Here is a 144,179-nt window from a genome sequence, read left to right on the forward strand (position 1 = left end):
AGAAAAGTATCTTTTAAGGGTTTTTTTTTTTTTTTTAGCATGATAGGCAATAAAGCACTAAAAAGCAGGGCAATCACATTACATAGGAATAAAACTAACTTTTACTAAGAACTTGCCTTTACGTGTTTTTGAGCTCCTTATATACCAAAACGCTAAAACGAATGCAAAACACCCTTTATGGAGAAACAGAATAACATTACCAAAAACATGTATTTTGAGTGTTTTTGATCATGTTACCTATAAAAACGCTTAAATACATGCAAAGAACTTTATGTTTGGGAAATTAAAGGACATTTCGAGAAACATGTATTACGAGTGTATTTAAGTTCTTTAAGTACCATTTAGCTAAAACCCATAAATAACACTGTTTATAGAAAAAAAAACAAATAAATAAAAAGATAGGAATTTATTTTTTTTGTTATTCATCTTCATAGGTACCAAGATGCCAAAATTCTGGCAAAATTCAGGAAAATTATGTGAAAAAAGAAAATTATGAAAAAAATTTCATTTTAGTTTTTTTTTTTTTTTTTTTTGACTGTTATGTACCAAACCGTAAAGTGCATGCAAGGCCATCTATATGGGGAAATTAAACGACTTTACCAGAAACCTGTCTTTTGAGTGTTTTTCAGCATGTTAGGCACCAAAACGATATATACTCGTATAATATGGAAGTCATTCAATATGGGATTCCATCAAAAAAATTACTGAAAAAGTGTCTTTTCAGTGTTTTACGTAGAAAAACGCTAAAACGGATGCAAACCAACGAATATGAAGAAGTAGAATAACATTACCAAAAAAGGTTTATTTTCAGTGTTTTTGAGCTTGTTATCTACAAAAAACGCGAAAATGGATAGAAAGCACTCTCTATTGAGATACAAAAGGACATTACGAGAAACTTGTATAATGAGTGCTTTATAGTTTCACAAGAACCACAAGGCAAAAAACGCAAAAACTCGTGTATATGGATAAGTTTCTTAGATACCAAAATTATGAAAATCAGGAATAACACTCTTAATTGAGAATACAGAACAACCTTATGATATGCGTGTATTTTGACTGTTTTTCACATTCTTAGTTACCAAAACCCCAAATTGCATGCAAAACTAGCTTTATGTGGTAAAAAAAAAAAATGACATTACCAGAAAAGTGTCTTTTGAATGTTTTTGTGCGTGTTAGGCAATAAAGCACTAAAAAAGGAGGGCAATCACATTACATGGGAATAAAACCATTTTTTACCGAGAAGTGTTTTTGAGCTCCTTATTTACCAAAACGCTAAAACGCATGCAAAACACCCTTTATGGAGAAACAGATTAACATTACCAAAAACATGTATTTTGAGTGTTTTTGATCATGTTACCTCTAAAAACGCTTAAATACATGCAAAAAACCCTATCTCAGGGAAACGAAAGGACATTACGAGAAACGTGTATTATGAGTGTTTTTAAGTTCCATAAGTACCAAAAAGCTAAAACCTCTTTATAGGGAAAAAAAAGGAAATAAAAAAATAGGATTTTTTTTTTATTCTTCTTAATAGGTAGAGAGAGCACAAATATGAGGAAATTAAATGACCTTACCAGAAATCTGTCTTTTGAGTGTTTTTCAGCATGTTAGGCACCAAAACGATAAATAGTAAGGAAATCACTCTATATGGGAATCCAAAACAAAATTACTGAAATTTATCTTCTCAGTGTTTTACGTAGAAAAACGCGAAAACTCGTGTATATAAAGAAGTTTCTTAGATACCAAAATGCTGAAACTTATGAATAACAATCTTAATTGAGAAACAGAACAACCTTAGCAAATGCCTGTATTTTTAGTGTTTTTCATATTCCTAGTTAGCAATACCCAAAATAGCATAAGAAACTAGCTTTATGAGGGAAAAAAATGACATTATCAGAAGTGTCTTTTAATTGTTTTTGAGCGTGTTAGGCAATGAAGTACTAAAAAGCAGGGCAATCACATTACATGGGAATAAAACCAACTTTTATAAAGAACCTGCCAATATGTGTTTTTGAGCTCCATACATACCAAACCGCTAAAACGCATGAAAAACAAACTTTATGGAGTAACATAATAACATTACCAAAAACATGTATTTTGAGTGTTTTTGATAATGTTATCTATAAAAACGCTTAAATACATGCAAAGAACCTTATGTTTGGGAAACGTAAGGACATTACGAGAAACGTGTATTATGAGCGTTTTTAAGTTCCTTAACTACCATAAAGCTAAAACCCACAAATAACACTCGTTATTTAGAAAAAAGTTAAAAAAAATTAAAAATAAATAAATATAAGGATTTTTTTTTTTTTGTTATTCACCTTCATAGGTACCGAGATGCCAAAATTCTGGGAAAAATTAGGGCAATTATATGATAAGAAATTTATATCAAAAAGTTGATATCAGCTTTTTTTTCGGACTGTTATGTACCAAACACTAAAGTGCATGCAAAGCCTCCCATATGAGGAAATTAAACGACCTTACCAGAAATCTGTGTTTTGAGTGTTTTTCAGCATGTTAGGCACCAAAACGATAAATAATGAAGAACTCACTCTATATGGCAAACCAAAACAAAATTACTGAAAACGTGTCTTCTCAGTGTTTTTCGTAGAAAAATGCTAAAACGGATGCAAACCAACCAATATCAAGAAGTAGAAAAACATTACCAAAAAGGTATATTTTGAGTGTTTTTGAGCTTGTTACCTACGAAAAAACGCGAAAATTGATACAAAGTACTCTATACTTGGAAAGAAAGGGACATTGCGAGAAAAGTGTATAATGAATATTTTATAGTTCAAGAGAACCACAAGCCAAAAAACGCAAAAACTCGTGTATATGGAGAAGTTTCCTAGATACCAAAATGCTGAAACTCATAATTAACACTCTTAATTGAGAAACAGAACAACTTTACTAAATGCGTGTATTTTGAGTGCTTTTCACATTCTTTGTTACCAAAATCCCAAATTGCATGTGAAACCAGCTTTATGTGGGAAAAAAATGACATTACCAGAAAAGTGTCTTTTGAGTGTTTTTGACCGTGATAGGCAATAATGCACTAAAAAGCAGGGGAATCACTTTACATGGAAATAAAATCAATTTTTTCCAAGAACTTGCCTTTAAGTGCCAAAAGGCTAAAACGCATGCAAAACACACTTTATGGAGAAAGAGAATAATATTACCAAAAACATATATTGAGTGTTTTTGATCATGTTACCAATAAAAACGCTTAAATACATGCAAAGAACCCTATTGTTGGGAAACGAAAGGACATTACGAGAAACGTGTATTATCAGTGTTATTAAGATATTTACCAAAAAGCTAAAAGCCACAAATAACACTCTTTATTGAGAAAAATAAATGAATATATAAAAAAATACATTATTTTTTTTCTTTGTTTTTCATCTTCACTGCTACCGAGATGACAAAATTTGGGTAAAATTCAGGAAATTATCAGTCAATTATCAAAAAAGTTAATTTTAGCTTTTTTTTTTCGTACTGTTATGTACCAAACCCTAAAGTGCATGCAAAGCCACCTATATGGGGAAATTAAACGTCTTTGCCAGAAAACTGTCTTATGAGTCTTTTTCAGCTTGTTAGGCACCCTAACGGTAAATAACATGCAAGTCACTCTATATGGGAATCTAAAACAAAATTACTGAAAAAGTGTCTTTTCGGTGTTTTACGTAGAAAAACGCTAAAACGGATGCAAACCAACCAATAAGAAGAAATAAAATAACATTACCAAAAAGGAACATTTTGAGTGTTTTTGAGCTTGTTACCTACAAAAAAAGCGAAAATGGATGCAAAGCACTCCCTATTGGACATTACGAGAAACGTGTATAATGAGTGTCTTATTATTTTTGAGCAAAAGAACTTATGGTTCACAAGAACCACAAGGCAAAAAACGCAAAAACTCGTGTATATAAAGAAGTTTCTTAGATACCAAAATGATGAAACTCATGAATAACAATATTAATTGAGAAACAGATCAACCTTACCAAATGCGTATATTTTGAGTGTTTTTAACATTCTTAGCAAAACCCCAAATAGCACACGAAACTATGTTGGAAAAAAAATGACATTACTAGAAGTGTCTTTTGAGTGTTTTTGAGCGTGTTAGGCAATAAATCACAAAAAAAAAAAAAACAGGGCAGTCACATTACAAGGGAATAAAATCAACTTTTACCAAGAACTTGCCTTGAAGCGTTTTTGACCTCCGTACAAACCAAAACGCTAAAACGCATGCAAAAAACTCATATATGGAGAAGCAGAATAACATTACTAAAAACATGTGTTTTAAGTGTTTTATGTGTTTTTAAGTGTTCCTTAAGTACCAAAACGTTAAAACCCCAAAATAACACTCTTTATAGAGAGAAAAAAAATAGCTTTTTTTTTTATATTGATTTTCATAGGTACCAAGATGCCAAAATTCTGCCAAAATTCAGGGAATTTATGTGGAAAAAAGAACATTATCAAAAAAGTTAATTATAGCTCTTTTTTTCGGATTTTTATGTACCAAACTCTAAAGTGGATGCCACCTATATAAGGAAGTTAAACGACTTTACCAGAAACCTGTCTTTTCAGTGTTTGTTCAGCATGTTAGGCACCAAAATGATAAATAATATGGAAGTCAGTCAATATGTGAATCCAAAACAAAATTACTGAAAACGTGTCTTTTCAGTGTTTTACGTAGAAAAACGCTAAAACGGATGCAAACCAACAAATATGAAGAAATAGAATAACATTACCAAAAAGTGTTTTTGAGCTTTTTACCTACAAAAAACGCGCAAATGGATGGAAAGCAATATTGGGAAGCAAAAGGACATTACGAGAAACGTGTATAATGAGTGTTTTATAGTTTCACAAGAACCACAAGGCAAAAAACGCAAAAACTCGTGTATATAGAGAAGATTCTTACCAAAACGGTAAAACTCATGAATAACACTTTTAATTGAAAAACAGAACTACCTTGCCAAATGTGTGTATTTTGAGTGTTTTTCACATTCTTAGTTACGAAAATCCCAAATTACATGCAAAACTAGCTTTATGTTGGAAAAAAAATGACATTACCAGAAAAGTGTCTTTTGAGTGTTTTTGAGCGTTATATGCAACAAAACACTAAAAAGCAGAACAATCACATTACACTGGAATAAAACCAAATTTTACGAAGAACTTGCCTTTAAGTGTTTTTAACTCCTTACATACCAAAACGCTAAATGCATGCAAAACAACCTTTATGGAGAAACAGAATAACATTACCAAAAACATGTATTTTGAATGTTTTTGATCATGTTACCTATAAAATCGCTTAAATACATGGAAAGAACCCTATGTTTGTGAAACGAAAGGACATTACGAAAATGGTGTATTATGAGTATTTTTAAGTTCCTTAAGTACCAAAAATCTAAAACCCACAAATAACACTCTTTATAGAGAAAAAAAAATAAAAAAATAGATTTTTTTTTTGTTAATCATCATAGGTACCGAGATGCCAAAATTCTGAGAAAATTCAGGGAAATTATGTGAAAAAAACAAAAAAAATAATTTTAGCTTTTTCCGGAGTTATGTACGAAATCCGGAAGTGCATGCAAAGCCACCTATATTGGGATATTACACGACTTTACAAGAAACGTGTCTTTGGGTGTTTTCAGCAATTTCAACAATATTAATGAAAACGTGTCTTTTCAGTTTTAGCGTAGGACGCTAAAACGGATGTAAACCAACCAATATGAAGAAATAGAATAAAATTACAAAAAAGTTGAGTGTTTTTGAGCTTGTTACCTACAAAAAAACGCAAAAATGAATGCAAAGCCGTCTATATTGGAAAACAAAAGCATATTACAAGAAAATTGTATAATGAATGTTTTAATAGTTTTCAAGAACCATAAGGCAAAAAACACAAAAGAACTCGTGTATATGGAGATTTTTCTTAGATACCAAAATGCTGAAATTCATGAATAACACTCTTAATTGAGAAACAGAACAACCTTACCAAATCCGTGTATTTTGAGTGTTTTTTCACATTCTTAGTTACCAAAACCCGAAATTACATGCGAAACTAGCTTTATGTTAAAAATAAATGACATTACCAGAAAAAAAGTGTCTTTTAAGTGTTTTTGAGCGTGTTAGGCAATAAAGCACAAAAAAGCAGGGCAATGACATTACATGGGAATAAAACCAACATTTACCAAGAACTTGTCTTTAAGTGTTTTTCAGCTCCTTACATACTAAAACGCTAAAATGCATGCAAAACACCCTTTATTGAGAAACAAAATAACATTACGAAAAACATGAATTTTCAGTGTTTTTGATTTCACGTATAAAAACGCTTAAATACATGCAAAGAACCCTATATTTGGGAAACGAAAGGACATTACGAGAAACGTGTATTATGAGTGTTTTTAAGTTCCATGAGTACGAAAAGAGTTTAAACCAACAAATAACACTCTTTATAGAGAAAATAAATTAATTAATTAAAACGGTTTTTTTTTTGTTATTTATCTTCATAGGTACCCAGATGCCAAAATTCTGGCAAATTTCAGGGAAATTATGTGAAAAAATAATATTAAGAAGAAAGTTAATTTTAGCTTTTTTTTTCGGACTGCTATGTACCAAACCCTAAAGTGCATTCAAAGCCACCTATATGGGGAAATTAAACGACTTTACCAGATACCTGTCTTTTGAGTGTTTTTCAGCAAGTTAGGCACCAAAACGATAAATAATATGGAAGTCACTCTTTATGAAAATCCAAAACTAAATTACTGAAAACGTGTTCTTTTAGTGTTTTACTTAGAAAAACATTAAAACGGATGCAAACCAACCAATATGAAGAAATAAAATAATATTACTAAAAAGTTATATATTGAGTGTTTTTGAGCTTGTTACCTACAGAAAACGCGAAAATAGTTAAAAAAGCACTCTATATTGGGAAAGAAAAGGACATTACGACAAACGTGTATAATGAGTGTTTTATAGTTTCACAAGAACCACAAGGCAAAACACGCAAAAACTCGTGTATATGGAGATGTTTCTTAGATACCAAAATGCTGAAATTCATGAAGAACACTCTTAATTGAGAAACAGAACAACCTTACCAAATGGGTGTATTTTGAATCTTTTTAACATTCTTACTTACCAAAACTCCAAATTGCATGCGAAACTAGCTTTGTGTGAAAAAAAAATATTAACAGAAAAGTGTCTTGAGTTTTTTTTTTTTGCGTGTTAGGCAATAAAACACTAAAAAGCAAGGCAATCATATTACATGGGAATAAAACCAACTTTTACCAATAACTTGCCTTTAAGTGTTTTTAAGCTCCTTACATACGAAAACGCTAAAACGCATACAAAACAAGTGTTTTGAGTCTTTAGTAAGATTGTTACGTAAAAAAACGCCTAAATGAATCGGAAATATCCTATATTGGAAAAATTAAAAGACATTACGAGAAACGTGTATTATGAGGGTTTTTTATTTTCTTGGTATCAAAAGGGTAAAACGCATGAAAAACACTCTATATGGAGAAACAGAACAATACTGCAAAAAAAAAAAAAAAACGTGCTTTTTGAGTGTTATGACATTGTTAGGTAACAAAAAGCCAAAATTCTTGCAAAGACCCATATATAGATATATGAAACGACTTTAAAAACGTATGAAAATAACATATATAGAGAAACAGAATACACTAACCAAAAACGTGTATTTTGTGTTTTTTATTTTTTTTGAGCTTATTATGTACAAAATCACCTGTCATCAAACAAATCACCCTGCATATGGAAATGAAAAGGACATTACGAGAAACGTTTGTTGTGTTTTTTTTTTTTTTAATTACTTTCTTAAGTACCAAATCAGTATTTCAATAGTGCTCTGAAGAAAAAAGAACAAACTTACCAAAAACGGGTATTTTTTTACATTGATAATTACCAAAACGCCAACATGCATGTAAGGCAACCTATATGAAGAAACTTAACGATATCACTAGAAACTTGTCTTTTGTTATTTTTTGAGCGTGTTAGGCACCAAATCAGTAAGAAGCAACGAAATCACCCTATAGGGGAATACAAAACAACTTTACTAAAACGTGTCTTTAGATTGTTTTTTTAGGTTCTTACGAACTAAAATGTCAAAATACATGCAAACACCCGTGCAAACGCGTGCAACAAACACGAATAATCTTACCAAACAGAAAAAAACCTTACCAAAAATGTGTATTTTGAGACTTTTTGAGTCTGTTACGTACATCATCTTAAAAATGCATTTAAAGCACCCTGTATGAGGAAACGATAGGACATTACGAGAAACGTGTATTATCAGAGTTTTGAGTCTCTTTGGTACCAAACACTAAACCGCCTGAATGAAAATTAAATATATTCAATATCTCTTAATAGAGAAACAGAACATCACCAAAAACGTGTTTTTGTGTTTTTTTTCTTTTTATGTACCAAAACGTCAAAATACATACAAGGCAATCTTTATGGGGAAATGGAAAAACGTTTGGAGAAACAAGTTTTATTTGTGTTTCTGAGCTTCCTAAGTAAGCTTCCTAAGTACCAAAACGCTAAAAAGGATGAATAGCACCCTATATAGAGAAAAAGAACAACATTACCTAAAATCTTTATTTTGAGCGTTTTTCACATTATGTAGCAAAACATCATAATGCATGCAGATCCCTATATGAAGAAGCAAAACGATATTACAGGAAACGTGTCTTTTGAGAGTTTACTTGAGTGTTAGGAATCAAAATGATAAAAAGCATTGAAAGCACCCTATTTGGCAATATAAAATAACATTACCAAGAAAGTATCTTTAGAGTGTTTTTCACCTTCTTACATCCGAAATCGCTGAAAAGCATGCAAAACAACCTTTACAGAGAAACAAATTAGCATTACCAAAAACTTGTATTTTGATTGTTTTTGTGCTTGTTATGTATAAAAGTGCCAAATTACACGCAAAGCATCCTTCATGGAGAAAAGAAAGGACATTACGAGAAAAGTGTATTATGAGAGATTTTGAGATTTTTAGGTACCCAGACTCAGAACTTTATATGGAAAAATAACTCAACCGAAAACTTTTACTTAAACTTTTTTTTTCATATTGTTAAGTACCAAAATACAAAATGCATTGGAAGCCCCCTTTATCGGGAAACGAAACGACATTATCATCAACGTGTCTTTTGAGTGTTTTTCAACGTGTTAGACACCAAAACGCTGAAAAGCATGGAAAGCGCTCCATAAGGGAATACAAAATAACATTACTAAAAACGTGTTTTAAAGGTTCTTATGTACAGAAACGCTAAAACTCAAGCAAAACACCCTTTATAGAAAAGCGAAATAAATATTTCTTTGATAAATTACATTCAGGACAGTTAGGGAATATCCCTTACAGAAGAATAGGATCGCAGAAAAACGATAATAAATGGATGACAGAGGTTAAAACATTACATAGGGCGAAAGAGAAGTATATATGAGACTAAAGACAGGGGAATAGGTTTTAAGGTCATAATATAATCAATTAGAAAAGTCAGGAGTTTAACAAGGAAAACTAAAAATAGTTATGAATTAAAGGTAGCCAGCCAAGCGAAGATGGACCCCAAGGGATTTTATCAGGCATATAAGACGAAGAATAGAGAAACAATAGTTCCTTAAAGACAGCAGAACGGGACCTGCTTAGTTGTTGGGAGGAGATTAGTAAAATTGTGAACGAGTATTTTTTAACTGTCTTTGCCCAGGAAAATATGCAGGATTTGCCGAATAGTGACAAGATATTTAGAGTAGAAGAAAATGAGAAACTGACAGATATTAGCATAACTAAAGACATAGTGGAACAGGAGATAGATAAGCTGAAAACTTCAAGTTACCAGGATCAGATGAAATATATTCCACAGTATTTAAGAATTGGAAAAAGGTTATAAGTAATCTGAATAACGTCATGGCCAAGCGTCAGGCGACAGAGTGTTGTAATAAACGGCTCTAAATCTGAGTGGGGTCAAGTAATTAGTGGGGTGACAAAGGGATTATTAGTATTAGGGCCGATGTTGTTTATAATATATGTCAATGACTTGGATAGTGGAATTAGTAGTGTTCTTAGTAAATTTAGGGTGCATGCAAAGCACCCTATATGAGGAAAAAAAGGGACATTACGAGAAACGTGCATTATAAGTGTTTTTGTGATTCTTAGATACCAAAACCCTGAAACTCATGAATAACACTCTTAATTGAGAAACAGAACAACCTTACCAAATTCGTGTATTTTGAGTGTTTTCACATTCTTGGTTACCAAAACCCCAAATTGCATACGAAACTAGCTTTATGTGGAAAGAAAAAAAAAAGACATTTCCAGAAAAATGTCTTTTGAGTGTTTTTGAGCGTGTTAGGCAATAAAGCACTAAAAAGCAAGGCAATCACATTACATGAGAATAAAACTAACTTTTACCAAGAACTTGCCTTTAATTGTTTTTGAGCTCCTAACATACCAACACACTAAAACGCATGCAAAACACCCTTTATGAAGAAACAGAATAACATTACCAAAAACATGTATTTTGAGTGTTTTTGATCATGTTACCTATAAAAACGCTTAAATACATGGTAAGAACCCTATGTTTGGGAAACGAAAAGACATTACGAGAAACGTGTATTATGAATATTATTAAATTCCTTAAGCACCAAAAAGCTAAAATCCACAGATAACACTCTTTATAGAGAAAAAAAAAAGAATTTTCCTTTTTTTTTGTTATTCTTCTTCATAGGTACCGAGATGCCAAAATTCTGGCAAAATTCAGGGAAATTATATGGAAAAAAGATCATTATCAAAAAAAGTTAATTTTAGCTTTTTTTTCGGACAGTTATGTACCAAAATCTAAATTGTATGCAAAGCCACCTCTATAGGAAATTAAACGACTTTACCAGAAACCTGTCTTTTGAGTGTTTTTCAGCATGTTAGGCATGGAAGTCACTCTATATGGGAATCCAAAACAAAATCACTTAACACTTGTCTTTTCAGTGTTTTACGTAGAAACACGCTAAAACGGATGCAAACAAACCAATATGAGGAAATAGAATAACATTGCCAAAAAGGTATATTTTGAGTGTTTTTGAGCCTGTTACCTACAAAAAATGCGAAAATGGATGCAAAGCACTCTATATTGGGAAACAAAAGGACATTACGAGAAACCTGTATAATGAGTGTTTTATAGTTTCACAACAACCACAAGGCAAAAGTTTCTTAGATACCAAAATGCTGAAACTCATGAATAACACTCTTGATTGAGAAACAGAATAACCTTACCAAATGCGTGTATTTTGAGTGTTTTTCACATTCTTAGTTACCAAAACACGAAATTGCATGCGAAACTAGGTTTATGTGGGGAAAAAATTATATTGCCAGAAAATTTTTTTTCAGTGTTTATGAGCGTGTTAGGCAATAAAGTACTTAAAAGAAGGGCAATCACATTACATGTAAATAAAAAAAAATTTTACCAAGAACTTGCCATTAAATATTTTTGAGCTCCTTACATACCAAAACGCTAAAATGAATGCAAAAAATCCTTTATGGAGAAACACAACAACATTACAAAAAACATGTATTTTGAGTGTTTTTGATCATGTTACTTATAAAAACGCTTAAATACATGCAAAGAATCCTATGTTTGGGAAACGAAAGGACATTACGAGAAACGTGTATTATAAGTGTTTTTAAGTTACTTAAATACCAAAAAGCTAAAACCCACAAATAACACTCTTTATGAAGAAACAAAAAAAAAAAAATAAAAAATAAATAAATAAAAATAAATAAATAAAAGAAAAGAAAATAATAGTTTTTTTTTTTTTGTTATTCATCTTCATAGTTAGCGAGATGCCAAAATTCTGTTAAAATTCAGGGAAATTATGTGGATAAAAGAACATTATCGAAAAAGTTAATTTTAGCTGACTGTTATGTACCAAACCCTAAAGTGCATGCAAAGCCATCTATATGGCGAAATTAAACGACTTTAAAAACTGTCTTTTGAGTGTTTTTCAACATATTAGGCACCAAAACGATAAATAATATGGCAGTCTATATGGGAATCCAAAACAAAATTACTGAAAACGTATCTTTTCAGTGTTTTACGTAAAAAACGCTAAAACGGGTGCAAACAGACCAATATGAAGAATTAGAATAACATTACCAAAAAGGTATATTTTAAGTATTTTTGAGCTTGTGACCAACAAAAAAAAAAATGAAAATGGATGCAAAGCACTCTATATTGGGAAATAAAAAGACATTACGAGAAACGTATATAATGAGTATTTTATAGTTTCACAAGAACCACGAAGCAAAAAACTCAAAAACTAGTGTGTATGGAGAAGTTTCTTAGATACCAAAATGCTGAAACTCCTGAATAACACTCTTAATTAAAAAAAACAGAATAACATTACTAAATGCATGTATTTTGAGTGTTTTTCACATTCTTATTTACTAGAACCCCAAATTGCATGCGAAACTAGCTTTATGTGGGAAAAAAAATGACATTATCAGAAAAGTATCTTTTGAGGGTTTTTGAGAGAGTTAGGCAATAAAGCACTAAATAGGAGGGCAATCACATTACATAGGAATAAAACCAACTTTTAAGTGTTTTTTAACTCCTTATATACCAAAACGCTAAAACACATGCAAAACACCCTTTATGGAGAAACAGATTAACATTACCAAAAACATTTATTTTGAGTGTTTTTGATCATGTTACCTATAAAAACGCTTAAATACATGGAAAGAACCCTATGTCTGAGAAACGAAAGGACATTATGAGAAACGTGTATTATGTGTGTTTTTAAGTTCCATAAGTACCAAAAAGCTAAAACCTCTTTATAGAGAAAAAAATAAAGAAATAATTAAAAAATAGGATTCTTTTTTTTTTTGTTATTCTTCTTCATAGATACTGAGATGCCAAAATTCTGGCAAAATTCAGGGAAATTATGTGCAAAAAGAACATTATCGAAAAATTTAATTTTAGCTTTTTTTTTCGGACTGTTATGTACCAAACCATGAAAGTGCATGCAAAGCTATATGGGGAAATTAAACGACTTTACGAGAAACCTGTCTTTTGTGGTTTTTTCTCTTTCTCTATTGGTTAACAAAAGGACATTACTAGAAACGCTTATAATGAGTGTTTTATAGATTCTCAAGAATCGTAAGGCAAAAAACGCAAAAAGTCATATATATGGAGAAGTTTCTTAGATACCAAAATGCTGAAACTCCTGAATAATACTCTAAATTGAGAAACAGAACAACCTTACCAAATGCGTGTATTTTGAGTGTTTTTCACATTCTTAGTTACCAATACCCAAATTTTATGTGAAAGTAGCTTTATGTGGGAAAAAAATGACATTACCAGAAAAGTGTCTTTTAAGTGTTTTTTTTTTTTTTTTTAGCATGATAGGCAATAAAGCACTAAAAAGCAGGGCAATCACATTACATGGGAATAAAACTAACTTTTACAAACAACTTGCTTTTAAGTGTTTTTGAGCTCCTTATATTCCAAAACGCTAAAACGAATGCAAAACACCCTTTAAGGAGAAAGAGAATAACATTACCAAAAACATGTATTTTTAGTGTTTTTGATCATGTTACCTATAAAAACTCTTAAATATATGCAAAGAACCTTATGTTTGGGAAATTAAAGGGCATTTAGAGAAACATGTATTACGAGTATTTTTAAGTTCTTTAAGTACCATTTAGCTAAAACCCATAAATAACACTGTAACCCATAACACTGTAACACTGTAAACCCATAAATAACAAATAAATAAATTAATAAAAGATAGGAATTTATTTTTTTTTGTTATTCATCTTCATAGGTACCAAGATGCCAAAATTCTGGCAAAATTCAGGAAAATTATGTGAAAAAAGAAAATTATGAAAAAAATTTAATTTTAGCTTTTTTTTCGGACTGTTATGTACCAAACCCTAAAGTGAATGCAAAGCCACTTATATTAGGAAATTAAACAACTTTACGAGAAACCTGTCTTTTGAGTGTTTTTCAGCAGGTTAGGCATAAAACGATATATAATATGGAAGTCACTCAATATGGGAATCCATCACAAAATTACTGAAAAAGTGTCTTCTCAGTGTTTTACGTAGAAAAACGCTAAAACGGATGCAAACTAACGAATATGAAAAATAGAATAACATTACCAAAAAAGGTATATTTTCAGTGTTTTTGAGCTTTTTATCTACAAAAAACGCGAAAATGGATAGAAAGCACTCTATATTGAGATACAAAAGGACATTACGAGAAACTTGCATAATGAGAGTTTTATAGTTTCACAAGAACCACAAGGCAAAAAACGAATAAACTTGTGTATATGGATAAGTTTCTTAGATACCAAAATGCTGAAACTGAGGAATAACACTCTTAATTAAGAATACAGAACAACCTTACGATATGGGTGTAATTTGACTTTTTCACATTCTTAGTTACCAAAACCCCAAATTGCAATGAAAACTAGCTTTATGTGGTAAAAAAAAAATGACATTACCAGAAAAGTGTCTTTTGAGTGTTTTTGAGAATGATAGGCACTAAAGCACTAAAAATGAGGGCAATCACGTTATATGGGAATAAAACCATCTTTTACCAAGAACCTTTACGTGTTTTTGAGCTTCTTACATACCAAAACGCTAAAACGCATGCAAAACAGATTAACATTACCATAAACATGTATTTTGAGAGTTTTTGATCATGTTACCTCTAATAACGCTTTAATAAATGCAAAAAAACATATGCCTGGGAAAAGAAAGGACATTAGGAGAAACGTGTATTATGAGTCTTTTTAAGTTCCATAAGTACCAAAAAGCTAAAACCTCTTTATAGAGAAGAAAAAAAGTAAGTAAATAAATAGAATTTTTTTTTTTTGTTATTCTTCTTCATAGGTACCGAGATCACAAAATTCTGGCAAAATTCAGGGAAATTATATGAAAAAAGAGCATTATCAAAAAAGTTAATTTTAGCTTTTTTTTCGGACTGTTATGCACGAAACCCTAAAGTGCATGCAAAGCCAACTATATGGCGAAATTAAACGACTTTACGAGAAACCTGTGTTTCTAGTGTTTTTCAGCATGTTAGTTACCAAAACAATTAACAATATGGAATTCATTCTATTTGGGAATCCAAAACAAATTACTGAAAACGTGTCCTTTCCGTGTTTTAAGTAGAAAAATGCTAAAACGGATGGAAACCAGCCAACATGAAAAAATAGAATAAGTTTACGAAAAAGGTATATTTTGAGTATTTTTGAGCTTTTTACAAAAAAAAAAAAAAACGCGAAAATGGATGGAAAGCTCTCTATATTGGTTAAGAAAAGGACATTACGAGAAACGTGTATAATGAGTGTTTTATAGATTCTGAAAAAGGACAAGGCAAAAAATGCAAAAATTCGTATATATGGAGAAGTTTCTTAGATACTAAAATGGTGAAACTCCTGAATAACACTATTAATTGAGAAACAACAACCTTACCAAATGCGTGTATTTTGAGTGTTTTTCACATTCTTAGTTACCAAAACCCCAATTTTTATGTGAAAGTAGCTTTATGTGGGAAAAAAATGACATTACCAGAAAAGTGTCTTTTAAGTGTTTTTTTTTTTTTTTTTAGCATGATAGGCAATAAAGCACTAAAAAGCAGGGCAATCACATTACATGGGAATAAAATCAACTTTTATCAAGTGTTTTTACTAAGTATTTTTGAGCTCCTTATATACCAAAACGCTAAAACGCATGCAAAACACCCTTTATTTATAAACACAATAACATTACCAAAAACATGGATTTTGAGTGTTTTTGACCATGTTACCTATAAAAACGCTTAAATACATGCAAAGAATCTTATGTTTGGGAAACGAAAGGACATTTCGAGAAACGTGTATTATGAGTGTTTTTAAGTTCTTTAAGTACCAAAAAGCTAAAACCCACAAATAACACTCTTTATAGAGAAATAAATAAATAAATAAATAAATAAATAAATAGTATTTTTTTTATTCATCTTCATAGGTACCGAGATGCCAAAATTCTGCCAAAATTCAGGGAAATTCTGTGAAAAAAGAACATTATGAAAAAGAGTTAATTTTAGCTTTTTTTTCGGACTGTTATGTACCAAATCCTAAAGTGCATCCAAAGCCACCTATATGGGGAAATTAAACGACCTTACCAGAAACCTGTCTTTTGTGTTTTTTTTTCAGCATGTTAGGCACCAAAACGATAAATAATATGGAAGTCACTAAATGTGGGAATCCATCACAAAATTACTGAAAAAGTGTCTTTTCAGTGTTTTACGTAGAAAAACGCTAAATCAGATGCAAACCAACGAATATGGAGAAATAGAATAACATTACCAAAATGGTATATTTTGAGTGTTTTTGAGCTTCTTACCTTCAAAAAACGCGAAAATGGATGGAAAGCACTCTATATTGGGATACACAAGGACATTACGAGAAACATGTATAATGAGTGTTTTATAGTTTCACAACAGCCACAAGGCAAAAATCGCAAAACTCGGTGTATATGGAGAAGTTTCTTAGATACCAAAATGCTGAAACTCAGAAATAACACTCTTAATTAAGAATACAGAACAACCTTACCAAATGCATGTATTTTGAGTGTTTTTCACATTCTTAGTTACCAAAACCAAAAATTGCATGCGAAACTAGCTTTATGTGGGAAAAAAATTACATTACCAAAAAAGTGTCTTTTGAGTGTTTTTGAGCGTGATAGGCACTAAAGCACTAAAAAGGAGGGCAATCACATTATATGGGAATAAAACCAACTTTTACCAAGAACCTGCCTTTACGTGTTTTTGAGCTTCTTACATACCAAAACACTAAAACGCTTGCAAAACACCCTTTATGGAGAAACAAAATAACATTACCAGAAACATGTATTTTGAGTGTTTTTGATCATGTTACCTATAAAAATGCCTAAATACATGCAAAGAACCCTATGTTTGGAAAATGAAAGGACATTACGAAAATCGTGTATTATGAGTGTTTTTAAGTTCCTTAAGTACCAAAAAGCTAAAGCCCAAAAATAACTTTTTATAGAGAGAAAAAAAAATTTGCTATTCATCTTCATAGGTACCGAGATGCCAAAATTCTGGCAAAATTCATGGAAATTTTGTTAAAAAAAATCATTTAAAAAAATATTTTTAGCTTTTTTCCGGAGTTATGTACAAACTCTGAAGTGCATGCAAATCCACCTATATAGGGAAATTACACGACTTTACCAGAAACCTGTCTTTTGAGTGTTTTTCAGCAATCTCAACAATATTACTTAAAACGTGTCTTTTCAGTGATTTACGTAGAAAAGCGCTAAAACGGATGCTAACCAACCAATATGAAGAAATAGAATAACATTACCAAAAAGATATATTTTGATGTGTTTTTGAGCTTGTTACCTACAAAAAATGCAAAAATGGATGGAAAGCACTTTATATTGGCAAAGAAGAGGTCATTATCAGAAACGTGTATGAGTGTTTTATAGTTTAACAAGAACCGGAAGGTAAAATACTCTTAAACTCGTGTACATAAAGAAGTTTCTTACATACCAAAAAGCTGAAACTCATCAATAACACTTTTAATATTGAAACAGAAATACCTTACCAAATGTGTGTACGAGTATTAGAAAAGTTTCTTACATACCAAAATGCTGAAACTCATGAATAACACTTTTAATTAAGAAATAGAACAGCCTTACTAAATGCGTGTGTTTTGAGTTTTTTCACATTCTTAGTTACCAAAACCCCAAATTCCATGCAAAACTAGCTTTATGTGGGAAAAAAATGATATTACCAGAAAAGTGTCTTCTAAGTGTTTTTGAGCGTGTTAGTCAATAAAGCACTAAAAAGCAGGTGAATCACATTACATGGGAATAATAACAACTTTTACCAAAAATTTGCCTTTAAGTGTTTTTGAGCTAATTACATACGAAAACGCTAAAACGCATGCAAAACACCTTTCATGGAGAAAGAAAATAAAATTACCAAAAACAAATACTTAGTGTTTTTGATCATGTTATCTATAAAAACGCTTAAATACATGCAAAAAACCTTATGTTTAAGAAACAAAAGGACATTACGGGAAATGTGTATTATAACTGTTTTTAAGCTCCTTAAGTACCAAAAAGCTAAAACCCACAAATAACACTCTTTATTTAGAAAAAAAAGTAAGAAAATAAAAAAATACGATTTTTTTTTTTTTTTTTTTTTTTTGTTATTCATCTTCATAGGTACCGAGATGCCAAAATTCTGGTAAAATTCAGGACAATTATATGTTAAAAGAAAAATCATCAAAAAAGTAAATTTTAGCTTTTTTTTCGGACTGTTATGTACCAAACCCTAAAGTGCATCCAAAGACTCCTATATGAGGAAATTAAACGACCTTACCAGAAATCTGTTTTTTGAGTGTTTTTCAGCATGTTAGGCACCAAAACGATAAATAATAAGGAACTCACTCTATATGAGAATCCAAAAAAAAAATTGCTGAAAACGTGTTTTTTCTTTCTTTTACGTAGAAAAACGCTAAAACGGATGCAAACCTACCAATATCAAGAAATAGAAAATCATTACCAAAAAGGTATATTTTGAGTGTTTTTGAGCTTGTTACCTACAAAAAACGCGAAATTTGATGCAAAGCACTCTATATTAGAAAACAGAAGGACTTTGCAAGAAAAGTGCATAATGAGTTTTTATAGTTCATAAGAACCAAAAGGCAAAAAACACAAAAACTCGTGTATATGGAGAAGGTTCCTAGATACCAAAATGATGAAACTTATGAATAACATTCTTAACTGAGAAACAGAACAACCTTACTAAATGCGTGTATTTTGAGTGCTTTTCAGATTCTTAGTTACCAAAACCCCAAATTGCATGCGAAACAACCTTTATGTGAGAAAAAAATGACATTACCAGAAAAGTGTCTTTTAAGTGTTTTTGAGCGTGATAGGCAATAAAGAACTAAAAAGCAGGGCAATCATATTACATTGGAATAACACCAATTTATACCTAAAACTTACCTTTAAGTGTTTTTGAGGCCCTTATATACCAAACCGCTAAAACGCATACTAAAACAAACTTTATGGAGAAACAGAACAACATTACCAAAAACATGTATTTTGAGTGTTTTTGATATTGTTATCTATAAAAACGCTTAATTACATGCAAAGAACATTCTGTTTGGGAAACAAAAGGATATTACGAGAAACGTGTATTATGAGTGTTTTTTTAAGTTCCTTAAGTACCAAAAAACTAAAACCCACCAATAACACTCTTTATTTAGACAATAAAAAATAAAAATAAAAAAAAAAATAGGATTTTTTTTTTTTTTTTTTTTTGCTATTCATATTCATAGGTACCGAGATGCCAAAAATCTGCGAAAATTCAGGGCAATCATATAATAAAAGAGTATTATCAAAAAAGTAGATTTCCAGTTTTTTTTTTCGGACTGTTATGTACTAAACCTTAAAGTGCATGCAAAGACTCCTATATGAGGAAATTAGACGACCTTGCCAGAAATATGTGTTTTGAGTGTTTTTTAGCATGTTAGGCACCAAAACGATAAATAATAAGGAACTCACTCTATATGGGAATCCAAAAAAAAGCTACTGAAAACGTGTCTTCTCAGTGTTTTACGTAGAAAAACGCTAAAACCAATATCAAGAAATAGAAAAACGTTACTAAAAACGTATATTTTGAGTGTCTTTGAGCATGTTACCTACAAAAAACGCGAAAATTGATGCAAAGCACTCTATATTGGGAAAGAAAAGGACATTACAAGAAAAGTGTATAATGAGTGTTTTATAGTTCAAAAAATCCACAAGGCAAAAAACGCAAAAATTCGTGAAAATGCTGAAACTCATGAATAACACTCTTAATAGAGAAACAGAGCAACCTTACTAAATGCGTGTCAAAAACACTAAAAGGCAAGTTCTTCGTAAAAGTTGGTTTTATTCCCATGTAATGTGATTGGCCTGCTTTTAAGTGCTTTATTGCCTAACACGCTCAAAAACACTCAAAGACACTTTTCTGGTAATGTCATTTTTTTCCCACATAAAGCTAGTTTCCCATGGAATTTGGGGTTTTGGTAACTAAGAATGTAAAAAAAAACACTCAAAATACACGCATTTAGTAAGGTTGTTCTTTTTCTTGATTAAGAGTGTTATTCATGAGTTTCAGTATTTTGGTATCTTAGAAACTTCTCCATACTGTCGAGTTTTTGCGTTTTTTGCCTTGTGATTCTGGTGAACTATAAAACACTCATTATACACGTTTCTCATTATGTCCTTTTTTTTTCCTTACATAGAGTGCTTTGCATCCATTTTCGAGTTTTTTTTTTATGTAACAAGCACAAAAACACACAATATATACTTTTTTGGTAGTGTTATTCTATTCCTTCATATTGGTTGGTTTCCCTCCGTTTTAGCGTTTTTCTACGTAAACTTTTTAAAAGACACGTTTCCAGAAATTTTGCTTTGGATTTCCATATACAGTGACTTTCATATTATTTAAAGTTTTGGTGCCTAACATGCTTTTTGGTGCCTTTTGCTTCCCAATATAGAGTGCTTTCCATCCATTTTCGCGTTTTTTGTACGTAATAATTTCAAAAACACTCAAAATATACCTTTTTTTCTTCATTTTGGATAGTTTGCATCCGTTATAGCGTTTTGTACGTAAAACACCGAAAAGACACGTTTTCAGTAATTTTGTTTTGGATTCCCATATAGATTGACATCCTTGGGTTTTATCATGTTGGTTCCTAACATCCTGAAAAATACTCATAAGACAGTTTTCTGGCAAAGACGTTTAATTTCCCCATATAGGTGGCTTTGCATGCACTTTAGGGGTTTGGTACATAACAATCCGAAAAAAAGCTTAATTTAACTTTTTTATAATGTTCTTATTTCATATAATTCCCTGAACTTTGCCCGAATTTTGGCACCTCGTTACCTGTGAAGATGAATAAGAATGAAAAAAAAATCGTAATTTTTTTTTCTCAATAAAGAGTGTAATTTGTGGCTTTTAGCTTTTTCGTACTTAACGAACTTAAAAACACTCATAATACACGTTTCTCATAATGTCCTTTCATTTCCCAAAAATACGGTTCTTTGCATATATTTCAGCGTTTTTTTTGGTAACATGATCAAAACACTCAAAATACATGTTTTTGGTAATGTTATTCTGTTTCACCATCAAGTGAATTTTGCATGCATTTTAGTGTTTTGGTATATAAGGAGCTCAAATACACTTAAAGGCAAGTTCTTGTTAAAAATTGGTTTTATTCCAATGTAATGTGATTGCCCTGCTTTTTAGTGCTTTATTGCCTAACACACTCAAAAACACTCAAAAGACATTTTTCTGGTAATGTCATTTTTTTCCCACAAAAAGCTGGTTTCGCATGCAATTTGGGGTTTTGGTAACTAAGGATGTAAAAAGCACTCAAAATACACGCATTTAGTAAGATTGTTCTGTTTCTCAATTAAGAGTGTTGTTCCAGAGTTTCAGCATTTTGGAATGTAAGAAACTTCTCAATATACATGAGTTTTTGCGTTTTTTGCCTTGTAGTTCTTGTGAAACTATAAAACACTCATTATACACGTTTCTCGTAATGTTATTTTGCTTCCCAATATAGAGTGCTTTCCATCCATTTTCGCGTTTTTTGTAGGTAACAATTTCAAAAGCACTTAAAATATACATTTTTGGTTATGTTATTTTATCTCTTCATATTGGTTGGTGTACATCCGTTTTAGCGTTTTTCTGCGTAAAACACCGAAAAGACACGTTTTTAGTAGTTTTGTTTTGGATTCCCATATAGATTGACTTCCATGTTATTTATCGTGTTGGTTCCTAACATGCTGAAAAATACTCATATGACCGTTTTCTAGCAAAGACGTTTAATTTCCCGATATTGGTGGCTTTGCATGCACTTTAGAGGTTTGGTACATAGGAGTTCGAAAAAAAAAGCTATATATAACTTTTTTGATAATGTTCTTATTTCACATAATTTCCTAAAATTTGCCCGAATATTGGCATTTCGGTACCTGTGAAGATGAATAAGAAAGAAAAAAAAATACTGTATTTTTTTATTTATTTATTTATTGTATCTCAAGAAAGAGTGTTATTTGTGGCTTTTAGCTTTTTGGTAGTTAATGAACTTAAAAACACTCATAATACTCGTTTCTCGTAATCTCCTTTCGTTTCCAAAAAATAGTGTTCTTTGCATTTATTTAAGCGTTTTTATTGGTAACATGATCAAAAACACTCAAAATACATGTTTTTGGTAATGTTATTCTGTTTCACTATAAAGAGTGTTTTGCATGCGTTTTAGTGTTTTGGTATAGAAGGAGCTCAAAAACACATAAATGCAAGTTCTTGGTAAAAATTCGTTTTCCTCCAATGTAATGTGATTGCCCTCCTTTTTAGTGCTTTATTTTCTATCACGCTCAAAAACACTCAAAAGACACTTTTCTGGTAAAGTCTTTTTTTTTCCACAAATCTATTTTTGCATGCAATTTGGGGTTTTGCTAACTAGGAATGTGAAAAGCACTCAAAATACACGCATTTATTAAGGCTGTTCTGTTTCTCAATTAGGAGTGTTATACATGAGTTTTAGCATTTTTGTATCTAGGAAACCTCTCCATATACACGAGATTATGCGTTTTTTTGCCTTGAGGTTCTTTTGAACTAGAAAACACTCATTATACACTTTTCTTGCAATGTCTTTTTGTTTCCCAATATAGAGTGCTTTGCATCAATTTTCGCGTTTTTTGTAGGTAACATGCTCAAAAACACTCAAAATATACCTTTTTTAGTAACGTTTTTCTATTTCATAATATTGTTTGCTTTACATCCATTTTTGCGTTTTTCTACGTAAAACACTGAGAAGACACGTTTTCAGTAGCTTTTTTTTGGATTCCTATATAGAGTGAGTTCCTTATTATTTATCCTTTTGGTGCCTAACATGCTAAAAAACACTCAAAACACATATTTCTGGTAAGGTCGTTTAATTTCTTCATATAAGAGTCTTTGCATGCACTTTAAGGTTTGGTACATAAAAGTCCGAAAAAAAAACCGGAAAATAACTTTTTTGATAGAATTTTGGCATCTCGGTACCTATGAATATGAATAACAAAAAAAAAAAAATTCCTACTTTTTTTTATATATTTTTTTTATTTTCTAAATAAAGAGTGTTATTTGTGGGTTTTAGCTTTTTGGTACTTAAGGAACTTAAACGTTTCTTAAACATAAGGTTTTTTGCCTGTATTTAAGCGTTTTTATAGATAACATGATCAAAAACACTCAAAATATATGTTTTTGGTAATTTTATTCTCTTTCTCCATAAAAGGTGTTTTGCAAGCGTTTTAGCGTTTTGGTATGTAATTAGCTCAAAAACTCTTAAAGGCAAGTTCTTGGTAAAAGTTGTTATTATTCCCATGTAATGTGATTCCCATGCTTTTAAGTGCTTTATTGCCTAACACGCTCAAAAACACTCAAAAAACACTTTTCTGGTAATATCATTTTTTTTTCCACATAAAGCTAGTTTTGCATGGATTTTGGGGTTTGGTAACTAAGAATGTGAAAAAAAACTCAAAACATTTAGTAAGGTTGTTCTATTTCTTAATTAAAAGTGTTATTCATAAGTTTCAGCATTTTGGTATGTAAGAAACTTTTCTAATACACACATTTGGTAAGATAGATCTGTTTCAAAATTAAAAGTGTTATTGATGAGTTTCAGCTTTTTGGTATGTAAGAACTTTATGTACACGAGTTTTTGAGTATTTTACCTTGTGGTTCTTGTCAAACTATAAAACACTCATACACGTTTCTCGTAATGTCCTCTTCTTTGCCAATATAAAGTGCTTTCCATCCATTTTTGCATTTTTTGTAGGTAACAAGATAAAAAACACATCAAAATATATCTTTTTGGTAATGTTATTCTATTTCTTCATATTGGTTGATTTGCATCCGTTTTAGCGTTTTTCTACGCAAATCACTGAAAAGACACGTTTTAAGTAATATTGTTGAGATGGCTGAAAAACACTCAAAAGACAGGTTTCTGGTAAAGTCGTGTAATATCCCCATATAGGTGGATTTGCATGCACTTCAGATTTTGTACATAACTCCGGAAAAAAGCTAAAATTATTTTTTTTATAATGATTTTTTTTTTTTACAAAATTTCCATGAACTTTGCCAGAATTTTGGCATTTCGGTACTTATGAACATGAATAACAATTTTTTTTCTCTCTCTATAAAGAGTTATTTGTGGGTTTTAGCTTTTTGGAACTTAAGGAACTTAAAAACACTCAAAATACACGATTTTCGTAATGTCCTTTCATTTTCCAAACATAGGTTTCTTTGCATGTATTTTGGCATTTTTATAGGTAACGATCAAAAACACTCAAAATACATGTTTCTGGTAATGTTATTCTGTTTCTCCATAAAGGGTGCTTTGCATGCGTTTTAGCGTTTTGGTATGTAAGAAGATCAAAAACTCGTAAAGGCAGGTTCTTGATAAAAGTTGGTTTTATTCCCATATAATGTGATTGCCCTCCTTTTTAGTGCTTTAGTGCCTATCACGCTCAAAAACACTCAAAAGACACTTTTTTGGTAATGTCATTTTTTTCCAACATAAAGCTAGTTTCGCATGCAATTTTTGGTTTTGGTAACTAAGAATGTGAAAAGCACTCAAAATACATGTATTTGGTAAGGATGTTCTGTATTCTTAATTAAGAGTGTTATTTCTGAGTTTCAGCATTTTGGTATCTAAGAAACTTCTCCAAAAACACCGAGTTTTGCCTGGTGGCTGTTGTGAAACTATAAAACACTCATTATACACGTTTCTCGTAATGTCCTTTTGTATCCTAATATAGAGTGCTTTCCATCCATTTTCGCGTTTTTTGAAGGTAAGAAGCTGAAAAACACTCAAAATATACCGTTTTGGTAATGTTATTCTATTTCTCCATATTCGTTGGTTTGCATCCGATTTAGCGTTTTTCTACGTAAAACACTGAAAAGACACTTTTTCAGTAATTTTGTGATGGATTCCCACATTTAGTGACTTCCATATTATTTATCGTTTTGGTGCCTAACATGCTGAAAAAAAAAAAAAACACAAAAGACAGGTTTCTGGTAAGGTCGTTTAATTTCCCCATATAGGTGGCTTTGCATGCACTTTAGGGTTTGGTACATAACAGTCCGAAAAAAAAGCTAAAATTAACTCTTTTTCATAATGTTCTTTTTTCACATAAATTACCTGAATTTTGGCAGAATTTTAGCATCTTGGTACCTATGAAGATGAATAAAAAAAATCCTATTTTTTTATTTATTCATTTTTTTTCTCTATAAAAAGTGTTATTTGTGGGTTTTAGCTTTTTGGTACTTAAAGAACTTAAAAACACTCATAATACACATTTCTCGAAATGTCCTTTCGTTTCCCAAACATAAGATTCTTTGCATGTATTTAAGCGTTTTTATAGGTAACATGATCAAAAACACTCAAAATACATGTTTTTGTAAATGTTATTGTGTTTTTAAATAAAGGGTGTTTTGCATGCGTTTTAACGTTTTGGTATATAAGGAGCTCAAAAACTCCCATGTAATGTGATTGCCCTGCTTTTTAGTGCTTTATTGCCTATCATGCTAAAAAAAAAAAAAACATTTAAAAGACACTTTTCTGGTAATGTCATTTTTTTCCCACATAGAGCTACTTTCACATAAAATTTGGGGTTTTGGTAACTAAGAATGTGAAAAACACTCAAAATACACGCATTTGGTAAGGTTGTTCTGTTTCTCAATTAAGAGTGTTATTTAGGAGTTTCACAATTTTGGTATCTAAGAAACTTCTCCATATATAAGAGTTTTTGCGTTTTTTGCCTTGTGCTTCTTGAGAATCTCTAAAACACTCATTATACACGTTTCTCGTAATGTAGTTTTGTTAACCAATATAGAGAGCTTTCCATCCATTTATGCGTTTTTTTTTTTTTTTTTTAAAGCTCAAAAATACTCAAAATATAGCTTTTTGGTAATCTTATTTTATTTTTTCATGTTGGCTGGTTTGCATCCGTTTTAGCATTTTTCTACTTAAAACACGGAAAAGACACGTTTTCAGTAATTTGTTTTGGATTCTCAAATAGAAAGAATTCCATATTGTTAATTGTTTTGGTGACTAACATGCTGAAAAACACTGGAAACACAGGTTTCTCGTAAAGTCGTTTAATTTCCCCATATAGTTGGCTTTGCATGCACTTTAGGGTTTTGTACATAACAGTCCGAAAAAAAAGCTAAAATTAACTATTTTCATAATGTTCTTTTTTCATATAATTTCCCTGAATTTTGCCAGAATTTTATGATCTCCGTACCTATGAAGAAGAATAACAAAAATAAAAAATCCTATTTATTTATTTATGTTTTTTTCTCTATAAAGAGGATTTAGCTTTTTGGTACTTATGAAACTTAAAAAGACTCATAATACACGTTTCTCCTAATGTCCTTTCGTTTCCCAGACATAGGGTTTTTTGCATGTATTAAAGCGTTATTAGACGTAACATGATCAAAAACTCTCAAAATACATGTTTTTGGTAATGTTAATCTGTTTCTCCATAAAGGGTGTTTTGCATGCGTTTTAGCGTTTTGGTATATAAGGAGCTCAAAAACTCTTAAAGGCAAGTTCTTGGTAAAAGATGGTTTTATTCCCATGTAATGTGATTGCCCTCCTTTTTAGTACTTTATTGCCTAACACGATCAAAAACACTCAAAAGACACTTTTCTGGTAATGTCATTTTTTTCCCACATAAAGCTAGTTTCGCATGCAATTTTTGGTTTTGGTAACTAAGAATGTGAAAAGCACTTAAAATACATGCATTTGATATGGTTGTTCTGTATTCTTAATTAAGAGTGTTATATCTGAATTTCAGCATTTTGGTATCTAAGAAACTTCTCCATATACACCGAGTTTTTTGCGATTTTTGCCTTGTGGCTGTTGTGAAACTATAAAACACTCGTAATGTCCTTTTGTATCCCAATATAGAGTGCTTTCCATCCATTTTCGCGTTTTTTGAAGGTAAGCTCAAAAACACTGAAAATATACCTTTTTGGTAATGTTATTCTATTTCTCCATATTCGTTGGTTTGCATTCGATTTAGTGTTTTTCTACGTAAAACACTGAAAAGACACTTTTTCAGTAATTTTGTGATGGATTCCCACATTGAGTGACTTCCATATTATTTATCGTTTTGGTGCCTGAAAAAAAAAAAAAACACAAAAGACAGGTTTCTGGTAAGGACGTTTAATTTCCCCATATAGTTGGCTTTGCATGCACTTTAGGGTTTGGTACATAACAGTCCGAAAAAAAAAGCTAAAATTAACTTTTTTCATAATGTTCTTTTTCACATAATTTCCCTGAATTTTGCCAGAAATTTGGCATCTTGGTACCTATGAAGATGAATAACAAAAAAATATATAAATTCGTATCTTTTTAATGATTTTTTTTTCTATAAACAGTGTTATTTATGGGATTTAGCTAAATGGTACTTAAACAACTTAAAAACACTCGTAATACATGTTTCTCGAAATGTCCTTTAATTTCCCAAACATAAGGTTTTTTGCATGTATTTAAGCGTTTTTATAGGTAACATGATCAAAACACTCAAAATACCTGTTTTTGGTAATGTTATTCTGTTTCTCCATAAACGGTGTTTTTGTATTCGTTTTAGCGTTTTGGTATATAAGGAGCTCAAAAACACTTAAAGGCAAGTTCTTAATAAAAGTTAGTTTTATTCCCATGTAATGTGATTGCCCTGCTTTTTAGTGCTTTATTGCCTATCATGCTAAAAAAAAAAAAAAAAAACACTTAGACAGTTTTCTGGTAATGTCATTTTTTTCCCACATAAAGCTACTTTCACATAAAATTTGGGGTTTTGGTAACTAATAATGTGAAAAACACTCAAAATACACGCATTTGGTAAGGTTGTTCTGTTTCTCAATTTAGAGTGTTATTCAGGAGTTTCAGCATTTTGGTATCTAAGAAACTTCACCATATATATGAGTTTTTGCGTTTTTTGCCTTGTGATTCTTGAGAATCTATAAAACACTCATTATACACGTTTCTCGTAATGTCCTTTTGTTAACCAACAGAGAGAGCTTTGCCTCCATTTTTGCGTTTTTTCGTAAGTAAAAAGCTAAAAAAAAAAACACTCAAATTATACCTTTCTGGTAATCTTATTCTATTTCTTCGTATTGGTTGGTTTGCATCCGTTTTAGCGTTTTTCTACGTAAAACACGAAAAAGACACGTTTAAAGTAATTTTGTTTTGGATTCCCACATAGAATGACTTCAATATTATTTATTGTTTTGGTGACTAACATGCTCAAAAACACTAGAAACACAGGTCTCTCGTAAAGTCGTTTAATTTCCCCATATAGTTGGCTTTGCATGCACTTCATGGTTTGGTACATAACAGTCCGAAAAAAAAGCTGAAATTAACTTTTTTGATAATGTTTTTTTTTATACATAATTTCCCTGAATTTTGCCGGAATTTTGGCATCTCAGTACCTATGAAGAAGAATAACAAAAAAAAAAATCCTATTTTTTAATTATTTCTTTATTTTTTCTCTATAAAGAGGTTTTAGCTTTTTGGTACTTATGGAACTTAAAAACACACATAATACACGTTTCTCGTAATGTCCTTTCGTTTCCCAGACATAGGGTTCTTTGCATGTATTTAAGCGTTTTTAGAGGTAACATAATCAAAAACACTCAAAATACATGCTTTTGGTAATGTTAATCTGTTTCTCCATAAAGGGTGTTTTGCATGTGTTTTAGCGTTTTGTTATATAAGGAGGTAAAAAAACACTTAAAGGCAAGTTATTGGTAAAAGTTTGTTTTATTCCCATGTAATGTGATTGCCCTCCTTTTTAATGCTTTATTGCCTAACTCTCTTAAAAAACCCTCAAAAGACACTTTTCTGGTAATGTCATTTTTTTCCCACATAAAGCTAGTTTCGCATGCAATTTGGGGTTCTAGTAACTAAGAATGTGAAAAATACTCAAAATACACGCATTTAGTAATGTTATTCTGTTTCTTAATTAAGAGTGTTATTCAGGAGTTTCAGCATTTTGGTATCTAATAAACTTCTCCATATACACTAGTTTTTGAGTTTTTTGCTTCGTGGTTCTTGTGAAACTATAAAATACTCATTATACACGTTTCTCGTAATGTCTTTTTATTTCCCAATATAGAGTGCTTTGCATCCATTTTCGCGTTTTTTTTTTATTTTGTTGGTTACAAGCTCAAAAATCCTTAAAAAATTCCTTTTTGGTAATGTTATTCTATTTCTTGATATTGGTCTGTTTGCATCCGTTTTAGCGTTTTTTACGTAAAACACTGAAAAGACACGTTTTCAGTAATTTTGTTTTGGATTTCCATATAGAGTGACTTCCAATTTATTTATTGTTTTGGTGCCTAACATGCTGAAAAACACTCAAAAGACAGTTTTCTTTTAAAGTCGTTTAATTTCCCCATATAGATGGCTTTGCATGCATTGTAGGGTTTGCTACATAACAGTCCGAAAAAAAAGCTAAAATTAACTTTTTCGATATTGTTCTTTTATCCACATAATTTCCCTGAATTTTAACAGAATTTTATTTCATTTACTTATTTTTATTTTTATTTTTTTTGTTTCTTCATAAAGAGTGTCATTTCTAGGTTTTAGCTTTTTGGTATTAAAGTAACTTAAAAACACTTTTAGTACACGTTTCTCGTAATGTCCTTTCGTTTCCCAAACATAGGATTCTTTGCATGTATTTAAGCGTTTTTATAGGTAACATGATCAAAAACACTCAAAATACATGTTTTTTGTAATGTTATTGTGTTTCTCCATAAAGGATTTTTTGCATTCGTTTTAGCGTTTTGGTATGTAAGGAGCTCAAAAATATTTAACGGCAAGTTCTTGGTAAAAGTTTGTTTTATTCACATGTAATGTGATTGCCCTTCTTTTAAGTAGTTTTTTGCCTAACACGCTCAAAAACACTCAAAAGACATTTTCTGGCAATATAATTTTTTCCCCACATAAACCTAGTTTCGCATGCAATTTCGTGTTTTGGTAACTAAGAATGTGAAAAACACTCAAAATACACGCATTTGGTAAGGTTGTTCTGTATCTCAATCAAGAGTGTTATTCATGAGTTTCAGCATTTTGGTATCTAAGAAACTTTTGCCTTGTGGTTGTTGTGAAACTATAAAACACTCATTATACAGGTTTCCCAATATAGTGTGCTTTGCATCCATTTTCGCGTTTTTTGTAGGTAACAAGCTCCAAAACACTCAAAATTTAACTTTTTGACAGTGTTATTCTATTTCTTCATATTGGTTTGTTTCCGTCCGTTTTAGCGTGGTTCTACGTAAAACACTGAAAAGACAAGTGTTAAGTGATTTTGTTTTGGATTCCCATATAGAGTGACTTCCATATTAATTATTGTTTTGGTGCCTAACATGATGAAAAACACTCAAAAGACAGGTTTCTGGTAAAGTCGTTTAATTTCCCTATAGAGGTGGCTTTGCATGCAATTTAGGTTTTGGTACATAATTGTCCGAAAAAAAGCTAAAATTAACTTTTTCTGATTTTTTCTGATTTTCTGATTCTTTTTTCCACATAATTTCCCTGAATTTTGCCAGAATTTTGGCATCTCATTACCTATGAAGAAGAATAACAAAAAAAAAAAAGGAAAATTCCTTTTTTTTTCTCTCTATAAAGAGTGTTATTTGTGGATTTTAGCTTTTTGGTGCTTAAGGAGTTCAATAACATTCATTATACTCGTACACGTTTCTCGTAATGTCCTTTCGTTTCCCAAACATAGGGTTCTTTGCATGGATTTAAGCGTTTTTATAGGTAACATGATCAAAAACACTCAAAATACATGTTTTTGGTAATGTTATTCTGTTTCTTCATAAAGGGTGTTTTGCATGCGTTTTAGCGTTTTGGTATGTTAGGAGCTCAAAAACACTTAAAGGCAATTTCTTTGTTAAAGTTTGTTTTCTTCCCATGTAATGTGATTGCCTTGCTTTTTAGTGCTTTATTGCCTAACACGCTCAAAAACTCTCAAAAGACACTTTTCTGGAAATGTCTTTTTTTTTTTTTTTTCTCCACATGAAGCTAGTTTCGTATGCAATTTGGGTTTTTGGTAACCAAGAATGTGAAAAACACTTAAAATACACGCAGGTTGTTCTGTTTCTCAATTAAGAGTGTTATTCATGAGTTTCAGGGTTTTGGTATCTAAGAATCTCAAAAACACTTATAATGCACGTTTCTCGTAATGTCCCTTTTTTTTTTCCTCATTTAGGGTGCTTTGCATGTATTTTGGCATTTTATTTTTCACGAAATAGCTGAAAACACTGAAAATACACGCTTTTGGTAATAAGAACATAAGAACATAAGAAATAAGTAAATATGCAAGAAGACATCAGGTCTACACATGGCAGTACTTGTATGAAATATGCCTACGTATTTCCACCTATCATCCCCATCTATAAATGTGTAATTTTCTCTTACAGTTGCCAAATGCCTCAGCACTAACAGCTTGATTACTAAGTCCGTTCCAATCATCTACTACTGTATTTGAAAACCAATTCCTTCCTGTTTCCTTTTTGAACATCAAGTTTCCAGGCTTAAGCCTGAAAACTTGATGTTCTATTTTTCTTGTTCTATCATGGTTACAGATTCTAAGAATTTTCCTTATGAACCCATATACCTCTTAAAGACTTCTATCAGGCCCACTCTTAACCTACGTCTCTCTAAAGAATGTAAATTTAACAGCTTGAATCTCGCTTCGTAAGGAATACTCGTACTTCTCATCCCCTGTATCCTTTTAGTCATTCTCCTTTGAAGTGATTCTAATAGACCTTTATCCTTCCCTGTGATGTGGTGACCAGAATAGGACAGCGTAGTCTAGATGAAGTCTGACCAGCGCTAAATGTAACTTTAATATTACTTCGGGAGTTTTACTTTTAGCACTCCTGAAAATGAATCATAATACACTATTTGCTTTGTTTCTGGCCTCTTTGCATTGCTTTCTTAGACGGAGTTCAGAGCTAACTTTAAATCTCAAATTTTGTTCTAACCCTGAATCTATCAGAACTTGGTTGTTCATTGTGTAACTACAGTGTGGGTTTCTTCTACTTACGCTAAGTGCTTTGCATTTGTTGATATTAAACTGCATTTGCCATCTGTCTGTCCATTCGTTCATCCTATCCAAATCTGCCTGCAAGGCGATGGTATGCGATTCTGACCTAATTAATCTACATACTCTCGTGTCATCCGCAAATGTACTAAAAACACTACTAATTCCACTATCCAAGTCATTGACATATTACAAACAACATCGGCCCTAATACTAATAATCCCTTTGTCACCCCACTAATTACTTGACCCCACTCGGATTTAGAGCCGTTTATTACAACACTCTGTCGCCTGCCGCTTGGCCATGACCTTATCCAGATTACTTATAACCTTTTTCCAATTCTTAAATACTGTGGAATATATTTCATCTGGTCCTGGTGACTTGAAATTTTCAGCTTATCTATCTCCTGTTCCACTATCTCTTTAGTTATGGTAATATCTGTCAGCTTCTCATTTTCTTCTACTCTAAATATCTTGTCACTATTCGGCAAATCCTGCATGTTTTCCTGGGCAAAGACAGTTAAGAAATACTCGTTCACAATTTTACTAATCTCCTCCCAACAACTAAGCAGGTCCCATTCTGCTGTCTTTAAGGAACTATTGTTTCTCTATTCTTCGTCTTATATACCTGATAAAATTCCTTGGGGTCCATCTTCGCTTGGCTGAAAACCTTTAATTCATAACTATTTTTAGCTTTCCTTGTTAAACTCCTGACTTTTCTAATTCATTATATTATGGCCTTAAAACCACTTCCCTTGTCTTTAATCTCATATATACTTCTCTTTCGCCCTATGTAATGTTTTAACCTCAGTCATCTATTTAGGATCATTCTTCTGCGATCTTATTCTTCTGTAAGGGTTATTCCCTTACGGTCCTGAATGTAATTTATCAACGAAATATTTATTTCGCTTCTCTATAAAGGGTGTTTTGCTTGAGTTTTAGCGTTTCTGTACATAAGAACCTTTAAAACACGTTTTTAGTAATGTTATTTTGTATTCCTTTATGGAGCGCTTTCCATGCTTTTCTGCGTTTTGGTGTCTAACACGTTGAAAAACACTCAAAAGACACGTAAAATGCGTGTATTTTGAGTTTTTTTTACATTCTTAGTTATCAAAACCCCAAATTCCATGCGAAACTAGATTTATGTGGGAAAAAAATGACATTACCAGAAAAGTATCTTTGAGTGTTTTTGAGCGTCTTAGGCAATAAAGCACTAAAAAGCAGGGCAATCATATTACATGGGAATAAAACCAACTTTAACGAAGAATTTGACTTTTAGCGTTTTTGACACGCATTTAGTAAGGTTGTTCTGTTTCTCAATTAAGAGTGTTATTCATGAGTTTCAGCATTTTGATATCTTGGAAACTTCTCCATATACACGAGTTTTTGCGTTTTTTGCCTTGTGGTTTTTTTGACCTATAAAACATTCATTATACACTTTTCTTGCAATGTCCCTTTGTTTCCCAATATAGAGTGCTTTGTATCAATTTTTGCGTTTTTTTTTTGTAGGTAACAAGCTCAAAAACACTCAAAATATACATTTTTGGTAATGTTTTTCTGCTTTTTGATATTGGTTAGTTTGCATCAGTTTTAGCGTTTTTCTACGTAAAACACTGAGAAGACACGTTTTCAGTAATTTTCTTTTGGATTCCCACATAGCGTGAGTTTTTTTTATTATTTATCGTTTTGGTGCTTAACATGCTGAAAAACACTCAAAAGACAGATTTCTGGTAAGGTCTTTAATTTCCTCATATGGGAGGCTTTACATGTCTTTTCAGTGTTTTTGAGCGTGTTACGCAATAAAGCACTAAAACAGAGGGCAATCACATTACATGGCAATAAAACTAAATTTTACCAAGAACTTGCCTTTAAGTGTTTTTGAGCTCCTTACATACCAAAACGCTAACACGCATGGAAAATACATTTTATGGAGAAACAGAATAATATTTCCAAATACATGTATTTTGAGTGTTTTGATCATGTTATCTATAAAAACGCTTAAATACATGCAAAGAACCTTATGTTTGGGAAACGAAAGGACATTACGAGAAACGTGTATTATGAGTGTTTTTTAAGTTCCTTCAGTACCTAAAAGCTAAAACCCACAAATAACACTCTTTATTTAGAAAAAAAAAACAAATTTTTTTCATTTATCCTTATAGGTACCGAGATGCCAAAATTCTGCCAAAATTCAGGGAATTTATGTGGAAAAAAGAACATTACCAAAAAAAGTTATTTATAGGTTTTTTTCGGATTGCTATGTACCAAACCCTAAAGTGCATGCAAAGCCACCTATATAGGGAAGTTAAACGAGTTTCCCATAAACCTGTCTTTTCAGTGTTTTTCAGCATGTTAGGTACCAAAACGAAAAATAATATGGAAGTCAGTCAATATATGAATCCAAAAGAAAATTCCTGGAAAAGTGTCTTTTCAGTGTTTTACGTAGAAAAACGCTAAAGCGGATGCAAACCAACCTATATGAAGAAATAGAATAACATTACCAAAAAGAAACATTTTGAGTGTTTTTGAGCTTGTTACTTACAAAAAAATGCAAAAATGGATGTAAAGCACTTTATATTAGGAAACAAAAGGACATTACGAGAAAAGTGTATAATGAGTGTTTTATAGTTTTAAAAGAACCACAAAACTCGTGTATATAGACTCGTGTATATAGAGAAATTTCTTACATACCAAAATGATGAAATGCATGAATAACACTTTTAATCGATAAACAGAACTACCTTACCAAATTATGTATTTTGTGTGTTTTTCACATTCTTAGTTACAAAAATGCCAAATTACATGCGAAACTACCTTCATGTGGGGAAAAAAATGACATTACCAAAAAAGTGTCTTTTTAGTGTTTTTGAGCGTGATATGCAACAAAGCACTAAAAAGCAGAACAATTACATTACATGGGAATAAAACCAACTTTTACGAAGAACTTGCCTTTAAGTGTTTTCTAACTCCTTACATACCAAATCGCTAAAACGCATGCAAAACACCCTTTATGGAGAAACAGAATAACATTACCCAAAACATGTATTTTGAGAGTTTTTGATCATGTAACCTATAAAAACGCTTAAATACATGTAAAGAACCCTATGTTTGTATAACAAAAGGACATTACGAAAATCATGTATTATGAGTGTTTTTAAGTTCCTTAAGTACCAAAAAGTTAAAACCCACAAATAACACTCTTTATAGAGATATATATATATATTTTTTTTATTCATCTTCGAGACGCCAAAATTCTGGCAAAATTCATGGAAATTTTATAAAAAAAAAATCACTATAAAAAAAATTTAGCTTTTTCCGGAGTTATGTACAAACCTTAAAGTGCATGAAAATCCACCTATATGGGGAAATTACACGACTTTACCAAAAACCTGTCTTTTGAGTGTTTTTCAGCAATTTCAACAATATTACTTAAAACGTGTCTTTTCAGTGATTTACGTAGAAAAACGTTAAAACGGATGTAAATCAACCAATATGAAGAAATAGAATAACATTACCAAAAAGATATATTTTCATGTGTTTTTGAGCTTGTTACCTACACAAAATGCAAAAATGGGTGGAAAGCACTTTATATTGGCAAAGAAAAAGGACATTACGAGAAACGTGTATGAGTGTTTTATAGTTTGAGAAGAACCACAAGGTATTTACGTAGAAAAACGTTAAAACGGATGTAAATCAACCAATATGAAGAAATAGAATAACATTACCAAAAAGATATATTTTCATGTGTTTTTGAGCTTGTTACCTACACAAAATGCAAAAATGGGTGGAAAGCACTTTATATTGGCAAAGAAAAAGGACATTACGAGAAACGTGTATGAGTGTTTTATAGTTTGAGAAGAACCACAAGGTATTTACGTAGAAAAACGTTAAAACGGATGTAAATCAACCAATATGAAGAAATAGAATAACATTACCAAAAAGATATATTTTCATGTGTTTTTGAGCTTGTTACCTACACAAAATGCAAAAATGGGTGGAAAGCACTTTATATTGGCAAAGAAAAAGGACATTACGAGAAACGTGTATGAGTGTTTTATAGTTTGAGAAGAACCACAAGGTAAAAAAACTCAAAAACTCGTGTACATAAAGAAGTTTCTTACATACCAAAAAGCTGAAACTCATGAATAACACTTTTAATTTTGAAACAGAAATACCTTACCAAATGTGTGTATTAGAAAAGTTTCTTATATACCAAAATGCTGAAACTCATGAATAACACTTTTAATTAAGAAATAGAACAACCTTACTAAATGCCTGTTTTGAGTTTTTTTCACATTCTTAGTTACCAAAACCCCAAATTCCATGCAAAAACTAGCTTTATGTGGGAAAAAAAATGATATTACCAGAAAAGTGTCTTTTGAGTGTTTTTGAGCGTGTTAGGCAATAAAGCACTAAAAAGCAGGGCAATCATGTTACATGGAAATAAAAAAAATCTTTTACCAAGAACTTGCCTTTAAGTATTTTTGAGTTCATTATATACCAAAACGCTAAAACGCATGCAAAACACCTTTTATGGAGAAACAGAATAAAATTACCAAAAACATATATTTTGAGTGTTTTTAATCATGTTATCTATAAAAACGAATAAATACATAAAAAGAACCTTATGTTTGCGAAACGAGAGGACACTACGAGAAATGTGTATTATAGGTGTTTTTAAGTTCCTTAAGTACCAAAAAGCTAAAATCCACAAATAAAAACTCTTTACTTAGAAAAAAAGTAAGAAAATAAAAAAATAGGATTTTTTTTTTCTTATTCATCTTCATAGGTACCGAGATGCCAAAATTCTGGGAAAATTCAGGGCTATTATATAATAAAAGAAAATTATACAAAAAGTTAATTTTAGCTTTTTTTCGGACTGTTATGTACCAAACCCTAAAGTGAATCCAAAGACTCCAATATGAGGAAATTAAACGACCTTAACAGAAATCTGTTTTTTGAGTGTTTTTCAGCATGTTAGGCACCAAAACGATATATAATAAGAAACTCACTCTATATGAGAATCCAAAACAAAATTCCTGAAAACGTGTTTTTTTTCTGTTTTACGTAGAAAAACGCTAAAACAGATGCAAACCAACCAATATCAAGAAATAGAAAAAAACATTACCAAAAAGATATATTTTGAGTGTTTTTGAGCTTGTTACCTACAAAAAACGCGAAAATGGATGCAAAGCACTCTATATAAGAAAACAAAACGACTTTGTAAGAAAAGTGTATAATGAGTTTTTTTTTTTTATAGTTCAAAAGAACCAAAAGGCAAAAAACACAAAAACTCGTGTATATGGAGAAAGTTCCTAGATACCAAAATGCTGAAGCTCATGAATAACACTTTTAATTGAGAAACAGAACAACCTTACTAAATGTGTGTATTTTGAGTGCTTTTCACATTCTAAGTTACCAAAACCCCAAATTGCATGCAAAACAACCTTTATGTGAGAAAAAAATGATATTACCAGAAAAGTGTCTTTTAAGTTTCTGAGCGTGATAGGCAATAAAGCACTAAAAAGCAGGGCAATCATATTACATTGGAATAACACCAATTTATACCAAAAACTTGTGTTTAATAAGTGTTTTTGAGCTCCTTATATACCAAACCGCTAAAACGCATTCAAAACAAATTTTATGGAGAAACAGAATAACATTACCAAAAAACATGTATTTTGAGTGTTTTTGATCATGTTATCTATAAAAACGTTTAAATACATGCAAAGAACATTATGTTTGGGAAACAAAAGGACATTACGAGAAACTTGTATTATGAGTGTTTTTTCAATTTCCTTAAGTACCAAAAAGCTAAAACCTACAAATAACACTCTTTATTTAGAAAAAAAAATAGGATTTTTTTTTTTTTTTTGTTATTCATATTCATAGGTACCGGGAGGACATTACGAGAAACTTGTATTATGAGTGTTTTTTCAATTTCCTTAAGTACCAAAAAGCTAAAACCTACAAATAACACTCTTTATTTAGAAAAAAAAATAGGAATTTATTTTTTTTTTTTTTTGTTATTCATATTCATAGGTACCGGGATGCCAAAATTCTGGGAAAATTCAGGGCAATCATATGATAAAAGTTTATTATCAAAAAAGTTATTTTCAGCTTTTTTTTCGGACTGTTATGTACCAAACCCTAAAGTGCATGCAAAATCTTCTATATGAGGAAATTAAACGACCTTACCAGAAATCTGTGTTTTGAGTGTTTTTTTTTAGCATATTAGGCACCAAAACGATAAATAATAAGGAACTCACTCTATATGGGAATCCAAAACAAAGTTACTGAAAACGTGTCTTTTCAGTGTTTTACGTAGAAAAACGCTAAAACGGATGCAAAGAAACCAATATCAAGAAATTGAAAAATGTTACTAAAAAGGTATATTTTGAGTGTTTTTGAGCTTGTTACCAACAAAAAAACGCGAAATTTCATGCAAAGTACTCTATATATATGGAAACAAAAGAATATTGCAAGAAAAGTGCATAATGAGTGTTTTATAGTTCAAAAGAACCACAAGGCAAAAAACGCAAAATCTCGTGTATATGGAGAGGTTTCCTAGATACAAAAATGCTAAAACTCATGTATAACACTCCTAATTGAGAAACAGAACAACCTTAATAAATGCGTGTATTTTGAGTGCTTTTCACATTCTTAGTTACCAAAATCCAAATTGCATGCGAAAATAGATTTGTGGGAAAAAAAAAAAGACTTTACCAGAAAAGTGTCTTTTTAGTGTTTTTGAGCGTGATAGGCAATAAAGCACTAAAAGGAGGGCAATCACATTACATTGGAGGAAAACGAATTTTTACTAAGAACTTGCCTTTAAGTGTTTTTTTGCCTCCTTATATACCAAAACACTTAAACGCATGCAAAACACACTTTATGGTGAAACAGAATAACATTACCAAAAACATGTATTTTGAGTGTTTTTGATCATGTTACCAATAAAAACGCTTAAATACATGCAAAAGAACACTATTTTTGGGAAATGAAAGGAGATTACGAGAAACGTGTATTATGAGTGTTTTTAAGTTCCTTAATTACCAAAAATCTAAAAGCCACAAATAACACTCTTTATTGAGAAACAATAAATAAATAAAAAAAATACAATATTTTTTTTCTTTCTTATTCATCTTCACAGGTACCGAGATGCCTAAATTTGGGCAAAATTCAGGAAATTATGTAAAATAAGAACATTATCAAAAAAGTTGAGTTTAGCTTTTTTTTTTTTCGGACTGTTATGTACCAAACCCTTAAAGTGCATGCAAAGCCACCTATATGGGGAAATTAAAAGTCTTTGCCAGAAAACAGTCTTATGAGTATTTTTCAGCATGTTAGGAACCAACACGATAAATAACATGGAAGTCAATCTATATGGGAATCCAATACAAAATTACTATAAACATTTCTTTTCGGTGTTTTACGTAGAAAAACGCTAAAACGGATGCAAACCAACCACTATGACGAAATAAAATAATATTACCAAAAAGGAATATTTTGAGTGTTTTTGAAATTCTTACCTACAAAAAACGCGAAAATGGATGGAAAGCACTCTATATTGGGAAGCAAATGGACATTACGAGAAAAGTGTATAATGAGTGTTTTATAGTTTCACAAGAACTACAAGGCAAAAAACACAAAAACTCGTGTATATAAAGAAGTTTCTTAGATTCCAAAATGCTGAAAGTCTGGAACAACACTCTTAATTGAGAGACAGAACAATCTTACTAAATGCTTGTATTTTGAGTGCTTTTCACATTCTTGGTTACCAAAACCCTAAATTGCATGCGAAACTATCTTTATGTGGGAAAAAAAATAACATTACCAGAAAAATGTCTTCTGAGTGTTTTTGAGCGTGTTATGCAATAAACCACTAAAAAGCAGGGCAATCACATTACATTGGAATAAAACCAATTTTTAACAAGAACTTGCCTTTAAGTGTATTTGAGCTCCTTATATACCAAAACACTAAAATGCATTCAAAATACACTTTATGGTGAAACAGAATAACATTACCAAAAACATGTATTTTCAGTGTTTTTGATCATGTTACCAATAAAAACGCTTAAATACATGAAAAGAACCCTATTTTTGGGAAATGAAAGGACATTACGAGAAACGTGTATTATGAGTGTTTTTAAGTTCATTAAGTACGAAAAGCTAATAGCCACAAATTACACTCTTTATTGAGAAAAAATAAATAAATAAATAAAAAAATACGATATTTTTTTCATTCTTATTCATCTTCACAGGTAACGAGATGCCAAAATTCGGGCAAAGTTCAGGAAATTATATGAAATAAGAACATTATCAAAAAAGTTAAATTTAGCATTTTTTTTCGGACTGTTATGTACCAAATCCGTAAAGTGCATTCAAAGCCACCTATATGGGGAAATTAAACGTCTTTGCCAGAAAACTGTCTTATGAGTGTTTTTCAGCATGTTAGGAACCAACACGATAAAACCCAAGAAAGTCAATCTATATGGGAATCCAAAACAAAATTACTGAAAACGTGTCTTTTCGGTGTTTTACGTAGAAAACGCTAAAACGGATGCAAACCAACCAAAATGAAGAAATAGAATAACATTACCAAAAAGGTATATTTTCAGTTTTTGAAATTGTTACCTACAAAAAATGCGAAAATGGATGGAAAGCACTCTATATTGGGAAGCAAATGGACATTACGAGAAACGAGTATAATGAGTGTTTTATAGTTTCACAAGAACCACAAGGCAAAAACCGCAAAAACTCGTGTATATAAAGATGTTTCTTACATTCCAAAATGTTGAAACTCATGAATAAGAATTTTAATTCTGAAAACGAAATATTTTACCAAATGTGAGTATTTTGAGTGTTTTTCACATTCTTAGTTACCAAAACCCCTAATTACATGCGAAACCAGCTTTATGTGGGAAAAAAATGTCATTACAATAAAAATGTCTTTTGAGTGTTTTTGAGCGTGTTAGGCAATAAAGCACTAAAAAGCAGGGCAATCACATTACATTGGAATATAACCAATTTTTAACAAGAACTTGCCTTTAAGTGTATTTGAGCTCCTTATATACCAAAACACTAAAATGCATGCAAAATACACTCTATGGTGAAATAGAATAACATTACCAAAAACATGTATTTTAAGTGTTTTTGATTATGTTACCAATAAAAACGCTTAAATACATGCAAAGAACCTTATTTTTGGGAAAAGAAAGGACATTACGAGAAACGTGTATTATGAGTGTTTTTAAGTTCATTAGTACGAAAAAGCTAATAGCCACAAATTACACTTTTTATTGAGAAAAAATAAATAAATAAATAAAAAAAAAACGATATTTTTTTTTCATTCTTATTTATCTTCACAGGTAACGAGGTGCCAAAATTCGGGCAAAGTTCAGGAAATTATATGAAATAAAAACATTATCAAAAAAGTTAAATTTAGCTTTTTTTTCGGACTGTTATGTACCAAACCCCTTAAGTGCATGCAAAGCCACCTATATGGGGAAATTAAACGTCTTTGAAAGAAAACTGTTTTATGAGTGTTTTTCAGCATGTTAGGAACCAACACGATAAAACCCAAGAAAGTCAATCTATATGGGAATCCAAAAGAAAATTACTGAAAACGTGTCTTTTCGGTGTTTTACGTAGAAAATGCTAAAACGGATGGAAACCAACCAAAATGAAGAAATAGAATAACATTACCAAAAAGCTATATTTTGAGTGTTTTTTAAATTGTGTATTTTGAGTGTTTTTCACATTCTTAGTTACGAAATTGGCAAATTACATGCGAAACTACCTTTACATAGGAAAAAAATGACATTACCGGAAAAATGTCTTTTCAGTGTTTTTGAGCGTGATATGCAACAAAGCACTAAAAAGCAGAACAATCACATCACTTGGGAATAAAACCAACTTTTACGAAGAACTTGCCTTTAAGTTTTTTTTTTTAACTCGTTACATACCAAAACGCTAAAACGCATGTAAAACACCCTTTATGGAAAAACAGAATAACATTACCAAAAATATGTATTTTGATTGTTTTTGATCATGTTACCTATAAAAACGCTTAAATACATGTAAAGAACCCTATGTTTGTATAAGAAAAGGACATTACGAAAATCGTGTATTATGAGTGTTTTTAAGTTCCTTAAGTACCAAAAAGCTAAAACTCACAAATGACACTTTATAGAGAAATTTTATTCATCTTCATAGGTACCGAGATACCAAAATTCTAGAAAAAATTCAGGGAAATTTTGTAAAAAAAAATCATTATAAAAAAAATAATTTTAGCATTTTTCCGGAGTTATGTACCAAACCCTGAAGTGCATGCAAAGAAATTACTCGACTTTACCAGAAACCTGTCTTATGAGTGTTTTTTTTTCTTTTTTCAGCAATTTCAACCCTATTACTGAAAACGTGTCTCTTCAGTGATTTACAAAGAAAAACGCTAAAACAGATGCAAACCAACCAATATGAAGAAATAGAATAACATTACCAAAAAGATATATTTTGAGAGTTTTTCAGCTTGTTACCTACAAAAAATGCGAAAATGGATGGAAAGCACTCTATATTTGGAAACAAAAGAATTACGAGAAACGTGTATAATGAGTGTTTTATAGTTTCACACGAACCACAAGGCAAAAAACGCAAAAAACTCGTGTATATAGAGAAGTTTCTTACATACCAAAATGCTGAACTGCATGAATAACACTTTTAATTGAGAAACAGAACTACCTTACCAAATGTGTGTTTTTTGAGTGTTTTTCACATTCTTAGTTACGAAAATCCCAAATTACATGCGAAACTAGCTTTATGTGGGAAAAAAAAATGATATTACCAGAAAAGTGTCTTTTGAGTGTTTTTGAGCGTGATATGCAACAAAGCACTAAAAAGCAGAACAATCACATTACATGGAAATAAAACCAACTTTTACGAAGAACTTGCCTTTAAGTGTTTTTTTTTAACTCCTTACATACCAAAGCGCTAAAACGCATGCAAAACACCCTTTATGGAGAAACAGAGTAACATTACCAAAAACATGTATTTTGAGTGTTTTTTGATCATGTTATTTATAAAAACGCTTAAATACATGCAAAGAACCTTATGTTTGGGAAACGAAAGGACATTAAGAGAAACGTGTATTATGAGTGTTTTTATGTTCATTAAGTACCAAAAAAGCTAAAACCTACAAATAACACTATAGAGAAAAAAAAATAATAATATAATTTTTTTTTTTTTTTTTGTTATTCATCTTCATAGGTACTAAGATGCCAAAATTCTGGCAATATTCTTTGGGAATCGAAAACAAAATTAATGAAAACGTGTCTTTTCGGTGTTTTACGTAGAAAAACGCTAAAACAGATGCAAACCAACCAATATGAAGAAATAGAATAACATTACCAAAAAGATATATTTTAAGTGTTTTTGAGCTTGTTACCTACAAAAAACGCGAAAATGGATGCAAAGCACTCCTTATTGGGAGAGAAAAGGACATAACGAGAAACGTGTATAATGAGTGTCTTATTATTTTTGGGCAAAAGAACTTATGGTTAACAAGAACCACAAGGCAAAAAACGCAGAAATTCGTGTATATAAAGAAGTTTCTTAGATACCAAAATGCTGAAACTCATGAATAACAATCTTAATTGGGAAACAGAACAACATTACCAAATGCGTGTATTTTGAGTGTTTTTTTCACATTCTTAGTTAGCAAAACCCCAAATACTCGTAGCATGCGAAAGTTGCTTTATGTGGGAAAAAAATGACATTACCAGAAATGTTTTTTGAGTGTTTTTTGAGCGTGTTAGGCAATAAAGCACTAAAAAGCAAGGCAATCATATTACATTGGAATAAAAGCAACTTCTACCAAGAAGTTCTACCAAGTTTTTTTCAGCTCCTTACATACTAAATCGCTAAAACGCATGCAAAACACTCGTTTATGCAGAAGCAGAATAACATTACCAAAAACAAGTGTTTTTGAGTGTTTTTTATCATGTTACATATAAAAACGCTTAAATACATGCAAAGATCCATATATTTGGGAAAGGAAAGGACATTACGAGAAATGTGTATTATGAATGTTTTTAAGTTCTTTAAGTACCAAAACGTTAAAACCTACAAATAACTCTTTATAGAGAAAAATAAATAAATAAAATAATAGCATTTTTATTTTTTTGTTATTGATGTTCATAGGTACCAAGATGCCAAAATTCTTCCAAAATTCAGCGAAATTATGTGGAAAAAAGAACATTATCGAAAAAGTTAATTTTACCTTTTTTTTCGGAGTTATGTACCAAATCATAAAGTGTATGCAAAGCCACCTATTTGGGAAAAATTTAACGACTTTACAAGAAACCTATCTTTATGAGTGTTTTTCCGCATGTTAGGCACCAAAACGATAGATAATATGAAAGTCACTCTATATGGAAATCCAAAACAAAATTACTGAAAACGTGTCTTTTAAAAGATTTACGTACAAAAATGCTAAAACGGATGCAAACCAACCAATATGAAAAAATAGAATAACATTACCAGAAAAGTATATTTTGTGTGTTTTTGTGCTTGTTACATAAAAGAAAAGAACTTGCCTTCTAGTGTTTTTGACACGCATTTAGTAAGGTTGTTCTGTTTCTCAATTCTCAATTCATGAGTTTCAGCATTTTGGTATCTAGGAAAATTCTCCATACACACGAGTTTTTGCGTGTTTTGCCTTGTGGTTTTTTGAACTATAAAACATTCATTATACACTTTTCTTGAAATGTCCCTTTGTTTCCCAATATAGAGTGCTTTGCATCAATTTTTGCGTTATTTTTGTAGGTAACAAGCTCAAAAACACTCAAAATATACATTTCTGTTAATGTTTTTCTGCTTCTTGATATTGGTTGGTTTGCATCAGTTTAAGCGTTTTTCTACGTAAAACACTGAGAAGACACGTTTTCAGTAATTTTCTTTTGGATTCCCACATAGAGTGAGTTCCTTATTATTTATCGTTTTGATGCCTAACATGCTGAAAAACACTCAAAAGACAGATTTCTGGTAAGGTCTTTAATTTCCTCATATGCGAGGCCTTGCATGTCTTTTGAGTGTTTTTGAATGTGTTGCGCAATAAAGCACTAAAAGGAAGGGAAATCACATTAAATGGGAAAAAAAAACAAATTTTACCAAGAATTTGCCATTAAGTGTTTTTTGAGCTCCTTACATACCAAAACGCTAAAACGCATGCAAAATACATTTCATGGAGAAAAAGAATAATATTACCAAATCCATGTATTTTGAGTGTTTCTGATCATGTTATCTATAAAAACGCTTAAATGCATGCAAAGAACCTTAAACGAAAGGACATTACGAGAAACGTGTATTATAAGTGTTTTTTAAGTTCCTTCAGTAACTAAAAGCTAAAACCCACAAATAACATTCTTTATTTAGAAAAAAAATAATAACAAAAAAATAAAAAAAATAGGATATTTTTTTTCTTATTTATCTTTATAGGTACCGAGATGACAAAAATTCTGCCAAAATTCAGGGAATTTATTTGGAAAAAAGAACATTAACAAAAAAGTTAATTATAGCTTTTTTTTCGGATTGTTATGTACCAAACCCTAAAGTGCTTGCAAAGCCACCTATATAGGGAAGTTAAATGACTTTACCAGAAACACCCTTTATGGAGAAACAGAATAACATTACGAAAAACATCTATTTAGAGTGTTTTTGATCATGTAACCTATAAAACGCTTAAATACATGTAAAAAAACCCTATGTTTGTATAACAAAAGGACATTACAAAAATCGTGTATTATGAGTGTATTATGTGTATTATAAATGAGAAATGTGTATTATAAGTGTTTTTAAGTTCCTTAAGTACCAAAAAGCTAAAACCCACAAATAAGACTCTTTATTTAGAAAAAAAGTAAGAAAATGAAAAAATAGGATTTTTTTTATTTTTTTTTATTTATCTTCATATGTACCGAGATGCCAAAATTCTGGGAAAATTATATGATAAAAGAAAATTATCAAAAAAGTTAATTTTAGCTTTTTTTCGGACTGTTATGTACCAAACCCTAAAGTGCATCCAAAGACTCCTATAATGAGGAAATTTAACGACCTTAACAGAAATCTGTTTTTTAAATGTTTTCAGCATGTTAGGCACCAAAACGATAAATAATAAGGAACTCACTCTATATGAGAATCCAAAACAAAATTGCTGAAAACGTGTTTTTTATGTGCTTTACGTAGAAAAACGGTAAAACGGATGCAAACCAACCAATATCAAGAAATAGAAAAACATTACCAAAAAGGTATATTTTGAGTGTTTTTGAGCAATCATATTACATTGGAATAACACCAATATATACCAAAAACTTGCGTTTAAGTGTTTTTGAGTTCCTTATACACCAAACCGCTAAAACGCATGCAAAACAAACTTTATGGAGAAACAGAATAACATTACCAAAAACATGTATTTTGAATGTTTTTGATCATGTTATCTATAAAAACGCTTAAATACATGCAAAGAACATTATGTTTGGGAAAGAAAAAGACATTACGAGAAACTTGTATTATGAGTGTTTTTTAATTTCCTTAAGTACCAAAAAGCTAAAACCCACAAATAAAATTCTTTATTTAGAAAATAAAAAATAAAAAAATAAAAAAATATGAATATTTTTTTTTGTTATTTATATTCATAGGTACCGAGACGCCGAAATTCTGGCAATCAAAGAATATTATCAAAAAAGTTAATTTCAGCTTTTTTTTTTCTGACTGTTATTTACCAAACCCTAAAGTGCATCCAAAGCCTCCTATATGAGGAAATTAAACGACCTTACCAAAAATCTGTGTTTTGAGTGTTTTTTTTTTTTATCATGTTAGGCACTAAAACGATAAATAATAAGGAACTCACTCTATATGGAAATCCAAAACAAAGTTACTGAAAACGTGTCTTCTCAGTGTTTTACGTAGAAAAACGCTAAAACGGATGCAAAGCAACCAATATCAAGAAATTAAAAACGTTACTAAAAAGGTATATTTTGAGTGTTTTTCAGCTTGTTACCTACAAAATACGCGAAAATTGATGCAAAACACTCTGTATTGGGAAACAAAAGGATATTACAAGAAAAGTGTATAATGAGTGTTTTACAGTTCAAAAGAACCACAAGGCAAAAAACGGAAAATCTCGTGTATATGGAGAGCTTTCCTAGATACAAAAATGCTAAAACTCATGTATAACACTCCTAATTGAGAAACAGAACAACCTTAATAAATGCGTGTATTTTGAGTGCTTTTCACATTCTTAATTACCAAAATCGAAATTGCATGCGAAAATAGATTTGTGGGAAAAAAAAAAGACTTTACCAGAAAAATGTCTTATGAGTGTTTTTGAGCGTGATAGGCAATAAAGCACTAAAAAGGAGGACAATCACATTTTTTGAGCTCCTTATATACCAAAACACTAAAACGCATGCAAAACACTCTTTATGGTTAAACAGAATAACATTACCAAAAACATGTATTTTGAGTGTTTATGATCATGTTACCAATAAAAACGCTTAAATACATGCAGAGAACACTATTTTTGGGAAATGAAAGGAGATTACGAGAAACGTGTATTATGAGTGTTTTTAAGTTCATTAATTACCAAAAAAGGTAAAAGCCACAAATAACACTCTTTATTGAGAAACAATAAATAAATAAAAAAAAATACAATATTTTTTTTTCTTTCGAATTCATATTCACAGGTACCGGAATGCCAAAATTTGGGCAAAATTCAGGAAATTATGTGAAATAAGATCATTATCAAAAAAGTTAAATTTATTTTTTTTTTCGGACGTACCAAACCCCTAAAGTGCATGCCAAGCCACCTATATGGAGAAATTAAACGTCTTTGCCAGAAAACGGTCTTATGAGTGTTTTTCAGCGTGTTAGGAACCAACACGATAAATAACATGGAAGTCAATCTATATGGGAATCCAAAACAAAATTACTAAAAACGTGTCTTTTCGGTCTTTTACGTAGAAAAACGCTAAAACGGATGCAAACCAACTAATATGACGAAATAAAATAACATTACCAAAAAGGTATATTTTGAGTGTTTTTGAAATTGTTACCTACAAAAAACGCGAAAATGGATGGAAAGCACTCTATATTGGGAAGCAAAAGGACATTACGAGAAACGTGTATAATGAGTGTTCTATTGGTTTACAAGAACTACAAGGCAAAAAACGCAAAAACTCTTGTATATAGAGAAGTTTCTTACATTCCAAAATGCTGAAAATCTGGAACAACATTCTTAATTGAGAAACGGAACAATCTTACTAAATGCGTGTAATTTGCGTGCTTTTCACATTTTTGGTTACCAAAACCCAAAATTGCATGCGAAACCAGCTTTATGTGGGAAAAAAATGACATTACCAGAAAAATGTCTTTTGAGTGTTTTTGAGCGTGTTAGGCAATAAAGCACTAAAAAGCAGAGTAATCACATTACATTGGAATAAAACCAATTTTTAACAAGAACTTGCCTTTAAGTGAATTTGAGCTCCTTATATACCAAAACACTAAAATGCATGGAAAATACACTTTATGGTGAAACAAAATAACATTACCAAAAACATGTATTTTGAGTGTTTTTGATCATGTTACCAATAAAACGCTTAAATACATACAAGAAACCCTATTTTTGGGAAATGAAAGGACATTACGAGAAATGTGTATTATGAGTGTTTTTAAGTTCATTAAGTACGAAAAAGCTAATAGCCACAAATTACACTCTTTATTGAGAAAAAAAAAATACGATATATTTTTTTCATTCTTATTCATCTTCACAGGTAACGAGGTGCCAAAATTCGGGCAAAGTTCAGGAAATTATATGAAATAAGAACATTATCAAAAAAGTTATATTTAGTTTTTTTTTCGGACTTTTATGTACCAAACCCTTAAAGTGCATGCAAAGCCACCAATATGGGGAAATTAAACGTCTTTGCTAAAAAACTGTTTTTCAGCATGTTAGGAACCAACACGATAAAACACAAGAAAGTCAATCTACTCGTATATGGGAATCCAAAACAAAATTACTGAAAACGTGTCTTTTCGGTGTTTTACGTAGAAAACGCTAAAACGGATGCAAACCAACCAAAATAAAGAAATAGAATAACATTACCAAAAAGGTATGTTTTGTGTTTTTGAAATTCTTACCTACAAAAACCGCGAAACTGGATGAAAAGCACTCTATATTGGGAAGCAAATGGACATTACGAGAAACGAGTATAATGAGTGTTTTATAGTTTCACAAGAACCACAAGGGAAAAACCGCAAAAACTCGTGTATATAAAGAAGTTTCTTACATTCCAAAATGCAGAAACTCATGAATTAGACTTTAAATTGAGAAACAGAAGTATCTTACCAAATGTATTTTTAGTGTTTTTCATATTCTTAGTTACGAAAATCCGAAATTACAAGCGAAACTAGTTTTATGTGGGAAAAAATGACATTACCAGAAAAGTGTCTTTTGAGTGTTTTAGAGAGATATATGCAACAAAGCACTAAAAAGCAGAACAATCACATTACATGGGAATAAAACCAACTTTTACCAAAAACATGCCTTTAAGTGTTTTAACTCCTTACATAAGAAAACGATAAAACGCATGCAAAACACCCTTTATAGAGAAACAAAATAACATTACTAAAAACATGAATTTAAGTGTTTTTGATGATGTTACCTATAAAAACGCTTAGATACATGTAAAAGAACCCTATGTTTGTGAAATGAAAGGATATTACGAAAATTATGTATTATTAGAGTTTTTAGGTTCCTTAAGTACCAAAAAGCTAATACACTCAAATAACACTCTTTATAGAGAAAAAAAATAAATAAAAAAAATGAATATATATATTTTTTTTTTGTTATTCATCTTCATAGGTACCGAGATGCTAGAATTCTGGCAAATTTCAGGAAAAATTAGATAAAGAAAAAAATTAACAAAAAATAATAATTTTAGCTTTTTTCCGCAGATATGTAACAAACCCTGAAGTGCATGCAAAGCCACCTCTATGGGAAAATTAAACGACTTTACCATAAACCTGTACCAGAAGCAATTTCAACAGTATTACTGAAAACGAGTCTTTTCAGAGATTTACAAAGAAAAACGCTAAAACGGATGCAAACCAACCAATATGAAGAAGTACAATAACATTACCAAAAATATATATTTTGAGTGTTTTTAAGCGTGTTACCTACAAAAAATGGAAAAATGGATGTAAAGCACTCTATATTAGGAAACAAAAAAATATTACGAGAAATGAGAAAAATGAGTGTTTAATACTTTCACAAGAAACACAAGGGAATAAACGCAAAAACTCGTGTATATAGAGAAGTTTCTTACATACCAAAATGATGAAATGCATGAATAACACTTTTAATCGAGAAACAAAACTACCCTACCAAATTGTGAATTTTGAGTGTTTTTCACATTTTTAGTTACGAAATTGCCAAATTACATGCGAAACTACCTTTATATGGGAAAAAACAGAATGACATTACCAGAAAAATGTCTTTTGAGTGTTTTTGAGCGTGATATACAACAAAGCACTAAAAAGCAGAACAATCACATCACTTGGGAATAAAACCAACTTTTACGAAGAACTTGCCTTTAAGTGTTTTTTAACTCCTTACATACCAAAACGCTAAAACGCATGTAAAACGCCCTTTATGGAGAAACAGAATAACATTACCAAAAATATGTATTTTGAGTGTTTTTGATCATGTTACCTATAAAAACGCTTAAATACATGTAAAGAACCCTATGTTTGTATAAGAAAAGGACATTACGAAAATCGTGTATAATGAATGTTTTTAAGTTCCTTAAGTACCAAAAAGCTAAAAGTCACAAATAACACTTTATAGAGAGAGAAAAAAAATTTGTTATTCATCTTCATAGGTACCGAGATACCAAAATTCTGGAAAAATTCAGGGAAATTTTGTAAAAAAAAATCATTATAAAAAATAATTTTAGCTTTATGCTTTAGCTTTATGTACCAAACCCTGAAGTGCATGTAAAGCCACCTATATGGAGAAATTACTCGAATTTACCAGATACCTGTCTTATGAGTGTTTTTTTTTCAGCAATTTCAACAATATTACTGAAAACGTGTCTTTTCAGTGATTTACATAGAAAACGCTAAAACGGATGAAAACCAACCAATATGAAGATATACAATAACATTACCAAAAAGATATATTTTGATGTGTTTTTGAGCTTGTTACCTACAAAAAAAATGCGAAAATGGATGAAACGCAGTCTATATTAGGAAAGAAAAGGACATTACGAGAAACGTGTATAATGAGTATTTTATAGTTTCACAAGAACCACAAGGCAAAGAACTCAAAAACTCGTGTACATAATGAAGTTTCTTATATACCAAAATGCTGAAACTCATGAATAACACTTTTAATTGAGAAACAGAACTACCTTACCAAATGTGTGTATTAGAGAAGTTTCTGACATACCAAAATGCTGAAACTCATGAATAACACTTTTAATTATGAAACAGAACAACCTTACTAAATGCCTGTATTTTGAGTGTTTTTCACATTCTTAGTTACCAAAACCCCAAATTCCATGCGAAACTAGCTTGATGTGGGAAAAAAATAATATTACCCGAAAATGTCTTTCGAGTGTTTTTGAGCGTGTTTGGCAATAAACCACTAAAAAGCAGGGCAATCACATTACATAGGAATAAAACCAACTTTTACCAAGAACTTGCCTTTAGGTGATTTTGAGCTCATTACATACCAAAACGCTAAAACGCATGCAAAACAACTTTTATGGACAAACAGAAAAACATAACCAAAAACATGTATTTTGAGTTTTTTTGATCATGTTATCTATAAAAACGCTTAAATACATTCAAAGAACCTTATGTTTGGGAAAAGAAAGGACATTACGAGAAATATGTATTATTATTATGTTTTTTAGTTCCTTAAGTAACAAAAAGCTAAAACACACAAATAACACTCTTTATTTAGAAAAATAAATAAAAAAAAATATAAAAAATTGCATTTTTTTTTTATTTACCTTCATAGGTACCAAGATGCCAAAATTTTGGCAAAATTCCGGGCTATAATATGATAAATGAAAATTATCAAAAAAGTTAATTTTCGCTTTTTTTTCGGACTCTTATATACCAAACCCTAAACTCCATGCAAAGCCTCCTATATGAGGAAATTAAACGACCTTAAAAGAAATCTGTGTTTTGAGTGTTTTTTCAGTGTTAGGCACCAAAACCATAAATAAATAAGGAACTCACTCTATATGGGAATTCAAAACAAAATTACTGAAAACGTGTCTTCTCAGTGTTTTACGTAGAAAAACGGTAAAACGGATGCAAACCAACCAATATAAAAAAAATAGAAAAACATTACCAAAAAGGTATATTTTGAGTGTTTTTGAGCTTGTTACCAACAAATAACATAAAAATTGATGCAAAGCACTCTATATTAGGAAATAAAAGGACATTGCAAGAAAAGTGTATAATGAGTGTTTTATAGTTCAAAACAACCAAAAGGCAAAAAACGCAAAAACATGTGGATATACAGAAGTTTCCTAGATACCAAAATGCTGAAACTCATGAATAACATTTCTAATTGAAAAAAAAGAACAAGCTTACTAAATGCGTGTATTTTGAGAGCTTTTCACATTCTTAGTTACCAAAACCCCAAATTGCATGCGATACCAGCTTTATGTGAGAAAAAAATGACATTACCAGAATAACGTCTTTTGAGTGTTTTTGAGCCTGATAGGCAATAAAGCACTAAAAAGCAGGGCAATCACATTACATTTGAATAAAACCAATTTTTATGAAGAACATGCCTTTAAGTGTTTTTGAGCTCCTTATATACTAAACCACTAAAACATTATGAAAAACTTGTATTATGAGGGTTTTTCCACATATTAGATACTAAAACTCGAAAATGCATTCAAAGAACCATATATAAAGAAGCAAAACAACATTACCTATGTTGTAATGTACTATGTAATGTACGTGTACTATGAGTGTTTTTCCTCATGTTAGGTATGAAAACGCCAAAATACATACATGAAGAAACTCTACATGAAGAAAAAAATGAACAACATTAACCATAAACGTGTATTAAAATTTTTTTGAGCTTGTTAGGTAAAAAAGCGCCAAAGTGCATGCAAAACATCCTTTATGGGAAAAGAAAAGAACATTACTAAAACTTGTCTATTGAGTGTTTTACGACTCCTTGCGTACCAAATCGCTATAACGCATGCAAAGCGCTTTTTTTTTTATGGAGAAATAGAACATTACCAAAAATGTGTATTTTTAGTGTTATCCAGCTTTTTAGGTACTAAAACGCCAAAATGTACGTAAAGCACTCTATTTGGGGTAACGAAATGACATTACAGGAAACCAGACTATTTTCTAGCTTATTTTTACCAAAACGCTAAAGTGGATGCAAATCACCCTATTTGGGGAAAACAAACAACATTGTAAAAAACGTGTCGTTTGAGTGTTTTTCTTCTTACGTATCAAAACGCTAAAATGCATGCAAAACATCCTTTATGGAGAAACAGAACAAGATTACGAAACCTGTGTTATAAGTGTTTTACAGCTAGTTAGCAAAACTCCAAAATGCATGCAAAGCAACTTAGTTGGGTTAAGGAAACGACACCACCAGAAACATGTTACATGCGTGTTTTTGAGCATATTAGCCAACAAACGATAAAGAGCATGGAAAACAATCTATATTTGAAAACAAAACATTATGAAAAACGTGTCTTTTGAGTGTTTTTTTTTCTTTTAGTTTCTTACGTACCAAAACGCTAAATCGCGTCCAAAACACCTTTTATTGGAAAAAAAAAACAGCAAAAATGTGTTTTTTTTTTATTTTTTTTGTTAGCTTGTTAGTTAACAAAACGCCAAAAATGCAAGCAAAGGAACCGATATGGGGAAACGAAACGATATTAACAGAAACGTGTATTAGAAATTTTTTTTTCGGATGTTTAGGGAGAAAAGGCTAAGACAAGTTTATGGCATTCTATATGGATAAGCAAAACAACATAAAAGAAAAAAAAAACGTGTATATTGAATGTACTTAAAGGCCAAATTCCATGCAGGACACATTTAATGGTAAAAGAAAACAACGTTACCAAAAACGTGTCTTTTCAGTTTTTTTTTTCTTTTTTTTTAAGCTTGTTTTGGTACCAAATCACCGGTGTATGCAAAACTTCCCTTTATAGGAGAAGAAAACACAATACTAAAAAAAAAAGTATCTTTTCTTTGTTTTTTTTTCAGCATATTACATATTAAAACGTTAAACGCATGCAAAACGCCCTTCATGGAGAAATAGAAAAGCATTGCCAAAAACGTGTGTTTTGAATTTTATTTTAAGATTCTTAGGAACTAAAACGCAAAAAATGCATGCAAAGCACTCTATTTAACGGTAATGAAACGATATAACAAGGAACGTGTCATCTGGGTGTTTTGAACATATTATGCACCAAAAAACTAAAAAAAACACGGAAAGCACGCGAAAACAAAACATCAATAAAAAAAAAATATATATATATATATATATATATATATATATATATATATATATATATATATATATATATATATATATATATATATATATATATATATATATATATATATATATATATATATATATATATATATATATATATATATGTATGTATGTATGTATATATGAGTGTTTTCAGCTTCATATGTACCAAAACGTTAATGCACGTTTCGTTTCCTTTCCACATATAGTATGGTTTGGATGCACTGAAAATACATGTTTTTGGAAATGGTGTTCGGGTTTTCCACATAGCAGGTATTCACACGTTTTAGCGTTTTGGTACCAAAGAAACTCAAAACATACATAATATACGTTTCTCATAAATTCCTTTCTTTACTCCATATGGGGTGATTTTGAAACATTTTAGCGTTTTGGTACATAATGTGAAAAAAAAAACACTCAAAAAGCACATTTTTCTTTCATCCTTTTTAGCGTTTTGGTATCTAAAAATCTCTAAAACTCTCATAATACTCGTACATGGTTCTTGTAATGTTTTATATTTTTTTTCATTTCCTAATAGTGCTTTCCATGCATTTTAATATTTTTCTACGTAACAGGCTCAAAAACATTCAAAATAAATTTTTTTTTATTCTGTTTCTCTGTCAAGCGTGTTTTGCATGTGTCTTAGGGTCTTAGTAGGTAAGTAGCTCAAAAACACTCAAAAGTTACACGGTTTCATTTCCTAAATAGTGAGCTTTCGATGCTTTTTCGCGTTTTCGTGCCAAGCATGGCTATAAACATTCAAAAGACATGTTACTGGAAATGTCGTTTCGTTGCCCAGTACATGGTGCTTCACATACATTTTAGCGTTTTAGTACATAACATTGTGAAAAAAAAAAAACAAACTCAAAATACACTTTTTTGGTAATTTTGATCTTTTTATTCATATAGAGTGCTATTTGTATTTAGGTACCTAAGAAGCTCTAAAACACTCAAATTACTCGTTTCTCGTAATATCTTTTCGGTTCATTATATAGGATACTTTGCATCCATTTTGACGTTTTTCTATGTAACAAGCTCAAAAACTCTAAACACACGTTTTTTGATAAAGTTGTTCTGTTCCCCATAAAGGGTATTTTACATGTGTTTAAGCGTTTTGGTACATAACTAGCTCAAAAACACTCAAAATACACGTTTTTGGTTAAGTCGTTTTGTTTTTCCATATTTGGTGCTTTGCATTCTTTTAGTCTTCTGGTGCTCAACACGTTCATAAACGCTGAAAAGATACGTTCCTTTAACAATGTTAAAAACGCTTAAAAACATGTTCTTGATAATGTTGTTCTGTTTCTCCATGAAGAGTGCTATTCACAAGCATTAGCGTTTTGGTACCTAAGAAACAAAAAAAAAAAAAAAACAATGCACATTTCTCAAAATATACTTTCTTTTTTCCATATATGGTGCTTTGCAATCATTTTGGCGTTTTTTTTTAGATAACAAGCTAAAAAGACAAAAAATTACGTTATTGTGTTTCTCCACAAATTTTGTATGCTTTTTAACGTTTTGGTACGTAAGAAGCTCAAAAACACTCAAAAGACACTTTCATGGTGAAGTTTTTATTCCCATATAGGGTTATTCCCCTGCTATCTGGCGGTTTGGTGCCTACCACTCTCAAAAACATTCAAAACACATCTTTTCTATTAATGTCCTTTCGTTTCCGCACATACGAGCCTTTGGTCCTATAATAATACACGTGTCTCGTAATGTCCTTTTGTTTCTCCATATAGAGTGCTTTCCATGCATTCTAGCGTTTTTGTAAGGAAAAGAAAAAAAAAATTTTTTTTTTTTGTAATGTTATTCTTTTCTCTGTAAAGGGTGTTTTACATGCGTTTTAAGGATTTTGAAAATATTCAAAAGACACGTTTTTGGTGATGTTGTTTTGTATTCCCATATCCGGTGTTTTGAATGCTATTTAGCGTTTTGTTGCTTAACACGCTGAAAATCACGCAAAAGACGTTTCTGGAATTATAGTTTCATTTCCCTATATAGGGAATTTTGCATCCATTTTGGCGTTTTGGTACCTAACACTGTAAAGAATATTTTAATTACACGTTTTTGGTAATGTCATTTTTCTCCATAGAACGCTATTTATGCGTATTAGCGTTTTGGTACCTAAGAAGCTCTAAAACACTTATAATACACGTTTTTCGTAATGTCCTTTGGTTTCGCCATATAGGGTGCTATGCATGCATTTTTAGTGTTTCGTTACATAACATGGTGAAAAACACTCAAAAACCACGTTTTTGGTAATGTTATTATGTTTCTCCATTAAGAGTGCCATTCAGTTGATTTAATGTTTTGTACTTTAAGAAACTCAGACACTCATAATACACGTTTCTCGTAATTTCCTTTCGTAATTTCGTAATTTCGTAATTTCCTTTCCTTTTCGTTTCCCCTTTCCATGTTTTTTTGGTGTTTTTGTATGTAACAAGCTCAAAACACTCAAAATACACGTTTTTGGTGATGTTATTCTGTTCCTCCATAAAAGGAGTTTTGGATGTGTTTTAGCATTTTGGAACGTAAGAAGCAAACGCTTGAAAGACATGTTTTTGGTGATGTTATGTTGTATTCTCATATAGGATACTTTCCATGCTAATTAGGATGTGTTGAAAAAATAAAAAAGACATTTTTCTTGTCATGTCGTTTCATTTACCCCTGTAGAAGAATTTGCAAGCACTTTGGCATTTTATAACCTAACAATGTGAAAAACACTCAAATTACACGTTTTTTTTCGTAATTATGTACTGTTTCTCCTAACAGTGTGCTACTCATGCGTTTTAGCTTTTCGAGCCTAAGAAGCGCAAAATCACTCATAATACACGTTTCTTGTAATATCTTTTCGTTTCCCCATATAGGATGTTTTTGCATGCATTTTGTCGTTTCGGTACCTGAGATGGTTAAAAATACATACATACATACACACACACAAAAAAAAAATCTTTTTCTCCATTAAGAGTGCTGTTCACGCTTTTTAGCGTTTTGGTACCTAAGAAACTCAAAAACACTCATAATACGTGTTTTTGTAATGTCGTTTTGCTTCATCATATAGGGTGCTTTGGATGCATTTTGGTCTTTTTGTACGTAAGAAGTTGTAAAACACTAGAAATAGCCGTTTTTTTTTATTTTTATTTTAGCGTTTTGGTACATACAGAACATTACTAAAAACATTTATTTTCAATGTTTTTCACAATTCTATGTACCAAAACGTCAAAATGCCTCCAGAGCACCATCTATGGGAAAATGAAACGACATTTCCAGAAACATGTCTTTTGAGTGTTGATGAACGTGGTAAGTACCAAAGTTATAAAAAAGCATGGAAAGCTACCTATATGAAAGAACAAGACAACCAAAAATTTATCTTTTGGGTATTTTCAGCTACTTATGTATGCAAAAATCCCTTTATTACCATAAACAATTTTTTTTTTCTTTTTACATATAAAAAGAAACATAAATGCATGCAAAATACTTTGCAAGGGGAAACGAAAAGACATTACAAGAAACTTTTATTATGAGTGTTTTTTTTTTTTTATTTCTATTTGACACATTGAAGGGCACTCTATATGGAGAAAAGAACAAGATTACAAAAATGTGCTTTTTGAGTGTTTTTCACATTGTTAGGTAAGAAAACACTATAAAGAGTGTTATTTATGGGTTTTAGCTTTTTCATACATAACGAACTTAAAAAAAAAAACTCATAATACACGTTTCTCGTAACATCCTTTCATTTTCCAAACATAGGGTTCTTTCCATGTATTTAGGCGTTTTTATAGGTAACATGATCAAAAACACTCAAAATACATGTTTTTGGTAATGTTATTCTGTTTCTCCATAAAGGGTGTTTTGCATGCGTTTTAGCGTTTTGGTATGTAAGAAGCTCAAAAACACGTAAAGGCAGGTTCTTGGTAAAAGTTGGTTTTATTCCCATATAATGTGATTGCCCTCCTTTTTAGTGCTTTATTTCCTATCACGCTCAAAAACACTCAAAAGACACTTTTCTGGTAATGTCATTTTTTTCCCACATAAAGCTAGTTTCCCATGCAATTTTTGGTTTTGGTAACTAACAATGTGAAAAGCACTCAAAATACATGCATTTGGTAAGGTTGTTCTGTATTCTCAATTAAGAGTGTTATTTCTGAGTTTCAGCATTTTGGTATATAAGAAACTTCTCCATATACACCGAGTTTTTGCGATTTTTGCCTTGTGGCTGTTGTGAAACTATAAAACACTCATTATACACGTTTCTCGTAATGTCTTTTTGTATCCTAATATAGAGTGCTTTCCATCCATTTTCGTGTTTTTTGAAGGTAAGAAGCCCAAAAACACTCAAAATATACCTTTTTGGTAATATTATTCTATTTCTCCATATTCGTTGGTTTGCATCCGTTTTAGCGTTTTTCTACGTAAAACACTGAAAAGACACATTTTCAGTAATTTTGTGATGGATTCCCACATTGAGTGACTTACATATTATTTATCGTTTTGGTGCCTAACATGCTGAAAAAAACCACAAAAGACAGGTTTCTGGTACGGTCGTATAATTTCTTCATATAGGTGGCTTTGCATGCACTTTAGGTTTTGGTACATAACAATCCGAAAAAAAAGCTATAATTAACTTTTTTTCATAATGTTCTTTTTTCACATAAATTCCCTGAATTTTGGCAGAATTTTGGCATCTCAGTACCTATGAAGATGAATAAAAAAAATCCTATTTTTTTTTTTTTTATTTAATTTTTTTCTCTATAAAGAGTGTTATTTGTGGGTTTTAGCTTTTTGGTATTAAAGAACTTAAAAACACTCATAATACACGTTTCTCGAAATGTCCTTTCGTTTCCCAAACATAAGATTCTTTGCATGTTTTTAAGCGCTTTTATAGGTAACATGATCAAAAACACTCAAAATACATGTTTTTCGTAATGTTATTCTGTTTCTAAATAAATGGTGTTTTGCATGCGTTTTAGCATTTTGGTATATAAGGAGCTCAAAAACACTTAGAAAAAACATTTGGTAAAAGTTGGTTTTATTCCCATGTACTGTGATTGCCCTGCTTTTTAGTGCTTTATTGCCTATCATGCTAAAAAAAAAAAAACACTTAAAAGACACTTTTCTGGTAATGTCATTTTTTTTCCCACATAAAGCTACTTTCACATGCAATTTGGGGTTTTGGTAACTAAGAATGTAAAGAACACTCAAAATACACGCATCTGGTAAGGTTGTTCTGTTTCTCAGTTAAGAGAGTTATTCAGGAGTTTCACCATTTTGGTATCTAAGAAACTTCTCCATATATAAGAGTTTTTGCGTTTTTTGCCTTGTGCTTCTTGAGAATCTATAAAACACTCATTATACACGTTTCTCGTAATGTCCTTTTGTTAACCAATATAGAGAGCTTTTCATCCATTTTTGCGTTTTTTGTTAAAAAGCTCAAAAATACTCAAAATACTCGTATACCTTTTTGGTAATCTTATTCTATTTTTTCATGTTGGTTGGTTTTGCATCCGTTTTAGCATTTCTCTACTTAAAACACGGAAAAGACACGTTTTTAGTAATTTGTTTTGGATTCCCATATAGAATGACTTCCATATTATTTATTGTTTTGGAGACTAACATGCTGCCTGAAAAAAATACTAGAAATACAGGTTTCTCGTAAAGTCGTTTAATTTCCCCATATTGTTGGCTTTGCATGCACTTTAGGGTTTTGTGCATTAACAGTCCCCAAAAAAAAGCTAAAATTAACTTTTTTGATATTGTTTTTTTTCATATAATTTCCCTGAATTTTGCCAGAATTTTGGGATCTCGGTACCTATCAAGAAGAATAACAAAAAAAAAAATCCTATTTACTTATTACTTTATTTTCTCTCTATAAAAGAGGTTTTAGCTTTTTTGTACTTATGGAACTTAAAAACATTCATAATACACGTTTCTCGTAATGTCCTTTCGTTTCCCAGACATAGGGTTCTTTGCATGTATTTAAGCGTTTTTATAAGTAACATGATCAAAAACACTCAAAATACTTGTTTTTGGTAATGTTAATCTGTTTTTCCATAAAGGGTGTTTTGCAGGCGTTTTAGCGTTTTGGTATATAAGGAGCTCAAAAACACTTGAAGGCATGTTCTTGATAAAAGATGGTTTTATTCCCATGTAATGTGATTGCCCTCCTTTTTAGTGCTTTATTGCCTAACACGCTCAAAAACACTCAAAAGACACTTTTCAGGTAATGTCATTTTTTTACCACATAAAGCTAGTTTTGCATGCAATTTGGGGTTTTGGTAACTAAGAATGTGAAAAACAGTCAAAATACATGCATATCGTAAGGTTGTTCTGTATTCTCAATTAAGAGTGTATTCTTGAGTTTCAGCATTTTAGTATCTAAGAAACTTATCCATATACACGAGTTTTTGCTTTTTTTGCCTTGTGGTTATTGTGAAACTATAAAACACTCATTATACAAGTTTCTCGTAATGTCCTTTTGTATCTCAATATAGAGTGCTTTCTATCCATTTTCGCGTTTTTTGTAGGTAAGAAGCTCAAAAACACTGAAAATATACCTTTTTTGGTAATGTTATTCTATTTCTTCATATTCGTTGGTTTGCATCTGTTTTAGCGTTTTTCTTCGTAAAACACTGAAAAGACACTTTTTCAGTAATTTTGTGATGGATTCCCATATTGAGTGACTTCCATATTATATATCGTTTTGGTGCCTAACATGCTGAAAAACACTCAAAAGACAGGTATCTGGTAAAGTCGTTTAATATCCCCATATAGGTGGCTTTGCATGCACTTTAGGGTTTGGTACATAACAGTCCGAAAAAAAGCTAAAATAAAATTTTTTTCATAATTTTCTTTTCTCATATAATTTTCCTGAATTTTGTCAGAATTTTGGCATCTTGTTACCTATGGAGATGAATAACAAAAAAATAAATAAATTCCTATCTTTTTATTTGTTTTTTTTTCTATAAACAGTGTTATTTATGGGTTTTAGCTAAATGGTACTTAAAGAACTTAAAAACACTCGTAATACATGTTTCTCGAAATGTCCTTTAATTTCCCAAACATAAGGTTCTTTGCATGTATTTAAGCGTTTTTATAGGTAACATGATCAAAAACACTCAAAATACATGTTTTTGGTAATGTTATTCTATTTCTCCATAAAGGGTGTTTTGCATTCGTTTTAGCGTTTTGGTATATAAGGAGCTCAAAACACTTAAAGGCAAGTTCTTAGTAAAAGTTAGTTTTATTTCCATGTAATGTGATTGCCCTGCTTTTTAGTGCTTTATTGCCTATCATGCTAAAAAAAAAAAAAAACACACTTAAAAGACACTTTTCTGATAATGTCATTTTTTTCCTACATAAAGCTACTTTCACATAAAATTTCGGGTTTTGGTAAATAAGAATGTGAAAAACACTCAAAATACACGCATTTGGTAAGGTTGTTCTGTTTCTCAATTAAGAGTGTTATTCAGGAGTTTCAGCATTTTGGTATCTAAGAAACTTCTCCATATACATGAGTTTTTGCGTTTCTTGCCTTGTCATTCTTGAGAATCTATAAAACACTCATTATACACGTTTCTCGTAATGTCCTTTTGTTAACCAATAGAGAGAGCTTTGCATCCATTTTCGCGTTTTTTGTAAGTAAAAAGCTCAAAAAACACTCAAATTATACCTTTTTGGTAATCTTATTCTATTTCTTCATGTTGGTTGGTTTGCATCCGTTTTAGCGTTTTTCTACGTAAAACACGAAAAAGACACGTTTAAAGTAATTTTGTTTTGGATTCCCACATAGAATGACTTCAATATTATTTATTGTTTTGGTGACTAACATGCTGAAAAACACTAGAAACACACGTTTCTCGTAAAGTCGTTTAATTTTTCCATATAGTTGGCTTTGCATGCACTTCATGGTTTGGTACATAACAGTCCGAAAAAAAAAACTAAAATTAAGTTTTTTGATAATGTTCTTTTTACACATAATTTCCCTAAATTTTGCCAGAATTTTGGCATCTTAGTACCTATGAAGAAGAATAAAAAAAAAAATCCTATTTTTTTATTATTTCTTTATTTTTTTTTTTTTTTTTTCTCTATAAAGCGGTTTTAGCTTTTTGGTACTTATGGAACTTAAAAACACGCACAATACACGTTTCTCGTAATGTCCTTTCCTTTCCCAGACATAGGGTTCTTTGCATGTATTTAAGCGTTTTTAGAGGTAACATGATCAAAAACACTGAAAATACTTGTTTTTGGTAATGTTAATCTGTTTCTCCATAAAGGGTGTTTTGCATGTGTTTTAGCGTTTTGGTATATAAGGAGTTAAAAAACACTTAAAGGCAAGTTCTTGGTAAATGTTGGTTTTATTCCCATGTAATGTGATTGCCCTCCTTTTTAGTGCTTTATTGCCAAACTCTCTCAAACACCCTCAAAAGACACTTTTCTGGTAATGTCATTTTCTTTCCCACATAAAGCTAGTTTCGCATGCAATTTGGGGTTCTAGTAACTAAGAATGTGAAAAACACTCAAAAATACACGCATGTATGCGTGTATTTTTGAGTGTTTTTCACTCAAAAAATAATAAAGTTTCACTCAAAAAATAATTAAAAATATAAAGAAATAATTAAAAAATAGGATTTTTTTTTTATTCTTCTTCATAGGTAATAAGATGCCAAAATAAAATTTTATTTTAGCTTTTTTTCGGACTGTTATGTACCAAACCCTAAAGTGCATGCAAAGCCACCTATATGGGGATATTAAACGACTTTACCAGATACCTGTCTTTTGAGTGTTTTTCAGCATGTTAGGCACCAAAACGATATATAATATGGAAGTCACTCAATATGGGAATCCATCACAAAATTACTGAAAAAGTGTCTTTTCAGTGTTTTACGAAGAAAAACGCTAAAACAGATGCAAACCAACGAATATGAAGAAATAGAATAACATTACCAAAAAAGGTATATTTTCAGTGTTTTTGAGCTTCTTACCTACAAAAAACGCGAAAATGGATAGAAAGCACTCTATATTGAGATACAAAAGGACATTACGAGAAACTTGTATAATGAGTGTTTTATAGTTTCACAAGAACCACAAGGCAAAAAAAGCAAAAACTCGTGTATATGGATAAGTTTCTTAGATACTAAAATGCTGAAACTCAAGAATACACTCTTAATTGAGAATACAGAACAACCTTACGATATGCATGTATTTTGACTGTTTTTCACATTCTTAGTTACCAAAACCCCAAATTGCATGCAAAACTAGCTTTATGTGGTAAAAAAATGACATTACCTGAAAAGTGTCTTTTGAGTGTTTTTGAGCGTGTTAGGCAATAAAGCACTAAAAAGGAGGGCAATCACATTACATGGGAATAAAACCATCTTTTATCAAGAACATGCCTTTAAGTGTTTTTGAGCTCCTTATATACCAAAACGCTAAAACGCCTGCAAAACACCCTTTATGGAAAAACAGATTAACATTACCAAAAACAAGTATTTTGAGTGTTTTTGATCATGTTACTTATAAAAACGCTTAAATACATGCAAAGAACCCTATGTCTGGGAAACGAAAGGACATTACGAGAAACGTGTATTATGAATGTTTTTAAGTTCCATAAGTACAAAAAAGCTAAAACCTCTTTTATAGAGAGAAAATAAAGTAATAAGTAAATAGGATTTTTTTTTTTGTTATTCTTCTTGATAGGTACCGAGATCCCAAAATTCTGGCAAAATTCAGGGAAATTATATGAAAAAAAACAATATCAAAAAAGTTAATTTTAGCTTTTTTTTGGGGACTGTTAATGCACAAAACCCTAAAGTGCATGCAAAGCCAACAATATGGGGAAATTAAACGACTTTACGAGAAACCTGTGTTTCTAGTATTTTTTTCAGGCAGCATGTTAGTCTCCAAAACAATAAATAATATGGAAGTCATTCTATATGGGAATCCAAAACAAATTACTAAAAACGTGTCTTTTCCGTGTTTTAAGTAGAGAAATGCTAAAACGGATGCAAAACCAACCAACATGAAAAAATAGAATAAGATTACCAAAAAGGTATATTTTGAGTATTTTTGAGCTTTTTAACAAAAAACGCAAAAATGGATGGAAAGCTCTCTATATTGGTTAACAAAAGGACATTACGAGAAACGTGTATAATGAGTGTTTTATAGATTCTCAAGAAGCACAAGGCAAAAAACGCAAAAACTCTTATATATGGAGAAGTTTCTTAGATACCAAAATGGTGAAACTCCTGAATAACTCTCTTAACTGAGAAACAGAACAACCTTACCAGATGCGTGTATTTTGAGTGTTCTTTACATTCTTAGTTACCAAAACCCCAAATTGCATGTGAAAGTAGCTTTATGTGGGAAAAAAAATGACATTACCAGAAAAGTGTCTTTTAAGTGTTTTTTTTTTTTTTAGCATGATAGGCAATAAAGCACTAAAAAGCAGGGCAATCACAGTACATGGGAATAAAACCAACTTTTACCAAATGTTTTTTCTAAGTGTTTTTGAGCTCCTTATATACCAAAATGCTAAAACGCATGCAAAACACCATTTATTTAGAAACAGAATAACATTACGAAAAACATGTATTTTGAGTGTTTTTGATCATGTTACCTATAAAAGCGCTTAAAAACATGCAAAGAATCTTATGTTTGGGAAACGAAAGGACATTTCGAGAAACGTGTATTATGAGTGTTTTTAAGTTCTTTAATACCAAAAAGCTAAAACCCACAAATAACACTCTTTATAGAGAAAAAAATTAAATAAAAAAAAAAAAAATAGGATTTTTTTTATTCATCTTCATAGGTACTGAGATGCCAAAATTCTGCCAAAATTCAGGGAATTTATGTGAAAAAAGAACATTATGAAAAAAAGTTAATTATAGCTTTTTTTTCGGATTGTTATGTACCAAAACCTAAAGTGCATGCAAAGCCACCTATATGAAGAAATTATACGACCGTACCAGAAACCTGTCTTTTGTGGTTTTTTTCAGCATGTTAGGCACCAAAACGATAAATAATATGTAAGTCACTCAATGTGGGAATCCATCACAAAATTACTGAAAATGTGTCTTTTCAGTGTTTTACGTAGAAAAACGCTAAAACGGATGCAAACCAACGAATATGGAGAAATAGAATAACATTACCAAAAAGGTATATTTTGAGTGTTTTTGGGCTTCTTACCTTCAAAAAACACGAAAATGGATGGAAAGCACTCTATATTAGGATACAAAAAGACATTACGAGAAACGTGTATAATGAGTGTTTTATAGTTTCACAACAGCCACAAGGCAAAAATCGCAAAAACTCGGTGTATATGGAGAAGTTTCTTATATACCAAAATGCTGAAACTCAGAAATAACACTCTTAATTGAGAATACAGAACAACCTTACCAAATGCATGTATTTTGAGTGCTTTTCACATTGTTAGTTACCAAAACCAAAAATTGCATGGGAAACTAGCTTTATGTGGGAAAAAAATGACATTACCAGAAAAGTGTCTTTTGAGTGTTTTTGAGCGTGATAGGAAATAAAGCACTAAAAAGGAGGGCAATCACATTATATGGGAATAAAACCAACTTTTACCAAGAACCTGCCTTTACGTGTTTTTGAGCTTCTTACATACCAAAACGCTAAAACGCATGCAAAACACCCTTTATGGAGAAACAGAATAACATTACCAAAAACATGTATTTTGAGTGTTTTTGATCATGTTACCTATAAAAACGCCTAAATACATGGAAAGAACCCTATGTTTGGAAAATGAAAGGATGTTACGAGAAACGTGTATTATGAGTTTTTTTTTTAAGTTCGTTATGTATGAAAAAGCTAAAACCCATAAATAACACTCTTTATAGTGTTTTCTTACCTAACAATGTGAAAAACACTCAAAAAGCACATTTTTGTAATCTTGTTCTTTTCTCCATATAGAGTGCCCTTCAATGTGTCAAATAGAAATAAAAAAAAAAAACACTCATAATAAAAGTTTCTTGTAATGTCTTTTCGTTTCCCCTTGCAAAGTATTTTGCATGCATTTATGTTTCTTTTTATATGTAAAAAGAAAAAAAAATTGTTTATGGTAATAAAGGGATTTTTGCATACATAAGTAGCTGAAAATACCCAAAAGATAAATTTTTGGTTGTCTTGTTCTTTCATATAGGTAGCTTTCCATGCTTTTTTATAACTTTGGTACTTACCACGTTCATCAACACTCAAAAGACATGTTTCTGGAAATGTCGTTTCATTTTCCCATAGATGGTGCTCTGGAGGCATTTTGACGTTTTGGTACATAGAATTGTGAAAAACATTGAAAATAAATGTTTTTAGTAATGTTCTGTATGTACCAAAACGCTAAAATAAAAATAAAAAAAAACGGCTATTTCTAGTGTTTTACAACTTCTTACGTACAAAAAGACCAAAATGCATCCAAAGCACCCTATATGATGAAGCAAAACGACATTACAAAAACACGTATTATGAGTGTTTTTGAGTTTCTTAGGTACCAAAACGCTAAAAAGCGTGAACAGCACTCTTAATGGAGAAAAAGATTTTTTTTTTGTGTGTGTGTGTATGTATGTATGTATTTTTAACCATCTCAGGTACCGAAACGACAAAATGCATGCAAAAACATCCTATATGGGGAAACGAAAAGATATTACAAGAACGTGTATTATGAGTGATTTTGCGCTTCTTAGGCTCGAAAAGCTAAAACGCATGAGTAGCACACTGTTAGGAGAAACAGTACATAATTACGAAAAAAAACGTGTAATTTGAGTGTTTTTCACATTGTTAGGTTATAAAATGCCAAAGTGCTTGCAAATTCTTCTACAGGGGTAAATGAAACGACATGACAAGAAAAATGTCTTTTTTATTTTTTCAACACATCCTAATTAGCATGGAAAGTATCCTATATGAGAATACAACATAACATCACCAAAAACATGTCTTTCAAGCGTTTGCTTCTTACGTTCCAAAATGCTAAAACACATCCAAAACTCCTTTTATGGAGGAACAGAATAACATCACCAAAAACGTGTATTTTGAGTGTTTTGAGCTTGTTACATACAAAAACACCAAAAAAACATGGAAAGGGGAAACGAAAAGGAAAGGAAATTACGAAATTACGAAATTACGAAAGGAAATTACGAGAAACGTGTATTATGAGTGTCTGAGTTTCTTAAAGTACAAAACATTAAATCAACTGAATGGCACTCTTAATGGAGAAACATAATAACATTACCAAAAACGTGGTTTTTGAGTGTTTTTCACCATGTTATGTAACGAAACACTAAAAATGCATGCATAGCACCCTATATGGCGAAACCAAAGGACATTACGAAAAACGTGTATTATAAGTGTTTTAGAGCTTCTTAGGTACCAAAACGCTAATACGCATAAATAGCGTTCTATGGAGAAAAATGACATTACCAAAAACGTGTAATTAAAATATTCTTTACAGTGTTAGGTACCAAAACGCCAAAATGGATGCAAAATTCCCTATATAGGGAAATGAAACTATAATTCCAGAAACGTCTTTTGCGTGATTTTCAGCGTGTTAAGCAACAAAACGCTAAATAGCATTCAAAACACCGGATATGGGAATACAAAACAACATCACCAAAAACGTGTCTTTTGAATATTTTCAAAATCCTTAAAACGCATGTAAAACACCCTTTATAGAGAAAAGAATAACATTACAAAAAAAAAAAATTTTTTTTTTTCTTTTCCTTACAAAAACGCTAGAATGCATGGAAAGCACTCTATATGGAGAAACAAAAGGACATTACGAGACACGTGTATTATTATAGGACCAAAGGCTCGTATGTGCGGAAACGAAAGGACATTAATAGAAAAGATGTGTTTTGAATGTTTTTGAGAGTGGTAGGCACCAAACCGCCAGATAGCAGGGGAATAACCCTATATGGGAATAAAAACTTCACCATGAAAGTGTCTTTTGAGTGTTTTTGAGCTTCTTACGTACCAAAACGTTAAAAAGCATACAAAATTTGTGGAGAAACACAATAACGTAATTTTTTGTCTTTTTAGCTTGTTATCTAAAAAAAAAACGCCAAAATGATTGCAAAGCACCATATATGGAAAAAAGAAAGTATATTTTGAGAAATGTGCATTGTTTTTTTTTTTTTTTTTGTTTCTTAGGTACCAAAACGCTAATGCTTGTGAATAGCACTCTTCATGGAGAAACAGAACAACATTATCAAGAACATGTTTTTAAGCGTTTTTAACATTGTTAAAGGAACGTATCTTTTCAGTGTTTATGAACGTGTTGAGCACCAGAAGACTAAAAGAATGCAAAGCACCAAATATGGAAAAACAAAACGACTTAACCAAAAACGTGTATTTTGAGTGTTTTTGAGCTAGTTATGTACCAAAACGCTTAAACACATGTAAAATACCCTTTATGGGGAACAGAACAACTTTATCAAAAAACGTGTGTTTAGAGTTTTTGAGCTTGTTACATAGAAAAACGTCAAAATGGATGCAAAGTATCCTATATAATGAACCGAAAAGATATTACGAGAAACGAGTAATTTGAGTGTTTTAGAGCTTCTTAGGTACCTAAATACAAATAGCACTCTATATGAATAAAAAGATCAAAATTACCAAAAAAGTGTATTTTGAGGTTGTTTTTTTTTTTTTTCACAATGTTATGTACTAAAACGCTAAAATGTATGTGAAGCACCATGTACTGGGCAACGAAACGACATTTCCAGTAACATGTCTTTTGAATGTTTATAGCCATGCTTGGCACGAAAACGCGAAAAAAACATCGAAAGCTCACTATATAGGAAATGAAACCATGTAACTTTTGAGTGTTTTTGAGCTACTTACCTACTAAGACCCTAAGACACATGCAAAACACGCTTGACAGAGAAACAGAAAAAAAAAAATTTTATTTTGAATGTTTTTGAGCCTGTTGCGTAGAAAAATATTAAAATGCATGGAAAGCACTATTAGGAAATGAAAAAAAATATAAAACATTACAAGAACCATGTATTATGAGAGTTTTAGAGATTTTTAGATACCAAAACGCTAAAAAGGATGAAAGACAATAAAATTACCAAAAATGTGCTTTTTGAGTGTTTTTTTTTTTCACATTATGTACCAAAACGCTAAAATGTTTCAAAATCACCCCATATGGAGTAAAGAAAGGAATTTATGAGAAACGTATATTATGTATGTTTTGAGTTTCTTTGGTACCAAAACGCTAAAACGTGTGAATACCTGCTATGTGGAAAACCCGAACACCATTTCCAAAAACATGTATTTTCAGTGCATCCAAACCATACTATATGTGGAAAGGAAACGAAACGTGCATTAACATTTTGGTACATATGAAGCTGAAAACACTCATATATACATACATACATACATATATATATATATATATATATATATATATATATATATATATATATATATATATATATATATATATATATATATATATATATATATATATATATATATATATATATATATATATATATATATATATATATATATATATATATATATTTTTTTTTATTGATGTTTTGTTTTCGCGTGCTTTCCGTGTTTTTTTAGTTTTTTGGTGCATAATATGTTCAAAACACCCAGATGACACGTTCCTTGTTATATCGTTTCATTACCGTTAAATAGAGTGCTTTGCATGCATTTTTTGCGTTTTAGTACCTAAGAATCTTAAAATAAAATTCAAAACACACGTTTTTGGCAATGCTTTTCTATTTCTCCATGAAGGGCGTTTTGCATGCGTTTAACGTTTTAATATGTAATATGCTGAAAAAAACAAAGAAAAGATACTTTTTTTTTTAGTATTGTGTTTTCTTCTCCTAGAAAGGGAATTTTTGCATACACCGGTGATTTGGTACCAAAACAAGCTTAAAAAAAAAGAAAAAAAAAACTGAAAAGACACGTTTTTGGTAACGTTGTTTTCTTTTACCATTAAATGTGTCCTGCATGGAATTTGGCCTTTAAGTACATTCAATATACACGTTTTTTTTTTTTTCTTTTATGTTGTTTTGCTTATCCATATAGAATGCCATAAACTTGTCTTAGCCTTTTCTCCCTAAACATCCGAAAAAAAATTTTTAATACACGTTTCTGTTAATATCGTTTCGTTTCCCCATATCGGTTCCTTTGCTTGCATTTTTGGCGTTTTGTTAACTAACAAGCTAACAAAAAAAAATTAAAAAAAAACACATTTTTGCTGTTTTTTTCCCAATAAAAGGTGTTTTGGACGCGATTTAGCGTTTTGGTACGTAAGAAACTAAAAGAAAAAAAAAACACTCAAAAGACACGTTTTTCATAATGTTTTGTTTTCAAATATAGATTGTTTTCCATGCTCTTTATCGTTTGTTGGCTAATATGCTCAAAAACACGCATGTAACATGTTTCTGGTGGTGTCGTTTCCTTAACCCAACTAAGTTGCTTTGCATGCATTTTGGAGTTTTGCTAACTAGCTGTAAAACACTTATAACACAGGTTTCGTAATCTTGTTCTGTTTCTCCATAAAGGATGTTTTGCATGCATTTTAGCGTTTTGATACGTAAGAAGAAAAACACTCAAACGACACGTTTTTTACAATGTTGTTTGTTTTCCCCAAATAGGGTGATTTGCATCCACTTTAGCGTTTTGGTAAAAATAAGCTAGAAAATAGTCTGGTTTCCTGTAATGTCATTTCGTTACCCCAAATAGAGTGCTTTACGTACATTTTGGCGTTTTAGTACCTAAAAAGCTGGATAACACTCAAAATACACATTTTTGGTAATGTTCTATTTCTCCATAAAAAAAAGCGCTTTGCATGCGTTATAGCGATTTGGTACGCAAGGAGTCGTAAAACACTCAATAGACAAGTTTTAGTAATGTTCTTTTCTTTTCCCATAAAGGATGTTTTGCATGCACTTTGGCGCTTTTTTACCTAACAAGCTCAAAAAATTTTAATACACGTTTATGGTTAATGTTGTTCATTTTTTTCTTCATGTAGAGTTTCTTCATGTATGTATTTTGGCGTTTTCATACCTAACATGAGGAAAAACACTCATAGTACACGTACATTACATAGTACATTACAACATAGGTAATGTTGTTTTGCTTCTTTATATATGGTTCTTTGAATGCATTTTCGAGTTTTAGTATCTAATATGTGGAAAAACCCTCATAATACAAGTTTTTCATAATGTTACTCCGTTGCTCCATATAGAGTGTTATTCATGTATTTTAGCATTTTATTGCATAAGAAGTTGAAAAGACATAACATTTCTCTTAAAATCGTTTCTTTTCCCAATATCTGGTAATTTGCATGCATTTTGGTGTTTTGGTACCTAACAAGCTCAAAAACACTCAAAAGAAATATTTTTTGCTGATGTTTTTGTTTCTCCATAAACGGTGTTTTGGATGCGTTTTAGCAGTTTGGTGCGTAAGAAGCACTCAAATGACACTTTTTTAATGAAGCATTTCTATTTTTCCATATAGAGTGTTTTCCACGATTTTTTATTTTTTTTTTTTAGCATTTGATGCCTTATATAATAATAATAATAATAATAATAATAATAATAATAATAATAATAAAAAGCACGTTTCTGGTAATGTTATTTCCTTACCCCAAATAAGGTGATTTGCATGCATTTTCGGGTTTTGCTTCTTAACTTTGTGGAAAAAATAAAAAAAAAACTCATGATTTTGTTAATGTTGTTCTGTTTTTCCATAAGTGGTGTTTTCCACGCGTTGTAACGTTTTGGTACATAAGAAGCAGAAAACACACAAAAGAAGTTTTTTATAATGTTGTTTGATTGTCCCAAATACGGTTCTTTGCATGCACTTTAGTGTTTTGTTAAGTAACAAGCACAAAAATAATAATATCTTTTCATTTCCCAATATCATTTAATTTGCATGCATTTTGGCGTTTTAGTACCTAACAAGTTCAAAAACACTCAAAATACCAGTTTTTGGTAATGATGTTCTATTTTCCCATTGAGTTTTTGAGCGTTTTAACGATTTGGTACGTAATAAGCTCAAAACACTCAAAAGACACGTTTTTGATAATGTTGGTTTCTTTTCTTTTCCGGTAATATAAGTTTTATATTCTTTTTACCCTTTTCGTGTCTAATATGCAAAAAAAAAAAAAAAAAAAGAAAAACTCAAATGGGGCGTTCCAGGTAATGTCGTTTCATTACACAAAGTAGGGTGTTTTGCACGTATTTTGTCGTTTTGGTACCTAATAAGGTGAAAAACACTCAAAACACACGTTATTTGTCAATAAAGACGTTTTGCATGCGTTTTAGAGTTTTCGTACGTAAGAAAATGACTAAAAAAAAAACATTCATAAGAGTTTTCGGTAAAGTTCTTTTCTTTTTCAATACAGATTCTTTTGCATGCAGTTTGGCGTTTTGGTACCTGACAACCTTAAAAAGAATACATGTTTTTTGGTAATATTTTTTTTGTTTTTTGGTAATATTCTTCTGTTTCTTCATATAAGGTACTTTGTATGTATTTTGGAGTTTTAATATTTAACATCGGGAAAAAAAAAAATCTCATAATAAACGTTTTTGGTAATGTTGTGTTTCTCGATATTGACTGCTGTTCATGTATTTTAGGATTTTGGTAAAAAAAGAAGCTTATAGAAAAACAACAATATTAATACACTTTTCTGTTAATATCTTTTCGTTTCCCGAAGTTTGGTAGTGTTTTCTTTTTCCATATAGAGTGTTTTCCATACTATCTTGCGCTTAGATTAAAAATATACTGAAAAACACCCAAATGACACGTTTGTGGTGACGTTCCGTTATCCCAAATAGGGTGGTTTGCATGCATTTTTTTGTTTTGCTATATAACAAGATGAAAAACACTTAAAACACACGTTTTTAATAATGTCGTCCTGTTTCTTCATATATGCTTTATATGAGTTTTGCCGATTTGGTATGTAATATAGGGATAAACACTCATAATACACATTTTTGGCAATGTTGTTCTGTTTCTCAATGCAGACTGGTATTCACAAGTTTTAGCCTTTTGGCACATAAGAAGCTGAAAAAAGCTCATAATACTTGTTTTCGTTAATATCGTTTAATTTCTAAATATCATGTGATTTGCATGCATTTTTCCATGCATACTCAAAACACCCGTTATTTGTTATGCTATTCTGTTTCTCCATAAAGGGTATTTTGCAAACGTTTTAGGGTTTTGGTGCATTAGAAGCTCAAAAAAAAAAAAAACAAGACACATTTTGATAATGTTTTGTTTTCCCATGTATAGTGTTTTCTATGCTTTTTTTTTTTAGCGTTTTTGTGCCTAATATGGTCAAAAACACCCATATGACACGTTTTTGGTAATATCGTCTCGTTGTCCAAATTAACGTGCTTTGCAAGCATTTTAGCGTTTTGATCCTAACAAGCTGGGAAACACTCGAAACATACGTTTTTGGTAAGGCTGTTCTGTTTCTCCATGATGGATGTTTTACATACGTTTTTGTACCTAAGAAGCTGAAAGCATTAAAAACACACGTTTTAGGTAATGTTTTATTTTTTTTCCCATATAGAATGCTTTGCATGCACTTTGACGTTTTGGTACCTAAGAAATTCGAAAACACTTATAATATACGTTTTTGGTAAGGTTGTTGTAATTCTTTTTATAGTGTGCATTGTTTGCATTTTGGCGTTTTGGAATAACTGGAAAAACTTTCATAATACACATTTTATGTAATGCTGCTTCTCCATATAGAGTGTTTTGGGGTTATGGTACCATAATACACATTTCTGTTAGAATCGTTTCGTTTCCCCATATCGGGCCCTTTGCATGGATTTTGGCGTTTTGTTATCTAAGAATCTTAAAACAATTTAAACACACTTTTTTTTGCTAATGTTGCATTAATGCATTTTAGCGTTTGATGGTTAATACGCTCAAAAACACCTCAATTACACGTTGTTACCCCAAATAGAGTGGTTTGCATGCATATTAACGTTTTGTTATTTAATAAGCTGAAAAATATAAAAGTACACGCTTTTGTAAAAAAAAAAAAAAATTGCCTCATAAAGGATGTTTTGAATGCGTTTTAGCGCTTTAGTACGTAAGATAAAAACAGAACAAAAAAAAAAACACTCAAAAACATGTTTTTATTTATTTTATTTTTTTTACATATAAAGTGCTTTGCATATAAAAACACTGAAAAGACACCTTTTTAGTAATGGTGTTCTCTTTTCCCATATAAAATGCCATGCATGAACAGTTCCGTTTTCGTACCTAAGAAAATAACACGTTTTTCGTAGTGTTTTTCTGTTTCTCCCAATAGATTACTATTCATATGTTTTATCGGTTTGTTACCTAAGAAGGTGGAAAATACTCATAAAACAAAATTCTGTTAATATCGTTTCGTTTCCCCATATCGGGACATTTGCATGCATTTTTGCGTTTTGGTACCTATTAAGCTGGAAAACACTTATGTTATGGGTAAAGTTTCCCCATAAAGGATATTTTGCCCGCGTTTTATTGTTTTGGTACGTACTCGTAAGAAGCTGAAAAATACTCAAAAGTCACGTTTATTTTAATGTTTTCTTTTTCCAAAATAGTGTTTTATATACTATTCTGCGTTTTGTTGCCTAATACGCTCAAAAACACCCAAATGACACGTTTCTGGTAAAGTCCTTTCGTAACCCCAAATAGGGTGTTTTGCAAGCATTTTGGAGTTTTGGTAAATACCAAGCAAGAAAAAACTCGAAACACATGTTTTTGGTCATGTTGTTCTGATTCTCCATAAAGGGTGTTTTCCATGCGTTTTAGCGTTTTGGTACGTAAGAAGCTAAAAAGGAAAAAAAAAAACTGATAAGACATGTTTTTGGCAATGTTCTCTTCTTTTCCCATATCGGGTGCTTTGCATGCACTTTGGAATTTGTGGTACCTAACAAGATCAAAAACATTCATGATACACGTAATCTTTTTTTTTTTTTTTTTATAGAGTTCTTTGCATGTATTTCGTCGTTTTGGTACGCAATATGGGGGAAAACTCATAATAAACGTTTTTGGTATTGTTATTCGGTTTCCCCATATAGACTGATATTCACAAGTTTTAGCCTTTTGGCACATAAGAAGCTGAATAAAGCTCCTAGCGTTCTAGCGTTTTGCTACATAAGCTGTAAAACAATCATAAAACACTTTTGTGTTAATATCGTTTCGCTTCCCAATATCAGTTAATTTGCATGCATTTTGGCGTTGTGTTACCTAACAAGCTCAAAACTTTCAAAACTTCCGTTTTTAGTAATGTAATTCTTTTTTCTCATACAGGGTATTTTGCACGCGTTTTAACTCTTTGGTACGTAAGAGGCTCAAAAAGCCTCTTACGTACCAAAAAGTTAAAACGCGTGCAAAATACCTCAAAAGACACTTAAAAGACACTTTTATAATAATGCCCTTTAGCGTTTTGGTACCTAACAACCTCAAAAATACTCATTACACATTTTGGGTAATGTTGCTTTGTTTCTTCATATAGGGTGCTTTGTATGCATTTTTGCATTTTGGTACCTAATATGAGGAAAAACACTCATAATTAAAGTTTTGGTAATCTTTTATTTCTCTATATAGAGTGCTATTCACGTGTTTAAGCGTGTTGGTATATAAAAAGCTGAAAAACACTCATAATAGAAGTTTCTGTTAATATCGTTTTGTTTCCCAATGTCCGGTGATTTTCATGCATTTTGGTGTTTTGTTACCTAACATGCTCTAAAAAATCTCAAAGTGCACTTTTTTGCTAATGTTTTTCTGTTTCTCCATGAAGAGTGTTTTGTATGCATTTCAGTGTTTGGTAAGTAAGAAGCTGAGAGATACTCAAAACACAAATTTTTTGTAATGTTTGCTTTTCCCATACAGGATGCTCTGGATGCACTTTAGCATTTTGATACCTAACAAGCTCACAATTATTGTTAATACACATTTTTGGTAATGTTGTTTTATTTCTTCATATAGGGTGCTTTGCATGAACTTTACCGTTTTGGTACCTTACAAACTCAAAAATATTAATAATACACGTTATTGGTGATATTGTTCAGTTTTTCCATATATTGTGCTATTCACGTGTTTTAGCATTTTCTTACCTATGAAGTTCAAAAAACACTTATAATACATATTTATGTAATATCATTTCGTTTCTCAGTATGTATTGCATGTATTTTGGCGTTCACATACCTAACAAGCTCAAAACTTTCAATACACCCGTTTTTGGTAATGCTGTTCTGTTTCTTCATATATGGTGTTATCCATGCGTTTTAGCACGTTTGGTACGTAAGAAACTCAAAAAAGTTTCAAAACACACATTTTTAATAATGTTCTTTTCTTTTCCCAAATGAAGTGTTCTCCAAGGATTTAATCTAATATGCTCAAAACTCCCAAATGACACGTTTCTGTTAAAGTCATTCCGTTACTCGATTGAGGGTGTTTTGCATGCTTATTGGTGTTTTGTTACCTAAGGACCTTAGAAACTCTAAAAATGCATGTTTTTGATAATGTTCTTTTTCTCCATAAAGGTTATTTTCCATGCGTTTTAGCGTTTTGTTACGTAAGGAACTAAAAACAAAACATTCAAAATTGACGTTTTTAATAAAGTTGTTTTCTTCCGATATAGGGTACTTTGCATGCAGTTTGGCGATTTAATACCTTTGAAGGCACCCCCCCGAAAAAAAAAAGACACGTTTATAATAATGTTGTATTCTTTTCCCATAGAAGGTGTCTTGCATTCACTTTGGAATTTGGGATTTTGCTACCTAACAAGTTTTTGGTCCCTAAGAAGCTCAAAACATTTAAAATCCACGTTTTTGGCAATATTGTTATGTATCTCAATATACAGTGAACGCGTTTTAGCATTTTGGTACGTAAAAAGCTAAAAAAAAAACACCCAAATGACAAGTTTCTGGTAATGTCGTTCCGTTACCCGATAGACGGTGTTTTACATCTATTTTCGCATTTTAATATCTTTAATAAATTGAGCTAGTTAGATACCAAGATGCAAAAATCCATGCAGATCACATGATATTTGGAAATTAAAGGATATTAACGAAAACGTGTATTATGAGCTTTTTTCAGCTTCTTATGTACCAAAAGGCTAAAACTTGTGAATACCAGTCTGCATTGAGAAACGGAACAACATTATTAAAAATGTGTATTATGAGTGTTTATCCCCATGTTAGATACCAAATCGGCAAAACGCATATAAAGCATATATGAAGAAACAGAATGACATTACTAAAAACGTGTGTTTTAAATGCTTTTCATCTTGTTATATGGCAAAACCAAAAAAATGCAGGCAAACCACCCTGTTTGGGATAACGGAACAACATTACCACAAACTTGTCATTTGGGTGTTTTTCAGTATATTAGTAATCAAAACGCTAGAAAGTATGGAAAACACTCTATATGGGAGAACAAAACCTTACCCAACTTTGGGAAACGAAAAGATATTAACAGAAAAGTGTATTATTAATGTTTTTTTTTAGCTTCTTTTTTTTTTACCAAATTCCTAAAATACATGAACAGCAGTCAATATCGAGAAACACAACATTACCAAAAGTGTATATTATGAAATTTTTTTTCTGGTAATGTCGTTCTGTTACCCCCATAGACGGTGTTTTGCATCCATTTTCGCATTTTAATACCTAAGAATCTGAAAAAAAAAACACTCAATATACACGTTTTTTTTTTTTTTGGCAATGATGTTCTGTTTTCCATAATTGGTGTTTTGCATGAGTTTTAGTATTTTTTTTCTTTTTTATGTACGAAGAACACTGGCCAAGGGCAACAAAAATCTAATAAAAAAAAATTGCCCTCTGAAATACCAGTCCCATAAAAGGGTCAAAGCAGTGGTCAAAAATTGATGAATAAGTGTCTTGAAACCTCCCTCTTGAAGGAATTCAAGTCATAGGAAGGTGGAAATACAAAAGCAGGCAGGGAGTTCCAGAGTTTACCAGAGAAAGGGATGACTGATTGAGAATACTGGTTAACTCTTGCGTTAGAGAGGTGGACAGAATAGGGGTGAGAGAAAGAAGAAAGTCTTGTGCAGCGAGGCCGCGGAAGGAGGGGAGGCATGCAGTTAGCAAGATCGGAAGAGCAGTTAGCATGAAAATAGCGGTAGAAGACAGCTAGCTATGCAACATTGCGGTGGTGAGAGAGAGGCTGAAGACAGTCAGTTAGAGGAGAGGAGTTGATGAGACGAAAAGCTTTTGATTCCACCCTGTCTAGAAGAGCAGTATGAGTGGAACCCCCCCAGACATGTGAAGCATACTCCATACATGGACGGATAAGGCCCTTGTACAGAGTTAGCAGTTGGGGGGCGTGAGAAAAACTGGCGGAGACGTTTCAGAACATCTAACTTCATAGAAGCTGTTTTAGCTTGAGATGAGATGTGAAGTTTCCAGTTCAGATTATAAGTAAAGGACAGACCGAGGATGTTCAGTGTAAAAGAGGGGGACAGTTGAGTGTCATTGAAGAAGAGGGGATAGTTGTCTGGAAGGTTGTGTCGAGTTGATAGATGGAGGAATTGAGTTTTTGAGGCATTGAATAATACCAAGTTTGCTCTGCCCCAATCAGAAATTTTAGAAAGATCAGAAGTCAAGCGTTCTGTGGCTTCCCTGCGTGATATGTTTACCTCCTGAAGGGTTGGACGTCTATGAAAAGACGTGGAAAAGTGCAGAAAAATTACGAAAAAGTGTATGATTAGAGTGTTTCCTACCTTGTCATGTACAAAAACATCAAAATCCATGCAAAGGACCCTATTTGAGGAAACGAAACGATATTAACAGGAATGCTTTTTATTAGTGCTTTTTAGTTTCTTAGATAACAAAATGCTAAAACACACGAATAGCACCCTGTATGAAAAAAAAACACAACAACATTACCAAAAAACGTTCATATTGTATCTTTTAAAATCGTTACATACCAAAATTCAATGAGAGGCATATGGGAAAAGGAAACATTACCAGAAAAGTGTCTTCTGAGTGTTTTTGAGCTTTTTAGGTACCAAATCGCCAAAGTGTTTGCTTAAGTACCTTATATGGGAAAAGAAGACAACATTATTAAAAACGTGTCTTTTGAGTTTTTTTTCAGTTTCTTTCATACCAAAACTCTAAAACGCATTCCAAACACACTTTATTAAGGAAAATAATAACATTACCCCAAATGTGCATTTTGAGAGTTTTTGATCTTAACAGGTACCAAAATATCAAAATATATGTAAAACATCCTATTTCACCATACACATTACCATAAACATGTTTTTATTTTATGCCTAATAGGCACTAAAACGATAAAAAAGAAAAGCATGGAAAACATCCTACTTGGGAAATCAAACAATATTATATGTAAAAAAAAAAAAACAGGTCTTGTATGTGTTTCTGAGCTTCTTACATAAGAGCTTCTTATATAAGACCCCAGAAGGCATGCAAGGTATTTTATACAGCGAAAGGAAAGGATTTTAACAAAAACGTGTTATTTTGTGTTTTTTGAGCACATTATGCTCCAAAACGCTAAAAAGAATGCAAAATACTATATATGGGGGAAAATAACTATGAAAAACGTGTCTTTTGAGTGTTTTTGATCTTCTGACGCACTTAATAGCTAAAACGCGACTTAAACGATTTTTATATAGAAACAGAACAGCATTAGCAAAAAGGGTGTTTTGAAAGTTTTTGAGCTTTTAGGTAAAAAAAAAAACGCCAAAATGCATGCAAAGAACACGCGGGATATCGGGAAACGAAATTATATTAAAAGAAAAAGGGTATTATGGGTTTAGCTTCTTACGTACCAGAATGCTAAATCACATGAATAGATCTCTATATGGAGAAAAAGAACGAGTATTTATACTGTTTGTCCTCATGTTAGGTACAAAAACGTTAACATACATACAAAGCAGCCTATATAAAGAAACATACCAATATTACCAAAGAATTTGTATTATGGGTATTTTTGAGAAAAAAAATAAAAAAAAAAGTTACTTTTGAGTGTTTTGAGCTTCTTACGTACCAAACGCTAAAACACATGCAAAACAGCTTTTATATACAAACAGGACAACACTGTTTTTTAACTTCCTAGTTACCAAAACGCCAAAATACATGCAAATCACCGTCTATGGGGTAACAAAACAGCTTTACGTGAAATGTATCATTTGGGTGTTTTTGTTTAAAAGAATGGAAAACACGCTAAATAGGAAAACAAAACATTATCAGAAACGTGTCTTTTGTTTTTAAGCTTATGGACCAAAATGTTAAAATGCGTCCGAAACACCCTTTATTTAGAAACAGCAAAATTAGCAAAAAAAAAAAAAAAGCGTTTTATGTGATTTTGAATTTGTTAGGTACCAAAAAAAAAAAAAAAGGCAAAGCAAAGTACCCGATATGGGGAAATGAAACGATATTCACAGAAAATTGTGTTATGAATCTTTTCCAGTCTCTTACGTACTAAACCTCTAAAACACGTGAAGAGCACTCTATATCGAGAAGCAAGAACTTTACCAAAAACGTGTTTTATGAGATATTTTCCAAATGTTAGGCAACAAAACGCCAAAATGCAGACAAAGCATCCGGCATTAAGAAACGTATTATCAAAAACGTGTCTTTTGAGTGTTTATGAGCTTCTTACGTACGAAATCGGTAACACGCGTGCAAAACACCTTTTATGGAGAAACAAGAAAAAACAAAAAACAAAAACAGGTGTTTTGATTTTTTTTTCTTAGCTTTTTAGTAAAAGATCGAAACGCATGCAAAGTACTTGATATGAGTAAATGAAACATTATTAACGGAAACGTGTATTATGAGTCTTTTTCACCTTCTTGGGTAACAAAACGCTAAAACAAGCGTATAGTACTCTATGCGGAGAAACAACATTACCAAAAAGCGTGTATATCGAGTTTTTTTTTTTTTTAACTTGTTAGGTACTCAAACGCCCAAGAGCATGAGAGGCACCTTAAATGGGAAAAGAAAACAAGATTACCAATAACGTCTCTTTTGGATGTTTATCAGCTACTGACAAACCAAAACGCTAAAACGCATACAGAACACCCTTTATTGAGAAACAGAACAACATTACCAAAAAACGTGTGCTTTGAGTGTTTTCCAGCTTGTTATAATCAAAATTTTCAAAATATATGTAAAGCACCCTATTTCGGGCAACGAGACGACATTCCTGGAAACGTGTTGTTTTGTTACTTTTAAGCATAGTAGGCACCTAACGCTAGAAAAAAAAAAGACATGGAAAATACTCTATATAGGAAAACAAAACAACTTTATCAAAAAACTTTTTTTGTGTGTTTTGAGCTTATTACGTACCGAAACTCTAAAATGCGTCGAAACCACCCTTTATTAAAGAAACAGAAGAACGTTAGGAAAAAGTGTTTTGAATTTTTTTCTTGAGCTTATTAGGTAATAAAACGCCAAAATTCATGCAAAATACCTTATATAGGGAAACGAAACGATATTAACGATATTCCCCATGTCAGGTACCAAAACGGCAAAATACATACAAAGAACCCTAAATGAAGAAACAGAACAACATTACCAATATCGTGTGTTATGAACATTTTGGAGCTTCTTAGGTACCAAAATGACAAAGTGCAAGCAAAGCACCCTATATGGGAAAAAAAAAATTTTAAATGTTTTTTTTTTCTATTTCTTATGTACAAACACGTTAAAACGCATATTAAATAACGTGTAATGGAGAAACAGGACAACATTGCCAAAAACGTGTATTTTGAGTGTCTTTGAGCTTCATAAGTACCAAAATGCCAAAATACATGCAAAGAACCCTCGATGCAGTAACGGAACGACATTACCAGAAAATTGTCATATGGGTTGTTTTGGGGTATATTAAGCACCATATCGCTGATTTTTTTTTTTTTTTTTTTTAGCTTCTTACGTACCAAAACGCTCAAACACGTGGAAAATAACTTTTTTTTATGGAGAAACAACATTTGTATTGAATGTTTTTCAGTTTTTTTTTTAGATCGGAAAACACCAAAATACATGCATATTACCCGATATTAGGAAACGAAATGATATTAACAGAGAAGTGCATTATGAGATTTTCACCAAAACTCAGAAATATATGAATAACATTCTATATAAAGAAACAGAACAACGTTACCAAAACGTGTATTATGAGTTTTTTTTTTCGCAGTGTTAGATAATAAAACTCCAAAATGCATACAAATCACCCTATCGAGGAAACAGAACATTACCAAACACGTGTATTATGAGTGTTTTCCCCTATGTTAGGTACTAAAACGCCAAAATGCATACAAAGTAGCCAACATGAAGAAACAGAACAAATTTATTAGAAAAAAAATATTATGAGTGTTTTTGTGTTTGTTAGGTACCAAAACGCTTAAGTGCATGCAAAGCACGCTATATGGGAAAAATAAAGAACATTCTTTTGAATGTTTTATTTTTTCTGCTTACGTACTAAAACGTTAAAATGCATGCAAAACACCATTCATCGGCAAGTAGAATAACATTACGAACGTGTGTGTTTTAAGCGTTTTCCATCTTGTTAGGTACAAAGACGACAAAATGCATGCAAAATATCCTATTTGGGGTAATAAAACGATTTTACCAGAAACGTGTCAGTTGGGTGTTTTTTTTTTTTTTTTTACATCAAAACGCTGATAAGAATGGAAATCACTATACATGGGAAAATAAAACATTATCATAAACGTGTCTTTTGCGTGTTTTTGAGCTTATTACGTACCAAATCTCTAAAACGCTCCAAAACAATCTTTACGGAGGAACAGAACATTACCAAAACGGGTGTTTTGAGTGTTTTCGAGCTTGAAAGGTACCAAAACGCCAAAATGCATGCAAATTACCCGATATTTTGAAATAAAACGATATTAACAGAAAAGTTTATTAAGAGTGTTTTTTGAGCTTGTTATTTACCAAAACGATAATGTGCATGCAAAGCACCCTATTTGAGAAAAGCAAACTTATTATTGTTATCTTATTATTATTATTATTATTATTATTATTATTATTATTATTATTATTATTATTATTATTATTATTATTATCTTATTGAGAAACCTAACAACATTACCGAAAACGTGTGTGTGTTTAGTATTTTCTAGCTGGTTAGATACTAGAACGACATTTACAGAAAACGTGCCATTTGGATGTTTTTGAGCATATTAAGCACCAAAACTCTAAAACGCATGAAAAATACCCTACATGGGAAAACAAAATAACATTATCATCGTGTGTATTTTGAGTGTTATCTTCTTATGTACCAAAACGCTAAAACGCGCGAATATTCATATATATATATATATATATATATATATATATATATATATATATATATATATATATATATATATATATATATATATATATATATATATATATATATATATATATATATATATATATATATATATATATATATATATATATATATATATATATATATATATATATATATATATATATATATATATATATATATATATATATATATATATATATATATATATATATATATATATATATATATATATATATATATATATATATATATATATATATATATATATATATATATATATATATATATATATATATATATATATATATATATATATATATATATATATATATATATATATATATATATATATATATATATATATATATATATATATATATATATATATATATATATATATATATATATATATATATATATATATATATATATATATATATATATATATATATATATATATATATATATATATATATATATATATATATATATATATATATATATATATATATATATATATATATATATATATATATATATATATATATATATATATATATATATATATATATATATATATATATATATATATATATATATATATATATATATATATATATATATATATATATATATATATATATATATATATATATATATATATATATATATATATATATATATATATATATATATATATATATATATATATATATATATATATATATATATATATATATATATATATATATATATATATATATATATATATATATATATATATATATATATATATATATATATATATGGAGAAACAGAATAATTTTACCAAAAACCTACTGTGAGTGTTTTTCTTTGTGTTTAGGTACCAATACCCCAAAATGCATACAAAGCACTCATACAAATTGCTTTATATGCATTTTGGATACAAAAACGTGCGTTATGATTTTTTTTTTTAAGCTCGTAACATACCAAAAAAGTTAAAACATGCGAAACGCTCTTTATGGAGAAACAGCAACGTTGCCAAAAACGTGTTTTGATTTTTTTTTCTTTTTTTTTCCAATATGCTGGGTACCAAAATAACAAAACACATGCAAAACATCCTATTTGAGGTAACGAAACGGCATTCCCAGAGATCTGTCATTTCTGTGTTTTTTGAGCATATTAGCCACAAAAAAAGCTATAAAAAACACTGAAAACACTCTTTATCAAAAACACGTCTTTTGAGTGTTTTTGAGCTTCTTCCGAACCAAAAGGCTTAAACAGTGTAACACTGTTTATAGAGAAACAGAACAACATTACCAAAAAATGTGTTTCTTCATTGTTTTTGGGTTTGTTAGGTAACAAAACACCAAAGTCCATGATAATCACCCGATATGGGGAAACGAAACAATATTAGCAGAAACGTGTGTTATAATTGTTTTTCAACTTCTTCAGTAACAAAACGCTAAAAACACGTGAATATCACTTTATTGAGAAACAGAACAGCATCATCAAAACTTGTATTATGAGTGCTTTTCTCAATGTTAGGTACCAAAATGCTAAAATGCATATAAAGAACAGAATAATATTACAAAAATGTGTATTATGAGTGCTTTTACCAAAACGCTAAAGTGCATGCAAACTCCCAATAAGGCAAAAACAAATAACAATAACAAAAACGTGTCTTTTCAACGTTTTTCAGCTTCTTAGTACCAAAACGCGAAAACGCATACAAAACGTTGTTTATGGAGAAACAAGTACATAACCGAGAATTTGTCTTTTCATTGTGTTCCAACTTGTTGGGTACCAAAACGTGAAAATGCATGCAAAGCACCCTATTTGGGTAGCGAATCGACATCACCAGAAACGTGTAATTTGTGTGATTTGAGCATATTAGGCACGAAAACGCTAGAAAGCAGAGGGAAACAAGGCAACATTATCAACAACGTGTCTTTTAAGAAATGTTAAGCTTCTTACATACCAAAACATATGTAAAACACCCTTTAAGGTGAAACAAAACTATATTAAGAAAAACGTGTGTTTTGAGTGTTTTTGAGCTATTTAGGTAACAAACGCCAAAATGCATCCAAAGTATCCGTTACTGGGAAACGAAACGATATTAACAGAAACGTGTGTTATAAGTGTTTTTCAACATTATTGATACCAAAACACTAAATTACGTGAATCGTTCTCTATATGGAAAAATAGAACAACATTACCAAAAACGTGTGTTATAAGTGTTTTCGCCATGTTACGTAATAAAACGTCAAATGCAGACAAGCACCCTATATAACAAAAAAAAAAAGATTACTAGAATGGCGTATTATGAGTGTTATTAAGATTGTTAGGTACCAAAACGCCAAAATGCATGCAAATTACCCTATATGTGAATAGCAAATAACAATACCAAAAAACATCTTTTCAGTAGTTCCAGCTTATCAGATACCAACCCTCCAAAATATATACAAATCACCCTATCCGGGGTTAAAACACGACATTCCCAGAAACGTGTCAAGAGGGTGTTTTTTGAGGATATTAGGCAACAAACGGTAAAAAGGAAGAAAAACATTCCTTATAAAATATCAAAACTGTGTATTTTGTGATTTTTTTTCTTTAAGCTTCTTACGTACCAAAACGCTAAAACACGTGTTAAACACCTTTTACAGAGAAACTGAACAACATTACCAAAAACGTATGATTTGTGTGTTTTCCAGATTGTTAGGTTTAGGTATTAAAATGCCAAAATGAATGAATGATTTGATATATCTAAAGGAAACGATATTAACAGAAACGTGTATTATGAGCGGTTTTTTTTTTTTTTTAGCTTCTTATGTACCAAAACGCTAAAACACATGAAAAGGAATCTATAAGGAGAAACAGAACAACATTATATAAAAAAAAAAAAAATCTATTATGGGTGATATTCTCTATGTTAAGTGCTAAAACGCCAAAATGCATACAAAACACCCTACATAAAGAAATCAGAACATTATCTAAAACGTGTATTATAAGTGTTTTGAGCTTGTTATTTACCAAAACGCTAAAAGTGCATACAAAAAATCCTTCATTGAGAAAGAAAAAAGTTGCAAAAAAAGACCATATTGAGTGTTGTTGAGCTTCTTAGCTATCAAAACTGCAAAATGAATGAAATCACCATTTTAGTAGCCGAACGAGATTACCAAAAAAACAGCTCTTTTTGAGTGTATTTGAAAATCTTACGTACCAAAACGCTCTATATTGGAAAAGCAAACAACATAACCAAAAACATGTATTTTTAGTGTTTTTCAGCTTCTTACGTACCCTTTATAGAGAAACAGAAAAATAAAACATTGCATAAAACGTGTTTATTGAGTGTTTTGAGCTTCTTATCTACCAAAACTGCAAAATGCATGCAAAGCACGGAGCGACATTACCAGAAAGATATTTTTTGAGTGTTTTTGAGCTTCTTATGTATCAAAACGCTAAAGCGCGTGGAAAACGCGTTTTATGGGGATACATTACAAAAAAAAAAAGTGTGATTTGAGCGACTTCCAACTTGTTAGGAACCAAAACGTGAAATTCAATGAAAATATCAAGATAATGGATAAAAAAAAAAAAAGGATATTGAAAGAGTATTATGAGTATTTTCAGCTTCTTAGGTAAAAAAAAAAAACGCTAAAAAACGTCAATAGCACACTATATATAGAAACAGAACAACATTACTAAAAACGTCTTTTATATGTTTTTGAGCTTCTTAGGTGCTAAATCACCAAAGTGCATGCAAAGCACCCTGTATGAAAAAAAAAAAAATATATATATATATATATATATATATATATATATATATATATATATATATATATATATATATATATATATATATATATATATATATATATATATATATATATATATATATATATATATATATATATATATATATATATATATATATATATATATATATATATATATATATATATATATATATATATATATTAAAAAAAATGTGTCGAGTGTTTTTCAGCTTACGTACTAAAACGGTAAAACGCATGGAAAACACTGTTTGTGGAGAAAAAAAAATACCAACAATGTGTATTATCAGCGTAATAAGTAGTAAAATGCCAAAATGCATGCAGAGCGTCCTATATGAAGTAACGAAACGACATTTCCAAAAACGTGTCATTTAGGTTTTTTTTTTTAGGGTATTAGGCACCAAAACGCTAAAAAAAAAAAAAAACATGGAAAATACCCTATATAGGAAAACGAAACAACTTCAACAAAAACGTGTCCTTTGTGTGCTCTTGAGCATCTTACGTACCAAAACGATAACAATTTATGAAAAAAGAAACAGAACAATATTAGCAAAAAACGTGTGTTTGAGTGTTTTTGAGTTTGTTAGATAACTAATCGCCAAAATGCATGCAAAGTTTCAGATATGGGGAAAAGAAAAGATATTAACGCTGTTTTTCAGCTTCTTATGTAACGAAACGCTAAAACACGTAAATAGCATTCTATATGAAGAAACAGAACATCATTACGAAAAACGTGAATTATGGGTGCTTTTCCCCATGTTAGGGACCGAAACGCCAAAATACATATAAAGCACCCTATGTGAAGAAACAGAACGACATGATCACAAACATGTATTATGAATATTTTTGAGTTTGTTAGTTATCAAAACGCCAAAGTACATGCAAAGCATCCTATAGAAGAAGAGAGAGAAAAAAACATTACCAAAAACATATCTTTTGAGTGTTTTTCAACTTCGTACGCACCGAAACTCTAAAAATGATGCAAAACGCACTTTACTGAGAAATAGAACATTAACAAGAACGTGTGTTTTAAGTGTTTTTAAGTTAGTTAGGTACCAAAACGACAGAATGCCTGTAGAATACCTTGTCTGGAGTAACTAAAAGATAGTACCTGCAACGTGCCATTTAGGAATTTTCAAGCAAATTAGGCAACAAAAAGCTAAAAAAGCATGGAAATAGCTCTATATGAGAAAAGAAAACAACATTGTCAAAAACGTTTCTTTTTAGTGTTTTTGAGCGTACAAAACGCTAAAATGTGAGCAAAGAAACATTTATGGGAAACTTTAGCAAAAATTTTTTATTTCAGTGTCTTTATACTTGTTAGGTACTAGACCCCATATTGCATGCAAAGAACCCTATTTAAGGAAACGAAACGGTATTAACAGAAACGTGTATTATGAGTGTTTTTATTTTTATTTTTTTATGTACCAAAACGCTAAAACACGTGAATATTACTCTATATGAGAGAAAAAAAAAAAAAAAACATTAACAAAACCAGTAGCAAAACCACCAGAAACTTGCCATTTAGGTGTTTTGAGCGTATTAGGCAGCAAAACGCTAAAAAAGCAAGGAAAACACCCTATATGGGTAAACAAGATAACTAACAAAATCGAGTGTTTTTGAGCTTCTTAAGTACCAAAACGATAAAAGGCGTCCAAAACAATATTAGCAAAAACATATGTTCTGAGATTTTTTTTTAGATTGTTAGGTAACAAAACTCCAAAATGTATGCAAATTACCCTATATAGGTAAAAGAAACGATATTAACATAAAGGTGTATTATGTCTTTTTCAGCTTCATAGATACCAAAAGTCTAAAACACGTGAATAATACTATATTTGCAGAAACAAAACAACATTACCAAAAGCGTACTTTATGAGTTTTTTTTTTCCCATGATAGGTACCAAAACGCCTAAAAGCATAGTGAACACCATACATAAAAAAAAAAAGAACAGACCAACATTACGAAAAACTTGTATGCTGAGTGTTTTTGAGCTTGTTAGATACAAAAACACCAAAGTGCATGCAAGACAACCTGTATAGGAAAAACAATCAATATTAACAAAAACTTGTCTTTTGAGTATTTTTCAGTTTCTTACGTACTAAAACTCTAAAACGCATGAAAAACACCCTTTATGGAGAAAGAGGACAACATTACTATAAACGCGTGTTTTGAGAGTTTTCCCGATCATTAGCTACCAAAACGCCAAAATGCAGACAGCACACTATTTGATGTACGTTTCCGGTAATATTACCGGAAACGTGTCATTTGAGTGTTTTGACCATATTAGAAACCAACCCCACAAAAAAAAAAAAGAACATGGAAAACACTCTATATAGGAAAAAAAATATATATAACATCGAAAACGTGTCTTTTGAATGTTTTTGAGCTTCTTACGTACCGAATTTCTAAAAAGCGTGCAAAACATCCTTTATGGTGAAATAGAACATTACCAAAAATGTGTGTTTTGAGTGTTTTTGAGCTTGTTGGATACGAAAACGCCAAAATGCACACAAATTAATGGACATTGAGAAACGAAAAGTTAATATTTTTATGAGTGTTTTTCAACATCTTATGTACAAAAACACTAAAACACGTGAATATCACTCTATATGGAGAAAAAAGCATTAACCAAACATATGGGTTTTTCCTCATGTTAGGTACGACAATCTATACAGAATACCTTATATAAAAAACAGAACATTACTAAAAACGTATATTATAAGTGTTTTTGAGCTTCTTAGGTAATAAAATACTGAAACACGTGATTAGCACATTCATTTAGGCGTTTTGGTTTCTAAAAAGCTAGAAAACGCTTAAATCATACGTTTTTGGTAATGTCTCCCGATAAAGGCTATTGTGCACGCGTTTTAGCATTTTGGAACGTAAGAAGCTCAAAAACACTCAAAAGACACCATTTTGATAATGTTGTTTTGATTTTTACATAGAGTGTCTTCCATGCTCTTTAGAGTTTTGGTGCCTAACGCTGAAAAGCCCCGAAATAACATTTTTTCTGGGAATGTCGTCTCTTTACCCTATAGAGGGTGAAATGGATGAATTTTTGCTTATTGGTACGTAATAAGCTGAAAAACATTCAAAATACACGTTTTTGGCAATATTATTTTGTTTCTCCATGAAGTTTCTTTTCTCTGCATTATAGTGTTTTGGTACGTAAAAAGCTGAAAACACTCTAAAGACACGTTTTTGTTTGTTTCTCCAGTATAGCTTACTTTGCATGCACTTTGGCGTTTTCGAAAACACTACTAATACATGTTTTTGTACCCTAAATGAGGAAAGGAAACGCGATTTCCAGAAAAGTGCCTTTTGAATGTTTATTGGCGTGCTAGGCACCAAAACGCTAAAAAGCATGGAAAGCACCCTATAAAGGAAAACAAAACAACTTAACGAAAAACGTCTGTTTTCAGTGTTTTTGAGTTTCTTACCTACCGAAACGCCAAATCGCATGAAAAAAACAAAAAAACATGGAGAAATAATATTATCAAAAACAAATATTTCGAGTGTTTTTGAGTTAGTTAAGTAGAAAAACACCAAAATGCATATATAGTATCTTAACTGGGAAAATGAAAAGACGTTACTAAAATGTGCACTATTGGTGTTTTTTTTTTTTTTACTTATTAGGTACGAAGTCGCTAAAATGCATGAATAACACTCTATATGAAATAACATTACCAAAAACGTATATTTTCAGTGTTTTCACATTGTTATGAATGAAAACGCCATAAAGCATGTAAAGCCCCCTACTTGGGGAAAGGAAACGAGATTTCAGAAACGTGTCTTAAAATATGTTCTTCAGCGTGTTAGGCACAAAAATGCTAAAAAACATACAAATCACCTGATATGGGAATACAAAACAACATTAAGAAAACGTTTCTTTTGAGTGTCCTACGTACCAAAACGATAAAAAAAAAAAAAACAGAAAACATCCTTTATGGAGAAACATTACCAAAAACAAGTATTTTAATGTTTATTTTAAGATTGTTACATAAAAAAACGCCTAAATGAATCGAAAATACCCTATATGGGAAAAATCAAAAGACATTACGAGAAACGTGTATTATGAGTGTTTTTGACCTTCTTAGTATCAAAAGGGTAAAACGCATGAATAACGCTCTATATGGAGAAAAAGAACAATATTGCCAAAAAAAAAAAAACGTGCATTTTGAGTGTTATGACATTGTTAGTTACCAAAAAGCCAAAATGCATGCAAAGACCCATATATGAAACATCAAAAACGCATGAAAATACCCTATATGGAGAAACAGAATACATTTACCAAAAACGTGTATTTTGAGTGTCTTTGAGCTTATTATGTACAAAATCGCCTATCATCAAACAAAACACCCTGCATATGGAAATGAAAGGACATTACGAGAAACCTTTGTTATGTTTTTTTTTTTTTTTTATTACTCTCTTAAGTACCAAATCAGTAAAAAGCTTCAATAGTGCTCTGAAGACAAAGAACAAACTTACCAAAAACGTGTATTTTTTTTACATTGATAATTACCAAAATGCCAACATGCATGTAAAGCAACTTATATGAAGAAATTAAACGAAATCACTAGAAACTTGTCTTTTGTTATTTTTTGAGCGTGTTAGGCACCAAATCAGTAAGAAGCAAAGAAATCACCTTATAGGGGAATACAAAACTACTAAAACGTGTCTTTAGAGTGTTTTTTTTTTAGGTTCTTACGAACTAAAATGTCAAAATACATGCAAACACCCTGTTAGGTACCAAATCACCAAAAAGAGCCTATATGAGGAAATTAAAGGACATAACAAAAAACGTGTATTATGAGTTTTTTTTTCAGCTTCTCAAGTACCAAAACGCTAAAATAAATGAGAAGCACACTGTATGGAGAAAGAGAAAAACATTACCAAAATCGTGTAATTTGAATGTTTTTTTTTTTCACATTGTCAGGTAGCAAAACACCATAATGTTTGCTCGCTATACGAGAAAATTAAACAACAATGTAAGAAATGTGTTTTTATGTGTTTTTCAGCGTGTTAGGCACGAAAACGCTAAATAGCATGGAAAGCACTTTATATAGAAATGCAAAATAACATTACTAAAAGCATGTCTTTTAAGTGTTTTAAACTTTTTACGTTCCAAAACGCTAAACCACGTGCAACAAACACGAATAACCCTACCAAATAGAAAAACCTTACCAAAAACGTGTATTTTGAGTCTTTTTCAGTCTGTTACGTACATCAACTTAAGAATGCATGTAAAGTACCCTGTATGTGGAAACGATAGGACATTACGAAAAACGTGCATTATCAGTGTTTTGAATCTCTTAGGTACCAAACACTAAACCGCCTGAATGAAAATTTAATATATCCTATATCTCTTAATGGAGAAACAGAACATCACCAAAAACGTGTTTTTTAGTGTTTTTTTTACCTTGTTATGTACCAAAACGTCAAAAAACATACGAAGCATCCTATATTGGGAAATAGAAAGACATTAGGAGAAACAAGTTTTGTTAGTGTTTTTGAGCTTCCTAAATACCAAAACGCTAAAATGCATGAATAGCACCCTATATAGAGAAAAGGAACAACATTAGCTAAAACCTTTATTTTGAGCGTTTTTCACATTATGTAGTAAAACATCATAATGCATGCAGATCCCTATGTGAAGAAGCAAAACTATATTACAGGAAACGTGTCTTTTGAGTGTTTACTTGAGTGGTAGGAATGAAAATGCTAAAAAGCATTGAAAGCACCCTATTTGGCAATATAAAATAACATTACCAAGAAAGTATCTTTAGAGTGTTTTTGACCTTCTTACGTCCGAAATCGCTGAAACGCATGCAAAACAACCTTTACGGAGAAACAGAATAACATTACCAAAAACTTATATTTTGATTGTTTTTGTGCTTGTTAAGTACAAAAATGCCAAATTACACGCAAAGCATCCTACATGGAGAAAACAAAGGACATTACGAGAAAAGTGTATTAAGAGAGATTTTGAGCTTTTTAGGTACCCAGACTCAAAAACACATGATTAGCACTTTATATAAAAAAAAAACACTACCGAAAACTTTTACTTAAACTCTTTTTCATATCGTTAAGTACCAAAAGACAAAATGCATTGGAAGCCCCCTTTATCGGGAAACGAAACGACATTATCATTAACGTGCCTTTTGAGTGTTTTTCAACGTGTTAGACACCAGAACGCTAAAAAGCATGGAAAGCACTCTATAAAGGAATACAAAACAACATTACTAAAAACGTGTTCTTATGTACAAAAACGCTAAAACCCATGCAAAACACCCTTTATGGAGAAGCGAAATAAATATTTCGTTGATAAATTACATTCAGGAAAGTTAGGGAACATCCCTTACAGAAGAAAAACATCGCAGAAGAATGATCCTAAATGGATGACTGAGGTTAAAACACTACATAGGGCGAAGGAGAAGTATATATGAGATTAAAGACAGGGGAAGTGGTTTTAAGGCCATAATATAATGAATTAGAAAAGTCAGGAGTTTAAAAAGGGAAGCTAAAAATAGTTATGAATTAAAGGTAGCCAGCCAAGCGAAGATGGACCTCAAAGGATTTTATCAGGCATATAAGACGAAGAATAGAGAAACAATAGTTCCTTAAAGACAGCAGAATGGGACCTGATTAGTTGTTGAGAGGAGATTAGTAAAATTGTGAGCGAGTATTTTTTAATTGTCTTTGCCCAGGAAAACATGCAGGATTTGCCGAATAGTGAGAAGATATTTAGAGTAGAAGAGGATGAGAAGCTGACAGATATTACCATGACTAAAAGAGATAGTGGAACAGGAGATAGATAAGTTGAAAAGTTCAAGTCACCAGGACCAGATGAAATATATTCCACAGTATTTAAGGAAAGGAAAAAGGTTATAAGTAATCTGTTAGTTTCTGTCCTTAGGAAATCACTTTAGTCATGTGAGGTATCGGTAATTTGGAGGCAGGCGAATATAGTACCTACCTTTAAGAAAGGAGATAAAACTTTAACGTCTAACCTGTCAGCTTAACTTCTGTTGAATGTAAAATAATGGAGTCAATAATAGCGAAGAACATTTAAGAGCATTGAGACAAACATAACTTGATAACTCAGTGACAGCACGGCTTCTGGAATGGGGAGTCTTACCTGAGAAACTTGGTAAGTTTATACGGTAAGGTTTACAAGGCGGAAGATAATGGTGATAGTTATGGCATCCTATATCAGGACTTTAGTAAAGCGTTTGACAAGGTACCCCATCAGACGCTACTGAGAAATGTTAGGGCGCACGAGAGAGATGAGGTGTTTAGATTGGATAAGGTCATGGCTAAGCGTCAGGCGACAGAGTGTTGTAATAAACGGCTCTAAATCGGAGTGGGGTCAAGTAATTAGTGGGGTGACAAAGGGATGATTAGTATTAGGGCCGATGTTGTTTGTAATATATGTCAATGGCTTGGATAGTGGAATTAGTAGTGTTGTTAGTAAATTTGCGGATGACACGAAAATATGTAGATTAATTAGGTCAGAATCGCATACCATCGCATTGCAGGCAGATTTGAATAGGTTGAACGAATGGACGGACAGATGGAAAATGCAGTTTAATGTCAACAAATGCAAAGCACTTAGCGTAAGTAGAAGAAACCCACACAGTAGTTACACAATGAACAACCAAGTTCTGGTAGGTTCAGGGTAAGTAAAAGATTTGAGATTTAAGGTTATATCTGAACTCCGTCTAAGAAAGCAATGGAAAGAGGCCAGAAACAAAGCAAATAGTGTGTTATGATTCATTTTCAGGAGTGCTAAAAGTAGAACTCCCGAAGTAATATTAAAGTTACATTTGGCGCTGGTGAGACTTCATCTAGACTACGCTGTCCAATTCTGGTCACCACATCACAGGAAGGATAAAGGTCTATTAGAATCAGTACAAAGGAAAATGACTAAAAGGATACAGGGGATGAGGAGTATTCCTTACGAAGCGATATTCAAGCTGTTAAATTTACATTCTTTAAAGAGACGTTGGTTAAGAGTGGACCTAATAGAAGTCTTTTAGTGGTATATGGGTTATAATAAAAGGAACATAAGGAAAATTCTTAGAATCTGTAAATATGATAGAACAAAAACGGGTTCAAGCCTGAAAATTTGATGTTCAAAAAATGTTCAAATAGAGTAGTTGATGATTGGAACGGACGTAGTAGTAATCAAGCTGTTAGTGCTGAGGCATTTGGGAACAGTAAGAGAAAATTACACATTTATGGATGGGGATGATAGGTGGAAATAGGTAGGCATATTTCATACAAGTACTGCCACTTGTAAGCCTCATGCCTTCTTGCAGATTTACTTATTTCTTATGTTCTTATGTTCTTATTACCAAAAGCGTGTATTTTCAGTGTTTTTTTCAGCTATTACGTGAAAAAAAATGCCAAAATGCATGCAAAGCACTCTATATGAAGAAAAAAGAGCGACATTACGAGAAAAGTGCATTATGAGTGTTTTTGAGATTCTTAGGTACCAAAACGCTGAAACTCATGAATAACATTCTTAATTGAGATACAGAACAACCTTACCAAATACGTGTATTTTGAGTCTTTTGAGTGTTTTTGAGCGTGTTAGGCAATAAAGCACTAAAAAGCAGGGCAATCACATTACATGAGAATAAAACCAAATTTTACCAAGAACTTGCCTTTAAGTGTTTTTGAGCTCCTTACAAATTGAAACGCTAAAATTCATGCAAAACACCATTTATGGAGAAACAGAAAAACATTACCAAAAACATGTATTTTGAGTGTTTTTGATCGTTACCTATAAAAACGCTTAAATACATGCAAAGAACCCTATATTTGGGAAACGAAAGGACATTATGAGAAACGTGTATTATGAGTGTTTTTAAGTTCCTTAAGTACCAAACAGCTAAAACCCAAAAATAACACTCTTTATAGACTTTTCACGTGTTTGGAAGTTTTTAAATTTATAATGTACCAAAACGATAAAACATGCAAAACACCCTTCCTGCAGAAACATAAAAACATTACCAAAAACGAGCATTTTCAGCGATTTTTGAGCTTGTTATGTACAAAAGCGTCAAAATGCATATAAAGTACCCTATATAAGAAAACGAAAAGACATTAAGAGAAACCAGTATTATGAGTTTTTTTTTTTTTAGCTTATTAGGTACCAAAACAATAAAACGTATGATTTGCATTCTGTATGGAGAAAACGTGTATTTTAAGTGTATTTAGTGTTGGTAGGTATCAAAACGCCAAAATGCATGCAAAGCACCCGATATGGGGAAAATAAACGACATTTCCAGAAACATGTCTTTTGAGAGTTTATGAGTGTGTTAGGCACAAAAAGCTCTTAGAAAGCATGAAAAATACCGTAAATAGGAAAACATTGTTTTGAGCTACTTACGTACCAAACCGCTAAAACGGTTGCAAAACACACTTTATGGAGAAACTCAACAGCTTTACCAAAAACATGCATTTTGAGAAATTTTGCGCCTGTTACATACAAAAACGATAAAATACATGCAAATAACCCTAAAAGGGGAAAAGGAAACATTAAAAGAAACGTATATTTTGAGTGGTATTGAGCTTCATAGGTACCAGAACACTAAAACGTATGAATAATACTCTATATGGAGAAACGGAACAAGATTAACCAAAACTTGTGTTTTAAGGCTTTTTTCACGTTATTAGGTACCGCAACGCGAAAATACATGCAAAGCATACTATATGGGGAAAGGAAACATTTCCAGAAACATGTCCTTTCAGTGTTTATGAGCGTGTTAGGTACCAAGAAGCTAAAAACCAAGGAAAGCACCCTATAGGAGAAAACAAAAGATTACAAAAACTTTTCATTTCAGTGCTTATGAGCTACTTACATACAAAAACACTTAAACGCATCCAAAACGCCTTTTTTTTGGAGAAAACTGAATAACATTACCAAAAAAAGTGTATTTTAAATGTTTTGAGCTTCTTAAACAAAAAAAAAAAAAGTAACCAAAGGCATTATGAGAAACTTATATTAAGAGCGTTTTTGAGCTTTTCAGGTACCAAAACGCGAAAGTGCATGAATAATACTCTCTTTGCAGAAACACAACAATAGTATATACCAAACGCTAAAAAGCAACGAAAACTCTCTATTTGGAAAAGCAAAACATTACCAAAAGCGTGTCTTTTGAGAGTTCTTTTTACTTACGTACCAAAACGCTAAAATGCATGCAAAGCACATTTTATGGAGAAACAGAATAACATTACCAGAAACGTGTATTTTGAGTTTTTTTTTATCTTACGTATAAAAAAAAAAAGCAAAAATGCATGCAAAGTATCCTACATGGCGATACGAAAAGAAATAAAAAGACACTTCATTTATCAGTGTTTTGAGATTCTTAGGTAGCAAAATGTACAAACGCATGTATAACATTATATATGAAGAAACAGAAGAACATTACCGAAAACGTATATTTTGAGTATTTTTCACATTGTTACGTAACAAAAACGCCAAAATGCATGGAAATCACCCAATATGGATTAAATAATGGACATTACGAGAAAGATGTATTATTAGTGTTTTTGAGCGTCTTAGGTACCAAACGCAAAAAATATTTAGTACCACTGTATATGGAGAAACAGAATATTACCAAAAACGTTTGTTTTGAGTGTTTTTCACAATTTTATGTACCAAAACGTCAAAATGCCTCGGGAGCACCATCTATGGGAAGATGAAACGACATTTCCAGAAACATGTCTTTTGAGTGTTGATGAACGTGTTAAGTACCAAAGTTATAAAAGAAACATTGAAAGCTACCTATATGAAAGAACAAGACAACCAAAAATTTTTCTTCTCGGTATTTTCAGCTACTTACGTACCATAACGCTGAGATGTATGCAAAACAACACCCTTTGCATGAGGAAACGAAAGGACATTAGAAGAAACTTTTATAATGAGTGTTTTTTTTTTTTTTATTTCTTAGGTACCAAGACCATTTTGACGCATTGAAGAGCACTCTATATGGAGAAAAGAACAAAATTACCAAAAATATGCTTTTTGACTGTTTTTCACATTGCTAGGTCCAAAAACACTCTATAAAGAGTGTTATTTGTGGGTTTTAGCTTTTTCATACTTAACAAACTTAAAAAACAACTCATAATACACGTTTCTCGTAACGTCCTTTCATTTTCCAAACATAGGGTTCTTTGCATGTATTTAAGCTTTTTTATAGGTAACATGATCAAAAACACTCAAAATACATGTTTTTGGTAATGTTATTCTGTTTCTCCATAAAGGGTGTTCTGCATGCGTTTTAGCGTTTCAATATGTAAGGAGCTCAGAAACACTTAAACGCAAGTTCTTGGTAAAAGTTGGTTTTATTCCTTTGTCATGTGATTACCCTGCTTTTTAGTGCTTTATTGCCTATCACGCTCAAAAACACTCAAAAGACACTTTTCTGGTAATGTCATTTTTTTCCACACATAAAGCTAGTTTCGCATGCAATTTGGGGTTTTGGTAATTAAGAATGAGAAAAGCACAAAAAATACACGCATTTGGTAAGGTTGTTCTGTATTCTTAATTAAGAGCATTATTCCTGAGTTTCAGCATTTTGGTATCTAAGAAAATTCTTTATATACACGAGTTTTTGCGTTTTTTACCTTGTGGTTCTTGTGAAACTATAAACACTCATTATACACGTTTCTCGTAATGTCCTTTTGTATCCCAATATAGAGTGCTTTCCATCCATTTTCGATTTTATTGTAGGTAAGAAGCTCAAAAACATTCATAATATACCTTTTCGTAATATTATTCTATTTCTTCATATTCGCTGGTTTGCATCCGTTTTAGCGTTTTTCTGCGTAAAACACTGAAAAGACACTTTTTCAGTAATTTTGTGATGGATTCCCATTTTGAGTTACTTCCATATTATTTATCGTTTTGGTGCCTAACATGCTGAAAACACTCAAAAGACAGGTTTCTGGTGAAGTAGTTTAATTTCCTAATATAGGTGGCTTTGCATGCATTTTAGGTTTTGGTACATAACAGTCCGAAAAAAAGCTAAAATTAACTTTCTTTCATAATATTCTTTTTTTCACATAATTTTCCTGAATTCTGCCACAATTTTGGCATCTCGGTGCCTATCAAGATGAATAACAAAAAAAAAAAAATTCCAATTTTTTTTTTTCTCTCTAAAGAGTGTTATTTTTGGGTTTTAGCTTTTTGGTAAATAAAAAAAACTTTAAAACACTCATAATACACGTTTCTCGAAATGTTCTTTCGTTTCCCAAACATAAGGTTCTTTGCATGTATTTAATTAGCGTTTTTATAGGTAACATAATCAAAAACACTCAAAATACATGTTTTTGGTAATGTTATTCTGTTTCTCCATAAGGAGTGTTTTGCATGCGTTTTAGCGTTTTGGTATATAAGGAGCTCAAAGACACTTAAAGGCAAGTTCTTGGTAAAAGTTGGTTTTATTCCCATGTAATGTGATTGCTCCCCTTTTTAGTGATCTATTGCCTAACACGCTCAAAACACTCAAAAGACACTATTCTGGTAATGTCACTTTTTTTTCCCACATAAAGCTAGTTTCGCATGCAATTTAGGGTTTTCGTAACTAAGAATGTGAAAAACACTCAAAGTACACGCATTTAGTAAGGTTGTGCTCTTTCTCAATTAAGAGTGTTATTCAGGAGTTTCAGCATTTTGGTATCTAATAAACTTCTCCATATACACGAGTTTTTGCGTTTTTTGCCTTATGGTTCTTGTGAAACTATAAAACACTCATTATACACGTTTTTCGTAATGTCTCTTTGTTTCCCAATATAGAGTGCTTTGCATCCATTTTCGCGTTTTTTTTTTGTTGGTAACAAGCTCAAAAACACTTAAAATATACGTTTTTGGTAATGTTATTCTATTTCTTCATATTGGTTGGTTTGCATCCGTTTTAGCGTTTTTTTACGTAAAACACTGAAAAGACACGTTTTCAGTAATTTTCTTTTGGATTCCCATATACAGTGACTTCCATATTATTTATCGTTTTGGTGTCTAGCATGCTGAAAAACACTCAAAAGACAGTTTTCTTGTAAAGTCGTTTAATTTCCCCTTATAGATGGCTTTGCATGCACTTTAGGGTTTGGTACATAACACTCCGAAAAAAAAAGCTAAAATTAACTTTTTTTAAAATGTTCTTTTTTCACATAATTTTTCTGTAATTTTTCCCACATAATGTCTTTTCCTTGTTTTACGTAGAAAAAAGCTAAAACGGATGCAAACCAACTAATATGAAGAAATAGAATAAGATTACCAAAAAGGTATATTTTTAGTGTTTTTGAGCATTTACTTACAAAAAACGCGAAAATGGATGCAAACCTCTCTATATTGGTTAACAAAAGACATTACGAGAAACGTGTATAATGAGTGTTTTATAGATTCTCAAGAACCACAAGGCAAAAAACGCAAAAACTCGTATATAAGGAGATACCAAAATGCTGAAACTCCTGAATAACACTCTTAATTGAGAAACAGAACAACCTTGCCAAATGCGTGTATTTTGAGTGTTTTTCACATTCTTAGTTAGCAAAACCCCAAATTGCATGTGAAAGTAGCTTTATGTGGGAAAAAATTGACATTACCAGAAAAGTATCTTTCAAGTTTTTTTTTTTAGCATGATAGGCAATAATGCACTAAAAAGCAGGGCAATCAAATTACGTGGGAAAAAAAACAACTTTTACCAAGAACTTGCCTTTAAGTGTTTTTGAGCCCCTTATATACCAATACGCTAAAACGCATGGAAAACACCCTTTATGGAGAAACAGATTAACATTACCAAAATCTTGTATTTTTTAGTGTTTTTGATCATGTTACCTCTAAAAACGCTTAGATACATGCAAAGAACCCTTTGTCTGGGAAAAGAAAGGACATTACCAGAAACGTGTATTATGAGTGTTTTTATGTTCCATAAGTACCAAAAAGCTAAAACCTCTTTATAGAGAGGATTTTTTTTTCTTCTTCTTCATAGGTACCGAGATGCTAAAATTTTGGCAAAATTCAGGGAAATTATGTGAAAAAAGATCATTATCAAAAAAGTTAATTTTAGCTTTTTTTCGGACTGTTATGTACCAAACCCTAAAGTGCATGGAAAGCTAACTATATGAGGAAATTAAACGACTTTACGAGAAACCTGTGTTGTGAGTGTTTTTCAGCATGTTAGTCACCAAAACAATAAATAATATGGAAGTCATTCTATGTGGGAATCCAAAACAAAATTACTGAAAACGTGTCTTTTCCGTGTTTTACGTAGAAAAACGCTAAAATGGATGCAAACCAACCAATATGAAGAAATAGAATAACATTACCAAAAAGGTACATTTTGAGTGTTTTTGAGCCCTTTATAAAAAACGCGAAAATGGATGCAAAGCTCTCTATATTGGTTAACAAAATGACATTACGAGAAATGTGTATAATGAGTGTTTTATAGATTCTGAAGAACCACAAGGCAAAAAACGCAAAAAAACTCGTATATATGGAGAAGTTTCTTAGATACCAAAATGCTGAAACTCCTGAATAACACTCTTAATTGAGAAACAGAACAACCTTACCAAATGCGTGTATTTTTTCACATTCTTAGTTACCAAAACCCCAAATTGCATGTGAAAGTAGCTTTATGTGGGAAAAAAATGACATTACCAGAAAAGTGTCTTTTAAGTGTTTTTTTTTTTTTTATTAGGATGATAGGCAATAAAGCAATAAGAAGCAGGGCAATCACATTACATGGGAATGAAACCAACTTTTACCAAGAACTTGCCTTTAAGTGTTTTTGAGCTCCTTATATACCAAAACGCTAAAAAAAAAAAAAAGCATGCAAAACACCCTATATGGAGAAACATCATAACATTACCAAAAACATGTATTTTGAGTGATTTTTGATCATGTTACCTATAAAAGCACTTAAGTACATGCAAAAAACCTTATGTTTGAGAAACGAAAGAACATTTCGAGAAACGCGTATTATGAGTGTTTTTAAGTTCTTTAAGTACCAAAAAGCTAAAACCCACAAATAACATTCTTTTTAGAGAAAAAAAAAAAAAAAAAAAAATAGGAATTTTTTTTTTTGTTATTCATCTTCATAGGTACCGAGATGCCAAAATTCTGGAAAAATTCAGGGAAATTATGTGAAAAAAGAACATTTTGAAAAAAAGTAAATTTTATCTTTTTTTTCGGACTGTTATGTACCAAACCCTAAAGTGCATTCAAAGCCTCCTATATTAGGAAATTAAACGATTTTACCAGAAACCTGTCTTTTGAGTCTTTTTCAGCATGTTAGGCACCAAAATGATAAATATGGAAGTCACTCAAAATGGGAATCCATCACAAAATTACTGAAAAAAGTGTCTTTTGAGTGTTTTATGTAGAAAAGCGCTAAACCGGATGCAAACCAACGAATATGAAGAAATAGAATAATATTACCAAAAAGGTATATTTTTAATGTTTTTGAGCTTCTTACCTTCAAAAAATGCGAAAATGGATGGAAAGCACTCTATATTGGGATACAAAAGGACATTACGAGAAATGTGTATAATGAGTGTTTTATAGTTTCACAAGAACCACAAGGCAAAAAACGCAAAAACTCGTGTATATAAAGAATTTTCTTAGATACCAAAATGCTGAAACTCAGGAATAACACTCTTAATTAAGAATACAGAACAACTTTACCAAATGCGTGTATTTTAAGTGTTTTTCACATTCTTAGTTACCAAAACCCCAAATTCCATGCGAAACTAACTTTATGTGGGAAAACAATGACATTACCAAAAAGTTTTTGAGCGTGATAGGCAATAAAGCAGTAAAAAGCACGGCAATGACATTACATGGGAATAAAACGAACTTTTACCAAGAAGTGATTTTTTAGCTCCTTACATACCAAAACGCTAAAACGCATGCAAAACACCCTGTATGGAAAAACAGAATAACATTACCAAAAAACATGTATTTTGAGTGTTTTTCATCATGTTACCTATAAAAAAAGCTAAAATACATGGAAAGAACCCTATGTTTGGAAAATGAAAGGACGTTACGAGAAACGTGTATTATGAGTTTTTTTTAAGTTCGTTAAGTATGAAAAAGCTAAAACCCACAAATAACACTCTTTATAGAGTGTTTTCGTACCTAACAATGTGAAAAACACTCAAAAAACACATTTTTGGTAATCTTGTTCTTTTCTCCATATAGAGTGTTCTTCAATGCGTCAAATAGGTCTTGCTACCCAAGAAATAAAAAAAACAAACATTTATTATAAAAGTTTCTTCTAATGTCTTTTTGTTTCCTCATGCAAAGTATTTTGCATGCATTTATGTTTCTTTTTATATGTAAAAAGAAAAAAAAAATGTTTATGGTAATAAAGGGTGTTTTGCATACATCTCAGCGTTATGGTACATAAGTAGCTGAAAATACCCAAAAGATAAATTTTTAGTTGACTTGTTCTTTCATATAGGTAGCTTTCCATGCTTTTTATAACTTTGGTACCTAACAACAACAATCGACACTCAAAAGACATGTTTCTGGAAATATCGTTTCATATCCCCCATAGATGGTACTCTGGAGTCATTTTGACGTTTTGGTACATAAAATTGTGAAAAACACAAAATAAACGTTTTTGGTAATGTTCTGTTTCTCCATATACAGTGGTACTAAATAGTTTTCGCGTTTGGTACCTAAGACGCTCAAAAACACTAATGGCATCTTTCTCATAATGTCCTTTATTTTATCCATATTGGGTGATTTCCATGCATTTTGGCGTTTTTGTTACGTAAGAATGTGAAAAAAAAACACTCAAAATGTACGTTTTCGGTAATGTTCTTCTGTTTCTTCATATATAATGTTATACATGCGTTTGTGCATTTTGCTAACTAAAAATCTCAAAAACACTGATAAATGAAGTGTCTTTTTATTTCTTTTCGAATCGCCATTTAGGATACTTTGCATGCATTTTTGCTTTTTTTTTATACGTAAGATAAAAAAAACTCAAAATACACGTTTCTGGTAATGTTATTCTGTTTCTTTATAAAATGTGCTTTGCATGCATTTTAGCGTTTTGGTACATAAGTTTTCTTTGCTTTTTAGTGTTTTGGTATCTAATATTGTTGTTTCTCTAAAGAGAGTATTATTTATGCATTTTCGGGTTTTGGTACCTGAGAAGCTCAAAAACGCTCTTAATATAAGTTTCTCATAATGCCTTTGGTTACTTCTTTTTTTTTTTTTTTGATAAGAAGCTCAAAACATTTAAAATACACTTTTTTTGGTAATGTTATTCAGTTTTCTCCAAAAAAAGGCGTTTTGGATGCGTTTAAGTGTTTTTGTATGTAAGTAGCTCATAAACACTGAAATGAAAAGTTTTTGTAATCTTTTGTTTTCTCCTATAGGGTGCTTTCCTTGGTTTTTAGCTTCTTGGTATCTAACATGCTCATAAACAGTGAAAGGACATGTTTCTGGAAATGTTTCCTTTCCCCCTATAGTATGCTTTGCATGCATTTTCGCGTTGCGGTACCTAATAACGTGAAAAAAGCCTTAAAACACAAGGGTTGGTTAATCTTGTTCCGTTTCTCCATATAGCGTATTATTCATACGTTTTAGTGTTCTGGTACCTATGAAGCTCAATACCACTCAAAATATACGTTTCTTTTAATGTTTTTTTTTCCCCTTTTAGGGTTATTTGCATGTATTTTATCGTTTTTGTACGTAACAGGCGCAAAATCTCTCAAAATGCATGTTTTTGGTAAAGCTGTTGAGTTCCTCCATAAAGTGTGTTTTGCAACCGTTTTAGCGGTTTGGTATGTAAGTACCTCAAAACACTTAATGTTTTCCCATTTACGATACTCTCCATGCTTTTTAAGAGCTTTTTGTGCCTAACACACTTATAAACTCTCATAAGACATGTTTCTGGAAATGTTTATTTTCCCCATATCGGGTGCTTTGCATGCATTTAGCCGTTTTGATACCTAACATACAGAAGGCAAATCGTACGTTTTATCGTTTCGGTACCTAATAAGCTAAAAAAAAATAAATAAAAAAAACTCATAATACTGGTTTCTCTTAATGTCTTTTCGTTTTCTTATATAGGGTACTTTATATGCATTTTGACGCTTTTGTACATAACAAGCTGAAAAATCGCTCAAAATGCTCGTTTTTGGTAATGTTTTTATGTTTCTGCAGGAAGGGTGTTTTGCATGTTTTATCGTTTTGGTACATTATAAATTTAAAAACTTCCAAACACGTGAAAAGTCACTTTGTTGCTTATTTCTTTTTCCCTTCCAACATAGTGCTCTTTTCACACTTCTTATTGTTTTGGTGCCTAACACATAGAAACACTCTCAAAAGATAGGTTTCTTGTAATTTCTTTCTTTTTTTTCTTTCTTTCTTTTCTTTCTTTATAATTTCAGAGGTCTTTGCATGTATTTTTGCGCTTTGGTACCTAATAATATGAAAACCACTCAAAATATATATTTTCATTCGTGTTGTTTTGTTTCTCCATATAGAATACTATTAAGGTGCCTTTGTGTTTGGTACCTAAAAAGCTCAAAAGCTCTCATAATACACGTTTCTCGAAATGTCTTCTTTTTCCGGCATAGGGAACTTTGCATACTTTTCGGCGTTATTCTACTTATATACCTAAAAAACACTGAAAATATAGTTTTTTTTTTTTTTGTTATTTTGTTTCTCCATAAAGCGTGTTTTGCGTCTGTTCAAGCGTTTTGATATAAAAGTAGCTCAAAAACACTTAAAAAAATAATATTTTTTTCATAATTTTGTTTTGTATTCCCATATAGAATGCTTTCCATTTTTATTTTTTTCAGAGTTTTGGTGCCTAACACGCTCATAAACACTCAAAATTCACGTTTCTGGAAATTTCGTTTCGTATCTCCCATAGACTGCACTTTGCATGAATTTCGACGTTTTGGTACATAACATTGTTAAAACAAACAAAATACACGTTTTTAGTAATGTTGCTCTGTTACTCCATATAGAGTGGTATTCATGCATTTTCGTATTTTTCAACCTAATAAGGTGTAAAACACTTATAATATACGTTTCTCGTAATGTCATTTCGTTTCCCATATTGGGAACTTTACATGAATTTTGAATTTTTTTCCGTAATTAGCTTAAAAAATTAAAAATACACGTTTTCTTGTTTCTCCATAAAAGGTGTTTTGCACGCGCCTTGCGTTTAAGTATGTAAGTAGCTCAAAACAATGAAAAGACTTTTTTGTAATGTTTTGTTTTCCCATGTATGGTTCTTTCCTTGCTTTTTAGCGTTTTGGTACCTAATACGCTTACAAACACTGAAAAGACACGTTTCTAGAAGTGTCGTATTTTCCCTCATATATGATGCTTTGCATGCATTTTAGCGTTTTTGTTTCTCCATATAGAGTGCTATTCATTCGCTTTAGCGTTTTGGTACCTAATAATTTGAAAACACTCATACTGCACGTTTCTCGAAATGCACTTTCGTATCCATATATAGTGTACTTTGCATGCATTTTGGCGCTTTTGTACGTGACAAGCTTAAGAAATAAAATGAAATACTAGTTTCTGGTAAGGTTATTTGTTTTTTCCATGAAGGGATTTTTGCAAGCATTTTAGCGTTTTTGTACGTTAGTAGCTGAAAAATACCCCCAAAAATACGTTTTTTTGGGAATGTTGTTTTTGCTTTTCCAGTATAGGGAAGTTTTCATGCTTTTTACTGTTTTGTAGTTAACAAGTTTATATACACATATACATGGAAATGAAAAAAAAATAAATACTTTGCCAAAAACGTGTCTTTTGAGTTTTTTTTTTTCAGCTTCTTACGTACCAAGAAGGTAAAACGCATGAAAAATACACTTTATGGAAAAACAGAATAATATCACCAAAAATAAATAATTTGAGAGTTTTTGAGCTTGTTAGGAAGAAAAACGCCATAATGTATGGAAAGTATTCTATATGAAGAAAGAAAAGACATTACGAGAAATGTGTATTATGAGTAAATTTGAGCTTCTTAGGTAGCAAAATGTGAAAACGCATGAATAGCACTCTGTATGGATAAACATAACAACATTACCAAAAACGTGTATTTTGAGTGTTTTTTTCATATTGTTAGGTGCCAAAACGCCAAAATGTATGGAAGCCAACTAACTAACAAACGAAACTAAATTTGATGAAACGTGTCTTTTGAATATTTATGAATCTGCTATGTACCAGAATGCTAAAAAGCATGGAAAGATATGGGAATAAAAAAACATTATCAAAAACATGTCTTTTCAATCTTTTTGAGCTTCTTACGTACCAAAACGCCAATACGTTTGCAAAACACTCTTTATGGAGAAACAGAATAAAATTCCCAAAAACAAGTATTTTATGTGTTTATGAGCTTGTTACGTAGAAAACGCAAAAATGCATGCAAAGTAACCTTTATGAGGAAATGAAACGATGTTTCCAGAAACGTGTTTTTTGAGTGTTTAGACACTAAACCGATATAAAGCTTGGAAATCACTTGATTTGAACAACAAAAGAACACTAAGGAAAACGTGTCTTTTAAGTGTTTTTGAGCTTATTACATACCAAAAACCTAAGCTGCATGCAAAAAAAAAAAAAAAAAAAATCGTCATCGAGAAACATAATAACATTACCAAAAACTTGTAATTGGAGTGTATTTCTCATTGTTAGGTACACATGTAAAGCATGCGAAAAGAAACGAGTTTTCCAGAAAGGTGTCTTTTGAGTGTTCTAGCTCCAAAACGATGAAAAGCATGGAAATCACACTGTAATGGAAAACAAAACATTAACAAAAATGTCTCTTTTCAGTATTTTTCAGCAACTTAGGTATCAGAACGCTAAAACGCATGCAAAACACCCTTGATGGAGAAATAGAATAACATTACTAAAAACAAGTTTTTTTTTATTGTTTTTGAGGCTGTTACGTGAAAAACGTCAAAATACATTTCAAGTACCCTATTTGGTTAAATGGAAAAAAAAATATTACGAGAAAGGTGTTTTTTTTTTACTGCTTAGGTAACAAACCGCTAAAAGGCATCCATTTTCGCGTTTTTTTGTAAGTAAAAAGCTCAAAAACATTCAAAATATACCTTTTTGGTAATCTTATTCTATTTCTACATATTGGTAGGTTTGTATCCGTTTTAGCTTTTTTCTACGTAAAACACGGAAAAGACGCGTTTTCAGTAATTTTGTTTTGGATTCTCATATAGAATGACTTCCATATTATTTATTGTTTTGGTGACTAACATGCTGAAAAACACTCAAAACACAGGTTTCTAGTAAAGTCGTTTAATTTTCCCATATAGTTTGCTTTGCATGCACTTTAAGGTTTGGTACATAGCAGTCCGAAAAAAAAGCTAAAAATTAACTTTTTTGATAATGTTCTTTTTTCACATAATTTCCCTGAATTTTGCCAGAATTTTGGCATCTCGGTACCTATGAAGATGAATACCCCTCCCCCAAAAAAATCCTTTTTTTTTTTTTTCTTTATAAAGAGGTTTTAGCTTTTTGGTACTTATGGAACTTAAAAACACTCATAATACACGTTTCTCGTAATGTCCTTTCGTTTCCCAGACATAGGGTTCTTTGCATGTATTTAAGTTGGTTTTATAGGTAACATGATCAAAGGCACTAGAAATATGTGTTTTTGGTAATGTTATTCTGTTTCTCCATAAAGGATGTTTTGCTTGCGTTTTAGCTCAAAAACACTTAAAGGCAAATTCTTGGTAAAAGATGGTTTTATTCCCTTGTAATGTGATTACCGTGCTTTTTAGTGCTTTATTGCCTAACACGCTCAAAAACACTCAAAAGACACTTTTCTGGTAATTTCATTTTTTTTCCCACATAAAGCTAGTTTCGCATACAATTTGGGGTTCTGGTAACTAAGGATGTGAAAAACACTCAAAATACACCCATTTGGTAAGGTTGTTCTGTTTCTGAATTCAGAGTGTTATTCATTAGTTTCAGGATTTTGGTATGTAAGAAACTTCTCCACATACACGAGTTTTTGCATTTTTTGCCTTGTGGTTCTTGTGAAACTATAAAATACTCATTATACACGTTTCTCGTAATCTCCTTTTGTTTCCAAATATAGAGTGGATTGCATGTATTTTCGCGTTTTTTATAGTAACAAGCTCAAAAACACTAAAAATATATCTTTTTGGTAATGTTATTCTATTTCTTCATATTGGTTGGTTTGCATCCGTTTTAGCATTTTTCTACGTAGAACACTGAAAAGACACGTTTTCAGTAATTTTGTTTTGGATTCCCATATTCCATATTATTTATCGTTTTGGTGCAGTCAAAAGACAAGTTTCCGTTAACGTCGTTTAATTTCCACATATAGGTGGCTTTTGCATGCATGTGGCTTTGGTACACAATAGTCTGAAAAAAAGCTAAAATTAACGTTTTTGATAATGTTCTTTTTTCCACATAATTACCCTGAATTTTGCCAGAATTTTGGCATCTCGGTACCTATGAAGATGAACAAAAAAAAAAGCTTTTTTTTTTTTTTTTTTTCTCTATAAAGAGTGTTATATATGGGTTTTAGCTTTTTGGTACTTAAGGAACTTAAAAACACTCATAATACACGTTTCTCATAATATCCTTTCGTTTCCCAAACATAGGGTTCTTTGCATGTATTTAAGCTTTTTCATAGGTAACATGATGAAAAACACTCAAAATACATGTTTTTGGTAATGTTATTGTGTTTTCTCCATAAAGGGTGTTTTGCATTCGTTTTAGCGTTTGGTATGTAAGGAGCTCAAAAACATTTAACGGCAAGTTCTTGGTAAAAGTTGGTTTTTATTAACATGTAATGTGGTTGTTCTTCTTTTTTGTAATTTATTGCCTAACACGCTCAAAAACACTCAAAAGACAATTCTCTGGTAATATAATTTTTTCCCCACATATTGCTAGTTTCGCATGCAATTTCGGGTTTTGGTAACTAAGAATGTGAAAAACACTCAAAATACACGCATTTGGTAAGGTTGTTCTGTGTCTCAATCAAGAGTATTATTCATGAGTTTCAGCATTTTGGTATCTAAGAAACTTTTGACTTGTGGTTCTTCTAAAACTATAAAACTCTAATTATACACGTTTCTAGTAATGTCCTTTTGTTTCCCAGTAGAGAGTGCTTTGCATCCATTTTCGCGTTTTTTTATAGGTAACAGGCTCAAAAACACTCAAAATATACCTTTTTGGTAATGTTAATCTATTTCTTGATATTGTTTTTTTTTTGTATCCGTTTTAGTTTTTTTTTTTTTCTACATAAAACACTGAAAAGACAAGTTTATACTAATGCTGTTTTCGATTCCCATATAGAGTGACTTCCATATTATTTATTGTTTTGATGCCTAACATGCTGAAAAACACTTAAACGACAGGTTTCTGGTAAAGTCGTTTAATTTCCCCATATAGGTGGCTTTGCATGCAATTTAGGGTTTTTTACATAAGAGTCCGAAAAAAAGCTAAAATAACTTTTTTGATAATGTTCTTTTTTTCCACATAATTTCCCTCAATTTTGCCAGAATTTTGGCATCTGGGTACCTATGAAGAAGACTAACAAAAAAAAAAAATTACTTTTTTTTTTTTGTTTCTCTATAAAGAGTGTTATTTGTGGGTTTTAGCTTTTTGGTACTTAAGGAACTTAATAACACTCATAATACACGTTTCTCGTAATGTCCTTTCGTTTCCCTAACATAGGGTTCTTTGCATGTATTTAAGCGTTTTTATAGGTAACATGATCAAAAATACTCAAAATACATGTTTTTGGTAATGTTATTCTGTTCTCCATAAAGGGTGTTTTGCATGCGTTTTAGCGTTTTGGTATGTAAGGAGGTCAAAAACACTTAAAGGCAAGTTCTTGGTAAAAGTTGGTTTTATTCCTATGTAATGTGATTGCCCTGCTTTTTAGTGTTTTATTGCCTAACACGTTCAAAAACCCCTTAGACACTCTTTTGGAAATGTCTTTTTTTTCACATAAAGCTAGTTTCACTTGCAATTTGGGGTTTTGGTAACCAAGAATGTGAAAAACACTCAAAATACACGCATTTGGTAAGGTTGTTCTGTTTTTCAAGTAAGAGTTTTATTCATGAGTTTCAGCGTTTTGGTATCTAAGAATCTGAAAAACACTCATAATGCACGTTTCTCGTAATGTCCCTTTTTTTACTCATTTAGGGTGCTTTGCATGCATTTTGGCATTTTTTTTTCACGTAATAGCTGAAAACACTGAAAATACACGCTTTTGGTAATACGAATATAAAAACATAAGAAATAAGTAAATCTGCAAGAAGGCATCAGGCCTACACATGGCAGTACTTGTATGAAATATGCCTACCTATTTCCACCTATCATCCCCATCCATAAATGTCTAATTTTCTCTTACAGTTCCAAAATTCCTCAGCACTAACAGATTGATTACTACGTCCGTTCCAATCATCTACTACTTTATTTGAGAACCAATTCCTTCTTGTCTCCTTTTTGAACATCAAGTTTTCAGGCTTGAACCCACTTTTCTTGTTTTATCATGGTTACAGATTCTAAGAATTTTCCTTATGTTCCCCTTGTTATAACCCATATACCACTTAAAGACTTCTATCAGGTCCACTCTTAACCTACGTCTCTCTAAAGAATGTAAATTTAACAGCTTGAATCTCGCTTCGTAAGGAATACTCCTCATCCACTGTATCCTTTTAGTCATTCTCCTTTGAAGTGATTCTAATAGACCTTTATCCTTCCTGTGATGTGGTGACCAGAATAGGACAGCATAGTCTAGATGAAGTCTGACCAGCGCTAAATGTAACTTTAATATTACTTCGGGAGTTTTACTTTTAGCACTCCTGAAAATGAATCATAATACACTATTTGCTTTGTTTCTGGCCTCTTTGCATTGCTTTCTTACACGGAGTTCAGAGCTAACTTTAAATCTCAAATCTTTTTCTTACCCTGAACCTACCAGAACTTGGTTGTTCATTGTGTAACTGCTGTTTGAGTTTCTTCTACTTACGCTAAGTGCTTTGCATTTGTTGATATTAAACTGCATTTGCCATTTGTCTGTCCATTCGTTCATCCTATCCAAATCTGCCTGCATGGCGATGGTATGCGATTCAGACCTAATTAATCTACATACTCTCGTGTCATCCGCAAATTTACTAACAACACTAATAATTCCACTATCCAAGTCATTGACATATATAACAAACAACATCGGCCCTAATACTAATAATTCCTTTGTCACCCCACTAATTACTTGACCCCACTCGGATTTAGAGCCGTTTATTACAACACTGTCGCCTGCCGCTTAGCCATGACCTTATCTAATCTAAACACCTCATCTCTCCCGTGCGCCCTAACCTTTCTCAGTAGCCTCTGATTGGGTACCTTGTCAAATGCTTTACTAAAGTCCTGATATAGGATGCCATAACTATCACCATTATCTGCCTCCACATTACCGATACCTCACATGACCAAAGTGATTTCCTAAGGACAGAAACTAACAGATTACTTATAACCTTTTTCCAATTCTTAAATACTGTGGAATATATTTCATCTGGTCCTGGTGACTTGAACTTTTTCAGCTTATCTATCTCCTGTTCCACTATCTCTTTAGTTATAGTAATATGTGTCAGCTTCTCATTCTCTTCTATTCTAAATATCTTCTCACTAGTCGGCAAATCCTGCATGTTTTCCTGGGCAAAGACAGTTAAAAAATACTCGTTCACAATTTTACTAATCTCCTCCCAACAACTAAGCAGGTCCCTTTCTGCTGTCTTTAAGGAACTATTGTTTCTCTATTCTTCCTCTTATATGTCTGATAAAATCCCTTGGGGTCCATCTTCGCTTGGCTGGCTACCTTTAATGCATAACTATTTTTAACTTTACTTGTTAAACTCCTGACTTTTCTAATTCATTATATTATGGCCTTAAAACCACTTCCCCTGTCTTTAATCACATATATACTTCTCTTTCGCCCTATGTAGTGTTTTATCCTCAGTCATCCATTTAGGACCATTCTTCTGCGATCTTATTCTTCTGTAAGGGATGTTCCCTAACTGCCCTGAATGTAATTTATCAACGAAATATTTATTTCACTTCTCCATAAAGGGTGTTTTGCTTGGGTTTTAGCGTTTCTGTAAATAAGAACCTATAAAACACGTTTTTAGTAATGTTGTTTTGTATTCCTTTTTTTGTTTTTTTGGTAAATAAAACGCTCAAAAAATACTCATAATACACTCTTCTGGTAATGTCTTTTTGTTTTCATATAGGGTAATTTCATGATCTTGGCATTTTTCTACGTATGAAACTCAAAAACACTCAATATAAACGATTTTTTTAAGTGGGTAAATTTATATATATATATATATATATATATATATATATATATATATATATATATATATATATATATATATATATATATATATATATATATATATATATATATATATATATATATATATATATATATATATATATATATATATATATATATATATATATATATATATATATATATATATATATATATATATATATATATATATATATATATATATATATATATATATATATATATATATATATATATTTTTTTTTTTTTTTTTTTTTTATTACATACGTTTTAGCGTTTTAGTACGTAACTTTATAAACATTGAAAAGACACGTTTTTGGTAATGTTGTTTTGTTTCCATAAACACTAAAAAGACGTTTCTTAAGATATCGTTACCTTTGCCAAATATAGGGTGCTTTAAATGCATTTTGGCGTTTTGTCACTTCAAAATATGAAATGCACTTAAAATACACGTTTTTGATAATGTTGCTCTGTTTCTCTCTATATAGAGTCCTACTCATGCAAATCTGAAAAAAAAAAAACACTCAATACATGTTTCTCGTTATGCCTTTTCCATTCCCTATTGCATTATACATTGCCTTTTTTTTTCATGCGTTTTATCGTTTTGTTACCTAAAAAGCTGAAAACAGACTCAAAAGGTACAATATAAGTAAGGTTGTTTCGTTTTCCCATATAAGGTGTATTCCATTCTTTTTAGCATTTTCGTGCCTAACATGCACAAAAACACAAAAAAATATATTTCTTGTAATGTTGCTTTGTTCCTGAATATAAAGAGTTTTGCATCCATTTTGTCGTTTTGATATCTTACAATACGAAAAACACTTAAAATACACGTTTTTAGTAATGTTCTTGTGTTTCTGAATAGGAAGTGTTATTCTTGCTTTCCCTCATTTTTGGTACCTAAAAAGCTGAAAATATCCATTATACATGTTTTTCGTAATGCATTTTTGTTTCCCCATATAGAATACTTTGTATGCGTTTCTGAGTTTTCCAAGTAACAAGCCAAAAACACTCAGAAAACTTTTTTTTTTTTAATATTATTCTGTTTCTCCATAAAAGGTGTTTTGCATGAGTTTTAGCGTAAAAAGTAAAAACAGAACTCTCAAAAGACTCGTTTTTCGTAACGTTTTGTATTCCTCTGTAAGGTCATTTTCCATGCTTTTTAGCGTTTTGTTGCCTAACGTGCTGAAAGACACATAAATACACGTTTCTCGTTTCTTGTAATCACGTTTCATTTTCGTATATAAAGGCTTTTCAGGTATTTTGGTAATGTAAAAAACACTCAAAATGCGTGTTTTTAGTAATGTCGTTCTGTTTTTCCATATATAGTTGTATTATCGCCTTTTTCCGTTTTGGTAACTAAGAAGCTTAAAAAGACTTTCTCGTAATGTCTTTTCATTTCATCATAGGGAGTACTTTGCACGGTTTTTTTCTTTTTTGTACGTAACAAACTCAGAAAACAATTGAAATACAAATTTAAAAAAAGTTATTGTGTTTCTGAATAAAGCATATTTATATGCGTTTTAGCTTTTGGAAACGTAAGTAGCTCACAAACACTGAAAAGAGACATTTTTTGTAATGTTGTTTTGTTTTCCTAGATATAGTGGACACACAAAGCGTTTTCGCTTTTATCGTTTTGGTGCCTAGCACGCTCATCAACATCTGGAAAGACACTTCTGGAAAACTCGTTTCGCCATTTAGGGTGCATTACATAGACAATGGCGTTTTGGTACCTAACAATGTGAAATATACTTAAAATACACGTTTTTGGTAATGTTGTTTTGTTTCTCCAAAGAGATCGCTAGTCATGCGATTTCTCGTTTTTGTACCTAAGAAGCCCCCCTCCAAAAAAAAAACACTAAGAAATGGTTCTCGCAATCCCCTTTCGTCTAAACATATAGGGAACTTTGGATGCATTTTGCCGGTTTTGTACGTAAAAAAACCTGAAAACAGTCAAAATACTTGTTTTCGTTAAAATTATTCTGTTTCACCATGAACTGTGTTTTATATGGGTTTTATCGTTTCAGTACGTAAGAAGATTAACGTAACGTTGTTCTGTATTCTTTTATAAGGTGATTTCCATGTTTTTAAGCGTGTTGGTAACTGACACGCTCAAAAATACTGAAAAGACACGTTTCTGGTAATGCTGTTTCGTTTCCCCATATATGAACCTTTATTGCCTCGTGCTGTTTTGCTACCTAATAATGTGAGAAAACATTCAAATTACACGTTTTTGGTAATGTTGTTAGTTTTTCGATATAGAGTACTATTCATTCGTTTTAGGATTTTGGTACCTAAGAAGATAAAAAAAAAACTCATAATACACGCTTCTCGTAATTTCTCGTTTCCCCGTATAGAGTAAATTGCATTCATTTTTACTTTTCAACGTAACAAGCTCAAAACATTTAAAACACATATTTTTTTTTATAAAGTTATTGTGTTTATGAAGGGTATTTTTGCATGTAATTTAGAGTTTTGGTACGTAAGAAGCTCAAAAACACTCATAAGATACGTTTTTTTCGTAACGTTTTGAATTTTCATACATGCTTACATGCTCAGAAACCCTCAAAGCACATTTTTTTTTCTGAAAAATGTCGTTTCCTTTCCTATTATAAGGGGCTTTGCATGCATTTTGGCGTTTTGGCGGGTAACAATGTGAAACACACTCAAAATACATGATTTCTCTATTTCGAAAAACAAAACAACATTACATTAATCGTGCCTTTTGAGTCTTTTCATTTATTTACGTACTTTGATGTAGAAACAGAATATTATCAAAATCATACATTTTTTTACTTTTTTTATAGCTTGTTACGTAGAAAAAGCGAAAATGCATGCAAAGTACCCTATATAGGGAAACAAAAAGACTTCATGAGAAACTTGTACTATGAGTATTTTGAGGTTCTTAGGTACGAAAATGTTAAAGTGCATGAATAACACTCTATATGGAGAAACAGAAAAGTATTATCGAAAACATGTATCTCGACTGTATTTCATATTGTTAGGCAACAACAAATCACCAAAAGCATGCAAAGCGATATTTCCAGAAACGTGTCTTTTTGAGTGTATGAAAACCATCCTGTATGAGTAAACAAAATAATATAACTACATACATCTCTTTTCAGTGTTTTTTGAGGCATGTACCAAAACGCCAAAATGCATGCAAAAAAAAATAAAAAGTATGGAGGAATAGTAAAAAATTACGGAAGAAACGTGTTTTTATTGCTTTTCAACTCAATACGTAGAAAACGCCAAAATGTATGTAAATTACCCTATATCTCGTAACGAAAACAAATTACAAGAAACGTATTTTTTTTGTGTGTGTTTTTGAGCTTCTTTGGTACCAAAACGAGAAAAAATATGCATAGCACCCTATATATAGAAACATAATAAGATAACCAAAAATTGGTATTTAGAGTGATTTTTCACATTGTTAGATACCAAAACGCCAAAATGTATGGAAAGTACCTTATATCGGGATAGGAAACGAGATTTCAAGAAACGGGTCTTTTTTGTGTTCGTGAGCGTGCTAGGCACAAAAATGCTAAAAAAAAAAACGTAAAACAAACATTAATAGAACATCTTCTGGGAGTTTTTGAGCTAAAATGATAAAATGCATGCAAATGCTTTATGGAAAAACAAAATAACTTTAGCAAAAAACGTGTATTTTTTTTCAGCTTTTTACGTACAAAAAGACTGAATTGCATGGAAAATAGTTTATAAGGAGAAACGAAAGAACTTTACGAGAAACGTGTATTATGATTGTTTTCGAGCTTTTTATGTACCAAACCAGAAAAAAAAATATGTATGAATATCACACTATATAAAAGAAACATAAATTATTATCAAAAACTTGTATTTTGAATGTTTTTAACATTGTTAGGTATCAAAACGGCGAAGTGCATGGAAATATCCCTATAAGGGGAAACAGAACTACATTTCCAGAATCATATATTTTCAGTGTTTTTTAACGTATTAGCAAGGAAAACAGTTAAAAGAAAAACATGAATTATATCCTTATGGAAAATAAATAACGAGTGTTTTTGAGTTTTTTTTTACGTCGAAAACACCAAAATGCATACAAACTATCCTATATGGGGAACCGAAACGACATTACAAAAAACGTTTATTATCATTATTTTTTTTTTTTTAGCTTCTTAGGTACCAAAACGTTAAAATGCATGAATAGCGCTTTATTTGAAGAAAAAGAAGATTAATACCAAAAACGTGTATTGTAAGTGTATTTCTCATTATTAGGAGATATAACAGCGAAATGCATGCAAAGCACTCGATATTGAGAAACGAAAAGTCTTTACGAAAAATCTGTTTTTTGAGCTTCTTAAGTACCAAAACTCTAAAACGCAAGAATAGCATTCTATATTAAAAAAAAAAAAACTGAATAATTGTACCAAAAAACGTGTCTTTTGAGTGTTTTTTCAGTATCTTACGTACCAAAAACGCAAAAAAAATGCATGCAAAACACAATTTATGGAGAAAAAGAATGATATTACCAAAAACAAGTTTTTTGAGTGTTTTGTGAGCCTAGGTGGAAAAACGCCAAAATACATCCTTCTTAGGTACGAAAATTTTATATGGAGAAACGAAAAAGGCATTACAAGAAACGTGTGTTATGAATGTTTTTGAGCTTCTTAGGTACCAAAACGCAATAAACCATGAATAACATTCTATATGAAGATACAAAACATTACCAAATACATGTGTTTTGAGTGTTTTTATTTTTTTTCACATTCATAGATACCAAAACACCAAAATACATCCAACGATCCCTATATAGGGAAAAGAAATTAAATTTCTAGTAACGTGTCTTTTATGAGTTTATTAGCGTGTTAAGTACCAAAACGAAAAAAAAAATAAACAAATAAAAAATAAAAAACACCCTATATGAATAACAAAACGTCACCGAAACCGTCTCTTTTCAGTGTTTTTTTAGGTAATTACGTATCATAATGCTAAAACGCATGCAAAAAAAAAAACATTTATGGCGAAACATTATATATTTGCGAAAAAAAAAAATGTTTTTGAGTTTGTTACAAAAACGACAATATGCACACAAAGTAGGCTATGGGAAACGAAAGGGCATTACCTGAAACGTGTATTATTAGTGCTTTTGAGCTTCTTAGGTACCAAAATGTTAAAAGGCATTAATAGCACTCTCTATGAAAAAAAAAAAAAAACATTACCAAAAACTTGTGTTTTATGTGTATTACATATTATTAGGTGCCAAAAATTAAAAAAAAAAAACAGGAAAAATAGGCTATAGTTAGGAAAGAAAATGATATATCGTGAAACGTGTCTGTTGAGTGTTTATGATCATGTTAGGCACCAAAATGTTTTTGAGCTACTTACGTACCAAAACGCTAAAACGCACGTGAAACATGATTTATGGAGAAACACAATAAAATTACGAAAAAGAAGTATGTTAAGGGTTTTCAGTTTGTTACCTACGAAAACGCCAAAATGTATGCAAAGTACCTAATATTAGGAAACGAAGAGACCTTACAAGAAAAGTGTATTATCAGTTTTTAAGTTTTTGGTACCAAAACGTTAAAAGACATAAATAGTATTACTCTATATGGAAAAAAATAAATAAATAAAATAAAAAAAAAAAAAAAACGTGATTTTTGAGTTTTTTTTCACATTGTAAGATAGCAAAAACGCCAAAATGAATCCAAAAGTGCCCTCTCTAGGGAAATGAAATGACGTTTCCAGAAACATGTATTTTATTTTTTTTTTAAGTGTTTATGAGCGTGTTAGGCACAAAAACGCTAGAAAGGCATGGAAAAGTTCCTCTATGGGGAAAACAAAACAACATTTCTAAAAACGTGTGTTTGGTGTGTTTTTCAGCTATTTATGTACAAAAACCATAAAACGAATGGAAAACACCCTTTTAAATAGAAAGAGAATAACCTTAAAAAAACAAATATTTAAATGCTTTTGAGTTTGTTACGTACAAAATCGCCAAAATGCATGCAAAGAATGAGGAAATGAAAGGACATTGCGAGAAACGTGTGTTATGAGTGTTTTTGAGTTTCTTGTCTACGAAAACGCGAAAACCCTGTAATTAAACTCTAAATGGAGAAAGAGAACAACATCAAAAGAAAAAACAAACGTGTTTTGTGTATTCTTTTACACTGTTAAGTAATTAAATGCATAAATACATGTAAGGTACCCTATATTTGGAGGCAGTAGACACCTGCCGAAACGATAATTACTCCCAGTGAGGTCTAAAGCACTGTTCAGGGGGTGCTGTGAACTTATCATTAAACCCAGCTGTGACCTCACTGAACGTTTCCCTTTGTGTCTCACAACACAAGGGGGTAGTCACAGCCTGCCCTCTAAAGACAACTCTCTTCCTCCACACAAAACTACAAGCACCTAATAACACACACACCCTTCACTCAAAAAATTTTAAAATCATGGCGACTCCTACACCAGCCTCGGAGTCCCCATCTGGGGAGGGGACCATAAATGTCCCCAGGTCGGACTGCCTTTCCGTCGACGACCCTAAGTGTCTTGACACCCCCCTCAACTTTTTCTTCATTAACTTCTGCAACATTCGCGGTCTAAGATCCAATTTTCAATCTGTAGAACACCACCTCTCCTCTTCTAAACCTCATCTTCTTTTCCTCACTGAAACTCAGGTGTCTGAGGCAACTGACAGTAGCCCCTTTTCTGTTCCCTCCTACTGTCTCTATCCTCATTTTCGATCCAAAGCTGGATGCTGCGTTTATGTGCGCAATGACTTAACCTGCTCTCGTGCCCACGCTCTTGAATCTTCCGAGTTTTCCACCATCTGGCTACGACTACAGAGTCATTCGCATACTAAATTTATCTGTGCTGTATACCTCTCTCCTAACTCCTCTGACTATAAGAAATTCTTTGACTACTTAACTTCCAAAGTGGAGCACATTCTGACCCTCTTCCCTTTTGCAGAGATCTCCATTCTTGGAGACTTCAATGTTCACCACCAGCTTTGGCTTTCCTCTCCCTTCACTGACCATCCTGGTGAACTAGCCTACAACTTTGCTATCCTCCATGACCTAGAGCAATTGGTGCAACACCCTACTCGTATTCCTGACCGTCTTGGAGATCCGCCCAACATTCTTGTCCTTTTCCTGACCTCTAATCCTTCTGCTTATGCTGTCACCCTTTCTTCTCCGTTGGGCTCCTCCGATCACAATCTCATATCTTTATCTTGTCCTATCACTCCAATCCCTCCTCAGGATCCCCCTAAGCGAAGGTGCCTCTGGCGTTTTGCCTCTGCTAGTTGGGGGGACCTGAGGCGGTATTTTGCTGATTTTCCTTGGAATGACTACTGCTTCCGTGTCAGAGACCCGTCTTTGTGTGCTGAGCGCATAACAGAGGTGATAGTGTCTGGCATGGAGGCGTACATTCCTCACTCTTTTTCTCGTCCTAAACCTTCTAAACCTTGGTTTAACACAGCTTGTTCTCGTGCTATACATGATAGAGAGGTGGCCCACAAAAGGTACTTAAGCCTTCCTTCACCAGAATCTCATGCACTTTATATTTCTGCCCGGAACCATGCCAAGTCTGTTCTCCAACTAGCCAAAAACTCCTTCATTAACAGAAAATGTCAAAACCTTTCAAGATCTAACTCCCCTCGTGATTTCTGGCATCTAGCCAAAAATATCTCCAATAACTTTGCTTCTTCTTCTTTCCCTCCTCTACTTCAACCAGATGGCACCACTGCTATCACATCTATTTCTAAAGCTGAACTCTTTGCTCAAACCTTTGCTAAAAACTCTACCTTGGACGATTCTGGGCTTGTTCCTCCCTCTCCTCCACCCTCTGACTACTTCATGCCTCGTATTAAAATTCTTCGTAATGATGTTTTCCATGCCCTCGCTGGCCTAAACCCTCGGAAGGCTTATGGACCTGATGGGGTCCCTCCTATTGTTCTCCGAAACTGTGCCTCCGTGCTTGCACCTTGCCTAGTCAAACTCTTTCAGCTCTGTCTGTCAACATCTACCTTTCCTTCTTGCTGGAAGTTTGCCTACATTCAACCTGTTCCTAAAAAGGGTGACCGCTCTAATCCCTCAAACTACCGTCCTATTGCTTTAATTTCCTGTTTATCTAAAGTTTTTGAATCTATCCTCAACAGGAAGATTCTTAAACATCTATCACTTCACAACCTTCTATCTGATCGCCAGTATGGGTTCCGTCAAGGCCGCTCTACTGGTGATCTTCTGGCTTTCCTTACTGAGTCTTGGTCATCCTCTTTTAGAGACTTTGGTGAAACTTTTGCTGTTGCCTTGGACATATCAAAAGCCTTTGATAGAGTCTGGCACAAAGCTTTGATTTCCAAACTACCCTCCTACGGTTTCTATCCTTCTCTCTGTAACTTCATCTCAAGTTTCCTTTCTGACCGTTCTATTGCTGCTGTGGTAGACGGTCACTGTTCTTCTCCTAAATCTATTAACAGTGGTGTTCCTCAGGGTTCTGTCCTGTCACCCACTCTCTTCTTATTATTCATTAATGATCTTCTAAACCAAACTTCTTGTCCTATCCACTCCTATGCTGATGATACCACCCTGCACTTTTCCACGTCTTTTCATAGACGTCCAACCCTTCAGGAGGTAAACATATCACGCAGGGAAGCCACAGAACGCCTGACTTCTGATCTTTCTAAAATTTCTGATTGGGGCAGAGCAAACTTGGTATTGTTCAATGCCTCAAAAACTCAATTCCTCCATCTATCAACTCGACACAATCTTCCAGACAACTATCCCCTCTTCTTCAATGACACTCAACTGTCCCCCTCTTCTACACTGAACATCCTCGGTCTGTCCTTTACTTATAATCTGAACTGGAAACTTCACATCTCATCTCTAGCTAAAACAGCTTCTATGAAGTTAGGTGTTCTGAGACGTCTCCGCCAGTTTTTCTCACCCCCCAGCTGCTAACTCTGTACAAGGGCCTTATCCGTCCATGTATGGAGTATGCTTCACATGTCTGGGGGGGTTCCACTCATACTGCTGTTCTAGACAGGGTGGAATCAAAAGCTTTTCGTCTCATCAACTCCTCTCCTCTAACTGACTGTCTTCAGCCTCTCTCTCACCGCCGCAATGTTGCATCTCTAGCTGTCTTCTACCGCTATTTTCATGCTAACTGCTCTTCTGATCTTGCTAACTGCATGCCTCCCCTCCTTCCGCGGCCTCGCTGCACAAGACTTTCTTCTTTCTCTCACTCCTATTCTGTCCACCTCTCTAACGCAAGAGTTAACCAGTATTCTCAATCATTCATCCCTTTCTCTGGTAAACTCTGGAACTCTTTGCCTGCTTCTGTATTTCCACCTTCCTATGACTTGAATTCCTTCAAGAGGGAGGTTTCAAGACACTTATCCACCAATTTTTGACCACTGCTTTGACCCTTTTAAGGGACTGGCATTTCAGTGGGCATTTTTTTTTATTAGATTTTTGTTGCCCTTGGCCAGTATCCTTCCTACATAAAAAAAAAAAAAAAAAAAAAAAAAAAAAATAGGAAAAAAAAAAAAAGACATTTCCAGGAACATGTTTTTTGAGTGATTATGATCTTGTTAGGTACCAAAACGCAAAAATGTATGCAAACACTCTTCATGTAGAAAACATGATAATATTACTGAAACCAAGTATTTCGAGAGATTTTGAGCTTATTACCTAGAAAAACGCCAAAATGCTTGATTACGCGATCTGAGGAAACAAAAACACATTACGAGAAACTTGTGTTATGAGTGTTTTTTTTTTTCAGTTTCTTAGGTACTAAATGCTAAAACGCCTAAATATATGGAGACAATTAACATTATAAAAAACTTGCATTTTGAGTGTATTTCACATGGTTAGGTACCAAAACGCCAAAATGTACGCAAAGCACACTTTATAGGAAAAGGAAACGATATTTCCAGAAAATTTTTTTTTGAGTGTTTATGAGCGTGTTAGGCACCAAAACGGTTAAAAAAGCATGAAAAGTACCCAATATAGAAAAAAAAAGAAACATCATTACCAAAAACGTTTCTCTTTGGTCTTTTTGAACGACTTACGAAAACGCTAAGAAGCATGCAAAACAACTTTTATGGAGAAACAGTATATGTAATAAAATCGTGTGTTTTGAGTGCTTTTTCGGCTTGTTTCGTAGAAAAATGCCAAAATTCATGCAAAAACGAAAAGACATTACGAAAACGCTAAAACGGGTGTAAATAATCTTTATATAGGAACACAACATTAACAAAAGCGAGTATTTTTATTGCTTTTCACATGGTTAGGTAACAAAAAAGCCTAACAATTTGAAATAGACTCAAAATATATGTTATTAATAATGTTATGTGTCTTCATATAAAGTGCTATTCATGCGTTTTAGCTTTTTTGTACCTAAGAACCAAAAACATTCTTAATAAACGTTTCTCGTAAAGTCTTTTCGTTTCGAAAGATGCTTTCTTGTAACAATTTCATTTCCCCATATCAAGGGCTTTCCATGCATTTTGGCGTTTCGGTACCTAATAATGTGAAATATGCTCAAAACACACGTTTTTGTTAATGTAGTTCTGTTTCTTCATAGAGTGCTGTTTATAGGTTTAGCGTTTAAATACCTAAAATGTAAAAAAAAAATAATAATTATAATACATTTTTTTTCGTAATGTCATTACGTCTACCTATTAAGAGTATTTTGCATCCATTTTAATGTTTTTGTATGCAAGAAACTCAAAAAACTCTCAAAATACTTGTTTTTGGTAATGATATTCTTCTACATAAAAGGTGTTTTGCATGCTTTTTTAGGGTTTCGGTACGTAAGAGGCTGAAAAACACTCAAAAGACATGTTTTTTGGTAAAGTTGTTTTCTATTCCCATTTATGGTGTTTACCATTGCATTTTAGCGTTTTGGTGACTAACATACAAAGAAACACTAAAAAACACACATTTTACCGTTTCCAAATATATTGGTACTTATCAATGTGGAAAAAAAAAAACACAAATTACGCGGTTTTTGGTAATGTTCTGTTTCTTCGTATAAGGTGGTAGTAATGCGTTTTCGCATTTCGGTACCTGGGAAGCTCAAAAACTCTTATAATACACTTTTCTTCTAATGTCTTTTTTGTTTCCCCACATAGTAAACTTTTCATATATTTTGGTGTTATTCTATGCAACAAGCTCAAAAACACTCAAAATACTTGTTTTTGGTAATGTTATTCTGTTTCTGCATAAAGGGTGTTTTGCATGCATTTTACCTTTTTGGTACATAAGAAGTTCAAAAACACTCAAAAAGTCATGTTTTTCGTTAAGTCGTTTTGTATTCCCAAATAAAGTGATTTCCATGCTTTTTAGCGTATTGGTGCTTAACACGTTCAAAACATTTAAAAGATACGTTTCTGGAAAACTCGTTTTTACCCATATAGAGGATTTTCAATGCATTTTGGTGATTTGCTATTTATTAATGTGAAAACACTCAAAATACACGTTTTTTTTGGTCTCGATATCGAGTACTATTCTTGAGTTTCAGCATTTTGTTACCTAAGATGTTCAAAAACACTTATAATAGATTTTCTTCGTAATGTCCTTTCGTTTCCCCATATAAAGTTACTTAAAACTCAAAAGACACTCTTTTGGCAAAGTTTTTTTTTTTTTTTATTTCCATGATATGTGTATACGAACTTGTTAACAATAAAACAGTAAAAAGCATGAAAACTTCCCTATACTGGAAAAGTAAAAACAACCTTCACCAAAAAAACTTATTTTTTGGGGTATTCTTCAGCTACTAACGTACAAAAACGCTAAAATGCAAGCAAAAATCCCTTCATGGAAAAAAACAAATAACCTTACCAGAAACTAGTATTTCATTTTATTTCTTAAGCTTGTCACGTACAAAAGCGCCAAAATGCATGCAAAGTACAATATATATGGATACGAAAGTACATTACGAGAAACGTGCAGTATGAGTGTTTTCAACTTATTAGGTACCAAAACGCTAAAGCGAATGAATAGCATTCTATATGGAGAAACAAAAACGCTAAAATGCATGCAAAGCATCATATATGAGGGAAAATACAACACTTCTAGAAACGTGTCTTTTCAGTGTTTGTAAGCGTATTAGGTACCAAAACGCTAAAAAGCAAGGAAAAAAACATACATGGGAAAACAAAACATTACAAAAAAGTCTTTTCATTGTTTAGAGCTACTTACATACTAAAATGCAAAGGCGCATGCAAAACACCTTTTATGGAGAAACGGGAAGACGTGTATTTTTTATGTTTTAAGCTAATTACGTAAAAAATTGTCAAAATGCATGTAAAGTTCCCAATATGGGGAAACGAAAAGACGTTACGAGAAACGTATATTGTAAGTGTTTTAGACCTTATTAGGTTGAAAAATACGAAAATGTATGAATACCACTCTATATGGAGAAACAGAGCAACATTACTAAAAACGTGTATTTTGTTTGTTTTCACAATGTTATGTACCAAAACGTCGAAATTCATGCAAAGTGCAATCTATGGGAAAAACGAAACGAAATTTCCAGAAACGTGAATTTTGAGTGTTTATGAGCGTGTTAGGCACCAAACTCTAAAAAATGAAAATGAAAAGCATCCTATATGGGAATAAAAAACAAAAAAGTACAATCTATGGGAGAAGCGAAACGAAATTTCCAGGAACGTGATTTTTGAGTGTTTATGAGCGTGTTAGGCACCAAACTCTAAAAAATGAAAATGAAAAGCATCCTATATGGGAATAAAAAACAAAATTACCAAAAAAATAGTATTTTTTAGTGTTTTTGAGCTACTTTTATATCAAAACGCTTGAACAGACGCAAAACATGCTTTATGGAGAAACAAAATAAAAATACAAAAAAAAAAAAACTAAATTTTCAGTGTTTTTGAGGTATGTAAGTAGAAAAACGCCGAAATGTATGCAAACTTCCTTATGCCGGGAAACGAAGACATTTCGAGAAACGTGTATTATAAGAGCTTTTCAGCTTTTTAGGTACGAAACACAAAGGCACCTTAATAGTACTCTATATGGAGAAACAAAACAACACGAATGAAAATATATATTCTGAGTGGTTTTCATATTATTAGGTACCAAAACGCAAAAATACATCCAAAGACTTCCAAAAGACGACACAAAACGACATTACAAGAAACCTATCTTTAGAGAGTGTTTCTACGTGTTAGGCACCAAAACACTAAGAATTATGAAAAGAGCACTATGTTGGAAGGGAAAAAGAAATAACGTGACTTTTCACGTGTTTGGAAGTTTTTAAATTCATAATGTACCAAAACGATAAAACATGCAAAACACCCTTCATGCAGAAACAAAAACATTACCAAAAACGAGCATTTTTAGCGATTTTTCAGCTTGTTATGTACAAAAGCGTCAAAATGTATATAAAGTATCCTATATAAGGAAACGAAAAGACTTTAAGAGAAACTAGTATTATAAGGTTTTTTTTTTTTTAGCTTATTAGTTACCAAAACGATAAAACGTATGATTTGCATTATGTATGAAGAAAACGTGTATTTTAAGTGTATTTAGCTTTGTTAGGTATCAAAACGCCAAAATGCATGCAAAGCACCCGATATGGGGAAAATAAACGACATTTCCAGAAACATGTCTTTGAGAGTTTCTGAGTGTGTTAGGCACAAAAAGCTCTTAAGAAGCATGGAAAGTACCGTAAATGGGAAAACATTAAGTGTTTTAAGCTACTTACGTACCAAACCGCTACAACGGTTGCAAAACACACTTTATGGAGAAATTCAACAGCTTTACCAAAAACATGCATTTTGAGAGATTTTGAGCCTGTTACATACAAAAACGATAAAATACGTGCAAATAACCCTAAAAGGGAAAAAAAAAAAACATTAAAAGAAACGTATATTTTGAGTGGTATTGAGCTTCATAGGTAACAGAACACTAAAACGTATTAAGAATACTCTATATGGAGAAACAGAACAAGATTAACCAAAACTTGTGTTTTAAGGCTTTTTTCACGTTATTAGGTACCGCAACGCGAAAATGCATGCAAAGCATACTATATGGGGAGAGGAAACATTTCCAGAAACATGTCCTTTCATTGTTTATGAGCGACTTAGGTACCAAGAAGCTAAAAACCAAGGAAAGGACCCTATAGGAGAAAACAAAAGATTACAAAAACTTTTCTTTTCAGTGCTTATGAGCTACTTATACTCGTATACAAAACACTTAAACGCATCCAAAACGCCTTTTTTTTGGAAAAACTGAATAACATTACCAAAAAAGCGTGTATTTTCAATGTTTTGAGCTTGTTACGCAAAAAAAAAAGTAACCAAAGACATTATAAAAAACTTATATTAAGAGCGTTTTTGAGCTTCTCAGGTACCAAAACGCGAAAATGCATGAATAATACTCTCTTTGGAGAAACACAGCAATATTAGATACCAAAACGCTAAAAAGCAACAAAGCTCCCTATTTGGAAAATCAAAACATTACCAAAAGCGTGTCTTTTGAGAGTTTTTACAGCTACTTCCGTACCAAAACGCTAAAATGCATGCAAAGCACATTTTATGGAGAAACAAAATAACATTACCAGAAACGTGTATTTTGATTTTTTTTTTTTTTTTAGCTTCTTACGTATAAAAAAAAAAAGCAAAAATGCATGCAAAGTATCCTAAATGGCGATAGGAAAAAAAAAAAAAGACTTCATTTATCAGTGTTTTGAGATTCTTAGTTAGCAAAATCCATAAACGCATGTATAACATTATATATGAAGAAACAGAAGAACATTACCGAAAACGTATATTTTGAGTGTTTTTTCACATTGTTACGCAACAAAACGCCAAAATGCATGGAAATCACCCAATATGGATAAAATAAAGAACATTACGAGAAAGATGTATTATTAGTGTTTTTGAGCGTCTTAGGTACCAAACGCGAAAACTATTTAGTACCACTGTATATGGAGAAACAGAACATTACCAAAAACGTTTATTTTGAGTGTTTTTCAAAATTTTATGTACCAAAACGTCAAAATGCCTCCAGAGCACCATCTATGGGAAAATGAAACGACATTTCCAGAAACATGCCTTTTGAGTGATATGATATGGTACTTATGGAACTTAAAAACTCTCATAATACACGTTTCTCGTAATGTCCTTTCCTTTCCCAGACATAGGGTTCTTTGCATGTATTTAAGCGTTTTTAGAGGTAACATGATCAAAAACACTCAAAATACATGTTTTTGGTAATGTTAATCTGTTTATCCATAAAGGGTTTTTTTTGCATGCGTTTTAGCGTTTTGGTATATAAGGAGCTCAAAAACACTTAAAGGCAAGTTCTTGGTAAAAGTTGGTTTTATTCCCATGTAATGTGATTGCCCTCCTTTTTTGTGCTTTATTGCCTAACTCTCTCAAAAACCCTTAAAAGACACTTTTCTGGTAATGTCATTTTTTTTCCACATAAAGCTAGTTTCGCATGCAATTTGGGGTTCTAGTAACTAAGAATGTGAAAAACACTCAAAATACACGCATTTAGTAATGTTATTCTGTTTCTTAATTAAGAGTGTTATTCAGGAGTTTCAGCATTTTGGTATCTAAGAAACTTCTCCATATACACTAGTTTTTGCGTTTTTTGCTTCGTGGTTCTTGTGAAACTATAAAATACTCATTATACACGTTTCTCGTAATGTCTTTTTGTTTCCCAATATAGAGTGCTTTGCATCCATTTTCGCGTTTTTTTTTTTTTTGTTGGTTACAAGCTCAAAAACACTTAAAATATACCTTTTTGGTAATGTTATTCTATTTCTTCATATTGGTCTGTTTGCATCCGTTTTAGCGTTTTTTTACGTAAAACATTGAAAAGACACGTTTTCAGTAATTTTGTTTTGGATTCCCATATAGAGTGACTTCCATATTATTTATCGTTTTGGTGCCTAACTTACTGAAAAACACTCAAAAGACAGTTTTCTTGTAAAGTTGTTTAATTTCCCCATATAGATGGCTTTGCATACACTTTAGGGTTTGGTACATAACAGTCCGAAAAAAAAGCTTAAATTTACTTTTTTGATAATGTTCTTTTATCCACATAATTTCCCTGAATTTTAACAGAATTTTGGCATCTCGTTACGTATGAAGATGAATAACAAAAAAAAAATATATATACATATATATATATATATATATATATATATATATATATATATATATATATATATATATATATATATATATATATATATATATATATATATATATATATATATATATATATATATATATATATATATATATATATATATATATATTATTTTCATTTATTTCATTTATTTATTTATTTTTTTTTCTTTTTATTTATTTATAAAGAGTGTTATTTGTGGGTTTTAGCTTTTTGGTATTTAAGTAACTTAAAAACACTTATAATACACGTTTCTCGTAATGTCCTTTCGTTTCCCAAACATAGGAATCTTTGCATGTATTTAAGCGTTTTTATAGGTAACATGATCAAAAACACTCAAAATACATGTTTTTTTGTAATGTTATTGTGTTTCTTCTTAAAGGATTTTTTGCATTCGTTTTAGCGTTTTGGTATATAAGGAGCTCAAAAATATTTAACGGCAAGTTCTTGGTAAAAGTTTGTTTTATTCACATGTAATGTGATTGCCCTTCTTTTAAGTACTTTATTGCCTAACACGCTCATAAACACTCAAAAGACATTTTCTGGCAATATAATTTTTTCCCCACATAAACCTAGTTTCGCATGCAATTTCGTGTTTTGGTAACTAAGAATGTGAAAAACACTCAAAATACACGCATTTGGTAAGGTTCTTCTGTATCTCAATCAAGAGTGTTATTCGTGAGTTTCAGCATTTTGGTATCTAAGAAACTTTTGCCTTGTGGTTGTTGTGAAACTATAAAACACTCATTATACAGGTTTGTCGTAATGTCCTTTTGTTTCCATATATAGAGTGCTTTGCATCCATTTTCGCGTTTTTTGTAGGTAACAGGCTCAAAAACACTCAAAATATACCTTTTTGGCAATGTTATTCTATTTCTTCATATTGGTTTGTTTGCATCCGTTTTAGCGTGTTTCTGCGTAAAACACTGAAAAGACAAGTGTTAAGTGATTTTGTTTTGGATTCCCATATAGAGTGACTTCCATATTATTTATTGTTTTGGTGCCTAACATGCTGAAAAACACTCAAAAGACAGGTTTCTGGTAAAGTCGTTTAATTTCCCTATTGAGGTGGCTTTGCATGCAATTTAGGTTTTGGTACATAACTGTCCGAAAAAAAATCTAAAATTAACTATTTTGATAATGTTCTTTTTTTGCACATAATTTCCCTGAATTTTTGCCAGAATTTTGGCATCTCGGTACCTATGAAGAAGAATAACAAAAAAAAATTACTTTTTTTTTTTTGTTTCTCTATAAAGAGTGTTATTTGTTTGTTTTAGCTTTTTGGTACTTAATGAATTTAATAACATTCATAATACACGTTTCTCGTAATGTCCTTTCGTTTCCCAAACATAGGGTTCTTTGCATGTATTTAAGCGTTTTTATAGGTAACATGATCAAAAACACTCAAAATACATGTTTTTGGTAATGTTATTCTGTTTCTTCATAAAGGGTCTTTTGCATTCGTTTTAGCGTTTTGGTATGTTAGGAGCTCAAAAACACTTAAAGGCAAGTTCTTGGTTTTATTCCCAAGTTGGTTTTATTCCCAGGTAATGTGATTGCTCTGCTTTTTAGTGCTTTATTGCCTAACACGCTCAAAAACACTCAAAAGACACTTTTCTGGAAATGTGTTTTTTTTCTTTCCACATAAAGCTAGTTTCGTATGCAATTTGGGGTTTTGGTAACCAAGAATGTGAAAAACACTCAAAATACACGCATTTGGTAAGGTTGTTCTGTTTCTCAATTAAGAGTGTTATTTATGAGTTTCAGCGTTTTGGTATCTAAGAATCTCAAAAACACTTATAATGCACGTTTCTCGTAATGTCCATTTTTTTCCTCATTTAGGGTGCTTTGCATGCATTTTGGCATTTTATTTTTCACGGAATACCTGAAAAACACTGAAAATACACGCTTTTGGTAATAAGAACATAAGAACATAAGAAATAAGTAAATATGCAAGAAGGCATCAGGCCTACAAGTGGCAGTACTTGTATGAAATATGCCTACGTATTTCCACCTATCATCCCCATCTATAAATGTGTAATTTTCTCTTACAGTTGCCAAATGCCTCAGCACTAACAGCTTGATTACTAAGTCCGTTCCAATCATCTACTACTATATTTGAAAACCAATTCCTTCCTGTTTCCTTTTTGAACATCAAGTTTTCAGGCTTAAGCCTGAAAACTTGATGTTCTATTTTTCTTGTTCTATCATGGTTACAGATTCTAAGAATTTTCCTTATGTTCCCCTTGTTATAACCCATATACCACTTAAAGACTTCTCTCAGGTTCACTCTTAACCTACGTCTCTCTAAAGAATGTAAATTTAACAGCTTGAATCTCGCTTCGTAAGGAATACTCCTCATCCCCTGTATCCTTTTAGTCATTCTCCTTTGAAGTGATTCTAATAGACCTTTATCCTTCCTTTGATGTGGTGACCAGAATAGGACAGCATAGTCTAGATGAAGTCTGACCAGCGCTAAATGTAACTTTAATATTACTTCGGGAGTTTTACTTTTAGCACTCCTGAAAATGAATCATAATACACTATTTGCTTTGTTTCTGGCCTCTTTGCATTGCTTTCTTACACGGAGTTCAGAGCTAACTTTAAATCTCAAATCTTTTTCTTACCCTGAACCTACCAGAACTTGGTTGTTCATTGTGTAACTACTGTTTGAGTTTCTTCTACTTACGCTAAGTGCTTTGCATTTGTTGATATTAAACTGCATTTGCCATCTGTCTGTCCATTCGTTCATCCTATCCAAATCTGCCTGCAAGGCGATGGTATGCGATTCTGACCTAATTAATCTACATACTCTCGTGTCATCCGCAAATTTACTAACAACACTACGAATTCCACTATCCAAGTCATTGACATATACTACAAACAACATCGAACCTAATACTAATAATCCCTTTGTCACCCCACTAATTACTTGACCCCACTCGGATTTAGAGCCGTTTATTACAACACTCTGTCGCCTGCCGCTTGGCCATGACCTTATCCAGATTACTTATAATCTTTTTCCAATTCTTAAATACTCTGGAGTATATTTCATCTGGTCCTGGTGACTTGAACTTTTCAGCTTATTTATCTCCTGTTCCAGTATCTCTTTATTTATGGTAATATCTGTCAGCTTCTCATTCTCTTCTTCTCTAAATATCTTCTCACTATTCGGCAAATTCTGCATGTTTTCCTGGTCATACATATACAGGTCCCAGCTCAAAAACACGCAAAAGACACGTTTTTGATAATGTTTTATTTTCCCATGTATAATGTTTTCCATTCTTATCAGCGTTTTGATGTAAAAAAAAAAAAAAAAAACACCCAAATGACACGTTTCTGGTAAAATCGTTTTATTACTCCAAATAGGATATTTTGCATGCATTTTGTCGTCTTTGTACCTAACAAGATGGAAAACGCTTAAAACACACAAGTTCGTAATGTTGTTCTACTTGCCCATGAATGGCGTTTTGCATGCATTTTAACGTTTTAGTACGTAAGCAGAAAAAAAAACAATCAAAAGAATGTTCTTTATTTTTCCCATACAGCGTGCTTTGTCTGCACTTAAGCGTTTTGGTACCTAACAAGCACAAAGACACTCATTATATTTTTTTTCTAATAAATTTGTTCTGTTTCTTCATATTGGCTACTTTGTGTGCATTTTGGCGTTTTAGTACCTAACATAGGGGAAAACACTCATAATACACGTGTTTGGTAATGTTCTGTTTCCTCGATAGGGTGATTTGTATGCATTTTGGAGTTTTATTATCTAACATTGCGAAAAAAAAAAACTTGTAATACACGTTTTTCGTAACATTGTTCTGTTTCTTTATATAGAGTGTTATTCATATATTTTTGAGTTTTGGATAAAATCTCATAATGCACTTCTCTGTTAATATCGTTTCGTTTCCTAATATCGGGTAATATGCATGCATTTTGGTGTTTTGCGATCTAAAAAAGCTGAAAACATTCAATACAAATGTTGTTTCTCCATAAAAAGTTATTTTCCACGCGTTTGAATTTTTTGGTACGCAAGAAACTAAAAAAAAAAAAAAATTTTTTTTTCAGCGATATGGTGTTTAATATACCCCAAAACAACCCATATGACAATTTTCTGGTAATATCATTCTGTTACTGCAACGAGGGTTCTTTGCATGTATTTTGGCATTTTGGTACTTATGAAGCTCAAAAACACTCAAAATACATGTTTTTGGCAATGTTGTCCTGTTTCTCAATTACACGTTATTTTGTATGTGTTTTAACGTGTTTTTACATAAGAAATAGAAAAAAAAAAAAATTTTTCCCGTATAGGGTGCTTTGCCTGCACTTTCTCGTTTTAGTACCTAACAAGCTCCAAAATTTTCATAACACAAGATATTGGTAATGTTGTTCTGTTTCTTCATTTAGGGTTCTTTGTATGCATTTTCTCGTTTTGGTACCTGACATAGGGAATATTGTTAATATCGTTTCGTTTCCCTATATAAGGTATTTTGCATGAATTTTGGCGTTTTATTACCTAATAAGCTCAAAAAAAAAAATCAAAACACACCTTTTTGCTAACGTTCTTCTGTTTCTTTAATAATGGGTGGTTTCGACGCATTTTAGAGTTTCGGTACGTAATAAGCTCAAAACACACAACATTTTTTTTTTCATGAAGTTTTGTTTTCCTATATATAGAGTATTTTCCATATCTTTTTTTTTTTTTTCTAGCGTTAGGTGCCTACTATGTTTAAAAGTAATAAAACAGCATGTTTCCGGGAATGTCGTTTCGTTACCCGAAATAGGGTCCTTTACATATATTTTGAAAATTTTAAATATAACAAGATGGAAAACACTCAAAGCACACGTTTTTGGTAATGTTTTTCTGTTTCTCAATAAAGGGCGTTTTGTATGTGTTTTAGCGTTTTGGTATGTAAGGAACTTTAAAACACTTAAAGGCAAGTTCTCGGTAAAAGTTGGATTTATTCCCATGTAATGTGACTCCCCAGCTTTTTAGTGCTTTATTACCTATCACGATCAAAAACACTCAAAAGACACTTTTCTGGTAATGTCATTTTTTTCCCTCATAAAGCTAGTTTCGCATGCAATTTGGGGTTTTGGTAACTAAGAATATGAAAAGCACTCAAAATACACGCATTTGGTAAGGTTGTTCTGTTTCTCAATCAAGAGTGTTATTCATGAGTTTCAGCATTTTGGTATCTAAGAAACTTCTTCATATACACGAGTTTTTGCGTGTTTTGCCTTGTGGTTCTTGTGAAACTATAAAACACTCATTACACACGTTTCTCGTAATGTCCTTTTGTTTCCCAATATAGAGTGCTTTCCATCCATTTTCGCGTTTTTTGTAGGTAACAAGCTCAAAAACACTCAAAATATACCTTTTTGGTAATGTTATTCTATTTCTTCATATTGGTTGGTTTGCATCCGTTTTAGCGTTTTTCTACATAAAACACTGAATAAAACATGTTTTCAGTAATTATGTTTTGGATTCCCATATAGAGATACTTCCATTTTATTGATCGTTTTGGTGCCTAACATGCTGAAAAACACTCAAAAGACAGTTTTCTTGGAAAGTCGTTTAATTTCCTCATATAGATGGCTTTGCATGCACTTTAGGGTTTGGTACATAACAGTCCGAAAAAAAAAGCTAAAATTAACTTTTTCGATAATGTTCTTTTTTCCACATAATTTCACTGAATTTTAACAGAATTTTGGCATCTCGGTACCTATGAAGATAAAAAAAAAATTGGTATTTTTTTCTTTATTTTACTTTTTTTTTTTCTTTATAAAGGGTGCAAAAAACGTGAAACTGCATGCACTCTATATGCAGAAACAGAACAACTTTACAGTAACCGTGTATTTTGAGTATAGTTCACATTCACCATATGGGGAAAAGAAACAAGATTTCTATAAACGTGTTTTTTTTTTAGCGTTTATGTGTGTGTTAGGCACCAAAACGCTGAAAAGTATGAAAAGCATATATGGAGAAACAAACCAACTTAAAAAAAAAAAAAAAAAAACGTGTCTTTTGAGTGTTTTTAAGCTACTTACGTATAAAAAGGCTAAAGTGCATGCAAAACACCGTTCATAAAAGAGAAACAAAATAAATTTAGCAAAAAGAAGTCTTTGGAATATTTTGGAGCTTGTTACGTATAAAAACGCCAAAATGCATGAGAAGTACGCTATATGATGGAAACAAAAAGACATTACGAGAAACGTATAAAAAGTGTTTTCAGCTTTTTTGATAGCAAATGTTAAAACGCTTGAATAGCACTGTATATGGAGGAACAGAACAATATTACCAAAAACATGTATTTTGAGTGTATTTTACATTGTTAGGTACCAAAACGCCAAAATACACTCAAAGCCTCCTATATAGGGAAACGAAAAAAAAATATATATATATTTCCAGTATCGTGTCTTTTTATTATTTTTTTATTATTTTTTTTAGCGTGTTAGGCACCAAAAGATATTACGAGGAACGTGTATTATGAATGTTTTGCACTTTGGTACCAAAACACGGAATATTACAAAACTTGTGTTCTGAATATCTTAAGTACTAAAACGCAAAAACGAGTAAATAACAACTTTACCAAAAACGTCTTTTTGTATTGTTAGGTACCAAAACGCCAAAACACATGCAAACTACCCATTATGAAAAAAAAAAAAAAAGACATTACCATAAACGTGTATTATAAGTGTTTTTGATCTTAGGTACCAAAACTCTACAAAGCGTGAATAACACTCTATACAGAAAAAAGAAAAAAACTACTAGAAATATTTATTTTTAGTGCTTTTCACGTTGTTAGGTAACAAAAAAACAAAATGTATGCAACGCTCTCTCTACGGGGAAACGAAATGACATTACAAAAAACGTGTTTTCGAGTGCTTTTAAGCGTGTTAGGCACCAAAACGTTAAAAAGCTTGTAGATCACGTTATACAGGAATACAAAACAACATTATTAAAAACGCCTTTTCATTATTTTAAAGATTCTTCCATACCAAAACGCTAAAACCAATGCAAATATCCTTTTATGAATAAACATTATCATAAACGTGGATTTTGATCAAGTTTTTTTTTGAGCTTCTAAATTACAGAAACGCGAAAATCCATGCAAAGAACCCTATATTGTGATACAAAAACATATTACTAGAAACGTGTATTTTAAATGTTATTGACCTCCTTAGGTAAAAAAAAAATGCTAAAACGCGTAAATAGCACTCTATTTGTAGAAATAGAACATTAACAAACACGTGTTTTGAGTGTTTTTTTTTTTTTTTTTTACTTTGTTAGGTGCAAAAATCGTGAAAATGCATGCAATGTAATTTATTTGTGGAAACCAAACGAAATTATCAGAAATGTGCCTTTTCAGTGTTTTCAGCGTTTTAGTCATGATCCTATTTTGGAATACATAGCAACATTATTAAAAACATGTGTTTTCACTGTTTTTGAGCTTCTTACGTATGAAAACGTAAAATCGCATACAAAACACCCTTTATGGAAAAACAATAATATTAACAAAAAATCGTGTATTTTCATTGTTTTTTAAATTGTTCCGTAAAAATACGCTACAATGCATACAATGTGCCCTATATGGGAAACGAAACGATATTACAAGAAATGTGTGTTATATGTGTTTCTAAGCTTCTAATGTACCAAAAGGCTATAAAACGTTAATAGTAACTTATATGGAAAAAAGGGTAACATTACCAAAAGCGTCTGTTTTGAATGTTTCTTTTTTTTTTTTTTTACATTTCTATGTACCAAAACGTCAAAATACAATTAAAGCACTATATATGGGAAAACGAAATGACATTAACAAAACGCCAAAACGAATGCAAAGCATCCTATATGGGGAAACAAAGGTTATTACGAGAAATATATGTTATGAGTTAGGTACTAAAATTCTAAAACGCCCTAATATCACTCTATATGTAGAAAGAGAACAACATTACCAAAAACGTGTGTATTGAGCGTTATTCAAATAGTTAGGTACGCAAACGTCAAAATCAATGCCAATCACTTTATATTGAGAAAAAAAAAAAAAAAAGGAAACGGAAAAATGTGCCTCTTAGTGTTTATCAGAATTTTAGGAACCAAAACGCTTAAATATATGAAAGGCAAAGTATATTCCAACACTTGTCAACATTACCAAAAACATGTCTTTTGAGTGTTTTTGAGCATCTTACATACCAAAACGTATGACGCATGCAAAGCATTCTTTATGGAAGAACAGAATAATATTACCAAAAACGTGTAATTTCATGTTTTTGAGGTTATTACGTACAAAAACGCCAAAATGCATGTAAAATACCCCTAATGGGAAACGAAATAATATTGCAAGAAACGTGTATTTCTTAGCTTCTTAGACATCAAAATGCTAATGCTGAGTAATAGCCATTTTATATGGAAAAACAAGAATATTGCCAAAAAACGTCTGTTATGAATGTTTTTACATTGTTAGGTACCAAAACGCCAAAATGCATGCAAAGCACACTATATGAGAAAATACCTGTTATGAGTTTTTTGAGCTTCTTAGGTACGAAAACTCTAAAACATTTAAATATCATTCTGTATAGAAAAAAAAATGTTTTTACATTGTTAGGTACCAAAACGCCAAAATGCATGCAAAGCACACTATATGAGAAAATATCTGTTATGAGTTTTTTGAGCTTCTTAGGTACGAAAACTCTAAAACATTTAAATAGTATTCTGTATGGGAAAAAAAAAAAAAAACATTACCAAAAAACGTTTTTTTATTATTTTTTTTTATTCATATTTATGTATTTATTTATTTTACATAGGTATCAAAATGCGAAAACGCATGCATGTCATTTTATGTAGGGAAATTAAATATATATATATATATATATATATATATATATATATATATATATATATATATATATATATATATATATATATATATATATATATATATATATATATATATATATATATATTACCAGAAACGTGTCTTTTCAGTGTTTTTGAGCGCTTTATGGAACAAAACACAAAAATACATAGAAAGCACCCTATATAATGCAATACATAACAACATTACCAAATACGTGTCTTTTGAGTGTTTTAGACTTCCTACGTACCAAAACTCTAAACAACATGGAAAACACCCTTTATGGAAAAACAAAATAACAATGAAAAACGTGTATTTTTAATCTTTTTCAGCTTATTATGTACAAAAGAGCTAAATGAAAGGAAAGTCCTCTATATGCGAAACAAACTGTTATTAAATGAAATGTGTATTATAGGGCTTAAACGCCTGAAAACACTCTAAATGGAGAAACAGAACATAACAAAAAAGTGTGTTTTTAGTGTTTTCACCTTGTTAGGTACAAAAAAAGACAAAATGCATAAAAACAAGTGATTTGAAAAAAAAAAAACGTGTATTATGTGTGTGTTTGAGCTCGTTAAATACTGGAATGAGAAAAAGCATGCAAATCATTCTATATTGAGAAAGAAAAGATTATGATAAACGAGTATAATTTTTTGTTAAGGTTATTAGTTACCAAATCGCAAAAACGCGTGAAAGCACTTTAGAAGAAGACAAAGCATTATCAAATCAACTACTTCCTTATAAAAACGCATTAACACATGTAAAGACCTTTTATCGAGAAGAAAATAACATTGCCAAAAATAAATATTTTGAGAGTTTCTGTAGTTGTTATTTAGAAAAATGCCAAAATGCTTGGAAAGCACCTTATATGAGGAAAATAAACAAGATTTCCAGAAACGTGTCTTTCGAGTTTTTATGTGCCTGCTATTCTCCAAAAACTTTACCAATAACATCTCTTTTCTTGCTTTTTTTCCGCTAGTTATGCAACAAAATGCTAAAACACATACAAAACACACCTTATGGAAAAAAAAATGGCTATTATTATTACGTAGAAAAACGCCAAAATCCATAGAAAGTACCAACTATAGGGAAACGAAAAGACAATATTAGAAACATGTATTATGAGTGTTTTGAGCTGAAACACATGAACACCACTCTATATAGTAAAACAGATTAACATTACGAAAAACGTGTTTTTACATTGTTAAGTAAGGAAACGCAAAAATGTATGCAAAACCTATATGGGAAGAGTATATGACATCACTAGAAACGAGTCTTTTGAGTGTTTTTCAGTGTTAGGCACCAACACAGTAAAACAAATGGAAATCATCCTATATGGTAATAAAAAACATTACCTAAAACGTGTCTTTTAAGTGTTTTGAACTTCTTACGTACCAAAACGTTAAAACGGATGAAAACACTCTTTTAGAGAGAAACATAATAAAATTACTAAAAGTATTTTGAGTGTTTTTGAGATACTTACGTACAAAAATGTCAAAATCAATGCAAAAACGGAAACGAAAAGACATTAAAACAAACGTGTATTGTTGTGAGAGTTTTTTTTGAGCTTCTTTCTTCTTTAAACGCCTGAATAGCACTTTTTTTTTATGGAGAAACATAATAATATTACCAAAATCGTGAATTATCAGTGTATTTTACATTGTTAGGAACCAAAATGCCAAAATATATGGGAAACACCCTATATGAGAAAAAAAAAAAAAAGTAATGACATTTCAAGAAACGTGGCTCTTGAGTGTTTATGAGCATGTTAGACACCAAAACACTAAAAAAAAAAAAACACGGAAAGCACCTTATAGTGGAAAACAAAGTAACATTATCAAAACTATCTCTTTTCAGTCTTTTTGAGCTACTTTCCAAAACGCTAAAACGCATGCAAAACATCGTTTATGGTAAAGCAAATACTATTACCAAAAACAACTAATTTCATTTTTTATTTTTTATTTTTTTGCTCCATACATAAAAAAACACCAAATGCATGGAAAGTGTACTATATGGGAAAACGAAAGAACTTACTACAAACGTGTATTTCTAGCTTCTTAGATACCAAAATCCTAAAAAAAGCATAAATAGCACTCTATATGGAGAAATAAAACATTACTTAAAACGTGTATTTTCATTGTATTTCACTGTTAGGTACCAAAAAACGCGTATATGGCGTATACGTATATGGCATACGCTATATATGGTGAAAGGAAATGAGATTTCCAGAAACGAATCTTTTGAGTGTTTATGAGTGTTCTGGTCACAGAAACGCTAAAAAGTATGGAAAGCACCCTATTTGGGAATAGAAAATAAACTTACGAAAAGCACGTCCTTTGAGAGTTTTGAGCTACATATGTAATAAAACGGTAAAGCGCATACAAAACATTCTTTATAGAAATACAGAATAACTACCAAAAAAAAAAAATGTTTTTGAGCTTCATTCATACAAAAACTCGAAAATCCACGGAAAGTACCCTGTATTAGGAAACAAAAAGACATTACGAGAAACGTGTATTTTTTTTTTTTTTTGAGCTTAGGTACCAAAACGTTAAAACGAATTAATAAAACCCTATATAGAAAAACTGAACATGTATTTTGAGTACTTCACATTGTTACGTGCAATAACGTCAGAATGCATGCAAAACACCCTATATAGGAAATAGAACTATTTCCAGAAATGCGGCTTTTGAGTGTTTATGAAAGTGTTAGGATGCAAAATTCTTTAAAGTATGGAAAGAACTCTATACGTGAAAAAGGAAACCACATTACTGAAAATGGGTCCTTTGAGTCTTTTGAATCACTTACGTACCAAAACGTTATGCACGCAAAACACCCTTTAAGGATAAAACCTTCTTACCAAAAAATATGTATTTTTAGAGTTTTTGAGCTTGTTATGTAGAAAAATGCCAAAATACATGAAAAGTACACTATTAGGAAAAACGAAAGAACATTACTATAAACATGTATTATAATTTTTTTTTTTCAGCTTCAGCATGCAAAACACCATCTAATGAGAAGCAGAATAACTTCCAAGACGTATTTTCAGTGTTTTCGAGCTTTAGTTACGTATAAAAATGCCAAATTGCAAGAAAAGTATTCTATACTCTAAAATAATGTTAAAACTCATTATATGAGAAGCAAACTTTTATTAAAAGAAACGTGTATTATGTGTGATTCTGAGCTTCTTTGCTACAAAGGCACTTAAATGTAGCACTCTATATTAAGAAACAGAACATTACCACAAACGTGTGTTTTGAATTTTTTTTTACCTTGTTAGGTACCAAAACTCAAAAATGTATGGAAAGCACATTGACTGATAAGAGAGAAGAAATATATATATATATATATATATATATATATATATATATATATATATATATATATATATATATATATATATATATATATATATATATATATATATATATATATATATATATATATATATATATATATATATATATATATATATATATATATATATATATATATATATATATATATATATATATATATATATATATATATATATATATATATATATATATATATATATATATATATATATATATATATATATATATATATATATATATATATATATATATATATATATATATATTTATATATGAAAAATATCCTTAACAGAGAAACAGAATAACTACCAAAAACGTGCATTGTGAGTGTTTGAGCTTCTTAATTACAAAAACGGCAAAATGCATGCAAATACCTTTATATGATGAAACAAAACATACCAGATGCGTGTATGAACTTAGGTAACTAAACGCTAAAACACTTGAATAGCACTCTATATGTTGAAACTGAACAGCTTTATAAAAAAAAAAAAAATGTATGTTTCGAGTGTTTTTTTTTATATTGTTAGGTAACAAAACGTGAAAGTGAATGAAAAACATTTTTTTTATATAGAGAAACAAATCAACATTACCTGAAACGTGTTTTTTTTCAAAGATTTTAGCATTTTCGGCAGCAAAACGCTAAAATGCATAGAAACCTATACATTGGAATACAAAGCAACATTAATAAAATACGTGTCTTTTTAGTGTTTTTGAGTTTCTTATGTACGTACCAAAACGCTAAAACGAATGCAAAAAACCCATTATGACGAAACAGAATAACACTACCAAAAAAGTCTTTTGAGATTATTACATACAAAAACGTTAAAATGCATGCAAATACCCTATATGGGAAAAAAGTACGATATTACGGGAAACAATTATTACAAGTGTTTCTGAATTCCTTGATACCAAAACGGTAAAACGAATAAATAGCACTATCTATGAAGAGAAAAGAACAATATTGACAAAAACGTATTTATGAAAAACGTGTCTTTTGAGTGTTTTGAGCTTCTTACGTACCAAAATTCTAAAACGCTGGCAAAACATCTTTAATGGAGAAAGAATATATTATTCTTATTATCAAAACACAAGTATTTTGAGTGTTGTTGTGCTTTTTACGTATAAAAACAACATAATTCATTGAAAGTACCCTATACGAGCTAACGAAAGAACATTACTTGAAATGGTTATTATGACTGCTTCTTATGTACCAGAAAGCTAAAACGCATGAGTAACACTCTATATGGAAAAAAAGAAAAAGAAAAACTAAAAAAATTTGTATTTTGAGAGTTTTTCACTTTCCTAGGTACCAAAACGAGCCATCTATGCACCCTGTATGGTGAATTGAAACCATTTCCAGAAACATATCTATTAGTGTCTTCTGGAGCATGTTAGGCACGAATCTGGGGAGGGGACCATAAATGTCCCCAGGTCGGACTTCCTTTCCGTCGACGACCCTAAGTGTCTTGACACCTCCCTCAACTTTTTCTTCATTAACTTCTGCAACATTCGCGGTCTAAGATCTAATTTTCAATCTGTAGAACACCACCTCTCCTCTTCTAAACCTCATCTTCTTTCCCTCACTGAAACTC

This window comes from Scylla paramamosain, chromosome 16 (genome assembly GCF_035594125.1).
Source record: "Scylla paramamosain isolate STU-SP2022 chromosome 16, ASM3559412v1, whole genome shotgun sequence".
In the NCBI taxonomy this organism is placed as follows: domain Eukaryota; kingdom Metazoa; phylum Arthropoda; class Malacostraca; order Decapoda; family Portunidae; genus Scylla; species Scylla paramamosain.